Source organism: Sphaeramia orbicularis, chromosome 7 (genome assembly GCF_902148855.1).
Source record: "Sphaeramia orbicularis chromosome 7, fSphaOr1.1, whole genome shotgun sequence".
Taxonomy (NCBI): domain Eukaryota; kingdom Metazoa; phylum Chordata; class Actinopteri; order Kurtiformes; family Apogonidae; genus Sphaeramia; species Sphaeramia orbicularis.
Genome location: NC_043963.1, coordinates 1,131,990 through 1,244,014, shown reverse-complemented (window position 1 = coordinate 1,244,014; position 112,025 = coordinate 1,131,990). Strand labels below are relative to the sequence as shown.

Sequence of the window (112,025 nt, the reverse complement as noted above, 5' to 3'; positions counted from 1 at the left end):
TAACCCAGTTTTGACCCGGTTTAACCCGGTTTAACCTGGTTTAACCTAGGTTTACCCTAAGCCTGACCCTAGTGGACCAGAGATCAAACAGACTAAAGTTCAACCTCTGCTTTGTTAAAGTTGAATCCATCAGACGTTGATGCGTCGTCATATTCAGAAGATGAAGCTTCTGGAAACCGACAGAGAACTGAACCTCACCGTCCTGAACACCAGGTTATTGGACCTTTCATCAATCAATCATAAAAAACCTGGTCCAGGTGATCCGCATCTGGTCCAGTCCCATCAACCCGGTACCAGCAGCCTGGAGCCTGGGCTCAATCAGGTCTGGGCCAGTCCGGTTCAGGTCCGGGTCCTGGTCTGGATCCAGGTCCAGGTCCAGGTCCAGGTCCAGGTCCAGGTCCAGGTCTGGGTCCTGGTCCCTGTTTACTGCCTCAGTCTGATGAACCTGTGTTTGATTTGCAGTGTCCTGTCGACCCCTGGTGGACCAACCTGGAACTACATGTGGACGGTCTTCAACGAGGTCCAGGTTTATTTATATTTAAGGTTCTGGGTCTGGGTCTGGTTCAGGTTGAGGTTCTGGGTCTGGGCCAGGTTCTGGTTCAGGTTCTGGTTCCGGTTTAGATTCTGGGTCTGGTTCTGGTTCAGGGTCTGGGTCAGATTCAGGTTCAGGTTCGGGTTTGGGTTCAGGTTCAGGTTCGGGTTCAGGTTCGGGTTCAGGTTCAGGTTCTGGTTCTGGTTCTGGTTTTGGGTCTGGGTCTGGCTCTGGTTCTGGACTCATGGAGGACCCTGCAGTCCTTCTTGTACCTGTTGGCTGAATGCAGACAGATCAGATCCTTCCATTTCAGTCTGAACCTCAGAATTCTTCTTCTGTTTTCTCTAACTGTTCTTTTGTGCAGATTGAAGCAGTTTTGGATCCAAACCTTCATGACCTTTGCAGAAACAGGAGTCCTAGGACCCGAACATCTCCCTGTGTCATCTCCACACAAACACGATGAAGCCTGTTCAGTTTCAGCTCAAACAGGCTGAACTCCGCCCCCTGTTGGACCCAGTCCACCGGTGCATGAGGTCTGATGTGGATCAATATGAACCGACACAAATCCACTATTGAACGGGACACACTGGGACCAGCTCAGATTAACATTCCAACATACCCACATGTCCGTATCTGCCCACATGTCCGTCTGCCCACATGTCCGTCTGTCCACATGTCCATCTGTCCACATGTCCGTCTGTCCACATGTCTGTCTGTCCACATGTCCGTATCTGCCCACATGTCCGTCTGTCCACATGTCCATCTGTCCACATGTCCATCTGCCCACATGTCCGTCTGCCCACATGTCCATCTGTCCACATGTCCGTATCTGCCCACATGTCCGTCTGTCCACATGTCTGTCTGTCCACATGTCCGTATCTGCCCACATGTCCATCTGCCCACATGTCCATCTGCCCACATATCCGTCTGTCCACATGTCCGTCTGTCCACATGTCCATCTGTCCACATGTCCGTCTGTCCACATGTCCATCTGCCCACATGTCCATCTGTCCACATGTCCATCTGTCCACATGTCCGTATCTGCCCACATGTCCATCTGCCCACATGTCCGTCTGCCCACATGTCCATCTGTCCACATGTCCGTCTGTCCACATGTCCATCTGCCCACATGTCCATCTGTCCACATGTCCATCTGTCCACATGTCCATCTGCCCACATGTCCGTCTGCCCACATGTCCGTCTGTCCACATGTCCATCTGCCCACATGTCCGTCTGCCCACATGTCCATCTGTCCACATGTCTGTCTGTCCACATGTCCATCTGCCCACATGTCCGTCTGCCCACATGTCCATCTGTCCACATGTCTGTCTGTCCACATGTCCGTCTGTCCACATGTCCATCTGCCCACATGTCCATCTGTCCATACTGGACAGTTGTCTTTTTTCAGATGTGTCTCAGTCCAAACATGTCGTCACTCTGAAAAAATGTGCTTCACTTTGGTTCCAACCAGGACGTCAGTATTCTGAAGGATCCACCAGCAGGGGGCAGCAGAGGGCAACGGGACACTGAGGGGTGTGTGTGTGTGTGTGTGTGTGTGTGTGTGTGTGAGACTCAAAGTGAGAAACAGAAAGAGCAAAACAAAGTGTTCATGAATGAATGTGCAGACAAATGTGTGTGTGTGTGTGTTTTAGTGTGTGTGACAGCCAAGGTTGTTTGTTTGTGGTCCAGTGTGTGTGTGTGTGTGTGTGTGTGTGTGTGTGTGTGTGTGTGTGTGTGTGTGTGTGTGTGTGGACACAAAGGCTCCATCCAGCCGTAGCGTCAGGGCTGCTGGTTCCCAGACCCTCAGAGCTCCAGGACACCCAGTCTCTGTGCAGCCTCCGGCCCAGACGCAGCAGCCCAGACGCGGACGCACACGCCGCCCCGGTCTCCTCCTCCTCCTGGAGCTCCACCGCTGCTCTGGATTAGTGACGGACCAGAAGGACCCTGGTGGCTTTTACAGAGGACCGGTTAGGATTGAAGGACATAGGACTTCGGTCCTGTCCGGGTGGACTACAGACGTGTTCTGGATCTGAGGCAGCTTCATTTGGGAACTTCAGGAAACTCTGGGTCAGTTTGAAGGGACATGAATGGACTTTAGTCCTGGATGGGTGGACTCTGAGGACGGGATGGTGTCTGGACCTGATGGACTCCCACTGTCACTTCATTTAGAATCTGGATTCAATCTGGTTTAGATCTGGATTCAATGTGTTTTAGATCTGGATTCAATCTAGTTTAGATCGGGATTCAATCTGGTTTAGATCTGGTTTAGATCTGGTTTAGATCTGGTTCTGATCCAGTTATAATCCAGTTTTAATCTGGTTCTGATCCAGTTGTAATCTGGTTCTAATCCAGTTGTAATCTGGTTCTAATCCAGTTGTAATCTGGTTCTGATTGAGTTTTAATCCAGTTTTAATCTGGTTTTGATCCAGTTTGAATCCAGTTGTAATCTGGTCGTCATGGCGCCGTCCGTCAGCCTCTGCTTGTGCTTGTGTTTGTTTTTCAACGCTGCTCGAAGCGTGGACCTGGACGACAGGCAGCGCCCCGCCCTCGTCAAACGCCCTCCCCAGGTCAAACTGGAGCCCCTCTGGTCCCCGGACCGAGGCCGTCCTCTGTCTGAGATGCTGGACTTGGATGTGGACCGGCACCGGCGTCTGGCCCGCGGCGCCGAGGAGGACGAGCAACAGTCCACCTTCAGCCAGTCCTTCGAGAACGACTCGGTGACGCCGCCGCAAGCGACCGAACTGTCCAACATCACGGGGACGGGGAATGACCACCATCACCACGGCAACGCTTCCAGGCCTGATGGCGACGCCCCCAGACTCTTCAACCCCTTCTACCCGCTGGTGGATGGCTCGTACGCTGCCTACGCCGTGCTGTTCCTGGCCGGCCTGGTGCTGGCGGTGGGCGTGGTCGGAAACATGGCGGTCATGTGCGTGGTCTGGAACAACTACTACATGAGGTCGGCGTGGAACTACCTGCTGGCCAGCATGGCCTTCTGGGACTTCCTGGTCCTGGTGCTGTGCCTCCCTGTGGTGGTCCTGAACCAGCTCTCCCACAGGAGGATCCTGGGCGACATCACCTGTCGCATGGTGCCTTATATGGAGGTGGGTGGAGCTTGTGCTTGGTTTGTTTCATGCCATTGGCTGTTGAAGGTTTTCACGTATCGTTCTTGAATGTTTCGTTTTTACTTTGACATTTAGACACGAAACCTTTTGAGGCTTTTTCCAAAACAGACTCCATTCATTGGTTCAGTGATTTCAACAGAAACAAAGAAAACGACCCTTTACGACCAAAGCGGTGTCGAAAACAGCTGATCCAAGCGCAGACCCAGTTGGTCCGGTCTTCTGTGATGGTCTGTTTTGGTCTGGTTCAGTTCTTGATCCAGGTTCAGATCCATTAAACTCAGTCTGTTTGTCAAACGTTCAAAACCTCAAATCCTTTCGGTCGTAGAAAAGCTTCTCAACAGCGGCGGGTCATTATTAGGAGTCCGTTGCCGTGGAAACCTGTTGCTACGTCAGCTGGAACGTCCTGCTGCTGCTTTCAGGGGCTGATGGGAACAAATTTGGGGCGACAGCGTTGTTTGTATGAAGTGTAACCTCTGGTCGCTCAGAGGGGGGTCGGCAGGTCTGTCTGCCAGGTCGGCCTTTGGACTCACAAAGTCGGCTTCGAGGCCACGTTGATGAGATCTGACTGAGATGAAGGTGAACCGGACCAAACCACACTGGACCGGACCAGACTGGACCAGACCGAGCCATGGACATACATTTACTCTAAACGTGTTTTTCCGATTGAATTTTTGCATCTGAAACATCTGTCGGTTTTCACCTTCCAGCGACTGTAGCTCTGAACTTGAACAACCTCTAAACTAACACCAGAACCAGAACCAGGTCCTGTTGGTGGTAAACACAGCAGAGACCTGATGTTTGGTCAGAGGACTATCTGTAAGCCGAGGTCAGAGGTCACATAATGAAACTGTTTTTATGAGGTGGTTTAGGTTCAACGTGGACTGGACCTCAGTTTGAAGGTTGTGGACAATGTCATGGCTTTATTAGAAGAACTGAGGAACTAAGGAACCGAGGAAGCAAGGAACCAAGGAACCGAGGAACCAAGGAACGCTGGAGATAAAAGTCAAGTTAGTTCCTAAGAAACCTGTCGTTCCACAAATCAGAAGTTTATGGGATGTTCTCATGGTCTTCTGCTGGTTCCGTTAAAGGCTCAGATGTTCCTACAGAAAGTCAACTTTGCATCAATGGGTTCAATCAGAGTTTTTCAACCTTTTGAACCTCCTGGCGCTCTGTGACAAGTTGTCGAGAACTGTGTGTGTGTGTGGGGGGGGCGGTCTGATGTAGATAGTGCCCCCCTCGTGACCCGGGGGGGCACAACAGATGTTACTGCCGAAGACAAGATGGGGGGGGGGGGGGGGGGCATGGAAATTCACCATTGACATAACTTGCTGCTTAATATTGACAAATATCCATTTCGGTTTTAGCCCCCCCCCCCCCCCCCCAGCTTCCCCCCCCAGCTTCCCCCCCGTTGAGAAACACTGGGTTAAATGATGAGAATTAAAAACCAAAGGAGTGAATCTGATCCACATGACCACATCCTCAGTCCTGAACCTCTCTAATTTACAGGTTTTGGATGGACCCTGGTCCATCCAGGGCGGTTTCAGTCTGAGGTCCATGAGTCCAACATGTCCAGGATGACCTTCAAACCAATCACCAATGAGAACAGTTGTAACCTTTGACACTTTGAGGTCATTTCAGAGCTGTACTTGGAATCAGTCATTCTCCTGGGGCCTCAGTGTCTGTTCTTCTGCTGGTGGACGTAGACTCCTGATGCAGAACCTGAACCTTTCTGTGCAGGTTCTTCTTACCTGTGCTAGTGTCTGAAGGGGTCTATCCTTTTTTTTGACCTTTTTCTGTTGCCGTCCTGTGCAGGTCGTGTCTCTGGGCGTCACCTCCTTCACTTTGTGCGCTCTGGGGATCGATCGCTTCCACGCCGCCACCTCGTCGTCGCAGCCCAAAGCTCGGCGGGTGGAGCGCTGCCGCTCGGTGCTGCTGAAGCTGCTGCTGGTGTGGCTGGCCGCTCTGCTGCTGTCCAGCCCTGAGGTCTTCCTGTGGCAGCTGAGCCAGGCGGTGTCGCCGTCCACCGGCCGCCTGGTCGACTCCTGCACCATCACGCCGTCGTCCCCGCTGACGCTCTACCTGCCTGACTCGCTGCACTCGCTGCTGCTCAGGTACCACCAGGTGAGCAAAGACACGCCTCCCAGTAAACACACATCAAACAGTAGCAGGGTACGAAAACATGCACTGATCCATCTTCGGTTCCATCTCCTTCACATCTGAAGCTCATCCATAATCCTTGTATTATTCGTTCTTTCATATTCAATTGAGAATCAAGAATCAGAAAATGAAAAAAACAACTCTTTATTTTATTATTCGTGTACAAATTAAAACCCAAAAATCAAAAAACAAGTTGTTTTTCATTCTTTTGATTGAATGCACAGATTAAAAATTGGAAATAAGCAAATGGACTAAATGTCGGGTTTCATATTTACATTTCTGATATCCGATTTGGTCAGTGCTAAGTCAGGCACTGGCTCCGAACCAGCCCAGGAACCTGTTTAGTGGAAATGGGGAAGGATAACATGACAACTAAAAAAATATATATAATAAAGGATAAAAAATAAGAAAAAGAAAGAAAGAAAGAAAGAAAGAAAGAAAGTGTAGTGGTTATGTTAGTATTTTATGTTATGTTAGTATTTTTATGATCACACGAAGAAGTCAATAACTTCCAGGTCAGACCAAATCGGATATCAAAAATGTCAACATGAAACCCGACATTTAGTCCAATTGCTTATTTCTGATTTTTAATTCGTGCATTCACTTGAAAGAATGAAAAACAACTCGTTTTTTTATTTTGATTTTTAATTTGTACATGAATAATGAAATAAGGAGTAATTTTTTCGTTTTCCGATTGCGCATTCTTAATTGAATATGAAAAGAGCGAATGATACTTGGATCATCCATGTTCCCTCCAGTTCTGGGCCTGGTTTTAGACCTGTTTCCACAGAGACCTGGGTTTGACTTCAAGCTGGATTCAGGACCTTCGAGACCAGCTTTATCAACACTGTGTTTTAGTGCTGACACTAACGACTAGTTTTCTAACGATTAATCTTTCAACTAATTTTTTGATTAGTCGACTGATCTAAAAGACTGATTTATAAAAAATCAAGTGTTTGTTATTTTGTGTCCATTTGATTTTGAAAACAAAACACTATGAGTCTCCATGAGTCCAACATGTTGCACTCATGGACTTCTGACTGGTTCTACTAGTTCTACTGGGTTCTAGTGGTTCAGTGGGTGTACCTGCTGATATAGGTCTGACTGGTTCTACTAGTTCTACTGGACTGTGTTTCAGGGTCGGATGTGGTGGTGTTTCGGTTGTTACTTCTGCCTCCCCGTCCTCTTCACCATCCTCTGCCAAATGGCCACTCGCAACGTCAACAGTGACTCCAGCTCCACCCAGAAGCAGCGTAACCATGACGACCGGTCCTCCAACCAGAAGAGGCAGCAGCACCAGGCGGTGGAGCGCCAACTGAACTGCACACTGTTAGCGTTAGCCGTGGTGTACGGCGTCTGCGCTCTGCCCGAACACGTCTGCAACATCACGCTGGCCTACACGCATATCACCGTCTCCGAGGAAACGGCAGCCATGCTGGCGCTGTTACATCATTTCCTGTTGTTCTTCAAGTCAGCGGTGACGCCAGTGCTTCTGCTGTGTCTGTGTAAGGTGAGTGGGAGGGTTCAACGCCGTCAACCGCATCCACAGTCCTGACGGGGTTTGACCTGAAGGACACGGGGGCGCTTTTGGGGGGTTTGGGGGGGGGGGGCTGGGATGCTTTTGGGGGGTTTGGGGGTGGGGGGGCTGGGATGCTTTTGGGGGGTTTGGGAATGCTTTTGGAGGATTTTGGTTTTTTTGGGGGGGGGTTTGGGGTTTTTTGGGGGTTTGGGATGCTTTTGGGGGGTTTTGGGGGGGGTTGCGTTGCTCCTCCTGGGTTCAGTTCCTCACAGCAGAGCATGAGGACATTATGAATGAATGGTAGGCTGATATGAGACGTGGTGGACAGGCCGGGTGCAGGTGCGGACCAAGGTTATAATCATTAACGAAAACTAACGAAATGATGAAGACTAGAATTGAACAAACATTTTCGGTGACTGAAATAAATAAAAACTATAATTAAAAGAAAAAAATGATAACTAACTGAAACTGTTATTGTGTGTCTACAAAACTAACTAAAACAGATAAGAATTATGGATAAAATTCCCTTCGTTTTAGTCTTTGTCAACGTCGGATTAATATGAAATCGATTTATTTTGCTTGAGCACTTTTAGCCAGCAGCACCATATGGCACTTTATGGTCCGTCACTTGTGGTTTCCAGTCATCTTCTGGTCCCCACTCTACCTGGAAACATGGAGACCAAAGTTGGGAGAAAGCAGCAGAGTCCTGTCTGGGATTTATTTGAAAATGACGAAGAAGGTATGAAAAAAATAAAACTAAACCAAAACTAAGCATCCATCCATCCATCCATTATCCGCCACTTATCTGGGGCCGGGTCGCAGGGGCAACAGTCTGAGCAGGGACGCCCAGACTTCCCTCTCCTCAGACTCCTCAGACTCCTCCTCCAGCTCTTCTGGGGGGGATCCTGAGGCGTTCCCAGGCCAGCTGAGAGACATAGTCTCTCCAGCGTGTCCTAGGTCTTCCCTGGGGCCTCTCCCGGTGGGTCATGCCCAGAACACCTCCCCAGGGAGGCGTCCAGGAGGATCCAAAACAGATGTCTGATCCACCTCAGCTGGTTCCTCTGGATGTGGAGGAGCAGCAGTTCTACTCCAAGCTCCTCCCTGGTGGCTAAGCTCCTCCCCCTATCCCTAAGGGTGCACCCAGCCACCCTGTGGAGGAAACTCATTTGGACCACTTGTATCCTGGATCTTATCCTCTTGGTCCTGACCCAAAGCTCATGACCATACGTGAGGATAGGAACGTAGACTGACCGGTAAATCGAGAGCTTCGCCTTTAGGCCCAGCTCCTTCTGAACCACAACAGACCGATACAGCGACCGCATCACTGCAGACGCTGCACCGATCCATCTGTCAATGTCACGCTCACAAAACTAAGCATTTAGAAGAAAATGAAAACAAAATAAAAACTAGCAAACCTGCAGCAAAAATGAATTAAAACTAACTAAATTAGAGAAAAAAAGTTACAACTAAATAAAACTAAACTATAATGAAAAATCCAAAACTATTCTAACCTTGGTGCAGACCTTCTGATGGACCGGTGTTACTAAGTGTTTGTCAGTGTCCCTCGGTGTTCCTCAGTGTTCCTCTGTGTTCCAGGCGCTGGGTCAGGCCTTCATGGACTGCTGCTGCTGCTGCTGTCAGGAGTGTCAACCCGCCACGGCTCAAGGTTCTCCAGGTTCGGCCAAACTGAAGGCGGCCAATGAGACGTCCATTTTCTTCGACAAGGCTAAAGACACGTCAGCCATCTTGTCCATCTCCAGCTAGAGCCCCCCCACCCCCACCCCCTTGTTTCACATCATCCTTCCTCTGTCCCTTTCATTCTTAGTTTTCCAGTTTCCTTTGCCTTCCCTGTGAATCCCTCTTGTCCTTTTCTTGTCCATTCGTCCTCGTCCTCCTCTCAGTCCCCTTTGTTTGTATGATGTTCCTCTGTGGACTCGGGGTTCCTTTGTATGATGTTCCTCTGTGGACTCGGGGTTCCTTTCCTTCTGTAGTCAGAATATTGAAATGTTGCTGTACTTGCACATTCCAGCTGTTGTAAAAGCAGGAGCTGTCGATCTGAACGGACCATCCTTCAAAACTCGGACAGAAAAACCACACATTCGGTCCTGGACGTCTTCCCTGGTCGGACATGTTGGGAGGAGGCGGTGCTTCTTAAAGGAACAGGTGTTGAATGTTGATGATGGATCAGGACGTGAGCGGCTGCAGAACTGAACGTTCCACCGGTCTTTCATTGTGTCCAGGTCCAAAAACCCTTCCGACAGCTGACGTTAGCGAGCGTTGGTGTCGGAGAAAAGATTCTAAGATAAAACAAAACCAATTCAGGATGTGACGGTACACGACGCTTCGACACTGACCACAACACTTTGATGACATTTAAAGAATGTTGACTAGTCTGCGCAGGGTTAAGTCATGATAACTAGTACGACTAACTCCCACCAACCGTCAGCTCCGTTACATCATCAGATAAAAATGAGATGACCGTTGGACTTTACGATGAACGTCAGTGGGTTCGAGTCCAGCTTCAAACCGAACCCAGGATGTTCCTGAACTGGGCTTTAGATTCCAACCTTTAGATTCCAGTTTTTCGATTAGAAACGTAATAAAATGTAGATGAGGTTCATTCTGCAGCCGCTCAGACGTAACAAATAAGAAGAACCACCTGGAAGTTGAAGAGGTTTGATGGAACGTTAGCAGGAGTTTGTTCCACAGTTAAATCTCCCACTTTCTGTTCATTATTACATAAAATTTACAGGAATATCTGATTTTAGTCGTACGAGTAGTGGAAGACAAAATGTTACTAATTTAATGTCAGAAAACTGGAGTTTCTTATCCTTCATTTACGACTTTCATCTCAGAGAATACCTTTTGATTGAAATATTAAAATTCTATCGTAGATCAGATTTGTTTTTTTTTTCTACGTATGTTGGGTGAAACTTCCACCTGAACCTGAGGCGGTCCAGGTTTACGGTGGTCCAGGAGGACCGGGTACCTGGAGGAGGAGACGTTTGTGTGAACAGGACTCTGACGTCCTCCAAGATGAGGCGTCTGTTTGTGCAGACGTACGTCTGACTTTGTAGAAACCGAGTATTAATGTGTTTAACTGTGAAAAACGCTAACATACGAGTAGAAGTGCGACTAATGACGTGTGTAGAAATGGAAGAATAGTCATGTTGATGAATCTGTCTAATTCAGAGTCAGTAAATTCATGGTTTTGTGACGTTAATGAGTCTGAAACATGTTTTTTTTTTTGTCTTTAAAACTGAAACGGTCATTTTCTTTGGTGGAAACGGCTGAAGGTGGAGGAAGTGGAAGTCCAACCCACAAAAGACGAACTCATGGATTTTCCACAATAGGCCCTTTTCCACCGCAGGAACTTTTGCAGGAACTTTGAGCATTACCCTGAACTTTGTTTGCTCCGAAAATTACCCGGGTAAATAACTTTCCCTCAGCCACAAACTTTCCCCGAACAAGTTCCTGGTAGGGAGGTGGTACTTTTCAGATTTCCGGGAACTCTTAGGGGCGGGGCTGTGTGCTGGAGAACGCTGAGTGGTGGACTATACTTGCAGTGTTTACGCATTCCGTTCACCTGCGCAACTTAATTCATTCTAAACAAGCTTTGTATTTTGATAATTTGGAAAATGGACCATAAGAGAAGCTACGACAAGTGGACGGACGACGAGGTCCAGGCTCTGTGGAGCGTTTTTTTGCAGAGGAGGAAATTCAGACGGACTTTGACTCACCGACACGAAACGAGCGAGGTTCGAGTCAAACCTGTCAGAGCCAAATGCAAGACACACGTGTAAAGAAATACGAGGAAAGAAGAAGTAACTTATGCAGGATTAAAAGACGTTCCTGGTAAATAAGATCCTATTAATAAAGTTCCTGGTAAATAAGTTCTTGATAATAAAGTTCCTGGTAAATAAGTTCCTGGTAATAAAAGTTCCTGATAATAAAGTTCTTGGTAAATAAGTTCCTGGTAATAAAAGTTCTTGGTAAATAAGTTCCTGATAATAAAGTTCCTGGTAAATAAGTTCCTATTAATAAAAATCCTGGTAAATAAGTTCCCGGTAAATAAGTTCCTGGTAATAAAAGTTCCTGATAATAAAGTTCCTGGTAAATAAGTTCCTGGTAATAAAAGTTCCTGATAATAAAGTTCCTGGTAAATAAGTTCCTGGTACGCCCACGCCCAGGTCTGACAGTGTTTCAGCTGATGTTCTGTACCACATCTACACGGATCCAGTATCTGTACAAACATACGTTCTCGTGGGTTCTCTGTAGTTTACATTGCTATCAAAACATTCTTATTGAGTTCTAGGTTCCAAAAGTCACAGTATGAGACAAATGAAACCAGTGTCCCTGTCCATCAGCGTCTGTTCTATGTGGATCAGAACCAGGTGAATGGGTTCTATGTCAGGTTCTGTTCTCTGTTCCAGTCCCGTGGTTCTGTTCTATGTTCCAGTCCTGGTTCTGGATGCACATCAATCTAACTATAGAAGTGGGTGGGACTTTCACTGGAGGAGAACTGAACTCATCCAGCCACAGTCCAGATCTGACTTCTATCAGTGACCACTAGGAACTAGACTGATATCGGGAACCAATGACATGTTCTAAAGCATCAACAGATGGACTGGAACCGGAGTAGAAGGAACGGAACAGTGAACAGCCAAGGGCACAAGGAGGTCCAAGGGGACACTGATAGAAGTCAGCCTCTGACACAGAAGACCGCCATGAAGACCACCATGAAGACCGCCATGAAGACCACCATGAAGACCGCCATGAAGACCACCATGAAGACCGCCATGAAGACCGCCATGAAGACCGCCATGAAGACCGCCATGAAGACCACCATGAAGATGAAGACAAAGCTGACCTCAGCGCCTTCACAACAGGTCCTGACTGTTCGGCCTCTGAGCTAAAACATGCACTGACATCATGTGACCTTAGTTTGTGGTAGCTGTGACCAGGCGGTGGCGCTGAACCGAGTGTACGACGTTAGCGTTGAAAACAGGAGGTAAGTGTCGGACGGTGTCGGTACTGGATACGTGGACATGTGACCTTCTACTACAGCGTCGTACGGACGCTTCAGGTTTGTACAAATTATTTACAAATGAAGAAAAACTGCAGGAATCAACGAGGATTAAGTTTGGACGAAATAAAGTCTGAGAGAAAAACAACAAGACTGAAAAAGTCTGAAGTGAAAAACGGACAGAGGTGAGGATTTAGGAGCCAATTAAAAACCAGAGTAAACCTTTTCCTCCTCTCCCTCCTCCTCCTCTCCCTCCTCCTCCTCCTCTCCTCCTCCTCCTCCTCCTCCTCCTCCTCTTCCTCTTCCTCCTCCTCTCCTTCTCCTCCTCCTCCTCTTCCTCCTCCTCCTCCTCCTCCTCCTCTTCCTCTTCCTCCTCCTCTCCTTCTCCTCCTCCTCCTCCTCCTCCTCCTCTTCTCCCTCCTCCTCCTCCTCCTCTCCTTCTCCTCCTCTTCCTCCTCTCCTTCTCCTCCTCCTCCTCCTCCTCCTCTTCTCCCTCCTCCTCCTCCTCCTCTTCCTCCTCTTCCTCCTCTCCTTCTCCTCCTCCTCCTCTTCCTCTTCCTCCTCCTCTCCTTCTCCTCCTCCTCCTCCTCTTCTGTTAGAGTTGAACAGTTCACATTTATCTTCTGCTCCTGCTCTGAATATCAACGACTGGACCGCTGTCCCGTTGCCATGGAAACCAGGACCCATCCATGCACAAACACACACACAAAGGCTCACACAGACACTCTTTTACAAACTCTTTTCTAAACACAGAGCCCTCCTCCTCGTTTCCACGGCGACCCACCATGGGATATCCATGTTCCAGGGGCTGCTGGGAAATGGAGTTTTCTGAGCCAGAGGTTCATCATGTGGACCTGAGCTGGTTTTGGTCTGGGGGGGGGGTGTTCATTTCTCACCTCTTATTTCTCTGGAGGACGACGTCTCATCCTGATCCGACCTGATCCACTGGAGTCTGAGCTTCTGCACAAATCGTCTTTTCTTGGTGAAATTGTTTTGTCCTTTTGGGTCAAAATCAGACGAAGACAATGATGGAAACATGACGTCAGGTCCAGGTCTGAGAATGGACCGGGTCCAGGTCCAGGTCTGTGAATGGACCGGGTCAAGGTCCAGGTCTGAGAATGGACTTGGTCCAGGTCCAGGTCTGAGAATGGACCGGGTCCGGGCCCAGGTCTGAGAATGGACCGGGTCCAGGTCCAGGTCCTGTTGGTCTCATTAGTGCTGAACAAACAGTCTCTGTTCACTAATGAAGACACCAGACACCGTCCTCTGGTCATAGGACAGAGTCTGGGGGACGAGCTGGACCAGGACCAGCTCCACCACCGTTACGTAACCAAAGGTCACGGGTTCGAGTCTCTCCTTAAAGAGCTCCCATCAGGGTCCACATAGAGCTGGACCAGAACAAGGACCAGGACTAGTTCAGAGGAGCAGCGTCTGCAGAAGAACAAACACAGAAGGACAGAAGAACAGAGAGAAGAACAGAGGTAGAAGAACAGAGAGAAGAACAGAGAGAAGAACAGAGAGAAGAACAGAGAGAAGAACAGAGATAGAAGAACAGAGAGAAGAACAGAGATAGAAGAACAGAGATAGAAGAACAGAGAGAAGAACAGAGAGAAGAACAGAGATAGAAGAACAGAGAGAAGAACAGAGATAGAAGAACAGAGATAGAAGAACAGAGATAGAAGAACAGAGAGAAGAACAGAGATAGAAGAACAGAGAGAAGAACAGAGATAGAAGAATAGAGATAGAAGGATAGAGAGATAAAGACACAGACAGGCACAGGACAGACAGGAGGACAGGAGGACAGGAGGATGCCATGAAAGGACCCAGTGCAGTGAATGAACCCTCTTCAGTTTTGGCTCCATCTGACTGATTCACTGACTTTGTCAAATGTGAACCTGTGAACCTGGACCAGCTGTGGGTTCTGGACTGGTCGTCATAGCAACACCATGCAAACATACTGTTAATGTCACCTCTGGTACAAAGGCAGAGGAAGAAACTCAACTGTCCAATCATTTCTGAAATCAGTCATTATCTTCAGATTCGACCTTCACTGGATCTGAGCTGAAAACAAAACTGATCTGGGATCTGCACCCCCACCAAGAAGGGACCACAAACAGTTCCTCAGGGTACATGTTTCTGTGTGTCTGTGTGTAGTTGTGTGTCTGTGTGTAGTTGTGTTGTGGACTCATACTAATCTGACCTGAATGTCTCTCTCTCTCTCTCTCTCTCTCTCTCAAACCAACAGTACAATGGTTGGTTTTGTTCTGTGGGAAAACTGATGAGGGCCGTGGGGGGGTGGGGGTGGGGGGGTCACCATGGAAACGAACCCAGGTCTGGATGGAGACCGGCTCGGTGAGACCACCTTGTACAGACAGGAAACGCTGAGGCCTGGGTCTTTGTCGACGGCAATAAAAGTAGTTTCACACACACACACTGAAAGAGAAAAGAGGCGGGGGGGGGGGGGGGGGGGGGGGCAGGATGGATGGACAGCACCACTTCACAGGGTTTTCTCAGTGCGGTCACGTCACAGCCAAATGACCAAATGACCGGCTCTTTCTCTTCAGGTGGGTTTTGTCTGTGATTTAGAACGTCTGAGAACCCACAGATCCACACAGAGGACGGGGACACCCCAGTCCTCCACCGGTGGACGGACGGGGACACTCTGGACCGCTGAACTCCACCTTAGAACCACATCCTTATAATTACACACAACTATATTTTTCCACTTCTGTATAGTTAATTATCATATTGATTATATTTTTACATATTGTTTCAGTTTTGTCTTTAAGTGCTGGTATTTTTTATTCTCCTTGAATGCAGCAACTGGAACATCCCATAATTTCCCCCTGGATTAATGAAGTATTTGACTCTGATTTTGTTCCAGGCTGTTTTAAACTCAGTTCCAGTCTGTTGGACGGTGTTCAACTGTACTGGTGCATTATGGGATGGACTGGTGCTGCCTCCTGCTGTTCAAACACTGGAACTGCACCAAACACAGGCCACGCCCACTGACTGTGGACATGACAGAGGAGCTTGTGTTCAACTGATTATATATACACACGTTTTCTATTAATCATTTGTTTATAAAATGTTATAAAAAATGTCGTTATTGAACGTGTTCAGTCAAAAACACATTTATTTACAGAAGAAACACAAACAGACTGGAATGAACTGATCAATATTATCAATCAGACACTTAATGGATCAATAATATGAACCTGTGATGCTTCTTCTTTAATACTGTCGTCATGGATTATCCAGTTTTTGTCATAAACAAACACACTTCATGTGGTTTCTTCGTATATTTTATTAGTATCGTACACAAGCATGTTTCTATTCAAACACAGTTTATCAATAGAACCCAAACAAATGTACAAACAGGTTCAAACTGAGGCCCATCCAACACCTGGTCCTGGACCTGGACCTGCACCTGGACCCAAAACCAGCACCAAACTTTCACCAATCCAGACAGAACCGGGTTCTACCAGGTCTGAGCTGTTCAGAACTACACATTTAAAGTTCAAAGTTATTGTTACTGGTGGTTCTTCTGGGTTCAGCTGGACTGGTTTAGCTAAACCAGTCCAGCTGAACCCAGAAGAACCACCAAGAAGAACCATGACCTGAGCCAATGAGAACCTACAGACATCAAGGTTATTATCATTTCTTTGTTCCTTTAAAGTCGTCATTGGTTGGAACTAATGACGTGATGGACAGGAGGGTCTGCAGGGTCTGGAGGGTCTGGAGGGTCTGGAGGGTCTGCAGGGTCTGGAGGGTCTGGAGGGTCTGGGGGACGACATGTGGACTTAATGGGTTTGTCTTTTACATCGTGGTTTAACTTCCAGACAAACTCAAAGGTGAAGCTGACACTTCATGTGATGAAGATGTGAAAAAGCATCACTTTAGCTCCATCCTCCACATGTAGGGGCAGGGGTCAGGGGTTAGGGTCAGGGGTTAGGGTCAGGGAAAACCACCAAATCAGGAGGGTCTCCTGTCTACACCGTCCACAGTCGCTGCGGTAACGAAACTCCGACAGCTTAAAACCTGGTGTTCCCTGTTCTGGGTTCTGTCTGGATTTCATCGTGTTTCGATGCTAGTTCCACTCAAATCCCCTCAACAACAGTGCAGACGTCCCATCCTCCACAGCTGGACTGCTATGCTGCGTTTCCACTACCTGGTACCGACTGGACTGGACCTTTTTGCGTTTCCATTACGTAAAGGTACTTGGTACCTGGTACTAGTTTTTTGGTATCATCTCCGCTGTGGTTCCCAGACTGGGGAACAGATACTAAAAGGTGCTGTGTAAATACCGCAGACCACTGATTGGTCAGAGCTGTGTGTGCCCCGCCCTTTTCCAAACCCAGAGGCAGACGTTGACAGTAAACATGTCTGCGGGGGAATCCACATGAGGACAGAAAACTGGAAAACCACACCCTGGTCGGTCCAGGAGGTCCACACCAAAACATTCAGCAGGACTTTGACCAGACAATACAGAAGGAACGTACCGCATCGCTATGACGACCAGGTACTGTCAAGTGGGTTGTATCCTGTAATGGAAACGGTCTGGACCAGGACCAGGACCTGGTACCAGAGCTGAGTCCAGCCAGGTCCACATAGTGGAAACGCGGCATTAGAAACATCGGATAATTGGCCGTTCAAACCTGACGGTCAGAACCAGCACATGTCAGGTTCACGCTCAGACTCTGGTTTATCTGTTGGGTTGGTTCTGAACCCTAACCCCGGTTTATCAGACCGTCTGTTGGGTGGTTGTTGTGATCATGTGACCCCGTGGTTCTGCCGGTAAACAGGTCAAAGTGGCTGGTGAGTAGTGGTCCTTCCAGTCCTTCTCTGGGTTCAGTTTAGGACTTTAGGACCGTCCGGAACCACCCAAACCTCATGAGGCTTCAGTCTGAGGACGGTCGTCAAGGGTTAACGGACCTTCATCCAATTAAAACTCAGGATCAGACTCCAGCGTTTGGATGTTCTGAGCTGAACTGGTTCTTGGTCCAGTGTTGACTCCGATGGTCCAAACAGGAGCAGGTCTGAGCTGAAGGGGGGCCCCCAGTCCTCATTAGGGAGGGGGTTTGAAGGAACTAGGGTGGAGGCGGGATTTCCCTTCGCTCTGCTGGGAACGTGTTCATATAGACTCCTCCTCCTTTTAACTGATGGGGGTTGGGTTTGAACCATGTCAGAGTCTTGGACCACAGGTGGACCTCATTCAGTCTGGACCTGCGGCGCCGAGTCCTGGGTTCGACCAAAACCCAACACAGGGACTGAATCTGAGCAGGACTTCCAGACAGGATCCCCCCCTGCAGCCGAGCCAGACCGACACCTTCAGACTCTACCAAAGATCCGGTCCAAGTGGACCAGAACTGAGTGGATCTGAACTGGTTTACCAACACCAGAACCGAGGGGATTGGACTCTAAGAGCAGTTTGGAGACTTTAAACCGTCTGCCAATCAGAGGCGGATGTTGTGCTTATCGGCTGGTGTTTATTGAAGCTTCCTGCCGCGACCAGAACCAGTACCAGAACTTCAGACTAATGCCGCGTGCATCTACCGTTTGGACTATGTTTGCCCACAGACCTTCTCCTTCACCACCAGGTGTCATTGCATCCTCCACTGAACTGCGGAAACCAGGTCCTGAACTGGACCGGGTCAGTATCTGAACCGTTGTTGGATTCAACTTCAGTAGAAAACATGTGACTCTTCGACTCGTTTCAACTGCCTCACGTTGATGAAAACGACTTTAAAATGAACAATAAATGAACAGGTCAATGTGGTTCAGCTGGATCAGATCCGGATCAGATCTGATCCGGATCTGGATCAGATCACTGATCATTTACTTTTAATTCCCATTTTTTTCAGTTTGGTTTGGATCAGTTCAGAACTTTTGGACTAAACTGTCATTCTTAGAACTTTCCACTGGCTTTAGAACCTGTGGCTTCAGTCAGAACCAGCGGTGGAAAACGGTTCTGGTCAAACCGCCTCGGGTTGACTCGTAACAAAACCAACAAACACAAACAGGAAACACTTTAGTTCTTCATTAGTCCTGCCGTCTGATTGGCTGCTGGCAGGACCAGGACGGGTCAGACTGTGATCCGGAACACAGTCTTAAACGGCTTCACCTGTGGTCCACGTGTCACCAGTAACACTGAGAATCCACTGAAACTGGACCTGGATCCGACCCACAAAGACTCAAATAAGACTTTAGAGCCACATGAACCAGGTTCACAGTCAGACTAGAACCAGTGCTGCCGCCTAGTGGTGAAGAAAACCAGGTCTAGGTCCAGGTCCAGGTCTAGGTCCGGGTCCAGGTTCAAGTCGCAGTCCAGGTCCAGGTCCAGGTCCAGGTCCAGGTCCAGGTCCAGGTCCAGGTCGTCCTCTTCTGTTCCAACTCAAACCTCTTCATGTGTTTGTCGGTAAAATCTTAAATAAATCCATGAAAGCCTTCAGTCCGTTGGAAATCAATGTAATTCAATCTTTAGATGAACATGCAACAACTTCATTTTTGACATGATATTAAAAAGTGACATTTGACCACATGACTGCCCTGGTCCAATCAGCAGACGGCTCAGAGCAGGAGACACTGCCCCCTGGAGGACAGGAAGTAAAAAAACTCATATTACAATAAAAAATAAGAATAAAAACAAAGCAGAATCTGACAGAAACACGACATGTTCCTTCTGCACTTGGACTGAATACATCTGGACAAACCAGGTCATGTCACAAACAGAAGAAGAAGAAGAAGATTATTAACATTATTCGCATCAGTAATATTTTACAAAAACAAAATCAACAGTGCAATAAAAAGGTTCAATCCCTCACTCGGCTGGAGAGAGAGGGAGGCGGGGCTCGGCGAAGAGGACAGGTAACATCCGACCAATCAGAAACTAAGAAGAGGAGGAGGAGGAAGAGGAGGAGGAAGAAGAGGAGGAGGAGGAGGAGGAAGAGGAGGAGGAAGAGGAGGAGGAGGAGGAAGAAGAGGAGGAGGAGGAAGAGGAGGAAGAGGAGGAGGAAGAGGAGGAGGAAGAAGAGGAGGAGGAAGAGGAGGAGGAAGAAGAGGAGGAGGAGGAGGAGGAAGAAGAGGAGGAGGAGGAGGAAGAAGAGGAGGAGGAGGAGGAGGAAGAGGAGGAGGAGGAGGAAGAGGAGGAGGAGGAGGAAGAAGAGGAGGAGGAGGAAGAGGAGGAGGAGGAAGAGGAGGAAGAGGAGGAGGAAGAAGAGGAAGAGGAAGAAGAGGAGGAGGAGGAGGAAGAAGAGGAGGAGGAGGAGGAGGAAGAGGAGGAGGAAGAAGAGGAGGAGGAGGAGGAGGAGGAAGAGGAGGAGGAAGAGGAGGAGGAGGAGGAAGAGGAGGAGGAAGAAGAGGAGGAGGAAGAAGAGGAGGAGGAGGAGGAGGAGGAAGAGGAGGAGGAGGAGGAAGAGGAGGAGGAAGAAGAGGAGGAGGAGGAGGAGGAGGAAGAGGAGGAGGAGGAGGAAGAGGAGGAGGAAGAAGAGGAGGAGGAAGAAGAGGAGGAGGAGGAAGAAGAGGAGGAGGAAGAGGAGGAGGAGGAGGAGGAAGAAGAGGAGGAGCTAGAGACACTGATACCTTCTGTGGAACTCTTGGTTGGTTGGTTGGTTGGTTGGTTGGTTGGTTGGTCTGGTCTTTAATTGTCTGTGGGTTTAAGTCCAACTGAAACCATTCTGTTCAGCTTTAATTGTTTGTTTGTTTGTTTGTTTGTTTGTAAACTGGTGACAGCGTCAGTCGTTGTTTCCAGTCTGAGAGGACGAACTAAAGCCAAAACATTCGGTTTATTTACTGACTCGGATTTAAATAGTCCACAAATAATGGATTTAACAGGACGAGGATGTCCAAGGGAGTCTGGGACAGGAATGGTACCAGTGGGGGGTGGGGCGGGGCAGGGGGCGGGGTTAATGTTACTGAGTTAAATAGGGGAGGGGTTTACAATAAGGGAGTGTTGGTTAGGGTGGTGGGCGTGGCCTGTTGTGTTCTCAGGAACTCCTCTTTGTCCTGGAGTGTTGGATCAACCACTGGAGTGTGATGTCTGCAAAGAAACAGGACGTCCAATCAATGACCAGTAGGCGGAGACAGAAGATAAAGGAGCCAATCACAGGCAAGAGCTCATATTGAACAGAAAATCAGCAGAAACGTGGATCACATGGGTCCGGTCTAAGCCACGGAAGGTTCTGAAGACCTCCGGTGTCCTGGAAGTTCTGGACCCCTGTGAGCTTCAGACCACACCCGGGTCCACAGCCATGGATCCAGGTCTGGCCCAGGTCCCGGTCTCACTGACCCTGGTACTGGTTTACCACAGGACGACCCAGATGACGACGGTCAGAACCAGCTCAGACCAAAAGGGATCAGGTCACATGTTTAAACCCAAACCCCTGAGGGTCAGGTTCAGGGTCAGCACCAAGTTATGGACTTCAGTAGAAACGCTGACCCCCTTTACACTGACCCAGTCCACACACTGACCCCCTTTACACTGACCCCCTTTACACTGACCCAGTCCACACACTGACCCCCTTTACACTGACCCAGTCCACACACTGACCACCTTTACACTGACCCCCTTTACACTGACCCCCTTTACACTGACCCAGTCCACACACTGACCCCCTTTACACTGACCCAGTCCACACACTGACCCCCTTTGCACTGACCCAGTCCACACACTGACCCCTTTTAGACTGACCCAGTCCACACACTGACCCCCTTTAGACTGACCCAGTCCACACTGACCCCCTTTACACTGACCAAGTCCACACTGACCCCCTTTACACTGACCCAGTCCACACTCACCCCCTTTACACTGACCCCCTTTACACTGACCCAGTCCACACTGACCCCCTTTACACTGACCCAGTCCACACACTGACCCCCTTTACACTGACCCAGTCCACACACTGACCCCCTTTACACTGACCCCCTTTAGACTGACCCAGTCCACACTGACCCCCTTTACACTGACCAAGTCCACACTGACCCCCTTTACACTGACCTGGTTCACACTGACCCCCTTTACACTGACCCAGTCCACACACCGACCCCCTTTACACTGACCCCCTTTAGACTGACCCAGTCCACACTGACCCCCTTTACACTGACCAGGTCCACACTGACCCCCTTTACACTGACCCGGTTCCCACAGACCCCCTTTACACTGACCAAGTCCACACTGACCCCCTTTACACTGACCCAGTCCACACTCACCCCCTTTACACTGACCCGGTCCACACACTGACCCCCTTTACACTGACCCAGTCCACACTGACCCCCTTTACACTGACCCAGTCCACACACTGACCCCCTTTACACTGACCCAGTCCACACACTGACCCCCTTTACACTGACCCCCTTTAGACTGACCCAGTCCACACTGACCCCCTTTACACTGACCAAGTCCACACTGACCCCCTTTACACTGACCTGGTTCACACTGACCCCCTTTACACTGACCCAGTCCACACACCGACCCCCTTTACACTGACCCCCTTTAGACTGACCCAGTCCACACTGACCCCCTTTACACTGACCAAGTCCACACTGACCCCCTTTACACTGACCCGGTTCCCACAGACCCCCTTTACACTGACCAAGTCCACACTGACCCCCTTTACACTGACCCGGTTCACACTGACCCCCTTTACACTGACCCAGTCCACACTGACATCATTAATCAGATCCTTGTATTAATCAGCTGTGATGCGTTTACTGTCCCCTCAGAAACAGGATAATCCCTAAACCCTGGTTTAGTTGTTTCAGTCCATTCTTGGATTTACTTTGGAGTTTGTACGTACGCAGTGACGTAGAACTACATCAGTCAGAAGAACCTGAATACATGCATGAAGACATGGGACTATTAGGACAAAACCAGGCCTGTAGTACCTGGACCACAGTAGTACTTGGGCCTCAGTAGTACCTGGTCTTCAGTAGTACCTGCTCTTCAGTAGTACCTGGACTTCAATAGTACCCGGACATCAGTAGTACCCGGACCTCAGTAGTACCTGGACCTCAGTAGTACCTGGTCCTCAGTAGTACCTGGTCCTCAGTAGTACCTGGTCCTCAGTAGTACCTGAACCTCATTAGTACCTGGTCCTCAGTAGTACCTGGTCCTCAGTAGTACCTGGACCACAGTAGCACCTGGGTCTCAGATCTCCACCTGTGATGTTTGCGTTCGTGTCATGTGTGGTATGTGCGAGTTTCGTACCGATGTTGTCTTTCTCTTTGCAGGAGATGGAGTAACAGCAGATCTCTCTGTCCTGAATGGCCGACAGGTTCCTGATGGACAACAGAGAAAAGATGGAGGCGGAGTCATGTGACATGTCACGGTGATCAGCTGATCCGTCCCGGCCCTCGGTTACAGACTGGACCAGAACAGACAAATGTGTTTGTTTCCTCCAGGTGGAAAAAACAACAACAAAGTTCGTTCTGGTCGACACATTTCTACGACACTAGAAAGTCTCCAAGAAAACTCCGCCTTTTCACATTAACCACGCCCACTTTTAATACCTGACCAATCACTCAACAGTTGTCCCTCACTGCATGAGAAGACAGTTCTGTCCAGACGGTGTGTCGAGAACATAATGACGTCACGTTTTTCTGTCAGCGAGAACCATGTTCTGTGTTCTAACGGAGTCTGAAGCAGGTTCCAAACAGGACCAGAACTTACATGCGTTCAATCAGTTCCTTCTCATCCAGAGCTCCAGGAAGGTCCCGCTTATTCCCCAGGACCAGAACCTGCAAGAAAGAGAACAGTCTGTTTGGGAGTGGGTTGGGTTTGTCTATTCAGCAGTTTATTTGTTTGTTTTTCTCTTCAGTAGTTGTTTGTTTGTTTGTTTGTTTGTTTGTCTTACTGGGATTCCCTGCAGCTGAGGTTTGTCCAGTAGGTTGTGCAGTTCGTTCTTTGAGGCTTCGATCTTCTCTGGATCTGCTGCGTCCACCATGTACCTGCAACAGAACCAGAACCATCAAACAACTGGACCCAGACTGGACTGGACCTGGACTGGACCCGGACTGGACCTTGACTGGACCCAGACCAGACCGGACCCAGACCGGACCCAGACCCATCATCCAACACATTCAACAAAACACAAACAACTGTCAACATTTAGATTCAAACACATGAACATGAGCTCATACCACACAACCCAACTACACAACTACTACACAACAACTACACAACCACACCTACACAAGTCTGAATGTCTGAAACTTTCATATAATACATATTTAATATATTCAGTGTGTGTGTGTGTGTGTGTGTGTACTTACACAATGGCGCTGACGCCTCGACAGTAGCGCTCCCACATGCTCCTGAAGCGAGGCTGTCCACCGATGTCCCACAGCTGGACACACAGACACAAGAGGACGTCATCAACACAAACACACACATTAACCCTCAAACATCCACCTGGACCCAGAACCAGAACTGTTTAAGACCTGTTGATCCACTAACTCTATCAGTCCATGTCAATAATTGGTGTCAAATACAGTACTTCATCTCTTCATGGTCATCAGATACGATCATATTTGGACATTCAGAGGCTCCGTGATTATCATGGAAACGCCATCATCTTCTACAACATTGATTCACCAGTAAAACCCATGGAGTTGGATCAGTGACAGTGGATGGACACACTGGGTGGGTGTGTGTGTACACACACACACATATATATATATATATATATATACACACACACACACCCATGGAGTTGGATCAGTGACAGTGGTTTGAACTTCAGTTTTGAGCTTTACTGAAAAAGTCCCTTTTTCTTCAGTTTTCTCTGTTTTGATAAAATAACCTTTGAATTTACTCTGACTTTTAATGAACATCTACATGATCAAAGAATTAAACACAAGAAAATATAATTAAACATAATTAAATACAATAAATATAATTAAATACAGGGTTTAAACAGAAAAAATGTCAAACAGAATATTGGAATAAAAGGAGATGAGGTCTGCTGGGGTCTCCATTGGTACTCTGATGGTTCTGGGTTTAAATGTGGGTTCAGTTTTGGGATTAATCTGTAAATGAGGTGAAAGTAAAGGCTGTGTACTGTACTGCGTGTACTGTATGTGTACTGTGTGTGTTGTGTGTACTGTGTGTATTATGAATACTGTGTGTACATATTGTGTGTTGTGTATATTGTGTATTATATGTTGTGTGTTGTGTATACTGCGTGTTGCAGACCTTGATGGTGACGTTTCCTTTGGTGATCTTCCTCATGTTGAATCCAACCGTTGGAATCATGTCTTCACTGAACTGACCCGACTGAAAAAGAACACGAGACCGGTCACACAAACAGAACCACCTAAAAACACACATAAACTAAACTTATTGAATTCAACTTGCGTTTGGTCTGAATTCAACAGTTGTTCATTTGTGTCTGATTGTTTAAATTCTGATCCATCCACTAAATCCATCCCATAATAAACAGTGTTAAATTCCTACACTAACACCCTTCCACCAAGTGAGTACAAAATACACACTAACACATTTAACATAGAACCAAAAAGAATAAGAATATGAACCAGTGTTGAAGTTAATCACTGACAGATGACAGAAGGAACCAATAAACAAATAAATAATAGTATTTATATGAAGAATATTGTTTTTGTTTTACAATTTGTTTTTTTTTTGCATCATAAATATGTTTATTTCCATCGTAAAAGTGTCATTTAAAGGGTTAAATCTGACACTTATTGAATATTTTTGTTCCTGGTTTCAGTTCAGTTGTACAGGTCTACAGGGTCTGAGAACCTGGATCTGATCTGTTCCAGTCTGAATAACACTAATCTGACCCGGACCACTTTCATATGCGGTCCTAAATCTGATCCAGATCTGATATTTTCCAATGTGACTTCAGTCTGAACGTCCAGGTCGCATTTATCCGACCTCTACGTCACTGAAACGTGACAAACGTTCCAGTTGTTGGTCGGAGGAAAACCATCTTCCTTCTGTAAACAGTGTGTGTCTGCGTGGTCTGGTATTCCATCATGACCTCTTTAGTGCATGTGGGTCACTTCAGGGTCACATTCAGTTCAGACTCACAACTGATAGAAGTCGCATTTAATGTGGAATATGAACCAACACACAAACAAATCCGATTTCATCCATAAATCCGACTAGTGCATTAAAACTTGCTGTGAACATAGTGGATGATCAAAAGGAGGAGGATGATGTCCAGTCTGAGCAGAGGAAGGTCACCAGGGGCAGGGGAGGGGAGCTCCGCCCTGGTCCACGCCCCTGGACGGAGGAGGCGGTCCTAAACAGGATACTTAAAGTGACCCGGACGATGACGAACACGGACGACTGTTTCATGACCCGAAAAAAAGAACTGAAATCGAACCTGTAATAAACCGACAGAGGAATGGAGTTCACGTTCATCTGTTCTGTTGTTTTCACTGTGGTCGTAAATAGAATGTCACTAAATGTGTCCTTACAGTTGAATTGTCCAGGTCTGGTTTTACATTCTGTGTTCTTCTGTGTTTCCTCTTGAACTCTACTGTTCACCATTAGGGCTGTGTGTCAGCAAGAATCTGGCGATACGATACAAATCACAATACTAGGATCGTGATATGATATATCATGATATATCATGGGACTGCTAAAAAGGCAATTTTTTGTTTCTTTTTTTAAATGATTATTTCCTTGAAGAACTGAATTACACCAGAAATCTGGACAAATACTAAACACATTTTATTTGATTAGAACAGGATCCAATGCTGTATTACAAAAATTGCCTGTGTTAAAAGTCCTGTTTTACAGACATTACAGTTTAAGATCCTGTTCAAATGTTCATATTCTATTAGTTCAGAACAAACATCAGAACAGTACTTTAGTTCAATTCAAAAAAAGGAACTAACATTATTTAAGAAAAGGGTATTTATTAATAATAATAATAATAATAATAATAAGAAATATTAAAAATAATTAAAAAAAAAATATATATATATATATAATAAAATAATAAAATATAAACAAAAACGAAACAAAATGAACCACCACAATATCTGTTTTTGAATAAATACCTAAGAATATCGATACAGTACTTTTTAATATCAATACAGTACTGTGAAATGAAATATCACGATATACTGGAGAACCAATATTTTCTTATACCCCTATTCACCATCTGGTGCATCTATGCGTGTTTAGGTTCACCGCTGCACAATTCAGTCAACTTCCATTTCAGGATGTGCACTTACACCAAAATACTGCACATTAAAAGGTCCAGATTGATCTGGAATAATAAGAGAAATTAAGAAAACAAACAAACAAACAAACAAAATCTGTGAAAAAGTGACACTAAGCAGAAACAGGTTTTATGTAAAATGTCAAATGAAAGTGACTGAATTTAAAGCAAGGCTCTCAAACTCATTTTCTTTCAGGTTCCACATTCAGCCCAATTTGATCTGCAGTGGGTCGAACCAGTAAAATAATAACAGAATATCCTATAAATAATGACAACTGCAAATTTGTTTTAGTGCAAAAAAAAAAAAACCAAAGAAATTATTAAAATACTTACTTTTATAAACTATCCAAACAGAAAAGATGTGAATAACCTGAAAAACTGAAATTTCTCAAGAAAAATCAGTGGAATTTTAACAATATTCTGCTTCAACTTCTCATTAGTCCATGTGCATTCTGGATCAGATCTACAAAGACACTAAACACTGAGGAACAGACAGAAAAAGAGTTCAAACTGGACTGAATTTTCTTTAAAGATTTCAGGTTGGTCATATTTATTCTGGTTATTCACATTTTATTGCTACAGGATAGTTTGTAGATGTAAATATTTTCATTATTCAACATTATTTTTGCACTAACACAAAGACAAATATTTGAAGTTGTCATTATTTATAGACATTTTTTTTTTTTTTTTTTTTACATCAAACTGAGAAGAAAATCTGCAGTCATTCTTTTCTGTCGGTTCTTCTGCTGTTATTATTTGACTGTAGATCAGATTGGTCTGGATGTGGAACCGACACTAAAATGAGTTCCACAGCCTGGACTGTGGAACTTTTGCACTTTGTAAATTCATCCCGGGGGTCGGATTAGACCCTTTGGTGGGCTGCATTTGGCCCCCGGGCCGCATGTTTGAGACCTCTAGTTTAAAGTGATTGACTTTTTCCATTGAATATTCAGACTCTGTGCATTTTAAACTGACATCAGTCACAATATTGGACAAAATACTCAGGGACATATTCAAGCCTCCTCTGACCTTTCATCATTTATTATATATTCTTCTTCTTCTTTGACCATAAAGGTGTTTTCCATGTTTACACTCCTGAACATGTGGGTTGGTTTCATCCTCACACAGATCCGTTCATTTCATTTATTTTGACACTTATCACATTTATCGGGACAGCCCGGTGTGGATACAGTGCCCATGGGGGACCCTGGGCCCATCTGACCCCCCGGGGCTCCTGTGTCTCTGGCCCGGTGTGTGTGCTCCTTGTGTCCGGAGGTCAAAGCCCGGCTGCTAACGGAGCTCATCACCGCGGGACAACAATGGACGGAGCCAGATGCTTACGAACAGCTGGCGTTAGCACATCTGTTAGCGGCTCCGGAGCCGGGACGGGGACTTTACCTACCGCTATCACATTGACGAAGGTGGTCTTGCCGGAGTACTGCAGCCCCACCAGGGTCAGCTCCATCTCCTCCTTCCAGAACAGCGCCTTGAACCAGTCCAGCAGTTTGTTGATGAGCGCTATCATCTTTGTTTTCTCGTCCGGTTGATGCTGATGCTAATGCTAGCTGCGGTGCTGCTACGGCTCGGTGGCTATGCTAGCTAGCTAGCGCTCTGACGCCCCGACAGTGGTTATCGGACACTGACAGTCACTGCACCGGTCTCCGACGGGAACGGGACGAAGGACGGCACCGGCTGGTCTGAGGAGAACCGAGCTGAAGCGGAATGAACCCGGGGCTGTGGGGCCGTTTTCACCTCAGGGATGTTTACTAGCTACGCCTTTCACCTCCACCTCTGTCAATACTGAAATATTCACCCAAAGCGTTTCCGGTGCAGACTTTCAAAATAAATCCTATATTTAAGTCAGTGCGTTATGAAATACTTCCGAATCACTTTCCAACACACAATGAAATGACAAATATCAGAAAGAACCGATGGTGAATTTAAAAAAGAAAGCAGGCTGTGCGTTAGGACTCTATTTGTGTCTGGGTTTTCTTCCATATTTAAGATGTGTACTTCCGGTTTGAGCGGAGTACTTCCTGTTTGGGTGGGGCTGACAGCGGAAATAGAAAAACAGAACTAAAGGCAAACCTGCAGATGTGCTTAGAACACTGCCCTCTGTGGAGCAGACAGAGAACTGTGGTATGAAAAACAACTGAAAAACAACTGAAAAAAAAAAAAAAAAACAGAAGGAAGAAGAACTGAACCAAGAAGACAGAAAAACAGGAGGAACCCAGACTGTGAAAGGACGAGTGCACCTAAGACAGGAAGTCCACCGTCCACCAGACTGTTTACTACAGGAGCATTTAGGCCCCGCTGTGCTGCTGCATCATGGGAGTTTGTTGTGGTTCTTCATTCTGATTGGTTGAGTGGTGTTGGAGGCATTTTGAAGGATGAGTGATAGAAGAGAGGAGGAGGAAGATGAGGAGGAGGAGTTCCTCTGTCTGTTCTGTTGAATGGTGAGCTGGTCAGATTTCCTTTGAAACATCTCATGAGGTTTCAGTGTCATGTGTGGATGGACTAGATGTGGTTCTGGTCCTGGTCCCTGAGTCTGGAATCCAGTTGGATGGGTTTATTCTTGGTGCTTCTGGGTTTTGGACTTGGAGCGAACCCTGCTCCTGGTTCATTCTCCATCGGTGAGTGGATCCCGGTTCTGTTTGTGTGGTTCTGGTTCTGTCTTGGTGAGGTCCTCCATGGGGTCTGGGTGTGGTTCTGGTTCTGTCTTGGTGGGGTCCTCCATGGGGTCTGGGTGTGGCTCTGGTTCTGTCTTGGTAGGGTCCTCTATGGGATCTGGGTGTGGTTCTGGTTCTGCAGGTTCAGCTTTGGTTCTGTTCAGTATCAGGTCGTTGGGTTCTAAGTGTCGTCCAGCCTCATGTTCTGGAGCTGGACGCTGAGTTGAACTGGGTTCTGTGTCTCATCTGGGTTCTGCGGGTCCTGTGTGCTGGCTGGGTTCTGGTTCTGCTCCTGAAGGAACAAACAGGTGTTTTACTTCTAGAACTGGACAGGGGGCGGGGCTTATAATCATGTGACAGTGAGTACCTGGAGCTGAGCGCTGAACTGGGCCAGAGTGGAGTAAAGGAACTGGTACTGCTCTGAGGTCTGGATCATCCCCCCTCTGAACACAACAGAACCATAGGAGCATGAGGAGGAGAAGCAGCAGCAGGAGGAGGAGGAGGAGCAGGAAGAGGAGGAGCAGGAGGAAGAGCAGCAGCAGGAGGAGGTGAACTCACCTGTCGAGGCGCAGCTGACAAACTGCCTCCAGGATGTCGACCTGAGATGTTTGTCTGAGCTGTTGACAACAGATACTACTGGCAATGAAACAACCAGTCCTCCCTATACCTGCACTGAGGAGGAGGAGGAGCAGGAGGAGGAAGAGGAAGAGGAGGGGGAGTAGGTGTTTATTGGTGTGTTTTCAGTTCCAGATTTGTTTTTCGTACACATTCAACTACAGATGAAGGATTTGTTTCTTCTTCAGTATTTATTCAAATATTTGTCTTTTTTTTTTTTCTTACCTGCAGTGGACGATGATTGGTCCAGGCCCATGGGCGGGCTCAGGGGAGGGGGCTGTGACTGGCTGAAGGACAGGCTGTAGGAGGGACCTGCTGTAGGCGTCCACTTCCTCCACAAGTCTGAGCAGAGGAGTGGTGCATTGTGGGATGTGATGGTCGGGCCAGGAGGTGAACCAGTAGTGTCTGACGGGGCGCCGCTCTGAACACAACTGGACAAACAGGAAATGGAATCAGACGTTTGGCAGTCTGAGGTACCGACGCCCGAAAGGAGTTTATTCTAAAGGTCCTGGTTCCGGTCCTTGTGGTCCCAGGTGCACTTCAGGTTCAGTTGTACCTGGATGTCTAAGTCCGTCACGGTGAACCCGTCCTTCTCTCTGCTGTCTTTTACTCGGAGGATGAATCGGCCAAACTGTCCTGTCTCTCTGTTGTCTCCATCCTTCACCGTCTGTGGCCAGTACAGCTCACACTTCTGAAACACAACAGCAGACACCTCACACCACCTGCTTACCACCTGGTTACTACACCTCCTTTGTGTGTTTCCTCACCTCATTGTTCTCCTTCAGTCTGGTTACCATGACGATGATGCTGCTCTTCTCCTGCCACACCATGTCCCAGAAGTCTCCGACCGTGTGCAGCATTGGGCCCTGGGTGGCAATGAACGCCCTGGGAACGCCTCGGTAACCCTGAGGATGCAGGACAGACGGACAGGTGTGGGACGGACACAGGAGGGACAGACAGACACAGGGTTAATTCAGCTCTGAGCTCAGATGAACAATAACAGGACTGATGTGGATTCATTACCTGATCATTGTTGGGACTATGAACCAAACCAGACCAGACAAAACCAAACCCAGTGCATACCTGATCTAACCCGGTCTAACCCGGTCCACCTCCATCTCTGTCATATTTGGATGGAAGTCTCTGTTTCAGGTTCTGATCTGAAACGTCCGCTGTCCTCTGGGACTCAAACCCTCCTACAGGGTCTGAACTCAAGACTCTTCAGTCAAACTCAACTGAGCTTTGAATCTGTTTCTGTGGGGTTTGTCTGACTCTTCATGTGTCTAAAATCAAAGTCAATCTTTCATCTTTGACTGTTTTTATTGAAAAGTGTTTTCAGCTGCTGTTGAGGCAAACGGCGAGGAGGACGGGTGAGTCAGGACATGTCACTTCCTGTCTAACTTCCTGTGGTTTTCCTGGTTGTCAAACTTCCACATTGTCAAACTGACAGATGGTATCAGTGTTTGACGCCCACGCTTCGCCGAAACCCTGAGTACGAACACCACACCATCAAACACACACAGTTAAAGGCTCATATTAAACCCACTGTTATCAGTCTGTGCTTCATTTCTTTGTGTATTTGGACCCTAATAGTTCAGACCGTTTGAATTTGAACCCTCCAGCTGCTGCTAAACTATCTTTACATTCATTTGGACAAAAATCCAGTGGATTTCTCCAACCTGTTTGAATTCCTTCTTAATTAGTTGCGTCTCTAGCTCGTTCCGTCTCCACATTTGCACAGATCAGGTCCAGACTTCAGACCAACATTTCCATAATTGTTTGTCAGCAGCAGTGGTTGTAGTCCAGACTGAAAATATGTTAGGGTCAGGGTCTGGGTCTGGTCTGGTTCAGGGTCTGGGTCAGTGCTGTCTGTGGTTGGATGTAAACAGGTGACGTTCACTTCACTAATAAACAAACCGTCTGTGGACCAACAACCATCACATTAGACCATCATCATCATTAAATATCCTGACTATTATTTTCATCCTCCAATCTTCTTTTACTTTTTCACTTCCTTGCCAGCTACCCGCCCACATTTCATTTAATTTTATCACTGAAAAGTCTTTTTTTTTTTTTTTTACCCATCCCTGCATGTTTTTGCAGGTTACCCATGGTTACCCGTCTGGTACCAATGGTTACCCGTCTGGTACCAATGGTTACCCATCTGGTACCAATGGTTACCCGTGGCTACCTGTGGTTATCCATCTGGTACCTGTTAACCGCAGGTACCCAACCCGGTGCAGGAGCCAGTGCAGGGTTAGGACATCTAATGGTTGTGGATGGTATTACAGGTGAACTAACCTGCTGCTCCTCCCGCTCAGAGGGGTGTGGTCTAAGTCCACCACATGTCACTCAAACATTTCACCACAAAGTCGGAAACTCTGACTTTTCAAACTTCTCCAGTTAAAATTAGTGAAAGTTGTGATTTGTACCAGACGTACGTCAAACACTGTGACCTTCAGATGCTGCTTTTTCATTGGTTTAGACAGTCACTGTAGCCACCTCCCCCCAACTGGCCCCGCCTCCACTCTTTAATCTAATGATGGTAATAATGTGTGACTCTGACCCGGATGTAGTTGGCGTTGATGTAGCGGTCTGGCCCCACCGCCTCCTCTGGATTCTTCAGAATCACCCGAGTCTCAGGGTCTGGAGACAAAAGCAACAAACGAGGAAACGACTAGAAAGACGAGCCCCGAACAGTGAGGCAAAGAGGACAGAGCGGCTGGATACGTACTGGGCAGGATGGTCTTATATCGGTCTTTGATCGTGTGTCCAGGAACATCGAGGTCAGCAGCGTTCACGAAGTTTGGAGGGATTTTCTGTGGACGATAAGAAACCACTCATATGAGGGTCAGGGTCAGGGTACTGTGAGTGTGTTTTCAAACCTGGTGGTATATGATTTATTGAGATTTATACCTGATAATCTGTGGTCGGTGTAGGTTAATACCTGGTACTCTGTGGTCGGTGTAGGTTAATACCTGATAATCTGTGGTCGGTGTAGGTTAATACCTGGTACTCTGTGGTCGGTGTAGGTTAATACCTGATAATCCGTGGTCGGTGTAGGTTAATACCTGATAATCCGTGGTCGGTGTAGGTTAATACCTGGTACTCTGTGGTCGGTGTAGGTTAATACCTGGTACTCTGTGGTCGGTGTAGATTAATACCTGGTACTCTGTGGTCGGTGTAGGTTAATACCTGGTACTCTGTGGTCGGTGTAGATTAATACCTGGTACTCTGTGGTCGGTGTAGGTTAATACCTGGTACTCTGTGGTTGGTGTAGGTTAATACCTGGTACTCTGTGGTTGGTGTAGGTTAATACCTGGTACTCTGTGGTCGGTGTAGGTTAATACCTGGTACTCCGCGTTCAGTGTGTCTGTATCCATTGCTGCCTGCTGTAGCGCCGTGTGCATCAGCGGACGGGATGAGGTGTGGAGCAGCTGTAGCCACACCTCTTTGGGGGTGGAGACAGAACAGACAGACTCCACCCCCAGTGTGCCCACATCCAACAGTAGCGACAGGTTGGAGCCCCGCCTACAACACAGGTTAGGGGTGACTCGGTGGCGTCATCGTTGCCTCGTTGACCGGTCGAAGACCAGGACAGTTTGGGTCGTGGACTCACCTCTCCTGCAGGCGGACCGAGGCCTTCCGGGGGGGTGTGGTCATGGGTGGGGGTGTGGTCGGGTCCTCAGCGGAAGGTGGGGCCGGTGCACTCATGTCCAGTGTCTTTAGGTGTTTTTGGTTGGACTCTGCTCGTCACATGACCCACCTGTGAGACACACCCACAGCCTTAGGTCACACCAGGCGTTTGACAGACACATGACAGACGTCCAACCCAGAAGCAGGACTCAGTGCCTTTAACCCTCTGGTACCCGCCCACAGAGGCCCTTCAACCGCCGACAGCCCATAATATGCACAGTGCCGTAGTAATGTCAGAATACTTTTCATACAGTTTGTTACCTTTGATTTTTTTTCTATTTCTTCAACTTGATTCATAAACAAAAATACCAAATATTCAATAACTGTCATATTTTAACCTTTTAAATGACAGGTTTAAAGAAAAAACTAACCAGATTTTTTTTTACATAAACAAACAAAATCTTTTTTTTTGTTTTTTCCAATATTCTGCATATAAATTATATTATTTATTTATTTGTTCCTCCTGTCATCTGTTGTTGGTTCATATTATTATTATTATTATTATTATTATTATTATTATTATTATTATTATTATTATTATCATTTTATTTCATTTTTTAAATTTTTGGTTAAATGTGTCAGTGTGTATTTTGTACTCACTTGGTAGAAGGGTTAGTGTAGGAACTGAACAGTTTATTATGGGATGGTTTTAGTGAATTGTAAACATCCGTTCACAGATGGACTCCACCAGCTGTTTGTGTCTAATAGGTGCAGTTGGTCATGTGACCTGTGGTTTTCATCAGCTTCATTTAAGGAAGTTGGATGTGATGTGTGGATGGTCAGTGTGACGATGAGGAAACGCTCAGAAACATGCCAGACAACCCCCCAACCACGTGGTCAGTGTCTCCATCAGAGGAGTTTCCTCACAGCAGAAGTCGACGCCCACAGTGACTCAACACCCAAACTGACAGCTGTAACTGAGTAATGATGGAATCCACCTTCAAACCATCAAACCCACTGGAGAAAACACAAACTACGTCCAGACTCTTACGTGTCCTTGGAATAAAAGTCTAAAATCAGCCTTAGACACTTTACTGAACTGACACTGACCTGGAACCAGAACCAGAACCATAACCATCTACTGATCTAAACTGTTTAATTCCTGTTGATCCTCTAATCCTATCAATCCATGTCAATAATTGGTGTCAAATACAGTTCTTCATCTTTTCATGGTCATCAGATATGACCATATTTGGATGTTCAGAGGCTCCGTAGTTACTGTGGAAACACTGTCATCTTCTCCAACATTGATTCTCCAGTCAAACCCATGGAGTTGGATCAGTGACAGTGGATGGACACACTGAGTTTATGGTCAGTTAATGACAGACTGGACTGAAAAAGACACTGTTTATTCAGTTTGATCTGTTTTTTTATAATAAACATCAACTTTAATCTGAGCTTTAATGAACATCTACAGGATCAGTGAATAAAATATAGAAAAGTAGAATTAAATATAATTAAATATAATTAAACTCAGGGTTTACACTGAAATAAATGTCAGATAATATCAGAATAAAAGGAGAACCCATCCCTCTGTAGAACCCATCAGTTCTAAGGGCTTTTACCAGGTACCGTTCTACAATGACAACACAGGTGCATTATGGGACATGTGCATGTGTTGGACTGGGGTTCACATGAACTCCATTAGAAGATGATGACATGTCTGGTACCGACCCCACCAGGTCCGTCCAGGTCTGGTACTGGTAATAATAATGATGATAATAATAATAATAATAATAATAACAATAATAATAATAATGATAATAATGTGTTTAGAGCTGTACATGTGATCTTCTTGAACATGTGTCTAATATATTCAGTCCACTTCTTCTACCAGGGGGTTAAACTTACGTTTGTCAGAAGGATCACACAGAACCCAGTGGAAGGACCAGATAACGACCAGCGCCTCACTGCTGCTGCTGTAGAAGAGCAAAAGGCCGACGCTGAAGAAGCTGAGATGAAGAGGGAGGATTTTCACAGGAAATCTCACCAGAAACCTCCATAAAAACAGGTTCAGCGTCTGTGGTCCCAGCAAAAAGACCAATTAAAAACAGAGTTAGCTAATGTTAATAAACTGCTAGCAGCATGTGAGCTGATGCACACAATTTAAACAAAAATAATTTAGATTTAAAAACACTTAGCAATGGCCCCAAAGCGCCGACATTACAACACCTTGTATCACAAAGTCCAGAAAAGTCGTGAGATTTGGACATTAGCTGAACATGTGTAGCTAACAGTTCTTAATGCAGCTGCTGTAGAGGAGCACAAGACTGATGAACAAGCTCCTGGACTTTAAAGGAACATCTGACCACAAACCTCCACACTAACATTAACATATAGACTGATTTAGACCAGGACACCAGAGTTAACTTAGCACTGGAGTTAACTTAGCTTTGGAGTTAGCCAATGTGAACAACCACCTAAACACAAAACAGACTCCAGGGTAAACTGCAAGTCTTCCTCATAGTCGACCATTCCAACCCGATGTCAACGTGGAAATGTGTAGAAACACCGTCTCCACCCACTGGGATGGTTTTCAGATGAAGGTCTGCACCGCAGAGTCCCAGGTCCCAGGTCGGTAAAAGATGGCGCGTCCCCTATGGGTCAGGGAGGACCCACTGCCCCAATGGGAGGAATTAAAGTATCTGTGGGTTTTATTCATGGGTGAAGGAACGGATGAAGACCTGGACTGTCTATGGTCCAGGTCCTCAAAGAACAAGAACACGAACACAACAGTTAACCCTAACCCTGGACATGAGTGAAACCTGAACTGCAACCTAGACCTGAACCTAAACTGGAACCTGAAAATAGACCTGAACCTAGACCTGTAAAGCTAGACCTAGACCTAGACCTGAACCTGAACCCAGGTCTGAGTAGAACCACTGCTCCTCCACATCCAGAGGATCCAGATGACGTGGTTCATGGGTTCTCCGGGTGGTTTAACACTAAGCACTTCCAGAGTGGGCGGGGCCATGGTTACTAATTATTATTATTATTATTATGATAAACATCCCCATTTTCCACATATAACAGTCAGTGTCATTCTGATCATTTTCATTTTTCCACATTTTAAATATAAATGATGCTTCATTGTCCAACACACGTTTCCTGTTTCCTTCAGTTTCAGGTGGAACCCGGGTACATGTCGTTCCCTCTGTTTCGGTTCTCATGTTGCATTCCACTGTCCTGGAGTTAACTCCACCCACCTTAAAGTATTCCAGGTGACCCCTGTTGGACATAAACCTGTAGATCTCAGGTCCTGTTGGTGCAGATCCCTTTGGACTGTGGACAGAACGTTCTGTTTGCATTGTGGACAGAATGTTCTCATAAACACAAACCAGACGAAACAGAACAAATGACGGATCACAGAATTAAAGGATGGTAGTTTGTTTTTTTTTCATTCCGAACTTGCACACTGTGCGCCGCCATTGTTGTGATGATGTCATGTTGTAGTTCACGGTGAGGTCAGGGTCCTTCGAACTGGACCCACTTTGGAACTAGAACCTCCGGCTTGGACAGATGTTCTAATGCATTTGACTGAGTTGAATGTTGGACACTTCCCATGTCCCAGGACTCTGGAACATTAGCAGCATTAGTTCCTGTTGGTTTAGTCTGAACCGTCGTTCTATGAACAGTGAAGCATCAGCTTCAGGCTGGGTTCTACTGTTAAACCCGTCCACCTCTGGGTTCTACTGTTAAACCCGTTCTCCTCTGGGTTCTACTGTTAAACCCGTTCTCCTCTGGGTTCTACTGTTAAACCCGTCCACCTCTGGGTTCTACTGTTAAACCCGTTCTCCTCTGGGTTCTACTGTTAAACCCGTTCTCCTGTGGGTTCTACTGTTAAATCCGTTCTCCTCTGGGTTCTACTGTTAAACCCGTTCTCCTCTGGGTTCTACTGTTAAATCCGTTCTCCTCTGGGTTCTACTGTTAAACCCGTTCTCCTCTGGGTTCTACTGTTAAACCTGTTCTCCTCTGGGTTCTGCGGTTAAACCCCTAGACCTGTGGGTTCTGCGGTTAAACCCCCACACCTGTGGGTTCTATGGTTAAACCCCTACACCTGTGGGTTCTATGGTTAAACCCCTACACCTCTGGGTTCTACTGTGAAACCTGTTCTCCTCTGGGTTCTGTGGTTAAACCCCTACACCTCTGGGTTCTATGGTTAAACCCCTACACCTCTGGGTTCTACTGTGAAACCCGTTCTCCTCTGGGTTCTGTGGTTAAACCCCTACACCTCTGGGTTCTACGTTTTTCAGACTTACCGGTTCTGTGCGTTTGTGTCATTTGGATCATTGGCAGTGACTCGTCCTGGACAGAGAACGGAACCGACCCGTCCTCCGTCTTCGTCTTCAGGTGAAATCGATGAGTTACTGACAAACCAGGACAAGAATGAACACGTGAGACGGAGACGGATGAGGAAAAAAGACACGACAGAGAAGGAAGACAGGAGACGCAGGAACAGACATGTCCTGAATATCTGAGACGGACCTGAGGGAAGACCAGGGGGCGGAGTCAAACCGACTGATGGACAGGAGACAGATGAGGGGGCGGAGTCAAACTGACAGATGGACAAGAGACAGATGAGGGGGCGGAGTCAAACCGACTGGTGGACAGGAGACAGATGAGGGGGCGGAGTCAAACCGACTGGTGGACAGGAGACAGATGAGGGGGCGGAGTCAAACCGACTGGTGGACAGGAGACAGATGAGGGGGCGGAGTCAAACCGACTGATGGAAATGAGATCGACAAGGGGGAGGAGTCAAATCAACTCATGGATGGGAGACAGACAAGGGGGCGGAGTCAAAATGGTGTGTCTGGTGTTTCATACCCGGTCCGGTTCAGGTGTACTTGGTCCGGTTCTGGTGTTTCATTTGGTGTGCTGATGTCATCGTGTGTGTGTGTTGATAATCTACAGCAGTTCAAACCAACCATATGAGCCTCTCTTTTTGGGTGGGGGGGTGCATATTATGGGCTGTGGGTGTTTAGACCACAGGTGTTTGTGTCAGACTGCAGTGGAAGCTCAGCTTCCCTAAAATGACTCCCATTAAATGCTCAAATCTGTTCAGTTGTTTTCATTTCATTGACTCCAAATGTGTTGGAACACGTTCATCTCTCAGACCAGTTGGTTCAGAATCAGTTTGATCCCAGATCAGTGGACTGGTGTGTCTGTTTTCTCCTCCATCTCTGCTCAGTGCATTTGTCCGTAGACGCTCAGCGTCCATGCACTTCAATGGGACTGAGTGGAACTGCTGGAAACTGACTAAACTGGATGCTAATTGGATAAATGACACCATGTTGTCCCGCCCCCGGACGCTCGGTGTCTCTGGGGGTGAATGGAGCTATGGGCGGAGCTCAGCCGAGCCAGATGCTGAGCTTCCACGTGCTGATTGGAGGATGGGTCTGAGGGCTGAATCCCATTTGATTGACAGCTGTTTTCAGATCTGCTCCTTCACTGACACAGTTCAGTTTAATACCGTCACACATTCTGCTGTGAAATCACAGAAACCAAATGAACTGTTCATTTACTGACCTGGAAAGAAAACACACTCATTGTACTTCCTTGTTTCAATTTAACAGAATTTCAACGTTTTCTTGTTTAGTTGGTACGATAAGGTCACTGAGCATTTTCTTAAAAAGGAACGGAGGACGAATTTATGTTTAAATAACTTGACATTTTTTATGTAAGCCGACAATGAGCTTCAACTGTCTGAAAGATGAGCAGCCGACACTGGTTTAGATGGACCTCCAGGGGTGGAGCCTGGGACCTCCAGGGGTGGAGCCTGGGACCTCCAACCTGTTTTTCATCTTTGTCTTTTTTCATTCCTCCTCCTCATGTCAACGTCAGCGTTTTTATCGTCCCATCGTTTCGTGTTTTCCACCTTCAGCCTTTTTTGTTCTGTTTCGACTTTTACTCCGGAACTAAAACATGTTCGATTCAACGTCATTTTCACCAAATAGGAAACATTTATATTCACGTAGCGACACTTTTCCAAGCACAGCACAGACGCTTAAGGCCACGCCCACGTCCACGCCCACCAGCCTGGGCGCAGTCTAACCTAAGACACCATGGACCAGGACTGTCCAACATACGGCCTCTGGACCAGAATGGGACACCAAAGGGTCCGACCCGGCCCACAGTCGGGGTTTGAGTCCAGGTTCCACATCCAGACCAGGAGGGTCTGAAGTGGGCCAGAACCAGTACAATAACACCAGAATAGACCAGAAAGAAGGACCACCCCTCTTTAAGTGCAAAAAAATAACTTATGAATGACTTAATAAGTTATAAATTCAGAAAATATTTACATTTACAAACTGTCTGTCCCAAAAAAACACGAGTAACTTAGAGAAAAAAAAGGAATTCAGTCATAAAAATTTGTGGAATTTTAACCATATTGTCTGAAGTTATTAACTATTTATTACCTCCGCCAAGGAGGTTATGTTTTTGCCAGGGTTTGTTTGTTTGTCTGTCCATTAGTGTGCAACATAACTCAAAAAGTTATGGACAGATTTGGATGAAATTTTCAGGGTTTGTTGGAAATGGGATAAGGAAGAAATGATTAAATTTTGGTGGTGATCGGGGGTGGGGGGGCCCACGGGGGGGCCACTGATCAGCCTTGGCGGAGGTCTGCGCTCTCCGAGTGCTTCTAGTTATTATTATTATTATCATTATTATTATTATTACTTGTACATGTTTGTTACAGATGAGATAAAGACAGAACCTTTAAGAACACAGATTATTTATCAAATTCAACCTCATGTTCTTCAGATGCTTCAGGTTGGTCACATTTGTTCAGGTTTTTCACATTTTATTGTTAAAGGACAGTTTGTAAAAGTAAATATTTTTATAATTTAATATGATTTTTTTCACATTAACCTTTTCATACATGAATTATGAAAAAAAAGTATCCAGGTTTGTTGTAGATTTATTTTATGTCTTAAAATTGGGTTAAAGTTCAAATGCATTTAGATTTTTTTTTTAATCTGGTTTTATTTAGAACAGATTTTCCCTTCTCAGATCCAGGAATTGAAACAGTTTGGGCTGTTTTTATTTCAAAATCGTTGATATTGGAAACATCAGAATGCAACCGTTTTTTTTCCGATGCATTTTTTATTTTTTTGTATATTTTTACTGGATGTCCGTCTGTGGTGGACAGTAGTTTGTTTTGGTCTAAATCTGTGAACCTGTTGTCCAATGGTGGACAGTAAACCCATGTGTGGCTCTGAGGAGGTTCACTGGAGCACATCCCACATCAGTCCACATTTGACAGCTCACGTCATCCTTTAGTTCACAGGTGTCAAACATGCGGCCCGCAGGCCAAAACCGGCCCACCACAGGGTCCAATCCAGAACTGGGATGAATTTGCAAATGCAGAAAATTACACTCAAGATATTAATCATTTTAGTTCAGGAGCCAAATTCAGCCCAATTCAATCTCATGTGGCTCAGATGAGTAAAATACTATCATATTTCTTAGAAATAATGACAACTCCAATGTTTCTCTTGGAGTGGAAAAAAAAGTTAAATTATATGAAAATGTTTAAATTTAAAAACTATCCTTTCACAAAAAATGTCAATAACCTGAATATGGACATGAAATGTCTTAAGAGTGCAGTGTTAGCCATATTCTGCTGTTAACCACTGTGATCTGTAAGGTGTAATGTACATGTATAAATGATAAACTGAGACAGAATGTTGTTAAAATTGCACTTCCGTTTCTTAAGTAGAAATTCCAGGTTCATGTTATTCACATTTTTTAAAGGATAGTTTGTAGATGTAAATATTTTCATAATGTAATTTAACTTTTTTTCACCCTAAAACATAGAAGTTAGACATAAAGTAGTTTGAATTTGACATTTATATATTATTGTGTTGTTACTTGAATGGTTCGGCCCACTTCAGATCATATTGGGCTGAATGTGGCCCCTGAACGAAAATCAGTTTGACAGCCCTGCTTTAGTCCACTGTATGTCTGAGGGTCTATACAGACTGAACCCATGTGGTCTGGACTATAGAACCTTTAGAACCCTTCAGAACGTTAGTTCAACTGTGGGTCCACATGAGGACATCAGACATGAAAGGGTTAAACCCAGAACATTCTGTCATTATCAGTTCTTCTGTTCCTATTTGACTTTAGACCACATCAGTCTGGATGTGGACCCTGAACCAGAACCACATCGACCCCCTTGACTGTTCACATCTACAGCGTCACATCCGCCCTTTGAAGACTCACCCCTGGACCGGACCGGACCGGACCCCTTGGTGGGCCGGTTTTGGCCCACGGGCCACATGTTGGATCCCCCTGATCTACACACTGGTTTAAGGTGTTCCCGCCCCTACATCTGTCAGTCATACAGCCCTCAGTCTGCTTCAGCTTCTTCTCACCTTTTCGTGCCGTTTCTTCTTCTTTTTCGTCTTCTTCTTCTTCGTCTTCGTCCTCTCCTCTCCGCTGTTTGTCTCTGCCGTTTGTTTCTGTCGTTCCGTCTCTACTTCTACCTTCCACCACTTCCTCTTCCACCCACTCACTCATTACCACACATGCTCTCTCTCTTCCCCTCGTCCAAGGTTACGGGTCCCCTTCAGGGCGGCAGCGGCGGCGGCGGCGCCAGGCTCTGATTGGTCGGGGCTGAATAAACGGGTTTTTCTCTCCAGCTGTCAGATGAACAGCGGCGTTCAGACCCGCTGGGACGCCGTCAGGGAGGCTAACCTGCTAGCGTTTATTAGCCATCATCGCACACATAAAACTAATAGAAAAGGCAGCATGTGAGCGCTGGCGCCAGATGAGCTCATGTCACCGCGGGGACGCTGCCTTCGCCATCAGCATCCGTTTAACGGCTGTGGGTAAAAGCTCATTTTCACAGGCAGACCTAAAAAGGACCCCAAAGACTCCAAAACCTGGACCTTCTCCACCTGGTACAGTAAGGGTTTCAGAGCCAGAGCAGATGACAGGGTCAAAGGTCAAGGTTCAGTTGTTTAATGGGGAAACTTTTACCCAGAATACACAGTCAGCACCTAGCATTAGCATTAGCATTAGCGGCGAGCTGCCGTCGAAGGCGTTCCAGATCTGCACCAACACCATGTCCCTGTTAACAGAGGTGAACACAACCCAGACCCAGGTCCAACTGGACCAGACCCCAGGTCCAACTGGACCAGACCCCAGGTCCAACTGGACCAGACCCGGATGAGGGGGACGTCTGAACCACCAGCCAACCACCAAAACTGACCACGACTATTCTGGAACATCATCTGGTCCAAACATGAACTGGGTCTAGAACCGAACCCTAAAGCCAACAAGAGCTATGGTCCAAATATGAGCCTGGTCTGGAACCGAACCCTACATCTAACAAGAACATCTGTTTCAAACATGAACCGGGTCCAGAACCAGGATATGGACGCCGTTCTCCATTCTCCACATGTTTCTGTTGGACTTTTATCGGAGGCTGACTGTTGGGTTCATTCCATTCTGTTCCTGTTAAACCATTAAAACACAGAGAACATAGAACACTGAACATCAAACATAGCTAGCATAGCATAGCTAGAAGCTAACAATACTTAATCTCATCCAGTCAACTAACAGCAGCTACCATTAGTTAGCATGGTACCAGTGAACATTAGCAGGTGAGTTTAGCAGTGTTAGCAATTCAGTCATCATGAAATAACAAAACGTTAAAGTTGTTCAAAAAACCGAAAAGATGAATGTTTTTTTTTAGAAAACAGTTCAGTTTGAGCCTTCAACTTATTTAATAAAGAATTAAAATGCAGCTAATCTTCTGAACTAAATACTAATACTTCAGTACCCATCAGAGCCGTCAGGATGACGTAGGCAAGGTAGGCAGCTGCCTAGGGCCCCCTCGCTGAAGAGGCCCCCCGATGGCCGCATGGTCATTTATCTGTACAACTAATTAAAAACCATCCACTGTAAACACACCACCACAGTGAGGCAGCGCTAACCCTCTCCTGGACTGTTTTGTGACTGGGGCCCCCCCAGACTAGAGGGACTCCCCCTATGCAATGACAAAGGCTATGAGGGTCATGTAGAAGTGACCTCCGCCCTCGCGCACCCCCCACTCTCTGTCAGTGGAACAAACGGTCTGTCCACACTGAGCACGGCGGCGCCAGCATTTAAAAATAATATCAATGATGAAGCTAATGCCCTTCAGGGTTTGAAAAAAGATAAAAAAGAAAGAAGAGGAAAAACACCAGCGACACAGCGGTAAGTGTGAAGTAAACCACTGTTTTCTCCAAATAGGCTACAACTGTGTGATATGTTTGAAAGTGTGTGAACAAAAGCCCTCACATCAGTGACCAAACACACAGACAGATGTTAGCATGAGAGGGGGAGGAGTCAGTTCAACAACTAATCACATACACAACACAACTGTGTTCTGTGGAAGAGTTTAAGGAGAGAAGAAACACAACTTCTCCATCGCCCTTTTCTACTGTTGGACAGCGTTTCAAAACTTCTTCTGAGCTAAATAATTTGGATGTGGAGGACCGAAGTACGACAGCATTAAAAGTATTTAGTCCTGAAAAGCCGAAGCTCAGCCTACTGAAGTGTTTGGACTTCCTCTGGACGGTGGTCCGCTCCTGCTGCCGTCACCCACACAACTGGAACCCAAACTGAACCCTCTGCTCCTCTGAAGCCCATCCAGTTTGGACACAGAATCCATCCAGTTCAGTGGACATTTTCGGTTAGTTAGCAGGTTCTGTTGGTGATCTGTCCATCCCATTAGGAGAAAAATGTCCCTTTTCCGTTGCGTTTGTCCGTCTCATCAGTCCGTCTGTTCCTTGTGTGTCAGCTGGTTTAGGCTCAGAACAGGACTAGAGTAGGACTGCAGCTAAAGGTTGTATTTTCAGTCCAACATTAGTTCAGTCCCTCACATCAGCTCTGTGCCCTCACTGCAGAACTGACTTCTGTTCATGTTCAAGGAGGCACACCTAAACTATACATGAGGTGTTCAGGAACAATTAGAATAATTAGGAAATTACAACACTTTTCAAAATCATCAAATATTCAGAATATTCAAATACAACATCAAAAAAATGAATGGCGGTGTCTGTGAACCATGTAATCACAATCCTTCATTTTAAACTCTGTAATTATCTATATTTCCCACACTTGCCCATAAACACATCACAACACTTTGCACCATGTGCTCAGGTAGTTTTGCCGATGAGGTCTGACGTTACATTTTGGTGCATTATGAGAAGTGAAGTTCTTCTCCTGCAAAGTTACTATCAAATCCTCCGCACTTTAATCATATACTCCTAGAATAAGGACAAAAGTAAGCCTACTCACCAAATGCCTTTTTTTTTTTCTTTTTCAGGCGCTTTGCTTAAATTTCTGTCAGCGCCAACTGATAGTGACAATTTGTGTCATTCCCATCAGCAATGCCTAATTGAAGACACTGTGTCCTTTACTACACTCTAGTGGATACTCTGTGTTGTGTAATACAGAGTAATTCATGACTCATTAAATGCACCAGAAAACAGGAAATCGCATCTGGATTTTATTTTCTTCTTCGGCGATTCGACCACCACATCTTCGCGTATTAGGGGCCTCACTTTACTTTCTTGCCTAGGGGCCCCAGATAACTTGAAATGGCCCTGGTACCCATGATCCTCTGCCTTCTGTTCGTAGCTTCAGCTGATTGATTTGACCAACACTTTTGGAGTTTGGTGTTTTTAAATGACAGTGGGTTCACAGGCATCAACAGAACCACCGAGACACGACGGCAGAACCGGGTCCAGCTGGGGTCACACACTAACAGGGTTGGTCTGGTTCTTACTGTGGCCCGGTTCCACTCCGCTGGTCCTTGGTCAGACCCGACCTGTTAACATTCACCCCCAGATCAGACAGATCCAGATCAGATCAGCAGGATCCAGATAAACCTTTGTAAAGTAAGGAAGGGGTGGGACTAGATCAGCCTTTGCTAAAACACACTTTAACCCTGTGGTGTCCAGGTGAGTATATTAAACACACTTTAACCCTGTGGTGTCCAGGTGAGTATATTAAACACACTTTAACCCTGTGGTGTCCAGGTGAGTATATTAAACACACTTTAACCCTGTGGTGTCCAGGTGAGTATATTAAACACACTTTAACCCTGTGGTGTCCAGGTGAGTATATTAAACACACTTTAACCCTGTGGTGTCCAGGTGAGTATATTAAACACACATTAACCCTGTGGTGTCCAGGTGAGTATATTAAACACACTTTAAACTGAGGGGGTTTCTTCGTCCAGTCTGAGGGTTCACAAATACATTCACATCATGTCATTTCACCGCAAACTCAAAACCTTCAACTGATGTAGTTTTATTGACTTCCACATGAATATGACGTCCTTCAAAAACACCCTGAATGAACCTGCATACAAGTATTTACATCAGAACCAAACATGTCAACAGGGTTCCAACAGGTCCAACAGGTCCCAGAAGGCCCAACAGGTCCCACAGGTCCAACAGGTCCCACAAGGTCCAACAGGTCCATGGAAGACTCTTTAAACCACTTAGGCTTTGTTCAGACTTCAGACAAATGTGACCTGGATCTGATCTGTTGAAGACAGTCTGAACGGCACTAATCTGACCCAGACCACTTTCATATGTTGTCCAAAATCTGACCTGGACTACTTTCATGTGGTCCTAAACCTGACCCAGACCCACTTTCATATGCGGTCCTAAATCTGACCCAGACCCCTTCCTATGTGGTCCTAAATCTGACCCGGAACACTTTCATATATGGTCCTAAATCTGACCCGGACCACTTTCATATGTGGTCCTAAATCTGACCCAGACCGCTTTCATATGTGGTCCAGGTCGCTTTTATCTGACCTTTACGTCACTGAAATGCGAAAAACGTCCCAGTTGTTGGTCGGAGCGGAGGAAAACCATATTTCATTCTGTAAACACAGTGTGTCTGTGTGGTCTGGTTGTCCATCAGGACCTCTTTAGTGCATGTGGGTCACTTCAGGACCTCTTTAGTGCATGTGGGTCACTTCAGGGTCACATTCAGTTCAGACTCAAAACTGATAGAAGTCGCATTTAATGTAGAATATGAACCAACACACAAAAAAATCAGATTTGACCTAAAAAATCGGACTAGTGCATTCGACCTGCTGTGGGCGGAGCCTTAGAATATGAGGATGACGGAACAGGTCTGGAAGGGTTAGACCATTTCAGGGAGGAATGACTACACCACTATCCCTTAGAACTGGGTTTAAAGGGGGAGGGATCAAGGGGGAGGGGGAGGGGGGAGGGGTGAAAAGGAGAATTGAAATTGGGCCTTAGGGAAGCTCAAATCCACCGGTTCTTCTGTTAGAGGTCCACTGTGATGGTTTTCAAGGACAAGAATCAAACCACATCTGTCTGAGTGATCGACTAAACACCAGCAGATCCAGTGGAGGCAGCGATGGGGGTAGAACCAGTAGATCCCCCAGACCCGCCTTCAGTGATATAACGATGATGGGGTTGGAAGGGGTGGAACTGAGTCCACTACTGCTAGTTTCATCGCAGTTTGGACCTATCTGGACCCACCCCTTTAGAAAGAAGGGTTAGCCCTAACGTCACCATTTTAACATCACAAATTTCTGGTGACCCCAGACATCCAAAACAGACATTTTTTTTGGCTAAAATTAATTTGTTTTTGATCATGTAATAGTTTGCTATACTAATGTTGCAAATAAATGTAAATTTAGACAACATTTAGACTATATAATGTAAATTTTTATTAGTAAGTTTTCATTTTTTATTAATTACTAGAAATTTCAGGGGACCCCATTTGAATTCCAGGCGAGCCCACATGGGGTCCCGACCCCAAGGTTGAAAATCACTGCCCTAAACCCTTTGGACCCATTTGGACCCACCACCACCAACAGGGTCATGGAAACAGAAGATTAGACCAGCCATATTAAATCAATCCTGTACAATAAAGCACATCCATGATTCTGACGAAAGCCCAAACCACCAGAACCAGAACCACACAGAACTGTACAAATAAATACCACCAAAACAAAAGGTCCAATGAAAAGCACCGACACAAACCACAAACAAAGCCCATGTGATCCAATTAAAACTCTTTCAATTAAAACTGTCAGAGGCCCCGCCCCCCATTTAATACCCGTGTCAGAGGCCCCGCCCCCCTCTGCTAAATACCCGTATGTCAGAGGCCCCGCCCCCCTCTGCTAAATACCCGTATGCTAGAGGCCCCGCCCCCCTCTGCTAAATACCCGTATGTCAGAGGCCCCGCCCCCCTCTGCTAAATACCCGTATGTCAGAGGCCCCGCCCCCCTCTGCTAAATACCCGTATGTCAGAGGCCCCGTCCCCCTCTGCTAAATACCCATATGTCAGAGGCCCCGTCCCCCTCTGCTAAATACCTGTATGCTAGAGGCCCCGCCCCCCTTTGCTAAATGCCTGTATTCTCCTTGATCCAGCTCCGGTATTGGGTGATCCGGGTGTACACTCCCGGTCTGTTCCTCCGACCGCAGCCGTCACCCCAGCTGACCACGCCCGCCAGGAAGACCCGCCCCCCGGGTCCGGTGATGGACAGCGGGCCTCCAGAGTCGCCCTGAGGGACGAAGACAGAGATGATCTGACAGATAAATGATCTGATGTCAAACAGTTTGAGCAACAATCTGATCAAGAAAATTAATGCATTTTTTTATAGTTTTTGTTGCATGTGTTTCTTCCACTTTGTCCATTTCTGAGTTTTCATCGTACCACGTATTTCAGTTTAGTTATTATTGTGTTCGGTTTGTCGTGTTGTGTCTGTTTCCATTGACATGTCTGACTGCCTTTTTTTTCTGGTTACGTTGTCGTGTCTGACTGAGTAGTTGTGTCAGATTGTGTCGTCGCCTCTGATTCTGCAGTTGTGTCTGATTGCGTTGCCGTGTCACGTTGCATTGCCATGTTGTACCTGACAGGCATCCACGCCCCCCTGCAGGACGCCGGCACACATCATCCTGTCCGTCACGTCGTCCTCCATCAGACGGCGACACACCGTGCTGTTGATGATCCGGACTTCGGCCTTCTGCAGGACGCTGGTGCCGACACCTGACGCACAACACGACACAAAGTCACGTAACCTGTCCCCACTGGACCGGAGGACTCCCCCGGACCGGTTCTATTTAACCCCCCTGGATCCCGCCCTCCTACCTCCCTCCCTGGTGGCCCCCCAGCCGGTGATCCAGGCCCGTTGTCCTGCTGGGATGTGGAAGGAGGCGGAGGGCAGGCAGATGGGCCAGATGTACTGGTTCAGGACCACGTCCCCGTCCAGCTCCAGGAGGGCCACGTCGTTGTCGTAGCTGACCGGGTTGTAGTTCTGGTGGGCGATGATCCGCTTCACGCCCCTCGTCACCGTCCACTGGTTGGTCAGACTCTGCGTGTGCAGCCCCAGGAAGGCCAGCCATTGGTCGGTGTCGGTGAACCTGTGGTGGCACCGAGGTCTGATATGTTAACGGTCAACATGTTTGTCCACACCGAGGTTCTAATAGTTTTGGATTTTTCATTATAGTTTAGACTCTTTTTTTTTTTCCCTCTAATTCAGTTAGTTTTAATTTGTTTTTAGAGCAGGTTTGCTAGGTTTTGTTTTTTTCTAAATGCTTAGTTTTAGTTTAGTTCTAGTATTAGGTTTTTTTTTTTTTTTTTTTATAACTTTTCTCTTCCTTGCCGTCATATTCTAATAAATCCCAGACAGGACTCTGCTGCTTTAGTCTCCATGTTTCCAGGTAGAGTGGGGACCAGAAGACGACTGGAAACCACAAGCGATGGACCGTGTGGTGCTGCGAGCTAAAATTGCCCAAGTGAAATAAATCAATTTCATATCAATCCAACACTGACAAAGACGAAAACTAAGGGAATTTTATCTAGAATTTTTATACATTTTAATTAGTTTTGTAAACACACAATACAGTTTCAGTAAGTTACCTTTTTTTTCCTTTTAATTATAGTTTTTATTTATTTCAGTTAACAAAAATGTTTTTTCAATTCTAGTTTTCGTCATTTCGTTAGTTTTCGTTAATGATAATAACCTTGGCCCAGACATATGGACATAATTAAGCTACAACAAGTGGACGACGACGTCCATTTGACAAATATTCGACTCCTAAAGGTCATTGTAATAACGTGTGTCCATGTGACTCCACTCTGGACAATAAACAAAGTACAACAACAGAAAACCAGAGTCAGCACCTGGAACCCACCTGGAACTGACCTGGAACCGACCTGGAACCGACCTGGAACCAGTCTGATCTGAATAAACCGACTCCAATAATCAACTCCTGACTAGGGCTGTTAGAAAATATCAGTTCTGCAATATATTGCAATATTTCATTTCACAATACTGTATCAATATTAAAAAGTACTGTATCAATATTTTTAGGTATTTATTCAAATGCAGATATAGGAGAGGTTCATTTTTGTTTTTCTTTATTGTTTATATCTTATTTATAATTATTTAACAATGTTTTATTAAATAATGGTTATTTCAATCCTCCTAAAAGCACTTTTTTCTGTCTGAGAGGCAGATGTTAATTCCTTTGTTGGGATTGAACTAAAATCCTGTTCTGATGTTAGTTCTGAACTACTAGAATCTGAACATTTGAACAGGATCTTATACTGTAATGTCTGTAAAACAGAATTTAAGTTTGAACACAGGAACATTTTGTGATGTAGCATTAGATCTTGTTGGGATCAAATAAAAATGTGTTTAGTATTTGTCAGTCAGGTCTCCCTTGAAAAAGAGATTTCATCTCAAGGGACTTCCTGGTTAAATAAAGGTTTTAAAAAAAATGTGTGCAGATTTGTGCTGTAATTCAATTCTTCAAGGAAATAATTTTAAGAAAAAGAAACAAAAAATTGACCTTTTAACAGTATCATGATATATCGTGATATATCGTATTGCGATCCTAGTAGGGCTGCAAATGATTAATCGACCCAAAGTGATCCAAAAAAAAAAATCCTTCAACCACAATTCTCCTGAATCAAAGCTTTGTTTCTTTCATTTCTCTGCTGTTAAACATTGGTTCCACTGTTGTGTTTCACACGGACGCTTATTGTGATGCACAAAGAAGCTTCAACTCAGGAAAACTGCCATAGAATATCTCCCTTTAACCAATTCGAGTCGATTAATCGAATTGGGACTTTTTGCATTGACTTCCATCACCTAGTCGATTAATCGGTTGCAGCTCTAGATCCTTGTATTGTGATTTGTATCATATCACCAGATTCGTGCCACTACACAGCCCTAGTCCTGACAGAACGGTTCCAGCACATGTTGACAAACAGGGGCCGCAGTTCGGGGGAGGAGCTCTTACCTGCCGGTGGCGCTGTTGTGGATGCAGTGGGCGGCGGTCAGCAGCCAGCGGCGGCTCAGCACCGACGCTCCGCACACGTGACCCATCCCCCTGATGTGGAGGCTGACCTGCCACGGCCACTCCCCCTCCCGCGACGCCTGCCCGCCCACAATACGAGAGCTGCGGTACGGCCTCGTCCCGCACTCTGGAAACAACACAACAACACACAAACATCACATGATGGCGACAGTGGCGGCGGCGGCGACAGGGACACATGGGTGGGTGTGGGGGACGTACGGCAGTTGTCCTCGTCGGAGCCGTCCTCACAGTCGGGCTCGCCGTCGCACTCCGGGTTGAGTCTGCTGATGCAACGACCATTTCTGCAGCGGAAGGTGAAGTCTGAACACTGCGGAAGAACCAGAGCTGGACAGGCAACATAGGCAACACAGGAAATGTAGACAGGCAACACAGTCAACAAGGACAGCCAACACAAGCAACACAGACAGGCAACACAGACAATGCAGACAGGCAACACAGGAAATGTGGACAGGCAACACAGTCAACAAGGACAGGCAACACAGGCAACAAGGACGGGGAACACAGAAAACTAATCAGGCTGGGTTGTCTTGGAGCCGACGTTGCTACATTTCCATCACTCTGTCTTTACAGTTCCGTTACATTTTTCACAGGTGGACTCGTCGGATCCGTCCGAACACTCGTCTTTTCCGTTACACTTGAGCTTCTCAGAGATGCAGCGTCCGTTTCTGCAGGAAAACTCTCCCGGTTTACATTTGACTACGGAGAGAAAACCAGAGCTCGTCAACCGTCCGACCGAAGCGCGGTGGGTTTTACGGCGCCGTTCAGGACACGGTCACCGGTGGATGGACTCACCGCAGTTCCCTTCGTCCGTCTGGTCTCCGCAGTCGTCGTAGCCGTCACACTCCCAGAACTTGGGTTACATCGGCCGTTCTTACACTTGAGCTGCGACTCGCCACATTCTGACACCAAGAAAAACAACCCAAGTGTCGTATGTCACAGCTGAACCACAACAACACAATCTGACATGTTACGACAGTCATCTGAGTTATCAAATATTACAGATAAACCTTGTTCATTGATCAATGGCATTAATATTTTTAGTTCGAGCTGTAATAACAAGCATATGCACAATGCACTGTGTGAAAAGAGAAACATTTCCCCTAGAGGAAAACATTATGAAACTCAATTTTCTCTAAAACTGAGTGGTCAAAAGTATGGACATGACCATATAAATGCTGTATTACAAACTAAATTAGAATTATACATCTACAGATTTCACATAACATATATCCCTCCAACGCTATTTTTTCTCAGTTTTCTGATGTGAAAGAACTGTGTAACTTTTGTCATTCTTGTCCTGAAACTACTTTACATTAAAGGTCCCGTATTATGCAAATCTCACTTTGTGACAGTTTTCTTATAGTAGTGTGTGTTGCAGTAGCCTCATTATGAGGTTGGAATTTGAAAACTGTCTGTTTCCTCCCTGCCTTGCTACACCACAGTTTGTCAAAATGCCTGCTCAAACGAGCAAGTTTGAGTTGGCTCCGTTTATGACGACATAAGCGGATTTAACTCCTCCCCCTGACTGTGCCCCCACCCTGGCAAAGCGAGCCCCGCCCTGGCATAGTACCTCTTGGACAACAAACATGGCGAAGGCGAGACACGCAAGTTGTGGTGTTGTTGGCTGCACACACCAACACCATAGTTTATTTTTGCTCCCCACTTCCGAGCCTCTCCGTAAAAAGTGTCTGGATTCTATCTGTGATGGTCATGGACCAAACAACATTCCCAAACACCTGTATGTGTGTGCCCGGCATTTCACGGACGAGTGTTTTTCGAACATGGGCCCATACAGCTCCGGGTTAGCACAAAGACTCCGAATCCAGAAGGACGCAGTACCAACGCTTCGTGACCCAAGTACAAGTGTGGGAGATGTAAGTTCTGATCATTTGTTTGTATCTTTACTGCATAACCCTACATTACGGATAAGCTGGTGGGTGTTGATGTGTACGTCTAACGTTAGCATGGCAGCTAACATAGCTCGGTTACTGCTGCTAACGTTTGCGTCCCCGTTAACATGCAAGAGCTGATAATATCCAGAGACATTCAACAGAACTCCTTTGAACACGGGCCTTTTGTGGTTGGCATCAGTATAGTTAGCCTCAAGCTTGTTAGCAGCTGCCTGCATTAGTGGCGGCAGGCGTCTTTCCGTGTCAGGTCCACGAACCCGACACAACACCGCCGTTTTCCGTCGGGGCTCAATCACGCCTCAAGGCAAAGAAAGCCAGTGTTTGGAAAGACGTTCTGTCTGAGACATGTGTATTGTAGACGAGAGAGCCATGGCTTCAGTCAACATTAGCGCGTAGTACCGCTAGCGGAAGCCGCGTCCTCTCCCAGAGAGGGGAGGGGGAGTGGGCGTGGACAGATGCATTCATTTGCGTACCCGGAAGCAGGCCCAGAAACAGCCTGTTCTGAGGAGGGCAGTGAGAGGGACTTTTTCGACCGCTGAAACTCCGAACAAAGGATGATTTTGGGGCGAACAAACTTAAATACTATGTTTTTGGGTTTCTGAGACCTATATGACGTGACTGAAAAATAGCATAATACGGGACCTTTAATTCTTTCTGTGTGAACACTCTTCTTCAAACTTTTGGTCTAAAACTGAAAAATATATCTACAAGTAATGAAAAAATAACTACAACATCTCAAAATGTGATTACATATTTTGAACATGACATTCGTAATTTAGAATTTGTTGTAAATTTGATCATTTTATTTGAAAAATTTCATATACACAAAAATAAATGCACCAAAACACACCCAAATTTGAAAATCTTCCTGATGGAATTTGAAAAATATATTAAATCTTTAGAATTTATCTTTAACAAAAAAAAACATTTGCACCTTAAAAATTTATGAGGAATTCTTTAAAATAGACTGAACTCTCTGATGCATTTATGTATTTGTGTTAGATATACTGTTTTTTTTTTTTTAAATGTATACTATTATTTGTCTATACTGCCTTGTGTCTTTAAATCTATGCATTTTCTTAAATTTATTTGTTCAAATGCTTTTTCTTTTTGACATCTTGATGTTTGTTCAAAATGTATACGTTTTGTATACCTGAACATTTTCAATAAAGTTGAGGGAAAAAGGAAAAAAATCTGACACACGTTACATCAAAAACCCCACACAACACAATGAGGTCCAAGTAAAGGTCTAAGGTAGAAGTGGACCGACTGGACCCGGGTTTGGAGGACTCACTGCAGCCGTCCTCGTCGCTCCCGTCGCCACAGTCGTCCCAGCCGTCGCAGCGCAGGTCGCGGCTGATGCACAGGTTGTCGGAGCACCGAAACCGGTCTGGACACGCTGCACATGAACACAACACTCAGACGCTGTCGGTCTACACACGTCCCACACAAACACAGTGTTCTAGGGCTAAACATACAGCTGTTCCCCTCCAAACCATGAGGTGGTGCTGTGTGTGACTAGAGGCGTAAGAAAATATCGGCTCTGCAATATATTGTAATATTTCATTTCACAGTACTGTATCGATATTAAAAAGTACGGTATTGACATTTTTAGGTATTTATTCAAATGCAGATATGGCGGAGGTTCATTTTTGTTTTTCTTTTTTGTTTATATTTTATTTATTATTATTTAACACTGTTTTATTAAATAATGCTCTTTCCTTTTTTGGGATTGAACTAAAATAATGTTCTAATGTTAGTTGTGAACTAATAGAATCTGAACATTTGAACAGGATCTGAAACTGGAATGTCTGTACAACAGAATTTAAATTTTTACAGAGGAACATTTTGTGATATAACATTAGATCCTGTTGGGATCAAATAAAAATATGTTTAGTATTTGTGCAGATTTCTGGTGGAATTCAGGTCTTCCAGGAAATAATCATTTTAAAAAAACGAAACAAACAAAAAATTGTCTTTTTAACAGTATAATGATATATCGTGACATATCGTATCGTGATCCTAGTATTGTGATTTGTATTGTATCGCCAGATTCTTGCCGACACACAGCCCTATGTGTGACAGTCTATTTACTACAGCACCGACACAACTGTTGATGTGACTGTTTTGTTTAACCCTAACTCTGGTTTTTGTGGTTTCTGCTCCTGAAACATGGTGATCATACAGTTAACCAGACGTACGATTGGTCGGGATGAAGGCCTCGTACTCTGCTGTGAAACCCTGGTGGACGTAGGACGAGTCGGAGTGGAACGTGACGGTCATGGTGTTGCTTCTGCTGGTGACCACGGTGTTTTTGGGTTTACCACCACAGTATCTGAAACGCACCAAACACACCGATACACTTCAGAGATACCCCGGTTTGAATGGAATCTACTGAATGAAACCAGCGAAGTGTGGACAGACCTCTGCCCGTTGACGTCGACGTAGTCCGTTCCACACCCGTCGTCATCGGTTCCCAAGAAGAACTCCTTGAACTGAACCTTTAGAAACTTCTCCTGTGACACCTGAAAAAGTAGTTAAAGACAAGTGTGAAACTGAAACGAGATGAAAGGAAAGATGAGGTGGTGGAATTGTAGGGATGGAAATTGATAAGAATTTAATGATTCTGATTCCATTATTGATTTTGCTTATCGATCCGATTCTCTTATTGATTCTCATTGGGTGAGATAAAAGAGTACAAACAGCTGTGTTTGCATTAACTGTCAGTACATTTGTACATACTGTACAGTATGTACAAATAATAATAACAGATGACGCTGGGCCCGGTTGGGGGTGGGGTGGGGGGTGGAATCAGTTCAACTCGACTCAGCCCGTCTCCTGTTGTTGTTCACCTCATTTCCTTTCCCCTACCTTTGGAAACTTGTATTTGAGGGGGTACAATGTTTGTTGCCCGCACCGGAACTGGGCCCGGCGTTCATTCACACATACATTACAAGCACTGCTAAGAAGTGAATCAAACACGTGACATTCCTGTAAATGAATCCCATGCTGTGGACAAATGTTTGAGCATATTGGAGGGGTTCCACCCTTTAGAAGAAATGAAAGCTTTGACAGTGTTCCAGTGGACCTGGTGTGGTCTGTTTGGACCATTTCTGCCTCAACACCATGTTGGCTACATTCTGACCAAAACAATGCAGCGTACGCATTAGGGTGCATCAAACCCCCCCATAAAAAAATATTGCCACGGCTATATAATAAAAATGTTCTATCCCTAGTAAAAACACACAGTGTAAATTATTTTGAAATTTGGATAAATTCTACCGGGTCCACGTGGGCCATGAAAAGGTAAAATAATGGCTATATTCAAAACTTTGAAATTGGTGATTATAAACTGCTGCAAGCACTAATGTTTTAATTTTCCCAGAATTTAAAGTGGTTAATAGTAGTTGTGTCAGCCTTCTGCACTGTCACTTTCATTTTCCAAAGAAATATATTGTTTCTAGAGGCATTGCTTTGTGCATTGACATAGCTAAAAAAGCAATGAATACTTGTGGATCTGCTGCTATATTTGGTCTTGGAGCTGGTGTAACAGAGAAAGATGAAGAAATCACAGGCTGCAGGCTTCCAACCAATGAGCAGGTATTCAGATGTTCCATGTTTCATCGACGTGAAGGATCAGCACAAGGTACAGCATCCAACAGAACAAAAAGGGACAATGCAAAGATTGTTCTGGACAAGCTAATTCCATTTTATCTGACAGAAAACATCCCTACAATTTCAGAGAAAAGAGGTTGTTAGAAAATTATAGAACTTGTTGAGAAGAATGCTAAAATTCAAGAAATACCAGTAGACCGCCGCTCATGTCCAGGTGTACTGGCTAAGCTGAAAGACATGGAAAGTAATCTGCAGAAGACTTTTCCTCTGTGGACTAGAGATGCAGAGCAAGTTATGAAAAACCAAGAAGATATTCAATTTCTTCAGTCAATGAAAACTGACAGAATTGCTTCATTTGGTGTTCATGATCAGGCATAGGCGTCCCAGATCAAGCGTAAAGAATTGTGAGCACTAAAACAAAGGAAATTCCAAGAGAAGGCTGAAAAAGAAGAGAAATTTCTAGTGAAACTGTTCAGCTGGCTCACAGTGAAAGCAGTCAAGATGAAGATGACAGTGGTGAAGAAATGGTCACTCCTGTGGTATTTAACTTCAGAAATGGTGCCACTTGCACTCTTCAGTGACTTAACTCCATCAGATGAGCACTGCAACTTGGCCAAGAGGCTGTTGACAGTGAAATCTGAACATGGTGACATCCAGGACACACCCAGAGGTCACTTTGGTACAGGTTTTGGGAAGCCACACTTTCCAACTCCCATCACCCAGTCTACGACACTAGCAGATTTTGTTGCACATGACTCCTGGTTCATCTTTAGTCTGCTGTGTCTGGACAGTGATTTCCTGATCAAAGAAGTTAGTGAGTGGATGACTTTGGCATCTTACCTGTCTTCAAAAACAAAGATCAACGCCATTAACATTATTAATGACTGTGCCGAAGGCGGAGTGAAGCTAAGTACCGACTTTACTGGTGCTGCTAAGTCAGAAGAGCACTTTCAGAATGTCCTACAAGTAGTGGAAACAGACAGGAAGGACAGACTGAACCTCTGGAAGAGGAAGCTAACTAAATAGTGCATAAAAATGTGAAGTTGTGAGGGACTTTCTGGATCTTTATGGTTACCCTTGATACATAGACCATCAGATAAAAACTCAAAAAACATTTCATGAAAAATGATTGTGTTTTAATTACTTTTTAATGTCATGTGTTCAATAAAGTGGGAATATATTTCTGAAATTACGTTTTTTCTTTTTTTCTGCAGTGTGTTATTATTTTCCATTTTTTCAGTCTCGATGTGGACCTGGTAAATGTTTATCAAAATGTATGAAATTTTGACCAAATTATTTTTTCATGAGGTAGAATATTTTTATTATACCGCCATTTGAATATAAAGGCATTTTAAAAATCAAGGGGGGTCTGATGCACCCTAGTACGCATGACGTCACCGCGCATGGGCAATGAAGGCGGAATCAATAAGCAGGCAGGCAAATGATTCCAAGGAATCGAGCTACTGGGATCCGGTTCTCAAAAAGAACTGGCTCTCAATTCCCATCCTTATGGAGTTGTGATAGGATCCATGTTGACAGAAACTCCTGCTCAGACTGACCTGGATGTCCCATGTGCAGGTGGTCTGAGGAGGGTAGTTGGAGGGGAAGAAGGGTGAGGAGAAGGTGCCTTTAGCTGTGGTCAGTTTCCCTCCACACTCTGAGAAAAGACGGACACATGAGCAGGTCAAACCTCAGACCGCTGCGTCACAGTTTCCATAATTTTACCACAGATTGGCTGGGTTCGTCGTACTTTGCGCGGTCGCAGGGATCTGGGAGTAGTTGGCCCTGAACCCGGGGAAGTTCTTCTCCTTGTTGGTGACCAACGTCAGCAGGAGGACGTTTCCAGACGACACGAAGGACAGCGAGTCATGAGGATATCCACAGCGCCTGGACGGACGGACAGAGGACGAGCATGGGGACATCAGCTCAGTTTGACCAAAAGGACAAAGCAGCAACTCAACACATTCTGACCAACACTGAACAGTTTCCTTCAACAGAAACAACAGAACCAAATACGAACAGAAAATATTCAATATTCAGTCTTTAAGGTGGAATCTGGGGTGTGATGAAACCTGTAAACATTTGGACAGATTCAGCCATAGATTCTACCTGTTCATTATAAAACTGACCAGTTCAGCTAACCCTAACCAGTGGGTTTAGAACCAGTTCAACTAACTATAACCAGTGGGCTCTGGTTGGGTCCTGTTTCTGTTCTGTTGTTGTTCTGGTTTGGTTCTGGTTGGGTCCTGGTGTTCTAATTGGACCTGCTGTGATTCTGGTCTTACTCGGTCAGGACTCGGTGCTCAATCGGTGCCAGAGAGTCGTAGATTTTGATGAAGTCCTGCTCACAGTCGTCCTCCAGGATCAGGGTGTCGAAGTCCAGGTGGACCCGGTGTCCAGGATCGGCCCGAAGACGCCAGTTCAGGTAGATGTTGGGCGGGTAGGCGGAGTCTGGAAACCCTGGAGACTGGACGACTCCACCCTCTTTGACGTGGATATTGAAGGACTTCTTGACTAAAAAGACAATGAATCGACTCAAAAACATGACAATGAAACTGTATCTGTCTGTCTGTCTGTCTGTATCTGTCTGTGTCTGTATCTGTCTGTCTGTCTGTATTCATTTATGCAGCTGAATATAAAGGTGCAAATATAATTTCTCACCGTATAAAGTCGACCTGATCATACGTGGATCAACAGCTGAAAGAAACAGAAACACACATGAACTTCAACTGCATACATGACATCATCAGTTCAAACACACATGCGCACACACACACACACACACACACATATATATACACAGGTCCATCTAAAAAAATTTGAATATCATGAAAAATTCCATATTTTTTGTCCCTCATTTCAGAAAGTCAAACCCATATATTATCTAGACTCATTAGACAGAGTGAAATATTTCCAGCCTTATTTCTGTAAATGTTGATGTTTATGTCTTACAGAAAATGAAAACCTAAAATTCAGTGTCTCAGAAAATTAGAATATTGGATAAAATCAATAAAAACAGGATATTTTCAACATAAATGTCAGTTTTGTGTGCAGCCTGTTCATTTGTCTGAACTCAGTACTTGGTTGGGTCTACTGTGACATGAGTGACTGCAGTGTGTGGTGTCATGGAGGTGATGGAGGTGATGGGTGTGGACTTCAGAAAACCCAGTGGACCAACACCAGCAGATGCCATGACAGACCAAACCAGCACTGACTGTGGAAACATCACTCTGGACTTCAGCATGGGTTCTGTTCCTCTCCACTCTTCCTCCAGACTCTGGGACCTTTGATTTTCAAATGACCTGAAAAATGGACTTTGATGTGAACAGAGGACTTTGGACTTTCCACAGTCAGTGCTGGTTTGGTCTGAAGATCAGAGACAGCAGATCCACCAACGCAGATGAACTGAACGACACGATCAGACCAACCTGGGCTTCCATTCCACCTGAACAGGTCCACAGACTGAGCACCTCCATGACACCACACACTGATGCAGTCATTTGTGTCAAACTACAGGGTGTCCCATAAGTCTCCATACATAGGAAAAATAAACATTTCTTGACATAAACCATTTTTATTTATATAATATGCTCTATATGACTGCCATTTTGTCTGGAACACATTTCAATGCGCGTCCTCCACTGCTGAAGAACTATAAAGAAGAAATATAAAGAAATACATGTTAGAACCATATATGTATGGAATGTATTATGTCTCCTATGAATGGAGACTTATGGGACACCCTGTAGAACCAACCAAGTACTGAGTTCAGACAAATGAACAGACTGTACACAAAACTGATATTAATGTGGAAAATGTTTTTATTGATTTTATCCAATATTCTAATTTTCTGAGACACTGAATTTTAGGTTTTCATTTTCTGTAAGACATAAACATCAACATTTACAGAAATAAGGCTGGAAATATTTCACTCTGTCTAATGAGTCTATATAATATATGGGTTTGACTTTCTGACATGAGGGACAAAAAATATGGAACTTTTTCATGATATTGTAATTTTTTGAGATGGACCTGTGTGTGTGTTCCATCTGTGTGTTCCATGTGAATGTGTGCGTCTGTTCTAGTAACTGCTGTCCTGGTGTCTGTGTTGTGGGCGGAGTCAGTGGGCGGACCTTCAGAGCTGACGTGGTGGACGTCCAGCGCGTCGGTGGGCTTCATCATCAGTCGACCCTGGCGTCCCTGCTGCCCTCCCTCTGGTGGATCCACAGACGCCATGGCCTCGTCCAGTGAATCCTGCTGAGCCTCAGGGAGTTCGAACTCCGACTGGTAATAGGCCACCACGCCAACGCCACCGCTGTCCCCTTCGCTGCAGACACAAAGACGTTAATGCTGCGTTCATATCAGTCCAGGTTCACATTCAGCTGACATGGACTGGAAGGCGGAGCTCTGGGTTAAAGGTCAAGTTCAACAAACCACAGCAGCATTTAAAGGTGCTGGAGACTTTCATGACCAATTTTTCTGTCCATCCTCAGTCATACCCTCAGTATCATGAATCTGTAAGTCTTTCTGTCATTACTCACCTGAATCTCTTCCTCATGAACAGTTTCTTAGTTTCATCCACCAGAAACAAACCATGTGTTTACAAACAGAGCTGGGAGGGAACTCGGGCATCTTTGGAATTTTGTCGCGATGTGTATTGTGGGAAACGGAGGTATGTGCTACAGACACGACGTGGAAACGGCAGGAGCTCCCTTCACTCTAAGCAGATTCCTCCAGACGTTTCCGCGTCGTGTTTGTTTCATCCATATAATATCATATGGTTGCGCTGCTGTTGCCGCTGCAGGTTGCTGGTGAACCTCCGTTTCCCACAATGCACGTCGCGACAAAATTCCAAAGATGCCCGAGTTCCCTACAAGCTCTGTTTGTAAACACATGGTTTGTTTCTGGTGGATGGAACATAGAAACTGTTCACCATGAGGAAGAGATTCAGGTGAGGAATGACAGACGAACAGATTCATGAAACTGAGGATATGACTGAGGATGGACAGATCTGAGGAAATAATGGTCACGAAAGTCTCCAGCAGCTTTAAAAGCTGAAATTAGTCCGAAAAGAAGAAACCAGAGGAAAACAGCCTCACACACATAACACACACCAACGCACACACACACACGCACACACACATACACACCATGTAGCTCATTATGGTTCTGTTTTGGTTCTGGTTGGGTTCTTGTGTAGATGGACTAGTAGATCTGGTTCTTGGTCTAGTGGATGCGGTTCTTGGTCTAGTGCAGGGGTGTCAAACTCATTTTAGTTCAGGGGCCAAATTCAGCCCAATATGATCTGCAGTGGGCTGGAACAGTCAAATAAGAACAATGAAAAAAGGAAAACTACATTATGATAACGTTTACATCTGCAACGTTTCCTTAAAAATCTGAATAACATGAACAACTTGAAATGTCTGAAGGAAAACAAGTGCAATTTGAACAGTATTCTGGCTCGGTTGATCAATTTATCATTTACACATGTGCATTACAACTTACATGACAATTACAAACACACAAAACATTTAGTAACAGACAGAATATTGATCACATTACATTTACTTCATTTAAGACATTTCAGGATGTTCATATTCAGGTTATTCACATTTTTGTAAAAGGATAGTTTGTAAATATGAACATTTTCGTGTCATTTTACTTTTTTACACTAAAACAAAGATAAAGTCTGCAGTTGTCATTATTTATAGGTTATTATGATAATATTTTACTGGTCTGACCCAACTGACATCTTATTGTCTGTATGTGGAACCTGAATTAAAATGATTTTTACACCATTGACTGATAATATCTTCAGTGTAATTTTTGCATTTCACAAATTCATCCCACAGGCCAGGTTGGACCCACTGAAGGGCCAGTTTTGGCCCCCGGGCTGCATGTTGGACACCTGTGGTCTAGTGGATGTGGTTCTTGGTCTAGTGGATGCGGTTCTTGGTCTAGTGGATGCGGGTCTTGGTCATTGGTTCTAAATGTAAAGTCAGGACAAAACTTTCAGTGCTATATGACTAAAACTCGATGTACTCTGGCCCTTGTGGTTCTTCAGTTCTAAGCTGGAACGTGGCCTGTTGGCGAGTCTGGTCCTGGTGTCGTTTCCGTACCTGAAGGCCTGGACCGTGGACCCGCTTAAGTACTTGGCCAGCACCGAGTTCTGACTGTAGATGAGCTTCAGCTGGAAGACAAAAGGTCCCATTTATGTTCCTCAGTCAAATGGAGAACCACGGAACCACAAAAGCAGAAGAGTCTGGCTGTGACCAGAACCACCTGCTGAGGCCGTTTTGGAGAACTCCCATGATGCCTCACCTGCTGGTCCACCTGAGAGGCCAGGGTCCTGAACTGAGGACTGGAGGGGTCTTCATACGCTGCCAGGAACCTCTGGTTACTGATCCCCATGGAACCGATGTAGAGCCTCTTGACTCGGACGTTGTTCCGGACTGAAAAACCACCCAGGAGAACCGGCCAGGAGTCCGAGAACGTCCAAGAACATGGAAAGGACAGAACGAGACCAAAATGAAGGAAAAGGAAGTGAACCCAAAACAACCGAAGGAACAGTGACGATACTGGAGAACAGAGGGAACACTGACGACACTGAAGAACAGAGGGAACAGTGACGATACTGGAGAACAGAGGGAACAGTGACGATACCGAAGAACAGAAGGAACAGTGACAATACAGGAGAACAGAAGGAACAGTGACGATACTGAAGAACAGAGGGAACAGTGACAATACAGGAGAACAGAAGGAACAGTGATGACACTGAAGAACAGAGGGAACAGTGATGATACTGGAGAACAGAGGGAACAGTGATGACACTGAAGAACAGAAGGAACAGTGACGATACTGGAGAACAGAGGGAAGAGTGCCTTTACTGGAGAACAGAAGGAACAGTGACGATACTGAAGAACAGAAGGAACAGTAATGATACTGAAGAACAGAAGGAACAGTGACGATACTGGAGAACAGAAGGAACAGTGACGATACTGAAGAACAGAAGGAACAGTAATGATACTGAAGAACAGAAGGAACAGTGACGATACTGAAGAACAGAAGGAACGGTGACGATACTGAAGAACAGAAGGAACAGTAATGATACTGAAGAACAGAAGGAACAGTAATGATACTGAAGAACAGAAGGAACAGTGACGATACTGGAGAACAGGGAACAGTGACGATAGTGAAGAACAGAGGGAACAGTGACGATACTGAAGAACAGAAGGAACAGTGACGATACTGGAGAACAGAAGGAACAGTGACGATACTGAAGAACAGAAGGAACAGTGACGATACTGAAGAACAGAAGGAACAGTGACGATACTGGAGAACAGGGAACAGTGACGATAGGGAAGAACAGAGGGAACAGCGACGATACTGGGGAACAGAAGGAACAGTGACGATACTGAAGAACAGAAGGAACACTGACGATACTGAAGAACAGAGGGAACAGTGACGATACTGGAGAACAGAAGGAAGAGTGCCTTTACTGGAGAACAGAAGGAACAGTGACGATACTGAAGAACAGAAGGAACAGTAATGATACTGAAGAACAGAAGGAACAGTGACGATACTGGAGAACAGAAGGAACAGTGACGATACTGAAGAACAGAAGGAACGGTGACGATACTGAAGAACAGAAGGAACAGTAATGATACTGAAGAACAGAAGGAACAGTAATGATACTAGAGAACAGAGGGAACAGTGACGATACTGAAGAACAGAAGGAACAGTGGCGATACTGGAGAACAGAAGGAACAGTGATGATACTGAAGAACAGAGGGAACAGTGACAATACCGAACAACACAAGGAACACTGACGATACCGGAGAACAGAAGGGACAGTGACGATACTGAAGAACAGAAGGAACAATGACGATACTGAAGAACAGAGGGAACAGTAACGATACTGAAGAACAGAAGGAACAGTGACGATACTAGAGAACAGAGGGAACAGTGACGATACTGAAGAACAGAAGGAACAGTGACGATACTGGAGAACAGAAGGAACAGTGACGATAGTGAAGAACAGAAGGAACAGTGACGATACTGAAGAACAGAGGGAACAGTGACGATACTGGAGAACAGAAGGAACAGTGACGATACTGAAGAACAGAGGGAACAGTGATGATACTGAAGAACAGAAGGAACAGTAATGATACTGAAGTACAGAAGGAACAGTGACGATACTAGAGAACAGAAGGAACAGTGACGATACTGAAGAACAGAGGGAACAGTAACGATACTGAAGAACAGAAGGAACAGTGACGATAGTGAAGAACAGAAGGAACAGTGACGATAGTGAAGAACAGAAGGAACAGTGACATTACTGAAGAACAGAGGGAACAGTGACGATACTGGAGAACAGAAGGAACAGTGACGATACTGAAGAACAGAAGGAACACTGACGATACTGGAGAACAGAGGGAACAGTGACGATACTGAAGAACAGAGGGAACAGTGACGATACCGGAGAACAGAAGGGACAGTGACGATACTGAAGAACAGAAGGAACAATGACGATATTGAAGAACAGAGGGAACAGTAACGATACTGAAGAACAGAAGGAACAGTGACGATACTAGAGAACAGAGGGAACAGTGATGATACTGAAGAACAGAAGGAACAGTGACGATACTGGAGAACAGAAGGAACAGTGACGACAGTGAAGAACAGAAGGAACAGTGACGATACTGAAGAACAGAGGGAACAGTGACGATACTGGAGAACAGAAGGAACAGTGACGATACTGAAGAACAGAGGGAACAGTGATGATACTGAAGAACAGAAGGAACAGTAATGATACTGAAGTACAGAAGGAACAGTGACGATACTAGAGAACAGAAGGAACAGTGACGATACTGAAGAACAGAGGGAACAGTGACGATACTGAAGAACAGAAGGAACAGTGACGATAGTGAAGAACAGAAGGAACAGTGACGATAGTGAAGAACAGAAGGAACAGTGACATTACTGAAGAACAGAGGGAACAGTGACGATACTGGAGAACAGAAGGAACAGTGACGATACTGAAGAACAGAAGGAACACTGACGATACTGGAGAACAGAGGGAACAGTGACGATACTGAAGAACAGAGGGAACAGTGACGATACTGAAGAACAGAGGGAACAGTGACGATACTGGAGAACAGAAGGAACACTGACGATACTGAAGAACAGAAGGAAAAGTGACGATACTGAAGAACAGAGGGAACAGTGACGATACTGAAGAACAGAGGGAACAGTGACGATACTGAAGAACAGAAGGAACAGTGACGATACTGAAGAACAGAGGGAACAGTGACGATACTGAAGAACAGAGGGAACAGTGACGATACTGGAGAACAGAGGGAACAGTGACGATACTGAAGAACAGAAGGAACAGTGACGATACTGGAGAACAGGGAACAGTGACGATACTGAAGAACAGAGGGAACAGTGACGATACTGGAGAACAGGGAACAGTGATGACACTGAAGAACAGAAGGAACAGTGATGATACTGGAGAACAGAAGGAACAGTGACGATACTGAAGAATAGAAGGAACAGTGACGATACTGAAGAACAGAGGGAACAGTGATGATACTGAAGAACAGAGGGAACAGTGATGATACTGAAGAACAGAAGGAACAGTGATGATACTGGAGAACAGGGAACAGTGATGATACTGGAGAACAGAAGGAACAGTGACAATACTGAAGAACAGAAGGAACACTGACGATACCGGAGAACAGAAGGAACAGTGACGATACTGAAGAACAGAAGGAACAGTGACGATACTGAAGAACAGAGGGAACAGTGACGATACTGGAGAACAGGGAACAGTGACGATACTGGAGAACAGAGGGAACAGTGACGATACTGGAGAACAGAGGCTGGATCCAACACGGTCCAGCCTCTGTGACATCATCATCAAAGGTCTGAAAGCTGCTCACGGTGGAAGCGCCACACCAACAGCCCCGTCAGCAGCGCCACAGCGACGGCCGCCAGCAGCAGCCCCACCCCACCCACAGCCTCCTCCGACACGGCTTCTTCTCCACGTGTTTGGGGTCCGAGGCTGGAAGGAAGTGGTCTGAGGCGTCCCAGTCGGGGTCCTGAACCACAACAACAGGAGATGATCAGAACCATCAGAGGCAGATGGTCCACGAGAACCAACAGATCACATGATTCAGAACCCGACTCCAAGAACCCACTGCCTGAATCTGGTAGAACATCCTTCAACAGAACCATCATCCAGATCTACAGTTTCAGCTGTTACATACTCAGATGAGGCCTGACCACGCCTCCTGTGGGCGGAGTTAATGACAGGTACAGTTGAACTGTGGAACATGGACCTGACCACGCCTCCTGTGGGCGGAGTTAACGACAGGTACAATTGAACTGTGGAACACGGACATGTTCAGGTGTTTGAACCGATTCATCAGAACCTCAACAGGAGCTGGTGGCTTTATTGTTTTGTTTTGTTTTTTGTTTTTAATTGATTTGTATGTAGTTTGTGTTTCTGTGGTTTTGTGTTTTCATTGTTTTATTTTTGTTCTGTCTTTCTGTGGTTTTGTTTGTTTTGTTTGTTGTTTTTGTTGTGTTTTTAATGTTTTGCTGTGTTTGAATTCTTTGTTCTATATTTTGGTTGTTCACACTGTTGTGTTTGTTCAACATCTTTAATCACTGTTTTTCCACATCCTTATATATGAAATATTACAAACAGATTGAATTCAAATGGAATGAGTTTTATTAAACAGAATCAGTGACTGGATTTGGTTCCTGTAGGTTTTGTTTTCAGTCTCAGTTAATAGTTTAATTTAATAGTTAATATTACTAGTTGCAGTTAATCTAGTTAATAGTCTTAGTTTATCTAAATAATAGTCATAGTTAATCTAGTTACTTGTTGTAGTTAATATTTTAATAGTCTTAGTTAATCTAGTTATTAGTCAAAGCTAATTTAGTTAATAATCATAGTTAATCTAGTTACTAGTAGTACTTAAACTAGTTACTAATCGCAGTTAATCTAGTTAAGTCATAGTTAATATAGTCACTAGTCATAACTAACTTAGTTAATAATCATAAACTAGTAACTAGTCGTAGTTAATCTAGTAACTAGTCATAGTTAATTTAATTAACATTCAGTTAATCTAGATACTAGTTACCAGATGAATCACCTCAAACAGGCTGAACCGTCAACCGAAACTCCAGCTGGTCTAGACGCACCTGAACGCACCTCCGGGTCCGGGTTCTGGTTCTGGGCTCACCTGTCGCGGGCTGAACTTCTCTCCGGACACCAGTGGGTCCATGGCTCGGTTTGCGGGTCCTGGTCGTGTTTTAGTTCGGGTTCGTTCTGGTTCCGGTCGGTCTGCGTCACCGCTGCGTCATGGCGGCAGGTGATCCGGGAGATGGGCGGGTCCCAGGTAAACCGGGACAATCTGTCCCGGCGCGGCCTGGGTCTGCTATCGGGTCTGGTACCGGGTGTGATACCGGTCCGCTCGGGTCTAGACTCCGGACGAACCGGGCTGATGTGAAGCCAAAGGAAGGGGAAGAGGACAGAGCAGGAGGAGGAGCGTGACTGGCACCACCTGAGCTCCCATGATGCAACGCGTGACTGTAGTTCCTCCTGTGGTCCAAAGAACTATGACAGGAATGAGAATGATGAGGTTATATTTACAGAAGACAAAGCGGAAGAACATATACAGACAAAAGAAATGCAAACAGAGGAAGGTGAACAGATTAGACATTTAAAGGGAACATCCCATAATAGAAACAGTTTTACAGGATTATTATATACAGACAACCGCTAAACTGTACAGTTACTAAACACCACAGGTCTGAAAATATTTAGACAATACAAAACTATTTATGAAATATCCAAGACAACAATACTAACAGTTATTAAATATATGCAGTCAAAAAAACATCCATCCTTCCATAATCTTCTGCTTAATCCAGGCCGGGTTGCTGGGGTAACAGTCTAAGCAGGGATGCCCAGACTTCCCTCTCCCCAGACTCCAGCTCCTCCGGGGGGACCCCAAGGCGTTCCCAGGCCACCTGAGAGACATAGTCTCTCCAGTGTGTCCTAGGTCTTCCCCAAGGTCTCCTCCCGGCAGGACATGCCTGGAACACCTCCCCAGGGAGGAGTCCAGGAGGATCTGAAACAGATGCCCAAGCCACCTCAGCTGGTTCCTCTGGATGTGGAGGAGCAGCTGTTGTTATTGTATATATACAGACAATAAAAAACAGTTATTAAATGTATATAGTCAATAAAAACAAGTTATTAAATATATAGTAAATAAAAACAAGTTATTAAATATATACAGTAAAACACAACAGTTATTAAATATATACAGTCAATAAAAACAACAGTTATTAAATATATACAGTCAATAAAAACAAGTTAATATATACAGACACTAAACACAACAGTTATTGAATATATACAGACAATAAAAACAAGTTATTAAATATATACAGTCAATACAAATAATTATTAAATATATACAGTCAAAAACAACAGTTATTAAATATATACAGTCAATACAAACAACAGTTATTGAGTATATACAGACAATAAAAAAAACAGTTATTAAATATATAGTCAATAAAAACAAGTTATCAAATATATACAGTAAAAAAAAAAACAGTTATTAAATACAATCAATAACCACAACAGTTATTGAATATATACAGACAATAAACACAAGTTATTAAATATATACAGACAATAAAAACAACAGTTATTAAATATATACAGACAATAAAAACAACAGTTATTAAATATATACAGTCAATAAAAACAAGTTAATATATACAGACAATAACACAACAGTTATTGAATATATACAGTCAATACAAATAAGTTATTAAATATATACAGTCAAAAACAATAATAATAATAATAATAATAATAATAATTTATTTGTAAAGCGCTTTCAGTCAAAGTGCTGTACAGATATAAAATCAATCCCAAAAAAACAACGGTTATTAAATATATACAGTCAATACAAACAACAGTTATTAAATATATACAGTCAATACAAACAACAGTTATTAAATATATATAGTCAATACAAATAAGTTATTAAATATATACAGTCAATACAAATAAGTTATTAAATATATACAGTCAATACAAACAACAGTTATTAAATCAAAACAACTCAAGCCTGCAGTGCTGTGTGGGTATCGTTGGTCTTCTTTCCTAGCTTCTGGTGCTCATCAGCGTTGGGATCCAAATACTAGTTGTTTGTAAAAACTGAGGCACTCAGAGTTGGGCTGAAATTCAAAAGCCTTTATTAAAGCATGGCCAAACAAATACAAACTGAGCCGACGCGTTGCGGCCTATAGGCCCTCATCAGGGCTGATTTAAGAAGGCCGCCCATACGGATCCTCCTATATATAGGGAGAGGTCACATGACTGGGCGGACCTTAAAAACAGAGATTTAGAGAATTAAAAATTGAAACAGACAAAGAAAACAGAGCAATACATAGTATAAAAACAAACATAGATGTTTCAAGCACTATGAGTCTTCATATAAAGTGAGTTATCAGAAATAAACAGATAAACAATAAAGGTTTTTAATCAGGAAGCCGAGGGAGGGCACAAGTAGTGGGGAGGATCCCACTGAGTCAGAGGAAAGGGGAGAAGTCGAGTTCACCATTCAGGCCTGGGTATTGTGTGGCTTTTAGAGTATATATCCAAAAGGATTCTCTCTGCAGGAGCCTTTTTAACCTGTGACCTCTCCCTATATATAGGAGGATCCGTATGGGCGGCCTTCTTATATCAGCCCTGATGAGGGCCTATAGGCCGCAACGCGTCGGCTCAGTTTGTATTTGTTTGGCCATGCTTTAATAAAGGCTTTTGAATTTCAGCCCTACTCTGAGTGCCTCAGTTTTTACAAACAACAGTTATTAAATACATACAGTCAAAAAAAAAAAACAAGTTATTAAATATAGTCAATACAAACAACAGTTATCAAATATATACAGTCAAAAAAAAAAAACAAGTTATTAAATATATAGTCAAAAAACACAACAGTTATTAAATATATACAGTCAAAAAAAAACAAAGTTATTAAATATATAGTCAAAAAACACAACAGTTATTAAATACAGACAATAAACACAACAATTATCAATTTTCTTTCATTTTGTTGAATTTTATTTCTTTTTTTTTTCATTTTGTTGAATATTTTAATTTTCTTTCATTTTGTTGAATTTCATTTATTTATTTTTCATTTTGCTGAATATTTTGTTAATGTTCTTTCATTTTGTTGAATTTCATTTATTTATTTTTTTCATTTTGTTGAATATTCGGTTGGTTTTTCGGGTGCGAGTGCTCTTACAACATCCACATTCACTCAGTCACTGAATGTTGAAATCATGGAGTTTTGAGTTGAATGTTTTGTCGATTTTTCTTCACTCAGTAATTGAATGTTGAAATCATGGACCGTTTGTTGTTGATCTTTCTTCTTTTCTTCAGTGCGTATCTGAACATTTGGGGCCTGTTTCCAGATAATCGTCTTGATGTGGTGGATGATGGGATCCTCCTCCTTCCTTCTGAAGGCGCTACTTGTCTGGACTTGATTCCAGTTTGGACTTCAGACCCTGGATGTGTGGAGGTCATGGCTGCTGAAGGTTCCTGTGTTCTAATCCGTGTCCTCATCCTGTGGTTTATGCGTTTATTGCACACTCTGGTTCCTGTTCCTGTTCCTGTCGTCACCTGAATCGTTGTAAAACCTGTGAACCTGCAGCTTCGGACTCAAAGCGTCGACTGAACATGGAGGGTCTGAAAGTGTCGCTGGCGGCCGCGGTCCATCGGGTCCTGCAGCGAGCCGGGTTCTACCTGACAGCCTTCGGGATCTTCTACTACCACGTGTACTTGGACGGGGACCTGGAATGCACCTGCGTCAGCCACCGCCGGGACTGCAAGGTCTACCTGCTGGTCCCGTTCTTAGTGATCCTGGTGGTTCTGCTGTGGTTGGACCGGACCCTCCACCGCCTCTGGACATCCGTGGTGTGTTCGGGCTGCAGACCGAGGCTGGGTTGGGCGCTGCTGCGTCGGGTCCTGGAGGCGGTTTTCGTGGCTCACTTGTGGATCGTGTCGGTGCTGGTCGATGGGGACTGGTACTACTGCTGCTCCGAGTCCGGTACCTGCAGCCTCCTCCAGTACCCGTTCCGACCGTCCAGAGACGAACTACGCAACCAGTCTAGGGTGAGTCCAAGTGCACCGGTGGAGTCCCCCAGGGCTCAGTCCTCGGTCCGCTTCAGTCCTAATTTAGTGAATTTAATGCAGCAAAATATGAATCGCATTATTTCAAAAAGTTGAAACGGATTTAATTCACCCAAAATATTTAATAAAACTTCATTCATTTCAAAAGTAGATTCAAACTGATTAAATATAATTGTAAAAAACTTCATTCATTCATATTTATTTTATTGTTGATTTTTGTGATTATTTCATTTATTCGTTCCTTAACTGTCCTTTAATATTTTGCTCACTTTCTTGAGATTTTATATATTTACTTTATTTTCACTGATTTTGTTGATGACTTCATTCATTTGTCTTTATTTTTCTTTTTCTTTTTTCTTTGATTTACCTTAATTTAACAGATTTCATTCATTTTTTTTCTTTTTTCTTCCTTGTGTTGTTTCTTTTTTCAGTTTATTCATTATTCTGTTCATTTTTGTGATCATGGTGTTCACTTTTTATGGTGTTTGTTTCAATTTTAATTTCATGTTACAAACTATGCAAACAAAAAAGATGAGAATAACCAAAAAAAAAAAAAAAAAAAAGACATTTCTTAAGAAAAATCAGTGAAATTTGAATCATATTCTGGTTGAACTTTATCATTTCTACACATACAGATCAGATCTACAAAGACCCAAAACATTTCATACCAGGCAGAATATTGGTCCAATTCCACTGGATTTACTTTAGACATTTCAGGTTGGTCAGATTTGATCAGTTTATTCACATTTTATTGTTCAAAGATGGTTTGGTCATGTAAATATTTTCATAAATTAATGTTATTTTTGGACTGATTTGATTGATTGATGTATTTATTTCGAATATGAATGTCAAAACGGAAGAAAATAAACACAACACTTAAACATAAGACATATAATACATATTTGAAAAGGAGTGAGAAGTACAACTTATAAACTCCCACCCCTTCTCCTTATATATTTATTCATTATTCTGTTCATTTTTGTGATCATGGTGTTCACTTTTTATGGCGTGTTTCTTTTAATTTTAATTTCATGTTACATTTATGTATTTTTTTATGTTTTTTTTTTTTTTTTTTTACTGTGAACTAAAACCAGTTATTTATGTCACTGAAACTGTTTGTTCTTGTAAAACTGACTCAGCCCTAGTCAGTGTTTCTAAACTCTACTTCCTTCATCTTCATGGCAGTTCATCTTGTTCTTCTTCCAGTTCATAGGTTCGCTCCTCCTCCTCACCACGACCATCGTCGCCGCCGTTCTGTCGTCGCTGCCGTGGAGGAAGTTTTGGCCAACGTGCGGCCTCGGATTTGAGGAAATGGTCCTGGACGAGGCCGACGACGTGGTTCCTCAGACTCTGAGAAAAGCTGCCAGAGACCATCTGTCCTGGAAACTCGACGCCTACGTCTCCAACAATGACTGGGACAAATGTCTGGACGTGGACTCGGAGCTGGTGCTGAAGCCGTGGTCTCCTCCTCCAGAAACACCGCTGTCCAACATCCCGCTGTCCCCACAGGTCTGTCCACGTTAACGTTCTCCTTTCACGTTAACATTCCCTGTCCAACAGTGGCTTCATGGCTCACCATGTCTTGGGTGTAGGGATGTAATGATAAGAAAATTTCATATCACGGTTATTGTGACCAAAATTATCACAGTTATCATTATTATCGCAGTATTGTTGAAATTGTGCTCAAAATGTTCAAAAAAGTACTAATACACACACTGAAATAATTTTACCAAGTTGTATTTAAAAAATAATAATAAAATAAAATAACCGCAACACTTGTGGTTTCCAGTCGTCTTCTGGTCCCCACTCTACCTGGAAACATGGAGACTAAAGTTGGGAGAAAGCAGCAGAGTCCTGTCTGGGATTTATTTGAATACGATGACAGAAAAGAAGAGAAAAGAGACCACTGAACTAAAATAAATGCTAAAACTAAGCATTTAGAAAAAAAATGAAAACGAATAAAAACTAGCAAACCTGCTCTAAAAACAAATTAAAACGAACTGAATTAGAGAAAAAAAGTCAAAATTACATAAAGCTAAACTATAATGAAAAATCCAAAACTATTAGAACCTTGCTATGTGGTCAAACGCTGATGTGAAGGTTTGGACATCAGGGAAAGAACAGAGGAAGTATTGACCAACACGGGTTTTGAGCTGTGAAGAAACCACATCCAAAGAGGAAGAACATCCACTGAGACCGAATGTGTGAAAAGTCCAGATGAAGACAGGACTGAGAACACATGAAGGTGGTTTCAGATGTTAGAAAATATCGGTTCTGCAATATATCGCAATATTTCATTTCACAATACTGTATCGATATTAAAAAGTACTGTATCGATATTTTTAGGTATTTATTCAAATGCAGATATGGCGGAGGTTCATTTTTGTTTTTCTTTATTGTTTATATCTTATTTATTATTATTTAACACTGTTTTATTAAATAATGGTTATTTGAATCATCCTAAAAGCACTTTTTACTGTCTGAGAGGCAGATGGTAGTTGCTTTGGAAACTAGGAGAATCAGAAAAATGTGATATAATATTAGATCCTGTTGTGATCAAATAAAAATGTGTTTAGTATTTGTACATATTTCTGGTGTAACTCAATCCTTCTGGGAAATAATCTTAAAAAAAAAAAAAAAAAAAAAACAATAAAAAAAAAAAGCCTCTTTAACAGTATAATGATATATCGTGATATATTGTATCGTGATCCTAGTATTGTGATTTGCATCGTATCTCCAGATTCTTGCCGATAGACAGCCCTATTCAGATAGAGGGAGAATGTGCAGAAGAAACGGAAAAACAACTGATGGAAACATCTGGAAAAATCAGACTGATCTCATAAAACGGCCTTCTATGTCATGACAGTTCTTATGTCATTTGGCGTGTTATACCTACGCATTTTTGACCTTTTGCACGTTGTTCAACACCATTTGATCATGTGTCAATTTACACCACCAAAGGTTCCACTCCGGCCCCTAGGATGAATTTCCAAAGTGTCTAAATTCCACAGTCCAGGCTGTGGAACTCATTTTAGTGTGGGTTCTACATCCAGACCAATCTGATCCACAGTCCAATAAGAACAGCAGAAGAACCCACACAAAGAATGACTGCAGATTTACTACTGGGTTTGATGGAAAAAAATATTACACTATGTTTATGAATAATGACAACTTCAAATATTTAGGCCCGAGCCGAGTAAAGCCGGCGCAGGGCCTATTGAGACTGCAGTGGGCGCATGGGGACGAAATCGCCAGTGACGCGGTCGCCTTTCGCCACTGTCGCCACTCTCACACATATTCACATTCACGGCACTGAGACCTTTCTGACGATGTACATGACATGTGCACAAGTCGCATATTTACACCTGCTCAGAATGAATGGGAGTCAATGGGACACACCCACTCAGGGTCAGTCATGTGGGTGTAAGTGCACGACACGTGACATCTGACCCCACAGACATGTGGGGGAGCTTGAGAGCTTTAACATAAGGCCAAATATGTGGTTGCCATAGAAACGGCTATATTGTTCTTGCTCAGATTCTTATTATTTTTCTTTATTTTATTTTTTTTTTATTTATTTTTCTTCTCCTGCTCTTTGAGCTCAAATTTGACCCCCTAAACATTTACGAAAACTCACCAAATTTTGCCCAAAATTCAGAAGTGCGAGAAATTTAATTTACATATAGGTTTCATAGATGTCGGTAAAGAAATTTTGCCGCAGCGCCCCCTTGAAAAGTGGAAATGCATTACGCCAATGGGAGCACGTCCTACGTAAAGTATGTCGTAGAGCCACGAAAATCGGTGCACAGATTCATCATGAGGAGACAAACAAAAAATATTGTTATGGCCACGCCCCAAAACCAACCCTTAGTCGGCCATATTGGATTGAAATTTCCAAAATGCTGAGTCAGCGTTTTCGCTGACGTCGTATTTTAACTATCTCCTACTTGGCTGTTTGGCCGAATGAGCTCAAAATCGGTGTACAGTATCTAGAGAAGTGGGGCATCAAAAGTTAGCCGAAGTTTTAGGATAGCTGTCACCGTTTTTGTGTGACGACGTCGCAAACTTTGCAAAGTTTCTTCGTGAATTTACCATTACAAAAATTGCTTCAGCTCAGACATACGAACACCGATTTGGCTGAAATTTTACTCAGACATCTATCTCCAAGGCCTACACCCATTTATTAAAAGAAATTGAAATTTCGCACTATAGCGCCCCCTACAAATGTACATTTACAAAAATGAAATCAGTTCGGACATATGTGCACCAATTTGGCTCAAATTTGACTCAGACATCTGTCTCCCCGGCCTACACCTATTCGTCAAAAGAAACTGAAATTTTGCAGTACAGTGCCCCCTACAAAAATTTTAAATATTTTTTTATTAAAATTTCTTCAGTTCGGACATACGAAAACCGATTTGGCTCAAATTTGACTCAGACGTCTATCTCCCAGGCCTACACCCATTTATCAGAAATATTTGAAATTCGGTGCCATAGCGCCCCCTACAATTTTACCTTCACGAAAATTACTTCACGTTAGACATATGAATACCAATTTGGCTCAAATTTGAATCAGTGTTCAGTCTCTCAGGCCTACACCCATTTATCAAAAGAAATTGCCACTTTGCTCATTAGCGCCCCCTAATAATTTACCTTCACGAAAATTGCATTAATTCGGACATAAGAACACTGATTTAGCTCAAATTTGACTCAGTGGTACATCTCGCAAACCTACACCCATTCAATGGTAGAAATTTATTTTTAGCTGTATAGCGCCCCCTACAGATTTACTTATACAAAACTTTCTTTAGTTCGGACATACAAACAAAGATTTGCCTCAAATTTGAATCAGTTGTCGATCTCCCAGGCCTACACCCATTCATCAGAAGACATTGAAATTTGGTGCTAGAGCGCCACCTGCTGAACGATGGGCATACTTCTACTGGACATGCCCGTGGTGAGGGCCTTTAGATGCCGCTTGCGGCTTTAATTGTCTTTGTTTTAGTGCAAAAAATAACATTAAATTATGAAAATATTTACATTTGTAAACTCTCCTGTAACAATAAAATGTGAATAACCTGAACAAATATGACCAACCTGAAATGTCTGTATTAAATTCAGTCCAGTTTGAACTCTTTTCTTCCTGTTCCTCAGTGTTTAGTGTCTTTGGAGATCTGATCCAGAATGCACATGGACTAATGAGAAGTGGAGGCTGAATATTGTTAAAATTGCGCTTATTTTTCTGAAGAAATTTCAGTTTTTTTTAGGTTATTCACATCTTTTTGGTTTGGATAGTTTATAAAAGTAAGTATTTTCATAATTTAATGGGGTGTTTTTGCACTAAAACACAGACAAAAATTTGCAGTTGTCATTATTTATAGGTTATTCTGTTCTTATTTGACTGGTCCGGCCCACTGGAGATCAAATCGGGCTGAATGTGGAACCTGAAAGAACATGAGATCGATAGCCCTGTCTTATGTCATTTGGAGTGTTATACCTACGCATTTACAACCTTTTGCGCGTTATTTAACACCATTTGATTGCGTGTCAATTTACACCCAGATCTCCGGTTCACAGAAGCCAAACCCTCAGTGTGTGATATCTGAGGTGAACATACACATGGAAAGCTTATCATATGTACAGATGGTGTGGTCTATTTATGCGATTTCATGATATGACGTTGGTAAATCCACACATTTGGCTGGTTCATGTTGGATGGAAACCTTACGTAGAAATGCTCATTTTGTGTTTTCTTCTTTTCTCGACAGAACCAACACTGAACACAAGCTTCGAACGGTTCACGTGGTTTTCCATGGACTGGACTTTTCTGTCGCTGTCAACATCGTCAACTCTGATCAACGACTGATGGAAGAGAACGCAGACCAGCTTTGGTTTTTAATCCAGTTGATTCTTTAAAGTTGTGGAAATATCTGCAGGTTGACGTTGAACTCTGGGTCCATGGGATTCCCCACACGTTTTCCTTCAACTTGATTTGGTTTCAGTTGATTTCTGTACAAACCCCTTTGTTTCTGATTAGGGATGTAACGATTACCGGTATAACGATAAACGGCGGTAAAATTGCAGACGGTTAGTATTACCATTTAAATTATAATTCTCATGATAACCATGTTTGATTACCGCACTTTTAGAGGAAAAAACTCCTATGTAAAGATCTGCTTTTATGTCAAATATTTGAGTATAGTTTTAATTTATTACAATTTTGATTTTATATTCCCAATTCCTAATTTGTAACCAATATTCACTTTTAAAGTCTTTAAAAAAAGGTTCATTAAGCATCTTTGTGTTATTTATGCAATAAAGTATAGAAAATTTTCAAACTGGATTTTATTATTTTTGTGTTTTCTGTCCTTTTGTGTTTTTATAGTAGGTTAAAGTGAAAAAATAACAGATAATTTAGATGAAGTTGTGCTGAAAAAAACAGATCCCAAACATGGGTATAGTAACATTTGTTTCTATAGTATATAAAGGCCAAATCAAAAGGACTGAAAAACAGACAAAATAGACTCAGACCACTAAGGGTTAATATTGGAACGTTTCTGACACAGAAGGGACATTGTGCCGATTATTTTATTTGCTTCTTTTTTTTTTTTTTTTAAATACAACTTGGTTAAATTATTTCAGTGTGTGTATGAGTACTTTTTGAACATTTTGAGCACAATTTCAATAATACTGCGATAATAATGATAACGTATAATTTGGTCACAATAACCGTGATATGAAATGTTCATATTGTTACATCTCTATTTCTGATCAATGATCCAGTGATAAAGTTTGACTGTTGTTTGTTCCCAAAACTGAGAATCATGTTAAACAGAATGTTTAAGGAAATTAAAGATGAATTTGTCCACAACGTTTTCATTTAGTTTCATCTTTCACTTTGTTTCTACCTCCTCTAGGGTTATGAAAGGGCGTAAGTGACTCCCACTCGAATCCCACTCCCAAAGACGACAGTGACAAGACTTTTTTAAAACTAAAAATAAGCAGCTATTTATTTTCTTCAGGTTCAGCAAAGAAATAAGAAACTAAACCAAGTCAACAACCTTAAACTTCCCACACAAACCAAATACACAGGTCTACCCTGGACACCTAAAGTATAAACAGGAAAAACCAGGACAAACCAAATATGTTCTTCTTCTCACCCAGACCTGGGGCCTGTTTCACCAAACTAGGATTCCGTCATCCAGGATGACTGACTAAGCCGCGCTCAACGAATCCAAAACATGGAGTCCAGGCTTAATCGGTTCCACTCAGACCAGACCAGGATGAACACACACAGGTTCATCAGCAGGTGGAACTCATCCTGGATAAGTGCACACACTCGGCTTCCTCAATAGACCCCGACATCGATCACAGATTCCACCGATTCACCATGGCAACTAGAGCAGCGAACTTTCCCCCGTCGAACGCAAACTCCTCATTTTGTCTAACGAAGAAGTAAAGGAGCGAATGAAAAAGAAAGACAACAGCAGCACAGTACAAAAACAACCAGAGACAGAAGTAAAGGACTGCAGACCCACCTGAATGAGTAAGTAGAGCACAAACACACACTGACTGTTCCACTGAAACCATCACAGTTATAACCAAAGAGTTCATGAACATCTGTGAAAACAGAGTTGTGAAACTGTAAGTGAAACTGACTGTAGATGTGAGTGAAACTGTGGAAATGGAACTGCATCAGACTGAAGAACTCTGATAAATAGATGAACTCACTGACTTCAGTGAATTTACCTTTGGAATAAATAAACGTATCTTGTTTTATCTGATCATGATTCATAACTTTATGATATTGTTAATTAACCCATAAAGACCCAAACATCAGTCACTGCTGATCTAAACTGTTTAATCCCTGTTGATCCCTAATCCTATAACCATGTCAGTAATTGGTGTAAAATACAGTTCTTCATCTTTTCATGGTCATCAGATATGACCCATTTGGATGTCAGAGGCTCCGTAGTGAACGTGGAAACACCGTCATCTTCTCCAACATGATTCACCGTCAAACCCCATGGAGTTGATCAATGACAGTGGAGGACACACTGGGTTTATGTTCAGTTCAGGACAGACTGGACTGACACAGACACTGTTTATTCAGTTGATCTGTTTCTGATAGAAGAACCATCAACTGTAATCTGAGCTTTAATGAACATCTACATGATCAGTGAGTTACAATAGGAAAATATCTGATATATACTGATAAAATACACACTACATAAGATAATTATAACAATATGGAGATAAACACTTCAGAAGGTTAGATATAGAGGAACATTCATTTGTGAACGACACTAAAGTAGTGCTGGGCCTTCATGGGTTCATGAACAATGTTCAGTGTTTGGTTCAGATTCTTCATCTGATCATTCGATGGTCCATGCTGACTGTCCCTCATCAGTGTTGTGTCTCAGTGGTCTGGTTCTGGCTCGGTCCATGACTCCTGAGTCTATCGGACCTCTGGAATCTGTCAGCACCGATCACAAGGTGAACCACGCCTCTGTTAACAACCACTGTGTACATCAGATCGTGTCCAGGATGGAACTGTGTTTCTGAGGTTGTGATGCTGAGGTTTGTGGTTGACAGGTGAATCAGTCTGGGTGTGCTTCTGGGGGACAGGGGGTCTACCTACCAGCCTTTCCTCCTGACCCCATACCAGCCCCCCAGGAACCACAGCAGACCTACAGTCATGTCCATACCAGGACAAGGACCAGGATCCAATATGAACTTTGACCTCCTGAAGGAACGCTCTCACTGTCTTCACCCCCTTAAGGGCTCCGCCCTTTGAGGTCATGTGACATCACTGTGGCCTGGACTGTCCTCCACAATGTGGCCTGAGGAAGGAGAGGGAGGGAGGGAGCCCCCCCCAAAAAAAAGTGCATCACACATGGACTGGGACAATCCTGCCATCTTCCCTGATGACCGCAGTGGTCAGCTGGTCAGCTGGCCAAGGACCATATGTGTTCAATTATTTTAGTTCACGTACATGATTTAAGGTAAATATGTCCTGCTGGGGTAGAGGAATTTGTGTTTGTTTTTTTTTTGTTATTCAATTTAAATTGATTTGGCCTGTTTGATGTTTGTGTTATATACTGTGTGTATACTGTATTTATACTGTGTGTTTACTGTGTGTACTGTGTTGCAGGAGGTTACTGCATCCATTCATTTGCCTGTTCATTTTTTACGTATGGATTGTCCTGTATTTCTTTCAGGTACAGACATGTGTATTCTTTCAGTGTACAGACGTGTGTATTTCTTTCAGTGTACAGACGTGTGTATTTCTTTCAGTGTACAGACGTGTATTTCTTTCAGTGTACAGACAGGTGGCTGTATTCTACCTTTAAATGTGTATTTCTTCTTCTGTTCTCTCATATGTTTTGGTTCGGTCTTTCTCTCTTGTACAGTCTGTGTGTGACTTCAGTTTTAAAGGAGCGGATGGTTTTACATGCTTTGATTGATCCTTATTCATAAAGGAACATCATGTTACTCTTTGTGCATTTATATTTAATGACAGATATAGTCTATGGGAAACTGTCAGTTCCCTTAAGTATAAATAATACACAGACTGAAAGGGTCAATGTAATCAATTCCTTGGAATAACTATACAAAAGAAGTGAAGATGTTGTAGTGCATGGAGGTGTGGCTGAAAAACTGACAGAACTAATACAAATCCAATCAACATTATTCAGAAAAGGCCAATAGCACTGATCAATACAGTGTCCTATAGGGAACACACTCATCAGTTTATGATCAAACTAAAAGTTTTAAAGTTCGGTAACTTAGTCTACTTTAAAACAAAACAATTCATGTTGAAAATTTAAAAAAATCGGTTGCCTGTTCATATTCAGAGCTTGATTAAAATATGGGAAATTATTTCTAATTTCAGAGGAAGTCATGTGTTCAATAAACCTTCTGTTAGAACAAATATGAACACATATGAACACATATGAACACATGTAGTCTGTGTGTTAGAGAAAATGTTTGGAACCAGTTCAGTCCTGAGTTCACAGACTGTCCAACACTATTTATGTTTAAAACTATGTTTAAATGTCATGAAAATATATGAAGAATGTGAATGTTCATTTTTCCACTCAAACTATTGAATTGTTTAGTTTTTTGGTTGTTTCTATTGTTACTAAGCTAAAGGCATTGGTATCTATTGTATTTCATTTGTTTGCTGATATGAATGGGGGGTCAGCAGAATGATCTTAGGCTTCAGCCTATTCCTTTACAGACTCTTTAGTTTTTAAAAATTGTATCTGCATAAATGTCTAATGTTTGAAAATGTCTGAATAAACACAATTAAACTGAACTGATCTAATGACTGCAAAATCATCTAAAATCATCATTTATGTAAAATTATTGAAATTAATAAATCCCAAATGTTTAAATACTGACAGTGGGTCTAGTTACTGTGATTCCATTGTTTAATGGACAGTGGAAGAACTGTTGGTTCCATTTGTGGTGACTGTTGACTGAGATGAGGGATGAGATAAAATAAATCCTGGAATTTAGCCTAGTCTGGACCAGGCTAGCTCCACAGACTAAATCTCCATGGTAACTTATATCAAAACATATCCTGCTTTCCCCTATCCTGCTTTGTGAAACCGGATCATGGATAAGTTCAGCCAGGATAGCCAACATATCCCGGCTTAATCCCTATCCTAGTTTTGTGAAACAGGCCCCTGGTGCTGCTGCATTTATACAAATATTACAATATGAAACAATGTCTCACAAACTAACACGTCAAACTATGGCTGTGTTGGGGTGGAGCCGTTGGGATATGCCATCGGCTCTCAGTCTCTCTCTGGACCAATCAGTGTGCTGTGCACTGTTCCAGGTTAACCAATCAGAGAATCCCACCTGAACCCAACACACACACACACACACACACACACACCTCTGCCCCTACAGGGCCAGTGGAAGGAAAGCAGAAAACCACAACGACATTAAAAAAAAAAAAAAAAAAAAAAAAAAAAAACATACATGAACACATATACAACCTTAATGTCTGAACACTGCTTTTGTCTTTTTTTTATCTTTATTTTGACTCATATTTTCAAATAGTTTTCATTTTTCCCATTGGATTTTTTTTAATTTAATAACTAATTTGTAACTTTTTCACATGACTTTTTGTGCCATATGAAAAACCTGAGTATTTTCTGTGATTAGTTTAAGGATCTGGAGAAAACCTTTCCTACATTTCCCATGAGGCTTTTCTTCAATCTTACAGCCCCCTAGAGCTCTTTTCTCCTTTTCCCTCGTTTCAGTTTTTTATGTTTCATGTGGAATTTCACTTGCATTGAACACGGCGTTTAGTAAACTGCTTCCATGTGAATGTTGCGTTCTGAACAGAAGTTTAAGAACATCACGTAGATACAAAAGAAAAAAGATAAACAATAATCTACATTATTCATTCACTGTCACCTCCCTGGTGGTGTTAAACTACATCTGTATCCACATCTGGGGCAGACTGACGGAAGTGTGGCTGACAATCCATGCAGACACTGACACTGAAAACAGAGTCAAACCAAGGATCAGAATAATGGTCTATGTCAGGGGTGGGCAGTCCTGGTCCTCGAGGGCCGGTATCCTGCATGTTTTAGATGTTTCCCTCTTCCAACACACCTGATTCAAATGATCAGCCTTTCATCAAGCTCTGCAGAAGCCTGATAATGACCTTCAGGTGTGCTAGAAGAGGGAAACATCTAAAACATGCAGGACACCGGCCCTCGAGGACCAGGACTGCCCACCCCTGGCCTATGTACAGAGATTGAACATCTGCCAAATCAACTCAAACATCACGTACCTGCACTGACACTTTCACATGTTTCTGCTTCTGTCTAGGTTGTATCTTCATCAACATCTGGACCTCCTAACATTCAAGAACATGTTATTGGGGTTCAGTTTAGATTATCTACCCTGTTTTACTGGAAAATACTGAGACAACACAAATATGTGACCAGTGAAGTGATGAACAAAGCTGAATATAAAGTAGAAATATGAGCTGGCTCATATCATGGACTTTACAACAGAACAACACAACAACAGGCAAGCGAGGAACATCTGCTAAATGCTAATGCTAGCTGATAACTACAGGAATAATAGTGTGTTAACCTTTAACCTGAACAAAAACTGAGACTACGACCGAATGCAGCAGCTCCAGATAACGGAGGGAAACCAAGGAGTGACATTAAAGGCAGAGTCCGATCAATAATCCATACTGTTAGCAGATATTTAATGTACAAACTTACACAAACATATTCTACACCAGCTGAAAATACCAAACATGTAGAAATAGTTGAGTTGTAAACTCAGTCCAGGCTTAAACTGACCTCAGTCTGAAGTCCATGTTAAAGCAGCTGGGTGGAGTAAAAGCCAACGTTAAACACCAACTCAACATCAAGTGGTGGTCCAACTGTCTCCTGAAGCCAAACGGAGTCAACTCCAACATATTCCACAGACACTGAGTATCCATCAACACAACATGGAGATGGAACCAAATCAACTGCACTGATTGAACCCTTTCACACACTGGACCAAACTCACAGTTATTTATACTGACAAATGGACTGTAGAATGAGATCTATGACATCAAATACCCACTGGATTAAGAAGCAACGGAACGTTTGGAAAGGAAACATTCAACATCCAGGAAACTCATTATTTATGTGGATTCATGACATTCAATTCATAGTCAGAACCATATGTTGGACTGAGGTGATTACATGAACAGGTCAGTTTAGTGGATTTCACTGGAACTGTTGATGGAAACCATTCCAGTTTTCTGTTCACAAATAGAAGTAAATAAAAATAAATTCATATTTCATCAACAAATATTAATGTACTTTACTATTTTCAGGGTTTTTGCAAAACATTACATTTTAAAATTCATGGGTAATAATAACAAAAAATATATTTTAATATTAAAAACCTCATTTGTGTCAGATATCTTCTACATACTGGTGTATGAGCCATTACAGAAACATTCAAACTGATAATGATGTCATGAGTATTGCTGTTCATTTAGGTCAGCTGTGACATAAACTTTCCATCGGGTGGTGGTCTAATAAATGTGTTCATCACTCTAAATAAATTTATTTTTATCCATGTTTACTGCAGTAGATCATTTGGACTTGGTCATGTTAGTAGTAGTTGTCCAACTGTAAAGGTGTGTCCAGCCCTGCCCGGGTCCATCTAATCTAAGATCAATATGGACTCAAATCCACAGGACGGAACCTTTACCTCAACAAACACTGTGGACACTCTCCCAATAATCCTCCTGTCAGTCTGCACTTCTGAGCCTCTGTCAGTGTGGGCTGATGGACCACCACTAACAGTTGGGTTTGGGTCTGATCTGGGTTCCTGATGGTCCTGTGGACCTTCTGGATGCACTGTCTGTTGTTCATGTCCTGGATGAGCTGAAGAAAAACAACATTTGATGGAAACACATGGAGAAGATCAGTCTATTCCTTCAACTCCTGAGATGTCTTCCACCAGTGACCTGGTGGATGGGTTTGTGGTTACTTCACTGTCCGTTAGCGTGTTGTGCATTTGTGACAGAAGCTGTGGTCAGGTTCTTCACATGAACAGAAAACCACACATTTATTACTTCAAGTGTGAACGGCATCAAGTCCATTCCTTTGTTCAGGGTGAGAGTACAAAACACATCCACACACCAAACGTTCACTGGACACAACTGCCCTAAAAGCCTTTAGCCTTTCCAGGTGAACACACCTGATGTCCTAGGTCACATGACCTGCCTTTATACCCAGAGCCTCAACACAGAGCAGTAGTGACACCTATAGGACAAACTGTTCAACCCTGTGATTTGGCTCCTATAATGTGCACAGGCTTTCACATCCCAGTGTCATGAATCAACAGTTGGACCTCAACTGTGTCCAAGTGTGTTTTAACTCCAGCAGCCTTTGTTTGAGCCTTGAGAGGCTGTATTTGGGCAGGTGTGAACACAGTCACTGCATTTGGGTGACCAACCATACAAGCGCACCCAGAAAACTCTGGAAAGGTTCATTTATGATGAGAAAGTGATGGGACTGCACAAGTTAGAGCTCAATAACTCCTGTATCCTATATGTAAGAGCAACAATGAGCTGAGTTTAATATTCACCAACGGTGGACAAAGGTTTACCGTCAACCTCAGTCAAATAGCTTAGATCTGACTGAGCTGCTGAGGACTGGACAACACACATAGAAACACCGTCATATGCCTTATGCTGTCGACATGATGTTATGAGCTGATATTAGAAAACTGAATATGTCACTTTCACATTATTTTACAATAGCATCAGTGACTGCACTATTAAAAACTAATATTATATTGGATAAAACAGGAACCAACACTAAATAACACTGGTGAAAGGATTTGATGTGCGATTTAGTCCTGGTCCCAGAGTCAGGGTGAAGCCACTGTCAGAATGTCCAGGTGGGTTTAGTATCTGATACAGACACTTAAAGCTCAGAACTGAACTGGACCTTTACAGGTTTGATGTGTTTAAAGAACACATTTAGAGCAGCCTCATAATGGATGTATATTTCAAATGACTACATACTAGAACTAAACTAAGTCCCGTTCCTACACTCACAACAGTCCCATTTCCAACAGTACAGTGACTTTCCAGTGTGGATGACATGTCAGTGGAAACAAATGTCAAATGTGAGTCCAGTCAGTAGTACTAGTGGTGTCTAAATACTGAGGTAGTGTAGATGAGCAGTTGCACAAATATCAGTCAGCTCTTCCCTGTGTCCTTTCTCTGGGTTTGTGTGTGTGCAGGTGAGGCTGACACTCAGTCCAGTCTCCGTCCATTGGCCTGTTTCCACATTTGGGCTCAACAGGCTGTATACACACAGCTTTAAAGCAGCTCACACTGCAGCTCCAAGTGGCTTTTCTGTCAACAGCCTGCAGCGGTTGGCCTTCACACAATCCAGCTGGAAATGGGCCTGAGTGGACTGGACACAGACTAGAGGACACCTTACCTTCACTGGTCCGGCTCCGGTCCGGTTCGGTCCGGCTCCACCGGCCCCTCTGCCTCCTCAGCTGGCTCTGTCAGCCGACTCCCCCTCCCTCCTGGGACAAACGGAGAGGACAAGAAAAGGACACAATGAATGACAGCTCCACTGTGCACACTTTTCTGTCCGTTTCATTGGATAAAATTGTGAAAAAACACAAAGGCTTCAACTGATTGAACGGACCCAAAGCTCCAAATGTTACCCAGACGGCAGCTAACAATACATTAGCATTAGCGGACAAGCTAACCGCGCTAACGGAACCAGCGGTGAACAGTCAAACATCACTGACCTGGTCCTCATAAAAATACTTGGAAAGTGTGGACAGTAAAATACGACACAAATAAAATATAAATCTGTCTCTCACCACTGCTGTGAATCCGTCTGTTTGTCTCCGCCGGTGATTCAGACAGGCACAAATCCTACAATGCATCTGTACAGTTTGTTCATTTCCCGGGCTCCTAAATGTTACAAAGACGTCAGCTAACAATAGATTAGCATTAGCATTAGCGGCCAAGCTAACGGCGCTAACGTCCTTTTTTTTTATTTCCCGGGCTCTGCTGTACAGTAGTGACCCCATGTATCCCACAATGCATCCGTGTGAGTTTTTTGTTTTGTTTTGTTTTTTAATTTAACTTGTGAAAATGACAAACTCTCAACGAGGATAATAATACAGTAATGAGCATAAATAAAATAAAGTACAAAAATCATGGGGATATGTAGGCAAGAGCAGAAATACATTCAAATACAATCCAGTGCAGATCATTAGGCATTTTAAATTAATGTACAGGAACAACAAAGAAGACTTTTTCAATTAAAATAATAGATAACGAGCAATGTTCTGTCTTATTTTCATTGCAGCTTTGTTTTTTTCTAATTTTCTTAGGGACAAGACAAACATTTTAAATTAGTTTTTAAATCCAGCTTGTTATTTTTCCATTTTGCACAGTGGATATGACATTTACCCAATAATAAAATTATGTGAATAATATCTGAAACAGATGAGGCCAAGTTATCCATATAAAAAATAATATGATATCATTCAAAACATGGAATATCATTAATTTTTAGATCAGTGTGAGTTGTGGTTGGTGCCAGAGTGCTGTTGTGGGTTCAGGGTGGGCAATACTGGGAATTTTGGTATCGATCCAATATCAAGTAAATACAGGGCCAGTATTGCACATACTGATACTTATACCGATACTTTTTATTTGAAATGTAATGATCGTTGGATAATTTTGTGACTTTGCCTTTAGTTAGTTGACTATGATAAAACACAAAACAAAGATTTTAGCAAATAAATTGTTTTCTATTGTAGTTAGTAAATAAAAAAAACCCTGTTTAACAGTATAAAATAATTGCCCTTTTAAATTTGTGGTGTTACCACAGTGGATGACTTTATCGCACTCATGACATGTGACCCATGTGACAGTTTTCAGCTGCAGTGGATGAGCTCCACACAGCGCTTCTCCTTCTCTCCTCATCACAGGCTGCAGACAGACACGGACAGAAGCATGAACTCTGGGAGGACTAGGGCTGTGTATCAGCAAGAATCTGGTGATACGATACAAATCACAATACTGGGATCACAGTGTCCTGATATATCATGATATATCAGGACCTGTTAAAAAGGCCATTTTTTGTTTGTTTCTTTTTTTTTTTTAACTGATTATGTCCTTGAAGAATTGAATTATACCATAAATATGCACAAATACTGAACATATTTTTTATTTGATCAGAACAGGATCTAAGGAGGAGCTATATCACAAAATTTTCCTTCTGTTAAAACTTAAATTCTGTTTTACAGACATTACAGTTTAAGATCCTGTTCAAATGTTCATATTCTATTAGTTCAGAACTAACATCAGAACAGTATTTGAGTTTTTAAAAAAAACAGTGTTAAATAATAATAAATAGAACATAAACAAACAAAAAAACAAAACAAAAATGAACCTCCACAATATCTGCATTTAAATAAATGCCTAAAAATATCGATACAGTATTGTGAAATGAAATATGGTAATATATTGCAGAACCCATGTTTTTACACCCCGAATGAGGACATTGGACTAATTTGCTGGATTTATACAAGAGAAAAAGCAACAAAAGTATCATTCTCATTACACTAGTATTGATCTGATACTGATACTCACCTCGGTATCAATACTATCGATTTGTAGGTGGATCTGCCCAGCTGTAGGTGTGGGCCCAGTAACTGTGGTGTGAGTGTAAATCCAGTGGTTTAGAGTTGAATGTGTGTTGGATCAGTGCAGCTGGAGCCTGGCTGTGAATGTGCTGGTGTTTGTTGGACCAGCGTTGGACGCACTAACACTCAGCCATCCACAACAATATTAAGAATACCAAAGAAACCTACAAATAATGACAACTACTACATTTCATCTTGGTTTAATGTGAAAAAAAATACTGTGAAAATATTTACATTTACAAACCATCGTTTAACAATCAAATGTGAATAACCTGAAAAGTCTGAAGAAAATTAAATGAAATTTGAACAATATTCTGTCTGTGTTAAAAGTTTTGTGTATTTGTAGAGCCACTGGGATCTGTAAGTTGTGTAACAATCAGCTGAGACAGAATATTGTAGAAATTCTTCTTATTGTAGTTCCAAACTCCAAAATCTGAACATTTTTGGCCTGTTACTAAACATCTGTGAACATTGAGTGTACATGTACAGGAATAAATGATAAGTTGAGGCAGAATGTAGTTAAAATTGCACTTATTTTTTTGTACAAAATGTCATTTTTTTTCTGGTTATTCTCATCATTTTTATGAAAGAATAGTTTGTAAATGTAAATATTTTTAATACTTCAATGTTTTATTGCACTAAAACAAAGAGGAAACAGGTGAAGTTGTAATCATTTATAGGTTACTATGATAGATAGATAGATAGATAGATAGATAGATAGATAGATAGATAGATAGATAGATAGATAGATAGATAGATAGATAGATAGATAGATAGATAGATAGATAGAGATAGATAGATTATTGTCATTTGAGTCTGATTTCACACAAACTCACTTGGACACAGTCGCGCAGTTTAGTTTTCAACACTTTATTGACAAACTAAAAGCAGTGGGCGTCGACAGGTCAGTAGGTGTTGGTACAGGTCAGTGTTGGTACAGGTCAGTGTTGGTACAGGTCAGTGTTGGTACAGGTCAGTAGGTGTTGGTACAGGTCAGTGTTGGTACAGGTCAGTAGGTGTTGGTACAGGTCAGTATTGGTCCAGGTCAGTGGGTGTTGGTCAGTATTAAAATTACCCACATTTACAGATCAAGGCTGATACGATGAACAGTAACAAGAACACATTAATCAGACTACTTCAGATCCAGATCCAGATCTAGATCCAGACCCAGATCCAGACCTGAACCTCTAGACTACATCCTGAATCTGCTCCGTTAGTTCCTGACTCCTCCACTGTGGTTGGACCTCCTGGACTGGTTCGGCTTCACTTTTCCACTACAGGACGTGGTGACCACCCATCCGTACCCGACAGTCCCAGGTCCAGAACCCAGACCAGACCGGACCTCAGACCTGGTCCAGAACAGCGCGAGTCTCAACTGTCAAACGTGCCCTGCCACACTACAGCGTTTGTACGTCTGTTGGCTCCACAGGTGTTCTCCTCTGTCTGTTACCGACACTGAAAAGAGACAAGTTTAGAAAATCAGTTCAATTAGTAAAGCTGGTCAGTGGGAGGAGTTAACAACTGAGCTCATTAATATTCATGAGTCAGACCACGCCCACAGAATTAATCCAGCTCACTGACAGTTTTGGGGCCCAGCATTCCTGGGGGGGCATAGAGCAGGGGGGGGGGGGGGGTCCACAGAGCAGTACATGACCATAAAAGGACTGTTTTCTATGTGGAAGGACACCTTTAAAGAACCCAAACTGTTCCAAATCCAGTCCAGTCCCCCCCACAGGTTTTTCTACACAGGTGTTAGACAGTAAACAGCACCGCACAGCAAAGACAGCCGGGTTAAAGGTACTGGCCCGGTTCTGCTGGACGGGTCGGCTGCAGAACCTCCAACATTTAACACCGTTAGAAGAGGACGGTTAGTGAGAGTGACCGCCATGACTGTAACACCCACCACCATCAGGATGAGGATCTGATACCAAGGTCCTTAGAGAGGTTTGAACTGAGCCCCCCAGACCCACTTCAGGAGAAGTCCATATAAAAATTACAAAAAAAACAAAAAACAAAAACTGGAATAAATCTGAATTAAAGTGGAATGTCAGACTGTAAATGTCCAAAAGGTGAAGGTTGAAATGAGGCCATGTGGGTCCAGGTCCAGGTGGGTCCTGGTGGGTTTAGGTCCAGATACATTCAGGTCCAGGTGGATCTATTTGGGTCCAGGTCCAAATAGGTTCAGGTCCATGTGGGTTCAGGCTCAGATAGGTACAGGTCCAAGTCAGTCCTGGTCCAGGTAGGTCCAGGTCCAGGTGAGTTCAGGTCCAGATAGGTTTAGGTCCAGGAGGGTTTAGGTCCAGGTGGATCCAGATGGATCCAGGTCCAGGTGGGTCCAGGTCCAGATACATTAAGGGTCAGATAGATTCAGGTCCAGGTAGGTCCTGGTCCAGGTGGGTCCAGGTCCAGGGGGTCCAGTATAAAGTCACTTCTGATCAGTTTATTCAGTCAACAATAACCTGCAGATATTTGATCATCAATAACTGAGGGTTTGTTCAAGGTTAAAGGTAAAGGTTCAACTGCAGGAGGAGAAAGGGCAGACGTGAGGCCGTTACTATGGCGATGCCATCGTACCAGGGGTCAGAGGGCGTAAACATTCACATCTGAACCCACACTCCATCAGTGCAGACTAAATGTACCATGAGCTGAAGCTGGCCCAGTTTCAACTCAGGGATCAACTGAAGCTGGTTCTTCTGCTCATTGGTACAAAGGACGGAACCTCACTAATTCAACTGGTGGGCCATTGAAACAGAGTCTGTTACTATTGAAACGGAGTCTGTTAAACAAAAAAAAAAAAAAACATCAACACTTCATCCAGAAAAAGGAAGGGCAGTCGGACAAAACACTGGACATTTATGAAGAGACGACGCAGAGCAAAGAAAAAGACGAGGAGAACAAAGACTTTTCCACGTTTCAGTGAAAACAGCGTCCACAGCCTGATTCACTGACGACGACCAAAACCTCAGGGTAGACGTCATCAGCCCTGAATCCTCTGGAGTTGAGTTGTCTGGTGTTGAATCGTTTGCAGTTGAATTGTCTGGAGTTGAACTGTCAGATGTTGAATTGTCTGGAGTTGAATCTTCTGGTGTTCAATTGCCTGGTGTTGAATCATCTAGAGCTGAATCATCAGGAGTTGTATTGCCTGATGTTGAATTGTCTGGAGTTGAATTGTCTGGTGTTGAACTGTCAAGTGTTGAATTGCTTGGTGTTGAATCATCGGGAGTTGAATCACTTGCTGTTGCATCGTCTGCAGTTAAATCATCTGGAGTTGAATCGCCTGGAGTTGAATTGTATGGCATTGAATCGGCTGGAGCTGAATTGTCCGGAGTTGAATCGTCTGGAGTTGAATCATCTGGAGTTGAATCGTCTGAAGTTGAATTGTCTGGAGCTAAATCGTCCGGAGTTGAATTGTCTGGAGTTGTCCCTGAGTTCAATGCCGGTGCCTACATGTCCCTTCAGTCCTTGAACCATCCTCTATGGTCTGGACTCATAACGTCCATACGTTCCAGAGTTGTCGTGTTCTTTATGTTGAATGTTTATCGGTGGGTGTTGGATGAATGAGGACGCTCTGACGGTGTTAAAGTAACTCAGCATGAAAACAGACTGAACTCAACTGGAAACCACCGGAAAAGGAAAGGATGGACACACTAAAGGATGGACACTCTAAAGGATGGACACACTAAAGGATGGACACTCTAAAGGATGGACATTCTAAAGGATGGACACACTAAAGGATGGACATTCTAAAGGATGGACACACTAAAGGATGGACAGTAAAGGATGGACATTCTAAAGGATGGACACACTAAAGGCTGGGCACACTAAAGGATGGACATTCTAAAGGATGGACACACTAAAAGAAGAGGATACTCTAAAGGATGGACATTCTAAAGGATGGACACACTAAAGGCTGGGCACCCTAAAGGATGGACACACTAAAGGATGGACACTCTAAAGGATGGACATTCTAAAGGATGGACACACTAAAGGCTGGGCACACTAAAGGATAGACACTCTAAAGGATAGACACACTAAAGGATGGACAGTCTAAAGGATGGACACTCTAAAGGACACCCATAGAGTCACAGGCCTGGTCTGGACAATGTTCATGACATGTTCAGAGACGTCCACCGTTTCTGTCCTCTTGGACTTTATTCTAATAGCCTCGTCGTCATTTTTCTCACGGCTGCCACGTTGCATTATGGGTACTGCAGTCAGTCAGCAGGTTAGTACAACTGTAGCTCTGTCAGTAAACTGCCGGTCACTGTGGTAACCGACACTAAAGTTAGTGAGAAGATAAAAAGGAATAAAAACAGCATCAATTCATTTTCAGTGTCTGAGGAAGAGGAGGAGGAGGAGGTGGGGGGTGAGAAGGAGGGCGAGGGGGGGTGGAGGGAGGGGTGATGATGAAGATGATGCTGTTAAGGGTGTGGATGATCTGATGCTGTGACAGGATCTGTGTGGTCTTCCTCAGGTTGACCACCACGAGATGAGGATGAGGAGGATGAAGACGGAGCAGGTCCAGAGGTGCGTGGGGGTGTCGTCCTGGCGCATCCCTGAGCAGCGGGGTGGGCAGGCCTAGCGATGTCACAGAGGTGGCAGAAGCGGATTGGCTGATCTCTGAGACAAGGGGAGTGGTTGCCAAGCGATGTCACCGCTACGTTGATGACCACGCCGTCCTCCTCCTCTTCCTCCTCCATCTTCAACCTGCTGTGGGCGGGGTCAGGAACCTGCCCCAGCCAATCAGAGGCTTAGCCTTTCCATCCGTCCCAGATCGGACCCCTAAACGGACACAGAGCGGAAACACGTCAACACGTTCACGTTCCAGATGGAAGAACACCAGCTGAGTCAGAGAAGACACGGTCCTCTGGGTGTTGGCTCCACCCACGTCCCTGTGTCCACTACCTGCACAATACAACTGTTAAGACCACCAGGTTTAGGCTGTCCCCCAAACCCCCCCAGACCCCCCCAGTCCTCTCCTGTATATGAAGGTATCCTCCATTACTCTGAGCTCTGTGGACCTGATGGAACCAGAAGAAGGAACCTATTGACTCCACCTGCTGAATGAAAATGACCCCCCAGATGAACTCTGGACGGTAGAACATCGATATTGGAAGAACATCAATAGGAACCATATCTGATCTCCATCGGCCGATTATTGATGATTTATGCCCAAAAAACTGATGTTGAACTACAGCGCCCCCATGTGGACGACTGGTAATACTGACAGGGTTCTTCTACTAGAGTCCACTGTGGTGGGCACCAAGGAGAAGAACCACATCTGACTTATCATCATCTGAGTTATCGACTACACATCAAGGAGATCTGACAGGTCAGGGTCAGGGTTAGGGTCAGGGTTAGGGTCAGAACTGTTCAGATCTCCACTGACGGAACCACAACGTTCCACTGTTTCTTGGTCAGTTTGAAGCCGTCTCTGGAGGACGGTCCATTTGTCCAGCGTCCTTGGTCCAATCCTGACCGTGGTAATGTCCATGGAGGGGTCAGACTGAGGCAAGGTGGTCTGACCCCATCGTGTTGGGGGTTGGACCACCTGGGTGTGGTCTCAGCCCCTCTGATTCTTCTCTGACTCAGGTGTGGTGGTGTAGATGTTGTGTGTAGATGTTGTGTGTAGATGTTGTGTGTAGATTAGTGACGGCGATGGAAACGACAGACGGATGCTGTGAGTGTCATGCAGACCAGACAATCTACAAGGAGAAGAGGAGGGAGGAGGAGGAGGAGGGAGGAGAAGGAGGGGGGGAGAGGAGGAAGAGGAGGAGGAGGAAGGAGGAGGGGAGGAGGAGGAGGAAGAGGAGGAGGAGGAGGAGGGAGGAGAAGGAGGAGGGGGAGGAGAGGAAGAGGAGGAGAAGGAGGAGGAGGAGAGGAGAGGGAGGAGGAGGAGGAGGGAGGAGAGGAGGAGGAGGAGGAGGAGGGAGGAGAAGGAGGAGGGGAGGAGGAGGAGGAAGAGGAGGAGGAGAGGGGGAGGAGGAGGACTCACAGGGTTCGAGATGATGAAGGTCTCCTGACTCTCGGCCACTTCCTCCTCTCAAACAGCCTGATGCAACAAACACACACTGTTATGCGTGTCCACACTAACACACACACACACACACACACCACACACACACACCACACACTCCTTCTGTTCTGTGCAGCTCAAACAGGACTCCATGCATGTCCATCAGCTGTGGGTGAAGGTGTGTCTGTACCTGTAGTCGTCAAAGCTGACATGGTCCCGCCCTCCTGCTGAGAGAGACACTCATTGGTTAGTAAGCAAAGGCCCCGGTGAGGCTGTGTTTTCATTGGTCCACCTCATCAGATGAAACAAGACACAACCAACCCGAACCCTAACAAATGAAAATGGAACATGATGGAACCTCTGAGTCTGTCATCATCTAAAACACTCTGGATCTGAGTAGAACTGTTCCACATGGACCAGAACCTCAGTCCTGGATGGAGCTGGTCTGCAGGTCCTCAGGTGTTCTAGGTAATAGTCCTGGTCTGGATGGAATATTCCAGGTGTTCTAGGTAATAGTCATGGTTTTCATGTGTTTATGCTGGTCCAGATCTGGTCCAGGTCTGGTCCAGGTTCAGGTCAGGTTGGTACACATGGTCTACAGGTCACATGACTCTTACGTAGTTCGACGGACCGTGTTCTAGGATTACACTGTTTGTGTCCTCGACAGCCTCGAAGCTCCATCAGCTGGACGTGCAGCTGGTTGAGGACGGTCCGGTCCAACGAGCTGACGGCGTTCATCAGCTGACACACAGACACACAGACACAGACAAACATCAGCTCATGTGGTGATCTGTATCAGTGTGTAGTATTAGTATGCAGTACCAGTGTTATTAGTACACAGTGCAGTGTACCAGTGTGTCCAGCAGGGGGCCTGGAAGCGGGGCTTTGGGTTGTGTATGCAGTACATGTTGTGTGGTATCAGTACTGAGTGTATGTGTGTACATGTACACACCTGGTAGGGGTCAGTGTTGAGGTCGAAGTACTCCAGGAACCCGGTGGCGAACTCACAGAACAGGAAGTTGTGGCTGTCGTTGATGGTCCTCAGACACCAGTACGTGTTGTTATTGGCGCTGGTGCAGGCGCAGAATGAACCCACTGCAACGCAAAAGCACAAGCACAGCGCTCAACGCCGTCCACCACACAGGTGGACTAACAGGGACCCATGGGACCCATGGGACCCACGGGACCAGGATCCAGAACCCCAGTTTACACTCGTTAACCTTCAGATTCAGTCCAACAGTTTCTAATCTGTCTAATCCTAATAAACCCTGATTAATGTGGGCGGGTCTTACGTGTCCAGTAGGGCGGCGTGTGCCAGTGCTGGTGTCATGTGTAAAACAGGTGAGTCCAGGCATCGAGCACGTGTCATTGTTTCTGATTCTCTTGATCATCTTCCTCATCTTCTTCCTCCTCTTCTGCTCCTTCAGAAGCCACGCCTTCTTGTCTCGAGCCCCGCCCTTCCTGCACATGCACACATCGTACATACTCAGACTTGGATCAGCGTCGGCCGACCTTTAGACGGGTTGGTCGGGTTAAGTGTCTGACCTGAACGGGTGCAGTCCGCCTCCTCGGTACCTGAACTTATTCTTCAGTTTGGACTTGTACCTGAAACACAGCGACGCCGGTACTCTCCTGTTAGTCTGGGTCTGAACTTCACGCTCAAGAACATTATGAACCGTCACAGTGAATGTCCAGAGTGAAGATACAGGACATCTACGCTCCGCTGTGACCTTTGACACTTACAGGTATTTATTACAGTCACACTCGAGGGGGCGGGCCTTCTTCAGGTGACCTCTGACCTCTCTGAGATTCTTGATCTTCGTCTGCAGAGTCTCGATCTGCCAGAGGAGACAAGGTTCTGTTAGTTACTGAGGAGGGACGTCCCGATGGTCCTCATCTGAGCAGGACTCAGCAGATTAAACCTTGGACGTCTACAGTCCACCAGGCCTGATCTGAATGCGGCGGGTGACAGTGGCATAGTGGTTAGCAGTTCCACCTCACAGCTAGAAGGTTCTATTCCTTGTTAGTGTTGGGTCCTCCAGGTCCCCATTCAGAACAGGTTTGTATGGGTAGTTCCTCGGGGTTCAACTGGACTACTTTTACTTTTTTGAAAACATTTTATTTCCTTTAGTTCTGTTTGCTGATGGGAAAAGTGGACTTATAAATCTGTTGGGGGGCGTGGTCTGTGGAAGTTGTTTTTTCCATATGTTAGGATCATAGAGAGGGTGGTCCTGGGTGTGTTGACAACAAACAACCTGAATGTGGAACCTGAACTAAAAGGATTGTTAATATCTTAGTGTAATTTTTGCATTTCACAAATTCATCCCAAGGGCCAGACTGGACCCTTTGGCAGGCCGGATTTGGCCCCCAGGCCACATGTTTGACACCCGTGACCTAGAGGATACCTAGAAGAACGACGCCCTGGGTGAATGAGAACTTACTCAGGTACATATGGGTAAACTGTCATCACCACGGTGCTGATAAAAGTCTGTAGTTGGTCCCCGAGGCCTTCAATAGCAGCTCATTGGTCCCAAAGTGTGGTAATGCTAATGCTAATGCTAGGTTCTGTGGTTTTATGGGTAAAATGTAGAGTGAATTTCCCTACAGGGATAATAAAGTCCATTAACCTTGTTCTAAATGTGTGCACTGGGCATCTGGACTGCACAGGGAAATAAAAGTCCTGGAACAGGACTCAGATGGGGGACCAAACCTGGTAGGACGTCCCTGTCACTGACTGACTGATAATCAGTGAGTTCACCAGAGGTCACCTCATGGTAGATGTGCAGTTTGTGGTCCTTCCAGGCCTGAAGAGACCGGTAGACTCCAGTATCGCACTTCACTGTGGCGTTGGACAGAATGGAGCATCTGCAGGAAACGGAAAACACCACGAGCAGAGGTCAAGGTCAACTACGTGACAGGTCTCACACAGAGGCGACAAACGCATGCAGAGGTGATTGCAATTCTGATTTTCCAACAGACAGGCTTTGAGGTGTTTGGTAAATGAGGTGAGATGTGGTAGTTCACCAATTGCACTTGGTCTGGAATTCCAGGTTTGAGAAAATGGAGTGTCCAAAAGCATTTCTCCTAAAAGCTACGATGCAGTCGCCTCTAGAGCCTGCTCTGGTTGATCTGCTGGAATGGGTTTTCATGAATCCTGGTAACGGAGGCGGCGCTAGGCCGTGAAAAATGGAGTCTGTGTATTTTACAATGTTATCCAGATTTAGTTGCTCATATTTCTTAAGAATACAACAGTGATGATACATGTTGGGGTTTTTTCTAGAACCTTTAAAGCTTGTTTGTAAACTGTTCCTATAGGTTTTACGGTTGTTTTACAGGCCATCGTATCAAAATACAGTTTAGCTGATTCAACAGAAGTTATTCTGAATAAATCTAAAGTTGGACAGGTTAAATTTCATCCTATTAATCTTCTTCACCTGTTGTTTGAAATGATGTTGAGTTTAAAAGAATTCCTAAGTACTGAAACTCCTGTACACCCTTAATTGTTTGTCCTTGTACAGAGATATTTGGATCAATGTCATCATTTGTCTTTTGGAAAAGTACATACACACAGTCTAGGGATGTTCAGATGTAACTGAGAGCTACCAAACCATTTAAAGACAGTACCTGTAGCTGCTGTCAGCTCTGGGGAGGCTTGTTTTTTGTCTTTTGCGTGATAATATAACATAATAATATAATATAATATAATATAATAATATAATATAATATAATATAATACAATATCATATTATTGGCTAGTAGCCGTAACTGAACTTCTTGGGAGCGAAAGCCACTGGTTGAGAGTGAGAGGTTTGTCAAAGCCCAGATATTCTACTGGCTCTGATCTTTTTACATACATGGCATATCCTCACCCCCCCCCCCACCCCCCCCCCCCCCCCCCTTGGTGTTGGAATCCCATCAACCCCTGCGCATGAAGTAGAAAAAATAAAACTCTATTGGTTATATTTTAACACTCGTGTCTATTTTATGATCTGGGTCCAACCAGTAGAAGGGGACATCTGTCCACACTATGAACGCAATGAAATGATTGGCTGTGATTGGCTGAAGGTACAAACTCACTTCCTGAAGGTCGATGCCCTGAAATGTCTTGAACACGACATAAGGGAGAAAAAACAGGCAGAAAAACTCCAGGATGATGATTGCGTTGATTACAGAGTCTATGTGGGCTTTGATCTGCACCTAAACTGACCTCTGTGTGACTTTAATGGAAGTGGGCGGAGTCAGGACTTCAGGATCTTCTCCCATCCCGCTGAACTCATCTTCAGACTCTGGTCTGATTGGCTGAGCCCAGGCTCCTTCCTCCACACTGTGGTTTCCGGGGTAATGGTTGCTCAGGGAGACGGAGCGACTGTAACGGTTCCTGGAGTAACTCTTCAGGGCTTTGAACTCTGACACAAACACACAGCAGAGGTCAAAGGTCAAAGGTCACAATCGACCATGGTGACCAACTTGGTTTGTACACTGAAGAACAAAACTGTAAAGGTCTGGGTTTTCAAGAGCAGACTTTATCAACACTTCAGGATCCAGATGAACTGGACCCAACATGATCCGGGTCGAAGGAGGCGGAGCCTGAAGAGAGAAGGTGACATCGGAACAGACACCGAACTGAAGAAACATCGACTAACATCATCTGAACCTGAAGGAACATGTCACAGTTCAGCTGTCAGACACTAGAGGGAAGCCTCACCAAAGAAAACCAGCGAGAACCGGGACCAGAACCTGGACCTGGACTTGGACCTGGATAATATTTACTCATCAAACAGAATAAATAATAATGCTGAACTAGTGTTTCATCGTTATAATAACGTTAAAAATCGTGTTATTGTTGATAAATGTCATTTTTACGTCATTTTCATGTTTTTACATCGATTTTATGTTGATTTGATGTGGTTCTCTGTTGTCTGTAGAATGTATGATTCATCATATTTGCAGTTTTATGCAGGTAACTGGCAGGTGTGCTAGTGCTAATGCTAATGCTAACCCTCCATGTCGCTGTGAATCAGAGGTACGACGCTGCCCCCTGCTGGCCCACCCTGGAAACACTCACTCTTCTTGGAGAAGAAAGGCTTCTTGTTGAACGGCCTCATCATGGAAGGTCGCAGGTTCAGGGGTCGGAGGTCGCAGGCGCAGACACCTGAGTTGCCCTGGTACATCTGAGACTTGATGCTGATTGGACGCTGCCAGTTGAACACGCCCTTCTGGAAGTTCTTTGTCCCTCCCCCTTCATTCTTACACTTGAAGAGGCGGAGCTTCCCGGTGGCATCTTCAACACACTGCCACTTCTACACAAACAAAAGCACACACTGTTGAATATCACATCCTGGTTCAGACCGGAGGGGGGTTGGACTTCCTGTTGGGGGGTTGGACTTCCTGTTTGGAGCTCAGGCTTTGATGCTGGATTCTGAGAGATTTCTGATGTAAAAATGAAGCTGCTGCAGCGTTACCATGGCTACGCTGGTCCATGACAAAGAAATATTTCACTATTACTGAGCATGTACAAAATGTAAAGAGTGTTTAATGACAATAGCTCATTTTAAAGTGCGTCTGTGTATTTTTGTAGAGTTACTGCTTATTTGTGTTAATATTTGTCCTAAACATGGAGCTGTTTGTACGGATCACATGAATGAAATTTCCAAATATCCTCGTATGCAGATGATGTTCTAAAATAAACCACATATCACTGTATCAACAAATGCATGGTTTCATTTCATTGCACTCTAACTGTTCACCCACTGGAATGAACATCCCATAATGCAACACTCTCTGTCAGCAGAGCGGTAAGAAAAACCTCCAACCATCAGCCCATTATAAATAAATGAAAGAATGAATGAATGAACGAACAAACAAATGAACGAATGAGTGAATGAACAATGAACGATGAATGAATGATTGGACAAATGAATGAACGAATGAACAAATGAATAAATGAATGAATGAATGACTGAATGAATAAACAATAGATGAATGACTGGATGAATGAATGAATAAATGAACAAATGAATGAATGAACAAATGAATGAATGAATAAACAAATGACTGGACAAATGAATGAATGAACAAATGAATGCATGAATGAATGGATGAGTGAGTGAGTGAACGAACAAATGAATGGCTGATGAATGACTGGATGAATGAACGAATGAATGAATGAGTGAACGAATGAATGAACAAATGAATGAATGAACGAATGAATGAGTGAATGAATGAACAACAGATGAATGACTGGATGAATGAATGAACAAATGATGATGAATGAATGAATGACCAAATGAATGACTGGACGAATGAGTGAATGTCCCCAGATGTAATCTTGGTTCATGTGTCTTGTCTTGTCTGGTCAGGTGACAGGGGCGTGGTCAGGTGATGTGGTGGGCATGTGGCAGGGGCGTGGTCAGGTGACAGGGCGTGTCCTACCTGTCCCGTCTGCTGACAGGGCGTCTGGTACTCGTCTCTCTGACACAGGTCTTTGACTCGTTGGTGTTTGGGCAGAACGTTGTCCTCCTCTGACACTTCTTTACCTTCCACGCGTTGGTGCAGCAGCTTCCTGTCAATCCACCAATCACAGCCTTCCATCACCATCGTACCAGCATCAGAAGTCACAGCACACATTGATACTTGGATGTGTTTACTGTGATTGACGGTGAAGTGATTGATTATTGGTGATTGACGGCTGAACGGTGGTCAGTACTTACCCTCTCTCCACCAGGAACGAGTCTCTCCAAACCTTCAACTTCCGCTTGACCTGAAACCTGCGCAAACACACATAACACCAGCAGCTTCATCAGGAACTCATCAATCACCACCTGGAGTATTCTAGGACATGACCCGGTTGGTTTAGGAACCACATGATTCACCTCCAACGAAAAGATGGAGAAAAGGTTCTGACTTTACCGACTGGCCGATTCAAGCCTTAAAACAGTCCAGAACTTCAAAACCCTCCATTGGTCAGTGTTTAAACCAAGTCCTGGGTTGGTTTTCTGCCTAATGTTGACGTAAATGATCATTGTTGAGCTATGACAGGAACCTTGGACCACCAAGTCCAACTCAACTCAGTGATGAAGTCACCAGGAGGAGCAACGCTGGAACCAAACTGACACGACCACTGCAAGTTCACTGGGGTCGACCTGAAGGACCTCCAACAGTAGGTGGGTGGGTCAATGGGGGCAATGTGGTCAAAGGTCCAAACCACCCAGGAACTTGTAGTCCTCAAATCAAAACCACATCTGGACATGACTGGACGAGTTTGGCGCTAGGACAGGTTGACCATGTGGACTCTGAATTCCACAAAAGTTCAAACCCCAAAGATCAGCTGGATCCAGACGACAGACGGCAACTTCATGTCCATGAACGGCACGGAAATGAAAGGTTTTCAAAAGAGCTAATCCAGTCCAGTGGAACTGAGAAGAACTACTGAGAAAAACTTACGAGAATTACTACCAAGAAGAACTACCAAGAAGAACTACCAAGAAGAACGATCGAGAAGAACTGGAAAAAACTACAGAGAAGATCTAGATAGATAGATATAGATAATACTTTATTGATCCTTTGCAGGAAATTGTTTGGTTACAACAGCAGCAGTAAAAACAAAACAACAAACAAACACTGACCCATCACAACAGACATCCCACATACAACCAACAATGAACAAACTACTGTCCATGAACTACCGCAAAAAACGACCAAGAAGAACTACTGAGAAGACTGTGTGTGTGTGTGTGTGTGTGTGCATGTGTGTGTGTGTTCACCTGTTCACAGGTCTGTCTGTGTCCAACAGAGTCAGGATGGACTTTCCGTCCATGTCTGGGGGTGTGTCCAGGCCGGCGATGTCCAGGATGGTCGGAGCCAGATCGATGTTCAGGACCATGTGAGGGTTACTGACACACAACACAAATACACACACAAACAACACAAATACACACACAAACAACAATACAAAAACAAATGAAACAAAAATAATCAAACAACACAAATACTGTTATTGTTTCATTAATACTTTTTAGGTCCTATTTTTTATATTGTTTTCTTTTAACATTGAATACAAAGGTTTACAAAAGGTGGTTCTGTGGTTTTAGAGTTCTATGGTTCTATGGTTCTGTGGTTCTGTGGTTCTATGGTGTGGGTTGGTGTGTGTGTAGTTGGTGTGTGTGTGTTTACATGCTGCCTTGCTCCACGTTGGGTCCTCGGATGTAGAATGGGACTCTGATGTCAAACTCATACGGCATGGATTTCCCTGAAAACACAAAGAGAATTCCAGGTTAAAGGTCAAAGGTTGAACTTGCGTCCCCAGTTTGTCCTCAGATCTGTCCACTCTCATTCTAGTCGCAGCGTCAACAAACACACAAACAGCTTCATGTGTTCTTAGTACTGCAGAGGAGTGGAACTGCACTTCCCACAATGCACGTCACCACAAATGTCCGTAAATGCACACACACACACACACACACACACACACACAAACCACCTAGCATTAGCATTAGCAGTTACCATAAGCTCGTTAGGATCAGTGAGATGCTATTGAAACTGTTACTATCATTATTATTATTATTATTATTATATTATTATTATTATTATTATTATTATTATAAATAGTTGTGGTAGTAAACAGTAGTATCAGGAAAACAGTGTGTGTCCTACCTTTAACCAGACCAAACTGTCCAATGTGGTATCCATGATCAGACGTGTAGATGATGTAGGTGTTCTCCAGCTCTGCCATGTCCACCAGCATGTTGTACAGCTGAGACAGACAGGTGGACACACAGGTGGACAGACAGACAGGTGGACAGACAGACAGGTGGGCAGACAGACAGGTGGACAGACGGACAGGTGGACAGACGGACAGGTGGACAGACGGACAGGTGGACAGACACAGGTGGGCAGACAGGTGGACAGACAGGTGGACAGACGGGTGCACAGGTGGGCAGACAGACAGGTGGACAGACAGGTGGACAGACAGACAGGTGGACAGACACAGGTGGACAGACAGACAGGTGGACAGACAGGTGGACAGACACAGGTGGACAGACAGACAGGTGGACAGACAGGTGGACAGACACAGGTGGACAGACATGTGGACAGACAGGTGGACAGACAGGTGGACAGACATGTGGACAGACTGTTAGCCACTGTATTAACGTCCACAGCCTGATCAATCACATGTCTTCCTACAGATCTTTGACACTAAAAGCCTGGCGGTCAGGGAGGGGTGACGTCAGGGGTGGGTCAGAGCCGGGGTCGGGGGCGTTACCTTCTCCATGCTGTCGTCCACCGACAGCAGCGTCTGCAGCGCTTCCTCTGCAGGACGTTGGTGAACTCCATGTGGATGGGCTTCATGGGTCCGGTGTAACGCATGATCCATGCTTGTCTGGGTTCGGAGCGTAGTTATAACTGGGAGTTCTGGAGAGACGGAGAACAACCTGTGACCTTTGTTTGTTTTTTAGAAACCAGGTGACTTTTGTGTGTTTGTTTGTTTATTTGTTTTTAAAGTAGGTCACAGGTACGTCTGTGGATCGTAGTCCACATGGTTCAGGTCTGTTTCTGGACTCGGCTCTGGTCTTAACAGGTCACCGTGTCCTTGTCCTCATGTGGTGGACGCCCCCCCCCCCCCAAGGGGCAGATGGGGGGGGGGGGGGGGGGTTTGAGGGGGTTTGGTCGTGTTGCGGTGGGATTTATCTGGTGGAGCGGAACAGAGCCGCTGCATTGTTGGTGGATTAAAGAGGCTTAGTGGGACTGTGTGTCGGATGCGTGTGCGTGCTTCATACATGTGCTGCGATGCGTTGGCGAAAGCGCCGCTGTACTGCGGCGCCGAGTCCTCGGGTCCGTGAGGCGCGGCGTGGCTCAGAACCATCAGGACCGGCCGATGAGGATAGACCCGCTTGGACGAGCGGAAGTATCGGATGGCCTCGGCCGTGATCAGGTCCGTCAGGTAGTCCTGGAACACAAAAGGAGTTCAGTCAAAACCAGGAAACCAGGCCAGGGTTTAGACTGGACCAGGTCTGAAACAACACCAGGGTTTAGACTGGACCAGGTCTGAAACCAGACCAGAGTTTAGACTGGACCAGGTCTGAAACCAGACCCGGATTTAGACTGAGTGTGAGTTTGTGTAGTTGTGTATTTGTGTAGTTGTGTGGTACCTGTGGATACTGGGCTCCATGTTTCTCTCGGACTCCGTTGCGACTCAGTGTGTAGTTGTAGAAGCGACTGTTCTTCACCAAACCTAGCCACTCCCTCCATCCAGACGGAACATAGGAACCGTTATACTCATTCAGGTACTTCCCAAAGAACGCTGTGGAGGACGGACAGATGGATGGACAGACAGATGGATGGACAGACAGATGGATGGACAGACAGACAGACACATGGACAGACAGAGTCAGTGTTGATCGTCCACCGTGTCTGGGCGTGGTCTCCTGTCTCGCCATGTCTCTGGACTCACCCGTTCGATATCCCGTGTTGTTGAGGTAGACTCCAAAGGTCCGTGGCTCGTGCTGTCGTTGCCATGACAACGAGGAGCAGTTCTCATTGTTGTGGTGTTGTGGTTGTGGACGTACCTGGGGACCACGGTGAAGGTGGGTCAGGTTCCAGGTTCTACCACAGGTTCTAAATGTTAGTGAACTCAAACACTGTCTCCATAGTTACGAGGAGGCGGAGCCTTACGGAGACACAACCACAAAGGATGGGACAGAAGAAGCCAAACATGGTCAGAACCTTTGCATTGGGCTTCTAGTATTTTTCATTCCTAATGTCTGAGTCTGTTCTGAACGCTACATGTACACACTCGGATCCCAAACCCACTCCCATGTGGTCGTTCTGTGGCTGTTCCATCGCCGTTTTGTGGCGTTTCTGTGTTGGTGACTTACTTCCCCGTCAGCATACTGGAGCGTGACGGACAGCACATAGGCGTGGTCACAAAGGCATTGGTGAAGGAAGTCCCGCCCTCCTCCATGATGCGGCGAGTTTTATTCATGGCCTGCATCGACCCTGTAGCGACAAAGACACAACCCATTAACCTTTGACCTTTAACCCTTGGATGAACTGGGTTCATTTGAATAATCACAGATGTTTTATTGGTGTTGAGTTCAAAGGTCAAAACTTCAAACTTTAAAACTACACACGAAAAAGATAAATGTTGTGTGTATTTTGGATAATTGATGAACTGACCTCTGATGACCCCATATGACCTCTGATGACCTCTAATAACCACTAGTGACCTCTGATTACCCCTAATGATCTAAAATAACCTCTGATGACCTCTAATGACTAATAATTGTTTTGTTTAGTTTTTTAGTTTTTTATTATTATCTGGTAGGATAGGTTGTAAATGGGTATTATCATGTTAGTGTACTGTATATAGGAAAAAGGATGTGTGACATTGTTATACTATTAATATTATTATTATTATTATTATTATTATATTGATATTATGCAAATAATAATTGCTATATATATAAGGAATAGAGACTGGGGCAGGAGTACATAAGTTTTTACTTCTTCCTACTCCTTTTTGAGCATGAACAATTTCATTTCATTTATTTTATTTATAATTTTTTATTATTTTTCATTATTATTTCTTAATTTTTTGTTGTTTGTTTGCATTTATGTACCAGTACTTACATTTTGTTGGTCGATTTTGTTTTGATTTCACTGTCAACATGTTAGAAATAAAGATTTCATTCATTCATCATTCATTGTTTCCTAAAAGCAGTGACATTAGTCTTTTTTAAATGTTATTCTTCCTTTTCCCTCATTTCCCTGTGGTCTCCATAAACTGTAAATGCTCTGCTTGGCTCTGAATTCTTCATTCATTCAACTCCACAGGTCCATCTTCAACCCTATTTCTGAGGAATGACACCAGAAAGGTGGTTTGGAGCGCTGGCCCTTTAAATGCACATAAGCCACTTCAGGCCCCGCCCCCCCCAGGTTATTGGCTGTGCTGCTCTGTCCCGTTCAACCGACAACTGAACATTTGAGGTAATGGGCTCCAAGTTTGGACATATTTTCAGTCTGGACTACAACTGCTGATGACGACAAACAGTTATGGAGAAATACTGGAGAAATGTTGGTCTGAAGTCTGGACCTGATATGAGCAACTGAGGAGACAGAACGAGTTAGAGACGCAACTAATGAGAAGGAATTCAAACCGGTTGGAGAAATCCACTGGATTTTTGTCCAAATGAATCTAAAGATAGTTTAGCAGCAGCTGGAGGGTTCAAATTCAAACTGTCTGAACTATTAGGGTCCAAATACACAAAGAAATGAAGCACAGACTAAAAAAGTGGGTTTGGACAAATATGAACCTTTAACCTTTTGCGTTTCGGTCGCTGTGATGTTCTCATCTTAAAGCCAACACCTCTGTCAAACTCCTCCCACATACAGCTGACACCCAATGGCAGCTTAGCGACTGTTGCTATGGGGTGCAGGTGCTGATTGGCTGCTCCTTACCCAGCTCCAGGTCCTGGTCGTCCGTCAGGATGAGGATGATGTTTGGACGGATGTTACGCCGGTCCCTCTGGGGGTGGGGCTTCAGACGCTGGCCCGTCTGGTAGTGGGTGTGGCCGAGCGTCACGGAGACGAGCAAAAAAAGGAGGAGTCGACCCGCCATGGCCTTTGACCCCTGATCCCCCTCGCCCCCCCCCCGAAGAGTCCAATGATTGGCTGATTTCCAGAGTCTCAACGTCTGAGAGAAAAACACAAAACAGAGTTTAAAACGTAAATGCCACAGCACATGACAGTGGGGGATTGTGGGAAACGGTGTTTATTACCGACCTGTCTACTAATGCAGCTCATTATGCAAGTCTGTAAGGACTACATTACCCATGAGCCTCAGCTGGTTTTGTCAAACATGGAAGGATCTTCAACAGATTCTGATTTATGCGATGAATCATCCACAAATTGTTCAACTTCAACTAATACATGAAGAAAAATGAGTCACTGAAACAGTCACTAAAAACAGTCACTGAAACAGTCACTAAAAACAGTCACTGAAATAGTCACTGAAGTCACTGAAACAGTCACTAAAAACAGTCACTGAAACAGTCACTGAAATAGTCACTGAAGTCACTGAAACAGTCACTAAAAACAGTCACTGACGTCACTAAAACAGTCACTGAAACAGTCACTGAAACAGTCTCTGAAACAGTCACTAAAAACAGTCACTGAAAGTCACTAAATCAGTCACTAAAAACAGTCACTGAAGTCACTAAAACAGTCACTGAAACAGTCACTAAAAACAGTCACTGAAAGTCACTAGATCAGTCACTGAAACAGTCACTAAAACGAAACAGTCACTAAACAGTAACTAAAACAGTCACTGAAACAGTCACTGAAGTCAAACAGTCACTGAAACAATCACTGAAAACAGTCACTAAAAACAGTCACTGAAACAGGACCGTTTTACTCGTTTTTTTACTCAGTCTGGTCTCAGGTCCGTTTTACTCGTCTGGTTGGATCCTCTCTGACTCTGCTGTAATTCTTGGATGATGTCATTCACTAATGACATCATCCATGTTTTGTGGATGATGTCATGGGTTCTTTGGTTCTGCAGTCTGTTGGATCTGATCATGGACCGAACATCTGGTCTGAGCCGGTCTAGGCTCAGACCCATGTGTCCTGTGATCCGGGCAGTTCTTAACCAGCGCTGTCATTATGAAACCGACCTATAAACTGACCTGAGACCAGGCCGCGCCGCCGCCCCCTGGAGGATTATGGGCTGTCTGGGTCGCGGTGCGTTCATGGTCCGTCTGTATCAGACCAAGTGTTTCATGTCTGGTCCAGGTTTCATGTGAATGTCCATGTTCTGAAGTGTGTCCGAGTGGAAGTGGGCGTCGCTGTTGGATGGAACGATGTCAGAGACGATGAGTGGCACCGTGGGGCAGTGAACACATCGTAAGCAAACTGTCATCGATGTGTTCAGGTCATCGGTGATGGGAACCGATCACAGCACCACCGCAGTCATTAGAACCACTGGAACCCTCAGTAGGAAAAGGACCATTTTTTTACCAATATTTTTTATTGAAAAAAAATAGAACACTTCCAAACACAGAATTACAATTTACCTTCCCTTTTTCTTCAAGTATAAACATATATGCATATAGAGACCAAGGTTATTATCGCTAACGAAAACTAACGAAATGACGAAAATTAGAATTGTAAAAACATTTTCATTAACTGAAATAAATAAAAACTGTAATTCAAAGAAAAAACAGTAACTAACAAACTGTATTGTGTGTTTACAAAACTAACTAAAACATATAAAAATTATGGATAAAATTGCCTTTGATTTCGTCTTTGTCAATGTTGGACTGATATGAAATCAATTTATTTCACTCTAGCAATTTTAGCTAGCGGCACCGTACGACACTTTTTGCTCCATCACTTGTGTCACTTGTGGTTTCCAGTCGTCTTCTGGTCCCCACTCTACCTGGAAACATGGAGACTAAAGCAGCAGAGTCCTGTCTGGGATTGATTTGAATAGGCACAGAGAAGAAGAGAAAAGAGACCACTGAACTACAACTGAACTACAACTGAACTACAACTGAACTACAACTAAACTACAACTGAACTACAACTGAACTACAACTGAACTACAACTGAACTACAACTGAACTACAACTAAGCATTTAGAAAAAAAGAAAACTAATAAAAACTATCAAACCTGCTCTAAAAACAAATTAAAACAAACTGAATTAGAGAAAAAAAAAGGCAAAACTAAATAAACTAGAATGAAAAATCCAAAACTATTAGAACCTTGATAGAGACACACACACACACTATATACATACATATATACACACCATATATACACACACACACACACACATATATATACATACATACTACATACATACTATATACATATACATATATCACACACACACACACACACCAAAAAATGAAAGAGCACTCTAATTAGAGTGTGGCAAAAAAAGAAGAAATTATATAAAATTAATGTTTAATAAAATAAACAAATTGCACCCCCCCCCACCCTAGCTCATGGAAACTGACTATTTTTGGTCATTTCCTCCAACATTAAATATGATCCAGTCCTGCTCCTCATGCTTGTTTGTTTGTTTTAAACTAGTCACACAGATTTGACAGACATGTTGAAGCTGTAAATAGTGAATATGAGGGACTGTGGTCTGTTCATGACCTTAGATCAGCTGTTTCACTGCATGTGTTTAACTTTTTACCAAGTGCTGCTGGGAGTTTTATGGCAAGAGGAGGAGACTGTTGTCACGGCAACCGACAAGGAGGTAGAGGATGGCGTCCACTGACACACTATGGTTGGAATGTTGAATTTCAGAGTATTTCAATGAGTGTACTATTAAGGTTTAACAGCGTCATCCACCTTAAAGACACGCCCACATGGACCTGGAAATGTTCATGCTCATTGGTGGACTGGTTTTCAAACCTTCAACCCTCAGACTTTCCTTCAGCTCATATTCAGCTCAGGCTGAAAACGAAGCCGTCGCTCATGGATTGGTTTGATATTCAGAGCTTTTCTTCTCAGAGCCGTGAAAGCGTCAAACACAGGAAACACCAGTGGATTTCACCGAATGCGACATTAACACCCCCCCCCCGATTAAAGACAGACGTCACAGGTGGTTTGTAATAAACTGAACCTGACCTGTTTCTCGGACAGTATCAGACCTTTGACAGTCCATCAGTTGTTCAGTCCAAAATGACGCTCAGACTCACGTCTTTGACATTTACCATGGAAACCAGCAGAAGGGGAACAAAGCATGATGGGAGGTGTAGTTTGGCTGTTGATGCTGGAGCTGCTTCAGTGGAGTTGAAGCCTCAGCTGTTCGTCATGTCTGTGGGTGAACAGATGCTCTGAGCGCCTGGAGGATCATAAATACATGTAAATGTGTCTCTGTGGATCTGTGTGTTCACTCATTAACATGCATGAGCAGGAGGCGGGCTTAGCTAACACGCTGAATGTCAATAAACACATGCAGCGCTGATGTGGCTCTGCTGTTCCATATTCATCAGCTCTTTATATGTAAGCAGATTAAATGAGCGGCAGGTCAAAGGTCACTGTGCTGAGGATAAAGGTCAGAGGTCAGCGCTCTCAAATGTGAGATCTGCATCAGAGACGGAAACGTCAATACATCTGCCCATACCGCGGCTATTTCTGTTTAATCAGTGTTTCATGATATTTCATGAGGGTTATCAATAAGTCCATCGTCATGGAGACGGACTGTACATGGGTTTGTCTGTTACTTGGTTACGGGTGCGTTTTGTCTGCAGTCTCAGACCACGCTAACAGTTTCCCTCTGCTTCCAGTGTTTGTGCTAAGCTAAGCTAACACGGGTCTGAAATGGAAACACGGATGGGCCCACAGAACCCAGATGGGTCTGGGTTCTGCTCACCAGGGTCTGAGCCGGTCTCAGCGTGAGATGAAATGACAGAATGGAAAAAGGAACCCGACACCGGCGTCTTGTGCCCGCCTCCCTCACTGCTGATTCAGGACAAACACCGTGTACTCAACACTGGAGAATCTGCTCTGAGTCTTTAAACAGACGCAGCAGAGTGTCGGTGTGTCCGGAGGCGTCCTGATGTCTGTCCACCGTCCAGGACACAGACCGACCACGTCCAATCAGAACCAACCAGTGTCCCATTACCTCTGCAGTCCAACACACGTTTGTGTGTGTGGTTTATGTAGTTTTATTTTGTATGATTCTGTATTTATATATGGAGGAGGAGGAGGAGGAGCAGCAGCAGCAGGAGAAGGAAGAGGAGGAGGACGAAGAAGAGGAGGAGGAAGGAGCAGCAGCAGCAGAAGAGGAGGAGGAGGAGGAAGAGGGTAGCAGCAGGAGGAGGAGGAGCAGCAGGAGAAGGAAGAGGAGGAAGAGGAACAGCAGCAGCAGGAGGAGGAGGAGCAGCAGGAGAAGGAAGAGGAGGAGGAAGAGGAGGAGGAAGAAAGGAGGAGGTCTGTGGTGGATCTGCTCATTCACAGGAGTCAAGTGAACAAGATGGTTAAAGCATCATCAAAGGGGTCAAGGTCACAGTGACCAGTGACCATCAGTGATCCACAGGTTTATTCCACACACTGACTGTGGTGAAGCTACGTTAGCGTTAGCATCACT

The 112,025-nt window shown here is 44.2% G+C and overlaps 6 protein-coding genes across 14 annotated transcripts; 2 read left to right on the top strand and 4 right to left on the bottom strand.

Annotated features, from left to right (window-relative positions):
* Positions 1-342: 342 nt before the first annotated feature.
* On the top strand, positions 343-10,563 carry LOC115422248 (G-protein coupled receptor 37-like 1). Of its 4 annotated transcripts, none has more exons than XM_030138461.1 (5): positions 343-349; positions 2,973-3,636; positions 5,470-5,778; positions 6,953-7,324; positions 8,930-10,563. In XM_030138461.1, exons 2-5 carry the CDS (start codon positions 2,989-2,991, stop codon positions 9,095-9,097), a joined length of 1,497 nt encoding a protein of 498 aa, XP_029994321.1. In that variant the 5' UTR covers positions 343-349; positions 2,973-2,988; the 3' UTR covers positions 9,098-10,563. The 4 variants fall into 4 exon arrangements, with proteins under 4 accessions (XP_029994321.1, XP_029994322.1, XP_029994323.1 ...); XM_030138462.1 differs by lacking the exon at positions 343-349 and adding an exon at positions 636-646; XM_030138463.1 differs by lacking the exon at positions 343-349 and adding an exon at positions 732-741.
* Positions 10,564-19,930: 9,367 nt separating this feature from the next.
* On the bottom strand, positions 19,931-28,449 carry LOC115422270 (ADP-ribosylation factor-like protein 8A). The gene is made up of 7 exons (XM_030138519.1): positions 27,957-28,449; positions 24,550-24,630; positions 23,628-23,701; positions 23,210-23,303; positions 23,026-23,093; positions 22,564-22,634; positions 19,931-20,397 (listed from the first exon to the last, which is right to left on the bottom strand). Exons 1-7 carry the CDS (start codon positions 28,077-28,079, stop codon positions 20,345-20,347), a joined length of 564 nt encoding a protein of 187 aa, XP_029994379.1. The 5' UTR covers positions 28,080-28,449; the 3' UTR covers positions 19,931-20,344.
* A 197-nt stretch (positions 28,450-28,646) lies between these two features.
* On the bottom strand, positions 28,647-42,122 carry LOC115422252 (tyrosine-protein phosphatase non-receptor type 7). Of its 6 annotated transcripts, none has more exons than XM_030138472.1 (13): positions 41,913-42,121; positions 37,794-37,901; positions 35,386-35,554; positions 33,458-33,604; positions 33,189-33,369; positions 32,573-32,657; positions 32,405-32,484; positions 30,606-30,743; positions 30,395-30,529; positions 30,064-30,269; positions 29,782-29,895; positions 29,591-29,666; positions 28,647-29,515 (listed from the first exon to the last, which is right to left on the bottom strand). In XM_030138472.1, exons 4-13 carry the CDS (start codon positions 33,550-33,552, stop codon positions 29,405-29,407), a joined length of 1,221 nt encoding a protein of 406 aa, XP_029994332.1. In that variant the 5' UTR covers positions 33,553-33,604; positions 35,386-35,554; positions 37,794-37,901; positions 41,913-42,121; the 3' UTR covers positions 28,647-29,404. The 6 variants fall into 6 exon arrangements, with proteins under 6 accessions (XP_029994332.1, XP_029994337.1, XP_029994334.1 ...); XM_030138477.1 differs by having other exon boundaries at positions 35,386-35,453; XM_030138474.1 differs by lacking the exon at positions 37,794-37,901.
* A 5,114-nt stretch (positions 42,123-47,236) lies between these two features.
* On the bottom strand, positions 47,237-68,036 carry LOC115422243 (suppressor of tumorigenicity 14 protein homolog). The gene is given in 22 exon segments (XM_030138452.1): positions 47,237-47,697; positions 47,921-48,091; positions 48,440-48,576; positions 48,679-48,950; positions 50,838-51,021; positions 51,114-51,239; positions 51,495-51,611; positions 51,708-51,770; positions 51,773-51,814; positions 54,120-54,224; positions 55,027-55,160; positions 55,250-55,350; positions 58,000-58,097; positions 58,191-58,327; positions 58,726-58,954; positions 59,102-59,137; positions 60,574-60,767; positions 62,560-62,630; positions 62,762-62,892; positions 66,385-66,453; positions 66,456-66,543; positions 67,696-68,036. Coding segments are annotated over 21 exon segments (2,538 nt in total). The 5' UTR covers positions 67,738-68,036; the 3' UTR covers positions 47,237-47,697; positions 47,921-47,929.
* A 2,989-nt stretch (positions 68,037-71,025) lies between these two features.
* LOC115422260 (uncharacterized) lies at positions 71,026-77,811 on the top strand. The gene is made up of 3 exons (XM_030138496.1): positions 71,026-71,648; positions 72,873-73,175; positions 77,435-77,811. Exons 1-3 carry the CDS (start codon positions 71,214-71,216, stop codon positions 77,444-77,446), a joined length of 750 nt encoding a protein of 249 aa, XP_029994356.1. The 5' UTR covers positions 71,026-71,213; the 3' UTR covers positions 77,447-77,811.
* Positions 77,812-90,540: 12,729 nt separating this feature from the next.
* On the bottom strand, positions 90,541-107,590 carry sulf2b (sulfatase 2b). The gene is given in 26 exon segments (XM_030138451.1): positions 90,541-93,686; positions 94,900-94,956; positions 95,111-95,144; positions 95,538-95,661; positions 95,873-96,015; positions 96,213-96,245; positions 96,248-96,381; positions 96,466-96,525; positions 96,664-96,758; positions 97,689-97,785; positions 99,128-99,326; positions 99,986-100,220; positions 101,353-101,482; positions 101,631-101,687; positions 102,684-102,812; positions 103,093-103,168; positions 103,573-103,672; positions 104,183-104,220; positions 104,223-104,294; positions 104,297-104,331; positions 104,697-104,866; positions 105,069-105,220; positions 105,371-105,463; positions 105,466-105,485; positions 105,795-105,915; positions 107,377-107,590. Coding segments are annotated over 26 exon segments (2,595 nt in total). The 5' UTR covers positions 107,537-107,590; the 3' UTR covers positions 90,541-93,655.
* Positions 107,591-112,025: the final 4,435 nt, after the last annotated feature.

Coding starts and splice junctions, on each gene's coding strand:
- LOC115422248 (XM_030138461.1), top strand. CDS start 2,989: ATGGCGCCGTCCGTCAGCCTCTGCTTGTGCTTGTGTTTGTTTTTCAAC. Junction 5,779..6,952: donor TGCTGCTCAGGTACCACCAG/GTGAGCAAAGAC, acceptor ACTGTGTTTCAG/GGTCGGATGTGGTGGTGTTT. Junction 7,325..8,929: donor TTCTGCTGTGTCTGTGTAAG/GTGAGTGGGAGG, acceptor TCTGTGTTCCAG/GCGCTGGGTCAGGCCTTCAT.
- LOC115422270 (XM_030138519.1), bottom strand. CDS start 28,079: ATGATAGCGCTCATCAACAAACTGCTGGACTGGTTCAAGGCGCTGTTC. Junction 23,702..24,549: donor AAGGAAACGTCACCATCAAG/GTCTGCAACACG, acceptor CTGTGTGTCCAG/CTGTGGGACATCGGTGGACA. Junction 22,635..23,025: donor AAGGAACTGATTGAACGCAT/GTAAGTTCTGGT, acceptor GTTGTCCATCAG/GAACCTGTCGGCCATTCAGG.
- LOC115422252 (XM_030138478.1), bottom strand. CDS start 33,552: ATGAGTGCACCGGCCCCACCTTCCGCTGAGGACCCGACCACACCCCCA. Junction 29,667..29,781: donor TGTCAGCTGCGCCTCGACAG/GTGAGTTCACCT, acceptor TGTTGTGTTCAG/AGGGGGGATGATCCAGACCT. Junction 29,516..29,590: donor AGTTCAGCGCTCAGCTCCAG/GTACTCACTGTC, acceptor TTGTTCCTTCAG/GAGCAGAACCAGAACCCAGC.
- LOC115422260 (XM_030138496.1), top strand. CDS start 71,214: ATGGAGGGTCTGAAAGTGTCGCTGGCGGCCGCGGTCCATCGGGTCCTG. Junction 71,649..72,872: donor AACTACGCAACCAGTCTAGG/GTGAGTCCAAGT, acceptor TTCTTCTTCCAG/TTCATAGGTTCGCTCCTCCT.